The sequence below is a fragment of the Haliotis rubra genome, unplaced genomic scaffold (genome assembly GCF_003918875.1).
Source record: "Haliotis rubra isolate DU_JTF1 unplaced genomic scaffold, ASM391887v1 Scf83, whole genome shotgun sequence".
Taxonomy (NCBI): Eukaryota; Metazoa; Mollusca; class Gastropoda; order Lepetellida; family Haliotidae; genus Haliotis; species Haliotis rubra.
Genome location: NW_025767557.1, coordinates 400,223 through 520,123, shown reverse-complemented (window position 1 = coordinate 520,123; position 119,901 = coordinate 400,223). Strand labels below are relative to the sequence as shown.

At 40.0% G+C, this 119,901-nt stretch overlaps 3 protein-coding genes and 1 long non-coding RNA gene across 4 annotated transcripts in view; 2 read left to right on the top strand and 2 right to left on the bottom strand.

Moving 5' to 3' along the window:
• The first annotated feature begins 33,724 nt into the window (after positions 1-33,724).
• Positions 33,725-77,640, top strand: LOC124262299. The gene is made up of 7 exons (XM_046696786.1): positions 33,725-33,818; positions 40,779-40,853; positions 54,376-54,562; positions 57,604-57,833; positions 74,127-74,399; positions 75,401-75,490; positions 76,490-77,640. Exons 2-7 carry the CDS (start codon positions 40,808-40,810, stop codon positions 76,810-76,812), a joined length of 1,149 nt encoding a protein of 382 aa, XP_046552742.1. The 5' UTR covers positions 33,725-33,818; positions 40,779-40,807; the 3' UTR covers positions 76,813-77,640.
• On the bottom strand, positions 38,275-43,826 carry LOC124262300. Its single transcript, XR_006894543.1, has 4 exons — positions 43,815-43,826; positions 41,414-41,422; positions 40,759-40,768; positions 38,275-38,387 (listed from the first exon to the last, which is right to left on the bottom strand). It is a non-coding gene; the product is annotated as an uncharacterized LOC124262300 (long non-coding RNA).
• An 11,142-nt stretch (positions 77,641-88,782) lies between the features above and the next one.
• LOC124262283 (CD82 antigen-like) lies at positions 88,783-91,978 on the top strand. Its single transcript, XM_046696770.1, has 5 exons — positions 88,783-88,848; positions 89,721-89,930; positions 90,483-90,557; positions 91,182-91,289; positions 91,889-91,978. Exons 1-5 carry the CDS (start codon positions 88,783-88,785, stop codon positions 91,976-91,978), a joined length of 549 nt encoding a protein of 182 aa, XP_046552726.1.
• Positions 91,979-112,101: 20,123 nt separating this feature from the next.
• The window catches only part of LOC124262279 (CD82 antigen-like), a 16,733-nt gene continuing 8,933 nt past the window's right edge, over positions 112,102-119,901 (bottom strand). The window contains exons 4-9 of the mRNA XM_046696766.1: positions 118,961-119,035; positions 117,181-117,294; positions 116,410-116,472; positions 116,028-116,111; positions 115,264-115,347; positions 112,102-114,070 (exon numbers count right to left, since the gene is read on the bottom strand). Coding sequence (XP_046552722.1) covers positions 114,014-114,070; positions 115,264-115,347; positions 116,028-116,111; positions 116,410-116,472; positions 117,181-117,294; positions 118,961-119,035 — 477 coding nt within the window. The 3' untranslated portion in view covers positions 112,102-114,013. The remainder of the gene's footprint in view (positions 114,071-115,263; positions 115,348-116,027; positions 116,112-116,409; positions 116,473-117,180; positions 117,295-118,960; positions 119,036-119,901) is intronic.

Sequence of the window (119,901 nt, the reverse complement as noted above, 5' to 3'; positions counted from 1 at the left end):
GATCGCTGGCAAAGTCAATGAGGAACTGACCGACCTGGGGAGCCTCAAATTCCAAATCACGGTGAAAATGTGGCTTGATAAACAGCACGCGGACGGCAGCACAGAGTACGTTAAGCCTTACTTCAGGGGTAAACAAGAAGTCGCGACTCAACCCGAGACGGTAGACGAGTCCATCGACACCTCGCTTCTGCAAATACGAGAATACCTGGAACGCTACACGCACAGGGGTTCCAGGTGGGCCGTGGACAAAATCGATAGGGTCTACCTGGACATAGCTAACTACGCACCATTCAGAGGCGGATCGTACCTAGACTTACCCCCCTACTACAAGAAGAAACAAGCCATGGTCAACGTCAAAAACAGAGGAGATGATTGCATGAGGTTAGCGATCAGGTCAGCCTTGTTTCCGGCCGACGTTAATTCGAACAGACCTTCGAGCTATCCCCAAGACGACGGACTCAACTGGGACGGTATAGACGAACCCACCCCCATATCTCAGGTCACCAAAATCGAGAAACAGAACACTATAGCCATCAACGTCTTCGGGCACGAAGGTAACAAAACGATCGTGCACAGGATCAGCCCAATGACCGAGGGTCGCGTGATCAATATATTCATGATCCAGTGAGGTGACAGGTACCACTACACGTGGATAAAACACTTCAGCAGGCTGTTGTACGACCAATCGAAATACAGAGAGAAAAAACACTTCTGCAAACGGTGCCTGCACGGCTTCACCCGGGCCGGCCTGCTGGAATCACACCGGGAGGATTGCCTAGGCGTGGGGCAGACGGCCATACGAATCGACATGCCCAAGGAAGGCGCCAACACCCTGAAATTTGACAACCACAAGAACCAGATGCCCGTTCCTTACATCATCTACGCCGACTTTGAAGCCCTCGTCAAACACGTATACATCGAGCCGTCCACAGACAAGAGCTTCACTCATAAAACACAGGAGCACGAGGCCTGTGGGTTCGGGTACATGGTCATCCGATGCGATGGACAAACGAACGATCCTGTGGTGTACAGAGGTCCCGACGTGGCTGAACTATTTCTCACGTACTTGCAACAGGAAGAGAAAACCATCAGAAAAAGGCTGCATACCGCCGCTCCGATGCGTATGACCCAAGCCGACCGGCGAGCCCATGGCTGCAGCACTCACTGCCACATGTGTGACTCACCCCTGGACGGCGATTCGGTGAGAGATCACTGTCACATCACCGGGGAGTACAGAGGTGCCACTCACAGCGCCTGCAACCTCAAGCTCAGAATCAACCCCAAGACAATTGTGGTCTTCCACAACTTGAGAGGGTACGACTCTCACTTGATCATGCAGGCCATCGCGAGGGTCGACGGCAAACTGACATGCATCCCCAACAACATGGAGAGATACATCTCCTTCTCCCTTAACGGCCTCAGGTTCATAGACCCAGTTCAGTTCCTGCTGTCGTCTCGCTGACAGGTGGAGGTACACCAACACCCCCAAGTGGTGGCGACGTCAGAGACTGGGTGAGAGGGCACCTGAAATCTCTCGGGGAGGCCCTGGCTAAACTCTCGGGTAAGGCCGCTGAAGCCATGCCCGGCATCCTGGGTAGCATCGTCTTGTGGCTACTGAGTACGCTGGCTAAAACTGCTGGCTCGGGCAAAACCTGTGGGCAGCCTTCGTCGCCGTGGCTGGGCTGGTGTACGTAGCCGCTAAGGAGTTTTTAGCCAGATGAGGCCGACCGCGATCCCAGCGACCACAAGCATGGTTTTACTATCGAGGTGTTCCTTGTTCTCAGCCACCCGGTGTGGTGGAAGTGGCTGTGGGGGTGCGGGCCGAACCCTGGGCTTCGGGGGTGGTACGACTATGCCCGTTTCACGGGTCCTGAGGGGTGGGACGTGACTCACGTTGATACCCAGATTGATACCCAACTTCTGGTCGGCCGTGGCCATGACTATTTCGTTGCTGTAGCCCACCACTTTATTGACTCTCAGTTGCATGTCGCTCGGGGCCATGTACAGTCCCACGTCGAACACGTAGTCGACTTTCGACCGGGCGTATTCCAACACGTTTTGGTAGCGTTGGATGGCACTTGGCAGGTCGACCAGGCTAGCGATAGCATCCTCGATGCGTGTCGTAAGCAGTCCTGGCGCCGACGATGCTGGAACGTGTTTGTGCCTGCGCACCCACCAGCGCCCACATGTACGTTCGAATCGAGTCGTTCAAGCGTTTGTGCCGGCACGAGTGAAACCTCTTGACGTGTCAAGCATGAACTTTTTCCCGTCATCCACGGGGCCCCTGCTCGAACCTCCAAATGCGGTAATCCGTGCTGTCGTTGAAAGCCATGTAACGGTCATCCCACTCGTTCGTCGTGATGTGGTGATACGACTTGCACCCCCATTCTTTCATCTTTTCGCTGGCTTCCACGAGGAGCATGTTGTGAACGATGGGGATACCAAAACCGTGGCAAACGCCAATCCGTCTACGGGTCTATTTCGAATTCGTTACAAACGCGTTCGTAGGCCCGTCGGTCTTACGGGTTGTTTACCGTGCCCCATGCCTTGTCCTGTGGGAGCGGACACTGATCTCTTTCAGGATACGCCTGACCTGGTAGTACACGTGGAACGTGAACACAGACTGACCCAGCGGGTCCCCGCCAAGTGTCGCTGAACGTCAAGCCACACCCAGTCGTGGCGCACCACACTGCGAAGTTGAGTTGATTCTGCCAGAACTGCATTGGGTTGTTGAACCAAGCGTGGACTGCCTTGACGTTCATCACCGAAAGCCTATACCGGTCGAACACATCGATGAACTGGGCTCCGAAGTACAACCCAGCCACGTCGACCACGATCTTCATGTGCGTGAAGTCTATGTCCATCTTAGGGTAAAACACTCCCGGTTTGTACATGTTAAAAGTATTATATAATGGTATATATACTCTAATATGTACGTGACACTTCCAGGAATAACGAGCGGTGAGTCCATTTAACTGATGCACGTGATCGATAACATGTCGGGTCACCTCGAAGTCGCACTCTGCGATATCACCTACCTACCGCGATGGACCAACATCAACGACAGCAACAACAAGCTGTTCGTCAGTGGCGTCCGCAACCACATAACCGACGGCTACTACAGCGTGTGCTCGCTAAGCGATGAAGTCTTCAAGCCCTTGGGAGCCGAACTCAAGATGAACGACTCAAACGGCACAGTGGTGTTAACCAACAACGGAAAAAAAACCTTGAGGCTGGGCCGACCATTGGCGAGGACACTCGGGCTGCCGCCGGACGAGATAAAACCCACAACCACCGTCATGGGTACGAAGTTACCCGACCTAGTCCCGTACCGTGAGCTACGCATTCATCTCGGTCAGCTGAGCACGACGGACAACATTCAAGCCGAACGCCCTTCCACGCTGCTGAGAGCCGTACCGGTGAAAACAGAGAAGTACAACGACGGCAGAACCGAGTCGTTTTCATCGCGGCAGTACAAGAGGTTAACTCGGGGCACCATCCTGGAGTTGGTGATATCAGTTTTTAGATATAAAGCATAGTCCTGTGAATATAGGATACCTCAGCATAACGCTGCACATAAGATGACTAGCGCTCAAGGGCCCGGTATGAGGTTGAAGAAATGCGTCAATGTAGGGATCTCCGACCTCGGGGACACACGCGGGTTCGACGACTCCGGAGTAGAGGGTAGACTGTACGCCTTACAGCTTAAACACAGCATTTACAAATGCGTTGAAGTCCCCTTCAGCGGTAGTACCCTAGGTGATATAGTCGATACCTCAGGAGCGGCCCTCAACACTCGGTTCGATCTAGTCCGCATCGGTGATAATAGATAGTCAGTATACCTATCGTTCGGCGGCAAACTGTTCGACCTAGAAGACGTCGAGAGCACGACCGTCGCCCGAAACAAGCAGTATACCCTCGTCTTCACCGACGACGACAAGTGGGTGTTGTTACCCTCTCAAGTCGACTGGTTTCTCAACATCACGCTCGGCTCCCCCTACGTGTTCACGGAGAACAAAGACAACTACCTAAACAAAGTCATGAACAACAGAACCCTGCTCCTGGCTTACGTTCCGGCGCATAAGCGTAGCGTAGTCATCAGCCCACTCTCGAGTATGGCAGCCCACATGCTGTCGAGTAAGCCCGGGGTGCAAAACGTGGGGTTGCAGGTGGCGTCTGAATTCGAAGGCGTGGTCAACATCCTGGAGAGTCTACCGGCGAATTCCACGCTGGTCATCCAAGTCTACCTAGGTAAACCATCGCAGCGTGAAGTCGAAGTCGTGAAGGGGATCAAACTCCGGTGGGTCAAACAACATCAGTATCACGTTTGCACTGTTTACGTGCGGGTGGGTGTCGACTCCCACACCAGTCTGCAGGGGGTCACCGTGACCGTGGAAGACACGATATCTCTCACCAAAATCTTCCTACCCGACAACATACATCTCATGGGGTTGAGGTGCACACCTGAGAAGTTATCAGAAAGACAACTGGAAACTATTTTAAAACATATTACATAAGCGATGAACAACCATCTTCCCAATATCACGCTTGGCGATCTAGGAGACACGGAGGGATTCAACCGGCCCGGCAAGGAAAACGCCTTGTACGTCCTACATTTGAAAGACAACGTGTACGAGCGGGTGTCGCTGGCAGACTTTAAAGAGCCTGAGTGGTTGCTCAACGTGACCCTCACCGCACCTTACATCTCTTTAAACAAAAATGGTTTCATCTCCGAAATTAAGAACAACGGTATCATTCTCACGTCTCTCATTCCGAATGATAATACCCAAGTTATACGAATAGCGGGTCACTCGGGCAACATGTTAGCTCCAAACGATGAGTTGGCATATTTAACGACCGAATTACCCGATTACCAGCAGGGGGTTTTGGTTATGGGGCCAGACACCACACTCATCATAGAATTCTATCTCGGGAACACTCATAACAGTGCAAACCCTATATACGGGTTGGTAATAGCCTGGGAAACCAGGCACAATTACCAACGTTGCAGTATCGTCATACAACCAGGATCGGCCCCCTTAGCAAGCCTCGAGGGGGTCCGTGTTTTGGTCCAAGATATGCCTCTTAATGTCACAGGGATTGCCGTGGATGAAAATCTAAACCTTATAAGCCTCAAATACATTGCTAAGAAATTAACGAAAAACCAATTAAATTTTATCTTATAAAATATAATACACAAACAGAGGATGGGACTGTACCCAGTCGTAGAAGAAGTAGCGAAAACACTGAAAACCGTAGACGGATTTCGGTTGAGGCAGTTATGTGACGTAAAACACCAACTAGAACAAGATCGCGACAAACGGAAAGCATTATGTAAGAAATACCATAGGGCTTTCAATTACGTGGATGGGGTTGACACCACCCTTATGGCAACCAGCATGGGGTTAGGTGCGGTAGGTGTCGGGTTGTTGACCACCATCGTAGCCGCACCCATAGTGCTGGGCATTGAAATAACAGCTGGGGTGTCAGGGTTGATGGGGTTGGTGTTTAAGTTTGCATCCCGCAGACTGCATCGTAAAGCATTGAAACACGATGGAATTAGAATTCTAGCCGAAGCAAAGTTAAACACGATAAGCGACCATATTTCCACCGCACTCACTGACAGTAAAATCTCAGAGGAAGAGTTTCGTTTAGTACTCCCTGAACTCGCAAAATATCACAGAATGAAACAAGAGATTCGAACCAAGTCTCGTAAAAACACTGTCATCAGCGAAGACGAGACAAAAAAGTACATAGAACAAGGGATACAACAAGCCCGACAAGCCTTCATTACGAAAACCAAAGAAATCATAGGAGATTCACATTAAATTGTTTCGCTGAGATCAACATAGCCGAGTGACCAGGAAAGTGTTGGCTCGCGGTCATGATGACCAGGAAGCCAGAGGTAGTGATCATACCTCACGACACAATGTTGCCACCGCTCAAGAAGTAAACACAATAGTGTCACGTGACCAGGAAAGTGTTGGCTCGCGGTCATAGTGACCGAGGAAGTTGTCTAGGGATTCAAAAGTGGTATATAGAATAGCGGTACGAGATTCGGGCCTGATAAAATTCTTATTTTATAAATAAAGCTTGTCATACATGTATGCTTAAACCATATCAATAACCTATAATGTTATTTACACCTATATATATTCCATCCAAATTCTCCGTGATGAGGAGGAAGTGGTAAAATGTTCCCACGCGCTTATGTTAATTCAGTTTAATAAGAGACGGAAAATATTAACGAAAATACAATTACAGATAAAAGTCATATTCCATCGTGGGAGGCACGAGACGTTTCAGTACGTGTTGAAAACCTATCATTGCAAAAATACAGGGGGTGCTTAATTAAATTCTTTGTGTATATGAACTATACAATAAATGTTAATATACTCTAATAATATCGGTTCATGTTTGCAATAGTTGTGTGTGTTGAAACGAAATATATTACTGTTATTATGTTTTACAGAATGAAATAAAATGGGACAGAGAGGGGTTGTGTTGTCCTGGCCCAGTCGGGATGGTAAGGCTCGTCATCAGCTTAGGTATAGGCAGACCAAACAGCAGACTGGACTTCTCCCAGGAAGCGGCGCCTTGTCGAACCCATCAAGATAGATATGTTCCTTCTTATCAAAACTCCTTCATAAACAAAAGACCTTTCGCCGCTCAAAGGCTCTTCAGGTGTACAATGTATAAATGTGACAGACAGACAGACAGACAGACAGATTATTATTAGAGTCTCACCTCATTGACATAAAATAATACAGCTTAATATACAAAAAGAATACATGAGCCACTCCATTTGGAGTGACTATCTGTTAAAACCATGTACAATGATAAAATACACTATGATATGAGAAGCATAAATATGATTATAAGCATATACATACATACATTCATACATACATACTTACGTACGTACAAACAGACAGACAGACAGACAGACCGACCATATTAAAAACATAAAATATATAACTAGGAATTGTACAATTTTACCATTGTGTGTGTGTGTGTGTAACCCTATTTATTGACATTCCTTCCTGCCTTTCAAAAACACTATACAAAATGAAAACGAGGGGCAGCTGAGACTTCACTCCCACTTGAATCTATTGAATAGTTTCTATTTTCAGTTGAAAATAGCTTAAGTTAGCTGTAACAGGTAAAACAAACACTGTATTGGGGCACAAACGCCACTCAAACAATCCATATACATGGTTTTATTTTAAAAGAAATAGTCTAAACTGTTGAATATGAAAGTGTTTGATTCCGCATGATACATAACTGGTGATGGGTATCTTAGACATGTTATCATGAATATACAGTGAAACCTGTCTAACCGGCACCCCACGGGACCGAAATAAAATGCCGTTTTAGTCAGGGTGCCGGATAAGACAGTGACGATCATTTTCCAACATGGCTGCCATTTACACTCGTCAATCTCTCAATCTAGCGTGCCAAGAGGAGTTTGATTCATCGCGTTTGATTCATCGCGCAATCACTACTTCCTGATTATCTAGCGTGCCAAAAGGATTAATTAGTGGTATTGGATTATGGGTCTTTGATCTGACTGCTCATACTCATGCCGGTTTAGACAGTGTTAATTAACAATATTTTAATGATCATCATATCTTTGTAAAATGGCGGGACCAAAATTGTATGCCGGTTTTGAAAGTGTGCCGAATTAGACAGGTGCCGGTGTTGGCAGGTCTCACTGTATTTGCGAATCTATTTCTTAACCCAGTCTTTGCCCAACGATTGTTTTTACACAACTTTACCCAGACACAGATAACCAACATGTTGTAGTGAGTGATTGTTACATTGGCTTAATCAAACTTAAAAATTACGTAGCATGGCAGGAGTTAGGCAAAACATGCTTCCATTGTTATTCGTGAACTTCGTGAATGGCGGGTGCAACCGTTAGGACAAAACACCTGGTGTCACCAGTGATTTTCAGTGGTCTAGTTATGCAATATCCATAATAATTATTCTTTTGCACTAACGTTCTATGTTCATTTCTCTTTGGGCTTCGAAACAGATCACGTTGAGGGTTAATATAGGTCAGTATATTAACATATATGGCGGCACAGCGTACAATAAAACAGTTCAAAGATAACAGAAACTTGACAACATATTTTTGGTATGATTACCTTTGGAATCAAACAACTTCAGTAATTTATACAACTGACGACTTTCTTGTATTATTAGAATAAAAAGAAATGGTGCACGTACCTGTGCTTCTAGTGTTTTTGTCGAGCAATCTTTTATTAATGTGCAGCTTGTGACAAGACATATGTTTTGTGTGATTTATCCCGGTAGAATTCTGTTTTATCTCATATTTGAAAACACAATGCTTTTCAGAAAGTCATCAAATGCAACTTCGGCCACCCTCAGCGTCCACAGACACGAAGTCTGACAAATTGTAATATAGATCAGGTACTTTGTATACCCCTTTAACATTGTTTTAAATGAATATTATATTAGTCAACAACAATATTTTCCTGTTTTGGTAGAACATGTGTAATTGCTGAGGTCCATTTATTAGTTTAATTTAATTACATTTATCCAGAAATTGCGTTGACACAATTTCGAAGGTTTTTTGACGATTTTTCAGTGACGAATGAGGACAATTTGTATGGATATACAACTTCTTTATTCTGTATAAGCGACGTTTCGACATAGATTCTAATGTCGTTGTCAAGCACTTTTCTCATCTCCTCAACTTCTAGAATGCCAATCAAAGACGATTTTTCAGTGATTAGCTTTATTTAATTGTTTGTTGTTTAAGGTCGCCCTCAACAATAGTTCAGCAGTTTATATCATGAACTGGGCATGCAAGGTGATTGGGGGGGATAATGGATAACTTGAACATTTTACTTTACCCGTTTTCAATATTAGAAATTTAGGGATGTCGGCTCTCCCTCCCCGATGATGATGATGATGATAATGATGATGATGATGATGATAATGATGACGATGACGATGATAATGATAATGATAATGATAATGATGATGATGATGATGATGATGATGATGATGATGATGATGATGATGATGACGATGATAATGATAATGATAATGATAATGATGAATGATTTTGATGGTGGTTAACGATGCGAATATTTCGACATAATGCGTTTTTTGCACATGGGCAAGGCCATTTAGTTATTGATCGAAAGAGGGGTGATTTGACCGATAGACAAGGCAACCTGAAGGGGGCGTTAGGGTTGCATAATTATCATCCAAAGCCATGACATTGTAATTTTGGTATCGATTGATGTTTTCGTGCTAATTAACTAGAACAGTATTTGTCTCACCTTCAGTCAGTCTCACCTTACATCTGTATGCACCTGCAGTCGATTATTGGAGCTTTTAGACTGAGCAGACAGTCCAGGTATCACAATCTCTTGCCCTCATTTCTCCTACACCTTGTTTCACTCGCCCATGTGTGTAGTGTACTGTGACGCATTAGCAGCTGACACGGATTCGCGCCACATGGCACGTTGATCGATCTTTGTTGTGTTATTTGTGATTTGGATACAATACTGATAAACTAAACAATTTGTAGTCACGTGTAATAGATACGTACAAGCTTGGGATCATAATGGTTAATATGTTCGCTACTATTGTTTGCCAGTTTTAGTTTGTTTGTTTGTTTGTTTGTTTTTGAACGCCGCGCTCAACAATATTCCACCTATATTGCTCCGGTCTGTAAATACAGAACCAGACAATCCAGTGATCTCAAGTTATTAGTATTGTCCAGAAGACAACGTTACTCGACACAGTGGTGTAAAGTGCTTTCCGTTCCATTCCAGCATATGTAACATATAAAAGTGGTATACCAAAGTGAACTTTTCAAGGATGGTTAGTTATCGGTATCACTAGAACAGATCAAATCACCTTCTAGATGACCCTAGATCGATAAAGAGCACAAATATTTAATGATTATGTCCCTCATTCCCACAGAAACGGTTCACGGTTCATATAATACGACCCAGATTTCATCAGTGCATACGAATGTTGAGCTCCAAGTTTAAACAACTTGTATATAAAGTCGACACGACACCGGTAGACGCGCTGTTACGTCTGCGTCCGCTTCAGCTGATATTGACAAGCGCGTTAATTGGATGCAACGTCTTCATCTCGCTAACATGGCAACGGCATTCAATATAGATGATAGGTGCGACGACGGCAGTGATGTACGACGGGCAATCATTACTGGTAGATGATGGTGGTAGAGGTGAGGGGTCCCTGGGGTCGTGTCTTTGCATAGCGGGTGGTAGTGCATGCACATGACTGTTGTTTATTTTGATGAGATGAGACTTGGTCAATGATATTTGCGACTACTAAATGGTGTTACTATGCTGAGAGTTATGGCATGCCGGCAATATACGGTTGATTACTGAAACATGGGAGGAGAAAGAGTGAGTGAGTGAATTTAGTTTTACGCCGCACTCAGCAATATTCCAGCTATATGGCGGCGGTCTGTAAATAATCGAGTCTGGACCAGACAATCCAGTGATCAACAACATGAGCATCGATCTGCGCAATTGGGAACCGATGACATGTGGGAGGAGAAAGAGGGTGAGGGAGTGTGTGTGCGCGCGAGCGCGTGTATGTGTGTCTGTGTGGAATATCCGATTGTCCATAGTAAATTTATTCAATGTAATGAACACAAACAACTCTCTCTGACCTATCTCTTTCTCTTGTCCCTCCAGATCTTTTATCTCCTCACTCTTCCTCTCTCTTCTCTCCCTTCCTCTCTCACTCCCTTTCTTCCCATATCTTCCCTTTCCCCTACCTTTTAGCTAGGTACTGATAGACGCATGACCCCTGTCTCAGACGTGTGTTTAACCCAAGTGGTCGTTTATAATTAATGATGTTCTGTGGGTCGTTGCTTCGCGTGCTGCTAACAAAATCTATATTTGCGTGTGCATTCAACAGTTTCATTTCTGCGTCGATTAAATCTACACCATGTTGTTATTGTTCAGGCTAACAACATTCTCCTAGAGGCTGTATCCATATCTATCCCCAGTAGCAGAGATTCCAGGGAAGATGGCATCATTTCGACGTCGACTAACAGTGACTGAACAAGAATCAAGGGCCTTTATGAAGACGAGAGAACATGCATTGAATGGTTGCATGTGAACTGCCTACAACTGAGCATTTACTTGTCATCTGATCCACGAAATCTGAGTCCAATGAAGACAAAACGACCTATGTGATGCATACACAATCCCACACAAGTGAATATGTAATATTTTACCGTTAAGAATTATACAAACGACCACTGGAATCAAAACAGCATATTTAAGGTTCAAGACTCATGTACACATTCCAACAGAAACTTCTCATTAATAACATTTAGGTATGTGAAATAATGACAGGTATAAAAAGCAGAATCCATCACGACTCACTTGATACGTATTCATCCCATTGTTTAAAGGGGGTTTGAGCAATTAATGTATCCAAAACCAATATGAAATTGCATAGAGACAAACACGGTATGCCTCCAACAAGAGGATGATTCTGCCCGAAGCTAAAATCTGCGAACTTTACAGAAACGTTGCTGTGTGTTTACTGCTGTGCATGGGATGTAAATAGTAGTATATAAAAAATAACACTTTGTACTCACTAATGACAGCTGCAAATCTGGAACGTCGGATAAGGATTTACTGTGACGGAAAGGTATCGACTTTGTCGTTCCGTTTACTCCATGCACAGACAGTAGGAAGCGCATTCGCTTCATGAATCAGACGCGGTGTGAAGAGTATTGATAATGGGGTCTCATTGGAACGTTGGAAACACCGAAGTATCAATACCGGGAGATGATCATGTTAAAGGCAGAAGGCTTATTATATTTAAAATTAGCAAGTTGGGTTACATCCCGATATTGATCGATATATCTCACGTTTTGTGTTCGTATGGCGCGTCGGCACACCTGAGACATGCCTCGTGTTTGGCTCCCGTTTTCGCGCGATTTAATTCCCCCATGTTCGTATATGATGGACTCCCGACATATTCGTTAAACTTATTTACCATCAGACAATATCTTGCCGACATTCCAGGACATTCACCCCCCACAAAATTAACAAATCTCTACCATTATAGCGCAAAACTATCAGCCATGGGTAAACAATTCGGGCAGTATTAGGTGACATTAGCAAGGCCTTCGATAAACTTTGGCATAAAGGTATAACACATAAGCCCCAATCCTACGGTACATGGGGTAAACTAATTGTATCTTTGAAAAAATATACAGACTATAGAAGACAACGCATAGCCATCATTGTTATAACTCATACTTAAGACGCTCAAGAGTCCCTCAAGGTTCCGTTTTGGCACCACTATTGTTTCTGTTCTGTCTCCAATGTTATAGAATTTGATCCTTGCACGTTTTTGACATAAGGGTCATGGGTCCTAATGTAGCTGCAGCGCAATGTCTCAACAAAGGTCTGTCAAATTGTCAATAACAACAGGTTGGGCTGAACAATGGCAAGTTTATGTTTATTCATTTTACGCGCAAATGTATTTCTAACGCAAAACCAGATTTAATATTGATAAGCTGTTATTCAAAAAATATCTTTTCACAAACATCTAGGAATAGCCCTTCAAGAAGACAACGTGTGACATAGCCAAATCGGGAATATTTCATAAAGATTAGTCCTCAGAAGTTATAAGTATCGTCTCAACAGCGCAACTCGGGATTATGTTTATATCTTTCACTTTACGGGTGTAGGAGTACTCTTGTCTTATTTGCGATAATTGTACACGAGGAAATTCTATTTTGCTTGAAAAAGTGAAAATAAATTCTGTTCCTTATGCTGATGCAGCTTCAACAGAAAAGGTAAACATTGAAATTTAAAATCAGTACACATTTTCATAGTTCTGTCTCGCAGATGCCCGGAATTTTGTTAAAAAACATCATAAACCCTTTCCACGTTATATGAAAATTCTTTCATCAACTTCTCTCTTTACAAATTTTCATAATATGTATTTCATTCGTGTGACCGTAACGTTGTATACAAATTGCATGTTAAAGAGAGGTTTATAATAAGGCGTTATTCGCTTGTTGGCAGCTATCGCATCACCTTTTGAAGAGTGAGTGAGTGAGTGAATTTAGTTTTACGCCGCACTCAGCAATATTCCAGCTATACGGCGGCGGTCTGTAAATAATCGAGTCTGGACCAGACAATCCAGTGATCAACAGCATGAGCATCGATCTGCGCAATTGGGAACCAATGACATGTGTCAACCAAGCCAGCGAGCCTGACCACCCGATCCCGTTAGTCGCCTCTTACGACAAGCATGGGTTGCTGAAGGTTCATTCTAACCCGGACCTTCACGGGTCCACTTTTTGAAGAAATACACGGTGACTTTAATGTGTGGACAAAGGACTTGCCTCATTAAAACAATTTGTTTGAGGTTTTCAGGGATAATGATCAATTCGATGATTCTGTTCTGTATTCTAAGGTGGAAATACTAAGTAAGAATAACGTTAATATTTTGAGACAAACCATTGACAAAACTGGTGAACTGTTGTAGCCATAAACACTTGGGTGTGTATTAAAACAGTGGTGTGTATATTAGGGCTGCGCAATATAACCGGTTTAGACATGAAAACGATACGTATTGCGATACGCTGATCGAAAACCGGTATTTTGACTTGCATTCGGAAAACTTCGTAACACTCGGAAATCTTCGGATATTTCCTTTTCTTTATTTGTGCCAAATATTATTCACATTTTTATTTTTAATCATGAATAAAAGTTGTTATTAAAGCTTAAAGAAGCATAGTGATTTTGCTGTGTATTTGCTCTATAAATCAAGCATTAACTCGATTATAAGTAGTCTTTGTTTAAAAATACTTCATGCAATATATTGCAATACATATCGCAATACTTGCTTTCGCATCGCAATATATCGCAATATGAAAATTCTCTGCAATACCCACCCCTAGTGTATATTGTTAATGGGAGGGCCGGGTGAGACAAGGAGATTGGAAAACAAACCTGCGAGAATTCTAGGGTTGTAGATATTGGTGATGCTGGGGCTGAAATGTTTCCTAACATTGGTGACTTTGAAACACGTGGATTTGATTAAATACTGTCAGATGTTTATTGTGCACTTTCGTTCGTTCGGATGTGGGATGAACGAATGCAATTTAGTCAGAATGTCACGTATAAAATTTAATTCTTTTGATCCCTGATAAAGGAACGTCTTGCAAAATGGCAATGTTGAAAGAGAATTATTCACTCTGGCCAACAAACTATCAGAGAGTCTTCCAAGTCTTATGAGAAGCTTTGTTTTTAAACAAAAATCATTTGTGAAAAGTGAGAATCTGTGAAATGGAAAGACACCCATTATTTGTCCATTTTAAAAACGTGAAATTCTGATGTACCTAACAAACATATAGATATGAGTGATGTGAATTCAATTGACCTGTCTGTCGTAGATTGTCGTATTTGTTAAGATGAAATTATGTCAGGCATTAAAGATTTAAGAAATAACACAGCCTGTGATTTAGATAATGTACATAATGAATATATCAAAGTCTTTGCTGATGTAATATTACCAGCTTATGTTAAGATAGTTAATCTCGTTTTGGATCCTGGGGCTTTCACAAGGTATGGTCAGATGGTTACATTAAACCTGTTTTCAAAAACAAAGGTTGTCAGGCCGACCCCGATAACTGCAGAGTAATATCCATTATCAGTTGCACAGGTAAGCTGTTCACGGCAATTCTCTTCAAGCGCCTGCAAACTTTTTCAGATAATGCGAATCTGATAAAAGACTCACAAGCTGACTTTCGGAAATAGCATCCCAGAAATGTATACATTCTTATAGCTTTGATAGATATATTCTAAAATGTAAAAAAGGAACTGTTTTGTGTTTTAATCGTTTTCTTGCAATTAAACAAATGTGAATACATAGACAGCTAAGTGAGCAAGTGAGTTAATATTCAAAATTAAATATGTTTAATTTAATTTCACTAAAAGTTTACAGATATTTTAGCTATACCCACGTTAGAGCTGGTCTTTAGCAACCCATGCTTGTCCAAAGAGACGACTAACGGGATCGGGTGGGCAGGCTCGCTGACTTGGTTGACACGTCATCGCATCCCAAATGCGTGTATCGACGCACATACTGTTGATCACTTGATTGTCTCGATTCTTTACAGACCGCCGCCATATAGCTGGAATATTGCTCAGTGCGGCGTTAAACAACAAACAATGCAATACAATACCTAGAAACATTAATATCCTATTCATTGTTAAACTTTGATAATATATACTGGGTGAAATAAGTTCATTTGATTTGTGCTATAAATGAATAACGACCTTCAGGACACGTGTTTCAAGGTCATCTCAGTTGGCTCGTCCCGCCGAAGGCCCGGGTTCTATTCCCCACTGGGTACAATGTGTGAAGCCCATTTCTGGTGTCCCTCGCCGTGATGTTTGGACTGTAGAGTCCCTCAAGGGTCAGTCCTTGGCCCTGTGTTGTTTGTGTTAAACGCAAACAGTCTTCGGCACATCATAGATCAACACGGATTGAATCACCATACCTATGCTGATGACACACAATTGATGGACAGTTTCAAAACCCAACATCTATTGAATTCCTTTACCCATACAACCCTCTGCACTCAACATGTAAAAGCATGGATGTCAAACAATGATTTAAAGCTGAAAGACGAAAAGACTCAGGCCATACTCATTGGCACAAAACAGCGTCTTCACAAACTGGATTGCAATGAAATAACTGTTGTTGACTCTAACATTAAGGTTTCCGCTAGTGTGAAGAGTCTTGGTGTATTTATTGACTCCTGCCTCACTATGGATGCACATGTGGACTACCTATGCAATACTTGCTACTTCCACTTACGGGCCATTTGGAACATTCGTAATCTCCTAACAACTGATGCTACCATAACTCTGATTCATGTCTAGACTAGATAATTGTAACAGTCTCCTCTATGGCATCAACCACGAGCTCCTTACACACCTTCAAAAAATCCAAAATACTGCAGCAAGAATTGTCACCAGGACGTCCAAACGGTCACACATCACCCCAGTTCTGAAAGAACCTTCACTGGTTGCCCGTAGAGGCAAGGATCCATTTAAAAAAACATTATGTCTTGCTTATAGATGTCAGCATGACCTAGCTCAAGCACATCTCAGTGAACTACTCTTAGATCACAAGCCCCCAGAAACCTCCGGTCAGATCACCAACATCTCTTGTCGGTTCCAAGAACTAAACTGAAACTCTTTGGTGAAAAGGCTTTCAGTGCATCAGCCCCGATACTTTGGAACACTCTCCCTTCTGCCATAAAGAATTCACCAAGTATTGTCTCTTTAAAGTCCCAGTTAAAAACTTACTCTGAGTGACCTCTTCCAGTCCTGTTGAGACGGTTTTTTACTGTTTGTACAGTATATCAGCACAGGAGTGTGACACTTCCACAAGCACTTTGAGCATGCATGCTGGATGGACTATAGCGCTATACAAATACCCATATATGTTGCTGGAATATTGCTAAAAGCGGCATAAAACCATACTCACTCACTCACTCATTCGTATAGGATCCATTTCGAAACAGTGCTCTCCTTGAAACGTATGTAGCCTGTAGTGTTCCTTTTAGTGTAATAATTCAGTATTATCACAGGGTTGACCCGCCTAGATTCCCGCTTGAAAGGAAAGTGGTATACATTTCGGAGGATGTCGCGAGCAAATTTTGAAATTTGAGATCAAAAGACACACGTTCACATCTTCTGACACTGATCTGTAAAGAAGGTGTTCCCCAAGTGCACGCTGGTAGCAAGTTCGATGTACATAATGTCAGTACTGAGAATCATTGCAGTCTCCCTGGTAACCGTTCTGATGACAAACACTAAAACTGATTTTTCCTTTTAGGTAAAATTCTTCAAATACCATACATCTAAATGCAATCACATACGAACATACCCAGCAAATGAGTGCCCAAAAATAAGGAATACAATGCCAAGAGTATTGTCATACTATTGTCCCGTCAATAAAGCGTGATATATGTAATGAGTCAGGTTCAACATTACATTTTGACACGTTCGAACACAGTTAATGATTTATTATGCAGGCCTCATTATGTTACATCCGTTAATGGTATAATTCTATTTGACGTGTGAAGATCAGGGATTGACCCGTGAAGATCCTTCAGCAACCCATGCTTGCCACAAAAGGCGACTATGCTTGTCGCAAGAGACGACTAACGGGATCCGGTGGTCAGGCTCCCTGACTTGGTTGAAACATGTCATCGGTTCCCAATTGCGAAGATCGATGTTCATGCTGTTGATCATTGAATTGTCTGGTCCAGACTCGATTATTTACAGACCGCCGCCATATAGCTGGAATATTGCTGAGGGCGTAAAATTCACTCACTCACTATAATTCTATTTTTCGCTAAAAGCTGTGTGGTCTGTGTCTAAAGAACCTCTAATTAATTTTTATAATCATCGTGGTAGATACTTTGTTCGAGCGATTTGCTAGTGGTTTAATGTTTAGCCGGGTCATTATGGTAATGATAATATGCTGCTATTCACAGCCAGACAACAGGTCATGTGATAAGTGTAGACCTGTTGTCACATAGAGAACCACTCACACGTTAATTAAATGTACTCGCAGATGTTCACAATGCCATTGCCATCGCACTCTGCTGAAGTAATACGTTTTACCAAACTACCTGATGATTGAACAGGTTAAAAACAGAATCAATACCTATCGCCGGTTCCTCTATATATACCTGTAAATACGAACACAGCAGAACTATATACTTTTGACGAGATAAACTGGATCGAAACACATCTTCCGCAAACTTAATTATCTAGATTCAAATAAAGTGATTTGGTTTTCAACACAGAAAGTGGAAGAACCTGCCTTATTCCTTGAGTGTGTGAGTTTAGTTTTACGCCGGGACAATAACACTGAGAAACATTTTCTACAGATTATATACAAAGGGAAATTACTCTGTATCATAATATGCCTGTTATATAAATGAAAGTATTTCTGGTATTCCGGTATTCCAGTGGGTTGCAACGTAACATGACATTTTCAAAAAAAAAAAGAGAAAAAAAGGAAAAAGAATGAAACAGCTCCGGAAACGGTTTCGCTAAGGTCCTTTGCCCTACGTACTATCGTAACTGCTATTCATTAACACAGGCTTACGATAGGTGTGCGCTAGGATCGTTTGGAGGAATGATTTGTATTGAGGGCACCTGACCCAAGTTTACATATTGTGGAAGTTGTGCTACAAGTTGGTGTGATAGACACTGGAATCTGTGAAAAAAAGACTAAGTATGTCAGTTTGGATAACATAAATGATTTCAATGTCTAACAGATGCGATGGTGTAGAAAGCGCCCTTAAAATCCCAATCCACACATCTGTGCTCTTGTGACGTGGAGGTGAGGGGAATTTCAAGTTGTCAGCATATTTGGCGACAGATTCCTGTTACATCACATAGAGGATGTGCCCTACCTGATCGTCAGGTAACACTTTTATTGATGCTGATAAACAATTTTGACCCGTGAAGATCCGAATTAGATTTAGTCTTTACCAATTGTATCCTCAGAGGCGACTAACATGATCAGGTGGTCAGGCTCGCTGACACCGTCACAGATCAACGTATATCAATTGCTTAGATCGATGCTCATGATGTTGCTCACTGGATTGTTTTCAAACCGCCACCATATGTCTGGAATATTGCTAAATGTGGCGTTAAACAACAAAAAACAAACAAGTCGTTCCTCGAACTCGTTATTTCGCTCCTACCATTCTCTCCTCGTTCATTACGTCAGGTCCAAATGCACTAGTATGACGTTCTATACATGTACAATATGTTACTGTTATGTTTCTGGGCTAATGGTTAAAGCGTTCGCTCGTCACGCCGTGGACCCGGGTTGGATTCCCCACATGGGTATAATGTGTGAAGCCCATTTCTGGTCTCCCCCGCCATGATATTGCTGGAATATTGCTAAAAGCGGCGTAAAATCTTTGTTGTTTCATATAAACAGCTGACTTGCTGTCGCATGTGTTTTGTGAGAGGGTGCTGCAGATGAACTTGGTTTAATGCCGCATTCAGCAATATTCGGCCGTCTGTAAATATACAATATAGTGTGATTGACATCATGAGCATCGATTGTGGTACCATGATATGCATCAACCAGGTCGGTGAACCTGGAAATCCTGAAAAGAGTGTCCCGTTAGTCGGACCTTACGACATGCATGCTTCGCTGAAGACCGACTCTAACCCGGATGCAGCAAGTAGGGGCAATTGGGATGCGATGACATGTGTCAACCAAGTCAGCGAGCCTGACCACCCGATCCCGTTAGTCGCCTCTTACGACAAGCATGGGTTACTGAAGACTGGTTCTCGCCCTGATGCGGCAGTTGCGGCATGTACGAATACCATCGTCCTTTCTTCCGCTTGGCCTGTTGATATCTAACTACAAATTGCTTGGTGGAATGGAATATGCGACGTTCACTAAACTGTATGATACAATTTTTTGGTCCATTTTTGACTATGGTTAATGTATATGGGGCTGTTATAATATGTCTTGTATCAATGCTGTCCAAAATCGTGCTATGCGTTGTGCTAGTCTGTTAATGGTGAAATGACATGGATACCCCTAGTTGTACGCCAGTGGGGAAGTACTGTCAGATTTTACAAACGTTTATGTAACCTGCATTTTAGTCGTATTACCAAAGAAATATTTTTATGGAGTGATCGGTGGGCGATCCGCCGTGAGCGTAATTTAGACTTCAGCATACATACTAAGTTGTCGGAGTTGGGACTAGCCCATTTTATCCCTGTGAATAACTGTTTTAATATACATTTTATTTCGTCAGAGGTACGAGCTGCGTTGTATCAAAGGCATGTGACACAGTGGAGAGAAAGTATTTTACAGCCACAAGGTCCGTCCCGAAAGGGAGGTAATAAGCTGAGATTGTATTCTACATGTTTACTCCAGCATTTTATGTCTATCATAGCATTCGAAGAGCACAAGATGTGTCACAGCACCAGTTAATATTGAACTATCCGTCAGATATTACCAAATTCTTTTCAGAAACGATTAATTTGAGAGTAAAATTGAACGTCAAAGAGTTTATTCCCGACTTTTCCAAACAGGTAAAAATGAATCAAACGTTTAGGATGAGCGTATGTATTTTCTGTGTTTCCCCTTTCCCACCCGCCCCGAATTTCGTTTCTCAACGTCCTGGATATTTACGCCCTAATGGGATATCAAAATACTCCTACCGTTGCACAGTTATTTAAAAAAAGCATAGGTGACACGATCTACATACAAAAACGTCTATTATTATTACGAAGTGATCATAATTGTCACATTTTCTAAAGTAAGTTATACAACCGTATAGGTTGAAAACCGTTTTTAACGTATCGCCTGACCGCTCTCTGGATGGTTGAGGCTCGAGATGAGAAACAAGTTACAAAATACGGATGGTCTTCTCAAAGTTTGCTGTTGCTGCAGCCGACTTACATCAGTGGTGAAAACATTTCTCTGAGTATTTGGTTGATCCAACCATGTCCATATTTATGACCCATCGCTTAGGTACAGTAGCTAGGCAGCTGGAATGTCCAAAACCGGACACCCGTAAATATCCGGGTTACCATTTGTCTTCAGTAACCCATGCTTGTCGTAAAAGGCGGCTAACGGGATCGGGTGGTCAGGCTCGCTGACTTGGTTGACACATGTCATCGGTTCCCAACTGTGTACATCGATGCTCATGATGTTGATCACTGGATTGTCTCAACTCAATTACTTACAGACCGCCTCCATATAGCTGGGATATTGCTGAGTGCGGCGTAACGTAACAACTAAACCCAGAGGCTGAGCGTCATTATTGATGTATTTTGTGAATACTTAACTGCAGATGTGTGACTTTTTTACTCGTTAATGGTTATCTGAGGTTTAACGTCAGTCCCCAGCTCATTCATCTGCAAAATATCCTCATGTATAAAACATATTGATCATGTCCCGAGGCAGTTTAAGGAAAGGAGTATGCAGTTTACATTGCTGGTAACATTGTTGAACCAGGCTACAAATTGAGTGTTTTCTCACAATGGCATTGACGCGCTTAAAGACTCCCAAACCTGGATTGATTCTTATGAGAAAGGGCTACGGACAGCGACCGCGCCTTTCTGTTTACAGAACAGAATGTCGTTCAACGATTGACAATATTCCTATAATTTTTTTACCTTTAGAATCAAGTAGAAAGTATATTAATGGTCTCTTCAGTTTATCAAAGCATTCTAGAAAACTGAATCTTGTAATGTTAACGTAAAGCGTGGGATTCGGTTCAGCGCCTCTACACGTGATCATGAAGACAGCGCGTTTATATATCCTTTTAATAAGCCGAAACAATTGCTCGTGCTATTGATCACCTGATTGTCGGGACACAATTATATACAAACCGGTGATATAGCTCGGGCAATACAAAATTCACACTCGTTTCGTATGAGTCGTATGACACACTTGCTCGTGTAATAGTCTCTATATATTTGGTAAAAGTGCTCGACAATGTTACAAAAGAGACTAAATACATTAAACAAATTTCACAAAAATGACCAATCCAGAATATTTTAAATGTTGTAGAACATGTCTTTGACCTCTGCCAGTAAAAAATGAATAAAATAATCCCTGCCCATTGGCACTGGGCATTTGCCGGAAGTACCTAAAGTCACGTGTACCTCGTTCAGCTATAAACTGCCATTTTCACGGGATCATTCACCGGCTAAGCGAGTTGACACGCAAAATATTGTCATAAACTTGAACATTTCTTGACATTTAGTTTGACGTATTCACAGGCCAATGGAGGCGATGCCGTGGTGCTTAAATTAATTGAACGTGGATGCTGAAGCATGTTTTTTCAGTTCTTTATCCGCGAGGCATATTCATCGGAAACAAAGACCACAAAACAACTTCACGCGGACTGGTGACGAGGTTGATGACTGAGCAAATAAATAACATCCTATAGTAAACATTACTGTCACACAGCATTCAATGTATATAGAGAGTCTGTATCCGACACAAACATTCTCCTTACAAACGGTCTGTTATATATACAGTTATATCCATGTAGATATAAACGTACATTCTACCTTCTCTTTTGTTTTGTGAGGAACAGGAAGCAACGGCTATAGAACCCATACAGGCTATTATGTCGCTATTGATAAAATTCCTGCAACTAAACTGGGGAGAATTGGTGTTAAAGTCTAGTTAGCTCATTATCTGTAATGATAACGTTGTGTGTGGGCGAGTTCAGTCTAATGCATCTTACATAGTGTGTTGTACAATATTGCAGATAGATCCCGGCTTGATTACGACAGAGCCTGAAGGATAAATGTCTTACCCATTTAACCTTTAGGTGTTGGTTCTGAAGCTTGAATGCCTGTTCCTACTGGACGGTCCTGTACATATTATTATACGATATATTGGGGCAAAAGGGCTTAGTTAAAAGAATATGAAAGTATTATCTTATTGTTCTTTCCCTTCTTTAGAAAATAGACCTGTGAAGATCCAGGTTAGAATTTGTCTTCAGTAACCAATGCCCCAGCGCTTAGGTACAGTAGCTAGGCGGCAGGAATGTCCCTGCCCAAAACCGGAGACCCGTGAATATCCGGGTTACCATTTGTCTTCAGTAACCAATGCTTGTCGTAAGATGCGACCTACGAGATCAGGTGGTCAGGCTAGTCACTTGGTTGACACATGTCATCGTATCCTAATTCATTTAAGTTATTTTATGTTTGTTTGTTGTTCAGCACCGCACCCAGCATTATGCCGGCTATATGGCGGCGGTCTGTAAATAATCGAGTCTGGACCAGACAATCCAGTGATCAACAACAACGATCTACGCAACTGAGACACGATGACATGTGTCAACCAAGTCAGCGAGTCTGACGACCCAATCCCGTTAGTCGATACGATGACCACTTGCTTCCGTTAGTTGCCTCTTACGACAAGCATGGTTTGCTCCAGATCAATTCTAACCCGGATCTTCACGGATAACTAACTCTTTTCTAACAGTATAGAGGCTGTATTACGAAGTATAAGCGGCTAGTAAATATCAATTACAAATCGATATTCACGTGTACATGATTGTCGCAATTCGATATTGAACGCATTATGACTGTCGGCTTGACATGGTTTGGTTTGTTGTTTTACGCCGCACCTCACCAATATTCCAGCTATAAGTCGGCGGTCTGAAAATAATTGATTCTGGTCGGCTTGACAATGGTGGACAGTAGGAAGTAGTGGTGGGTGTTATCAAACAGTAAACCTGAAAGATCTGTTTACTCATGTGAGCTGTCATCTAATAATTTGAAGGAAATTGATCTGTATCAGAAACTGAAAATATGCATGTCCATGACGTGTTGCTCGTTTTCTAATTTGGGTGTTTAGCCTGTGTTCTAGATTGTACGTAGTGTTGTTATAGCCAATTGTTTAAATTGTAAATAATAAATATTGTTATAGCCAGTGTTCTAAATTGTAAAAAGATGATATTCTGATGTCAAAATGTGAAAATGAAAACATCCCTTGAGTGTGACTTTGTGTAAATGATGGATATGCGTATATATATGTGTAAACTTGGTCTCGTCAATATGGCTGAAATACTGCCGATACGACGCGAAATGTTACCTCGCTCACTCACTCACTCACTCACTCACTCACTCACTCACTCACTCACTCACTCACTCACTCACTCACTCACTCACTCACTCACTCACTCACTCACTCACTCACTCACTCACTTCGGCGTGACGAGCAAACGCTTTAACCACTAGGCTACCTCACCGCCCCCACTTTGATGAAACCCACCAATACGGGTATGGTGTTGAGAGGCGACATGTCATAATCGGCATTCCTATCAGGAATATTTGGATTCTGAAGCGTTGAACTCCATCGCCCCGGTCATAAATACCATATATGAGGAGGTCTTAGAATTCCAGTTTAGTATACAATTAATTCCAAAAATTATACTGATGTAGTTCAGACAGACTTATTACATTTAATCACTATTTACAGTGATCGATATTTAATGAAAAGAATCTATACTTTTTCCGATGTACAAGCAGTACGCCATCAATAAATCGACGTCCCCTAAATTTTAGCGCTTGTTCCATATCCAGGTGTTATATTGATAAGCACAGATGATCACGTGACATGTATTTCCCTTTCATTAGGTAAGCACGTCTTGTTTCATCTACGACATCGACCTGTTGTCAAGCTGTTATCGACTTTACATGCCTGCATCGACTTTACATGTGTTCGTTTGATGACTGACTTTACTGACACAGAAAAAACGAATCCATTTTAAATTTAAGTAACTGGAGCAATCTCCACTGTATGATATTGTCTAACAGACAAAACAAACAGACAAAAACTTGAAACATTGATAAGATTGATAAGATAATGGTAGAAAGAAAATTGAATTTCTTGATTTTTATATCGGTTAAAACACATTATATATCAGTTAGACCAGTCAACCCCTTTGGACGAGCAAGGGTTGTGTAAAATTAGTTTAATTCAAATAATCAGGTGTCTATAATTAAAGTTTGATTTGGTTTGGTTTGGTTGGTGTTTAACGCCGCACTCAGCAATATTCCAGCTATATGGCGGCGGTCTGTAAATAAATTAGTCTGGACCAGACAATCCAGTGACAGAGAGCATGATCATCGATCTACGCAATTGGGAACCGATGACATGTGTCAACCAAGTCATCGAGCCTGACCACCCGATCCCGTCAGTCGCCTCTTACGACAAGCATGGGTTGCTGAAGAGCAATTCTTACCCATATCTTTATGGGCCTCTATAATTAAGAGTGTCGGCTTGATGAGAGAAGAACGCTGGAATTGATGTAGTATTAGACGTCTACAACATTGATGGAAACCACGAGCTCGGGTATGGTGCTGATAGCCATGAATCGAACAAAGCGCACCTGAAATTCGAGCCAGTAAACAGGACATTCTGACACATCTAAGGGACGGAACTCTGTATGTCGAATTTCTCTGCCCTGCTCTGTTAGAACTATTTAGGCCGTAGAATCCAGTCAGTACATCAAAACTGCGTACTGTTCAAACGAAACTGTTGTAGAATGGTTGATTGAATTTACTATAGGTTTCTATATCCTATATAATATCTTTCTATATAGGTGTATCCTAAGCAGCGTCATGGACGATGGAGTGCTTAAGTGTAATAAACTAATGGACTTGCTTGATACAGTACAACGAGAAATTATTGAGAATTTAAGATTGTACTCATTACTCACGTATTAAATGTGAATATTAGCAGAACATAACTCCAGATTCAAAGACAGGTGAACAGTTAGTATTTTGTCAAGTCACCATGGGCAGCAATGCAGGCTTCAATGCGGCGGGGCATACTACTGATCAAAGAAGTTAGAAAGTCGTGGTCAATGCTGTCCAATATTGGACCAACTCTTCTTTCATTTCAGCAATATTTGTCAGATTTTTCTTATTGACACTTTCCTTCATAAGTCCCCAAACATTTTCTATTGGATTTAGGTCAGGGCTACAGCTTGGTCAATCTAATAATGTCATATTTTGGGTCCGAAACCAGGCCTGTGAATGCTTTGAACGATGTTTTGGGTCGTTGTCCTGTTGGAAAATCCAAACATTTCCACAGAACACGTGAGAAGATGGAAGTAAATGTCCCTCGAGAATATTTGTGTACCGCTCACTGTTCATATTCCCTTCAAATACACAGAGGGCCGTTGCCCCTAACACAGATATGCCACCCCACACGTTAAATTTCGGACTGTACTTTGGGCGCTGATACAAAGGTTTTTCAGTTTGTTTAGTCCAGAATTAAAGTGAATAAGGAAACAGCCACACAGAACTTTCATCTGAGAAAATAAAAATTGTCCCAGTTAAAATTTGTATGCTGTAAGCACCAGTTCAACCTTCGCTCCTTTTGTTCAGGTTTCATGATCGGTGATGGAATTCCTCGACTTTTCTGCCAACCCGTTGCATGCAGCTCAGTTCTAATTGTCTCCTTACAGACAGCCACAGTTCCTCTATCAATCATATCCAGCCTTAAGTTTTTTAAACTCCTTCGTTTGTTTTTAGAAACAAGAATACCAAGCCGCCTCCTGTCACCGACAGTCAATTTTCAGGGCCTACCTGCGCCTCCCTGGTGCTCAATGCCATATCCATTTGCAATATTTTTCAAAACACGATAAACAGTGGACAAAGGGATGCCTGTGGTACTTGAAATCACTTTAGCTGATCTGATGTCCTTGTTATAATACTCTAAAATCAACTTCCTCTTCTCTAAATGATCCATACTGAGGATCACTGAAAATGTCGTCTGCTAGCAAGTAAACAAAGGGGGATAACTCTTCACAAACTAATGAAAACGGATTAACGGAGTTGTCTCTCTTGAATGAGACCAAGCACTTGATAGCTGGTCGAGGTTATTTTTACCAGAAATCCAATTAAACTTATTCCTAAAATTCTCAATAATTTCTGGTCATACTATAATTGGCAACACTACATTCAGCGAGAGCAAGTGCAAACATTGTCATCTGATTGAAAGCGACGGACCCTTTCTCACATTTATGAGACAGTACACAACAAACTATAGCTCAATGTTCCAATTGATTCCCATGTTGAACAATAAATGAACTGGAAATCAGTAAGTTAAATAACTCAGTGTGAAGCCAATAAACAACGAAGGAATGTGATATATCTAACAACGGTTACTGTGTTCTATTACAAGTCGAAGCATTGATTACACAACAGTCTCGTTTCCTGTTGACTGGGTTCCGTCCTATTAGGCAACTTAGTACAATAACCAGTCTAGAATTTTGAGACTAATTCATTTAACTGGATTCATAAATATTAATTAGTATTATTTGATACATCTAAGCACTTGTATATTGCAACACTACGCTCCTTATAATCCTTGCAAATATGTCGTGCAGCGTGCTTTGTCGTGCAGCGAACTCTGACAACAGAAACCTGGAAATCGTGGAAATCTCAAAACGAGGCTCTGCCGCTAGAAAAGTTTGGCGGTCTGGTACGGACTTGATATTATATCTATCACATTGTACGTTACAGAACTACACTGACTAAGCGCACAAAACACATAAAAGGCGTAACCAGTGAGCCAGATGCATTGTGAATAATTTTACGACCTCATCAAACAGGGGCAGTCTGTGACGTCGTAGTTAAGGTCATGCTGCCTACACCTACACCGCCATAAAATATAGAAATACGATGTTATTAAAGTTTAAAATTAAAATTCATTTGTAAATACCATCTTCTAATGAAACAAGGAATTGGAATTCAGTGTAACCATAGTTGTTTGTGAGGTCTATTTTCACTTTCACACGAGACAATTCGGATCAGCTGAAAAGGAGGTCATTGTCTGAATAGGTTAACTGAGCTTACTCATACTTATTTCGGAATTTTGAGTAACTGAGCAGTATTACAAATCCATAAAACTTATCATTACCGAGGAATTACTATGGCAGTACATAATATAACAGCAGTATAATACAAAAGCAGTATAATATAAAAGCAATATAATATAAAAGCAGTATAATATAAAAGCAGTATAATATACAAGCAGTATAATATAAAAGTAGTATAATATACAAGCAGCGACTAAAGCAACAATGGCAATATTGATAATATTGGTAGTGCCACAGTGGTCAAGGTTAACAAATACCCAAGGTGAAAAGTAATCTTCACACATCTACTTGTGTCTTCTTGTACCGTGAGATGTGATGTGAGATAACCGAGGAAAGAGTGAGTGAGTTTAGTTTTACGCCGCTTGTAGCAATATTCCAGCAATATCACGGCGGGGGACACCAGAATTGGATTCACACGATGTACCCATGTGGGGAATCGAACCCAGGTCTTCGGCGTGACGAGCGAACGCTTTAACCACTAGGTTACCCCGCCGCCCCGACCGAGTAAAGATCCCCTTGTACATACAAATAGTTTTCTGAACGTTTCCACAATATTCTCTGTTCGACTATGCTGTAAAGGTTAATGCGAGTGTAGTAATTGTAGTACCTTCCAGAGCTATCAGTCTTAGTATAGCATCCCCACTGCCCCCTGCTGCATGTCAACAGAAACGATGTAAAACATTTGAAACACTGTTACACAATGCATACCACTGCTACATAACACATGAGCAATACGTTCATGAATCCCTATCAAATATTGAAGATAAGGTATCCTCCCCTATCGATGGCACCAGTCGTAAACAATGAAAGAGCTTGTCAGTTGTTCACAACGGGGACGTATGTTACACGTCAAAATTCGGATATGTCTTTCGTCACTGTTGTGTCAAACTTGGAAATGTCTTCAACATGTCTACCATAAAACTTTGTGAAACTTCCGAGCAAGAGTCATATGACGCCTTTTAAAATCTCAATATAAAGATCATGTTCGATTTTACATGAAAATGTAAACATCAAAGGCTTGAGGTCTTGGAACATTGCTCAACATGTAGCCAAAGGTGGCTATGACAATGACAAGTCATTCCTCTTGTCATAGACCTTGTAGAAGGTTTGTAGTCATTCGGAATCTTTATGAATAGATCTAAATGTGTTTACGTCTCAAGGGAATAAAAAGGGAAGCATGGTGTGTTATTGCAGTGCACACACATAATCTATTACAAGAATGGATAATATTTTCAGTGTGTTTTGAGCCATCAACATTTTGAAAATCTTTCTAATTTTATGGTTGAGTCTAATTTTCTGCTTTGTCCGGAAGTGTATACCACGTCTTTTATCTGCTTCAGTTCTTAGAGACAATCAACACAAATAACTCAACCCGACAATCAATCAGAGATCAAAGTTATTCATCCCTACAGCTTAACCATCATCTAATCAAGGCCAATCAAGTCTAAGCCGCCCCTACACTTTGTCCATCTGGCGTCATAGCCAATGTCTGTAATCACGGCAAGTATCAGTCATGTCATCACACTGTACATCAACCTGTTCAGTTGTATAAACTCAAATATCCTTCATGTATATATTATACTTGTCCATAACGTGCATTATTTGCTTGATGACGGTGCTGCATCTACACGGAAACGTCGCATCTACTGCAATATAGAAGTTGTCAGTTCATAAAAATGTTCCACTTCATCATACCAGCCTCTATATGCCACTTACGTTATGTTAACGGTACGTTACTGATACGACCGCCTCCGTGGTGTAGTGGTTAGAGCGTCCGCCCGGAGAGCGGAAGGTCGCGGGTTCGATCCCCGACCGCGTCATACCAAAAGACGTTCAACTATGGTACTTGTTGGTCCCTGTCTGGCGCTCGGCATTAATGTCTGGTCGGCTCGGAGTCAGTATAATGTGTCTGAGTGGGGTAATCATGCTTCACTGCGGCATGGTATCTCAGTGGGCTAGCACTATAAAATCAGCTTCAGTCTGGGCTAGTACAAGCAGCCGCACATACACATACACACGCATTCACCTCACCTCACCTCACGTTACTGATACTGGGCACTGACTTGTTAATGGACTTATTTTTTGATCGGTTTTCATTATTATTAATGTCTGTGTCGTCTTTAGATATTATTATTTGTTTTGGACTGATTGTGTAATGCACAATCCTTGGTCTGTAATCCCCCAATCCAAAGTAATACATGCTGAAGTTAAATGTTTAACGGTTAATCATTTGCATGCATTACTTTGGAATATTGTTACAAATTAAGCTGGGAAGTCATGATATAGCTAAACACAATGTGGACAAAAGTCCTCATTCACCCTCTCACCAATCCATCCACCCACATACCAACACATCCACCCACCCATCCAACAATTAACCCACTCACTCTCTGTTATAAGGTCGTAAAACAAAGATCGTCACGGTCCAGGCACTTTCCCCTCGCTCTGCTGTGCGAAAAAATTCCGAATGTTCTCGAAATCTAAAATGTCCCTCTTCAGTCCAAGGACGGATTGGCGTTGATTTAGAGGCGTTCGTCTGATCCTATTAGTCCAAGAGACATATTTCAGGAGCAGGCCCTCGGTGCACTCTGCTATCTTTGGTAATAGCGGTTATACCATTGCCAAGGATTCTGGTATTACTGCATTCGCACTTGATGACACCATGATCTCAAGAGTACAATCACTTGAGTGGTCATATAGCATAGTATAAACATTAGAGGATCTCACACAAGACGAAAGCTACCAATCAAAGCTATCGACGACAATGGTCTGAGTGTATCGACAATTTCTAAGTACTACTTGAAATAAAAGGATATTTTTCACAATGGACTGTTTCAAGGTTTAAAGGATACGAGAAACATTAACCATCAAAAAGAAAATACTACTTTCGGATTTACCGCCATCGTTGTTACGGGGCTGGTGGGGTAGCCTAGTGGTTAAAGCGTTCGCTCGTCACTCCGAAGGCCCGGGTTCGATTCCCCACATGGGTACATTGCGTGAAGCCCATTTCTGGTGTCCCCCGCCGTGACATTGCTGGAATATTTCTTTTGGGCTTCCTATCGAAAGTATTGGCAGCAAATTTCAAAAACAATTTGTAAGTGGTCCTTTTCACATAGCTTTTTTCGGAATATTCACCACTACCTTCTACACGCAAGCTGCGATTGCCGACTTTTAGAACAACAGGGTTCGCCACTCATTTGTTCCAGTTAGTAGTCGATGCTAAAAGCGGCGTAAAACTAAACTCACTCACTCACTCAGTAGTTCGGCAGTCGATGATTCAATAACAAATTAATGAATGACTTCCAAATGTACAAAATAGAATTTCTAGACAATACTAATGTTTGTGTACTAAATTGATGTATTTATGTCCTGATTATTGTTTACCAATAGTCTTATGATTATCATTAGTAATGTTATATATAGCTGATATATATAGCTTATGAATGTAAAACTGGAGAACTGTATATGATGCGAACCAAATGTCCCTTGGGATAATAAAGAAACTATCTTATCTTAAGCGGCGTAAAATCACACTCACTCATTGTTACGATGTTCTAGTTACGATCAAGTCCCAGTCCCTGGAGTGAGTGAGTGAGTTTAGTTTAACACTGCTCTCAGCAGTATTCGAGCTATATGGCGGCGGTCTGTAAATAATCGGATCTGGACCAGTCAATCCAGGGAATCAACAGCATGAACATCGATCTACGCAACTGGCAGTACCTGGAGAAATCCGCACGATTCTGAACCATTGCCATTGAGAACATGGGATAATAAGTAAACTATTGACTCGGGTACCCCGCCCCTCACACCTCAGCCTACATAAGTCTGTGCCGAACACTGGTATGTCGATTGTTTGGTTATCTCGAAGTAAAGCTTGTTTTCTTTGTGATCGTTTTTGGTTGTGTCGAACATCGGATAACTCGAAATATGTCCTTACAATCCTTCAACTTCGACACAATGGTGTATTAATTTAATGTTTTACCTCCCCCCCCCAAACACACACACACACACACACACACACACACACACACACACACACACTAAACTAACTAAAGCTTAAAGGTTTAATAGCGTTCGCTCCTCACGCCGGAGACCCGGGTTCGATTTCCCACACGGGTGCAATGTCTGAAACCCATTTCTGGTGTCCCCCAACGAGATATTTATTGCTGGAATGTTGCTAAAAGCGGCGTAGAAGCAAACTCACTCACTCAAAGGTTCAATGCTGATTGCTACTCCGCCCATACTATTGCCCACACTATTGTTCCCCAACCATACCCCGGCATTTGAAAAATCACATCACTCATGATTAGCAAAGGTGAAAGTGAAGCAAATGCAATCAATGCTTTAATATCCGATGTCAGGCGAAGAAATGATTGACTGAAAGGCTTCAGCGCATGATCACATAATCAATTCTCGTTTTGCAGCAGAGTAATATCCCAGTTTGTCCCAGTTAACAGTTGTGAAATGCCGATGTTTAGTTGAACATGTGCAAGTCTACTCACAGCAAATAATACGTTATTACGTGTACGTTGACGTACTGGGTATAATTGCAATACCACTGATAAGATATAGCTCTAGTATTCTAACCTGGCGGTGTATAGGTATACAAGGACGTTCCATATAAAGGTGGGCTATGGTCAATTGTAGATGGTGTGAATGGTATCGTGTCAGATGAGACATTAGCTATCTTGATGACATTGTAATGTTATCAGTTCAGCCAGGTTCAACAAAATAGTTCAAAGGGTCTCGTATATATGCAATGAAATATGCATTACCATTTATTCCAAGCTGAGGTTTTCTTTAATAGTTCAGTCAATAATGAACATTTAACTTCTGTTTTTATGACAATGGCTGCTTCCATGCTATAATGTATACACCATGTGCATTTCAGGTTCTGACAATGGGGGCGCTGAGGTAGCCTAGTAGTCTTCGGCATGGTTCGATTCCCCACATGGGTACAATGTGTGAAGCCCATTTCTGGTGTCCCCCGCCGTGATATTGCTGGAATATTGCTAACTGAGGTGTAAAACTAAACTCACTCACTCACTCTGACAATGGAATAGCAATGCACCAATAATTCAAAAAGTCCAGAATATATTCAATGAAATATGCATTTTTTCCGAGCTGAGGCTTCTTGTTATAATTCACTTCATAATGAAACATATATTTCTGTTATTATGACAATGTGCATTTCAGGTTCTGACTATGGAATAGCAATATACCATAAAAGCTCCATAGTTAATTGGTAGCACTGATGGGACAACCCGAATGGCCCGCTACCCTATTAATACTTTACAAGAAACGGCGTTAAACAACAATACGGTCCTAACCCTTTTCAAGGAACAATTCATTTCTTAGTTTTCTACATACGTTTTATCACGAAGAGGGAACAATGCTTGCTACGCATGATCAATGACCAGCTTCCTCGCCGCCCTGGTTATCTGCAGACCACACACTGCGACGCTGTGTTGATGTGTTCATGGCAACCTCCGGTAACACCGAGCTGGATATGCTGTTGTCGACGTTACTCGCCCCGTCATTGACGCTAAGAAAGTACCGCATTAACACTATATATTTCATGTATTATCAATAATCCATATTTTACTTATTGACCTTTGGCGAAACGTATAAAACGTATGATAAAGAAAGGGTGTGCGGGGGTGGAGTCGGGTAGTTCGGGGAAGGGTGTGTAAGAGAGGTGTAGGGAGAGGGGAGATTAGTGTCAGGGTAGATGATATCCAGGTTTTGTCTGACATGTTGTCTGAGGGTTATAAAACTAATTGCATGATTTTTCACAAGGCCGCCCAATTCTCGTTGTCTTTACAACCAATTGCAGATAACAGGACAGTTCAAAATGCTGAATCATTATGTTGACTGCGTTAAATATTCCTTGCGCTGAAAGCACTATAACGTTTATAAACACCGATGGATCGATAAAGTAAATCAGTTTCTTTATAAATTGCAGCCTCCGGATTAAAACGAAAAACACAGAAATCCTTTTCAGATACAAATTACTTCATTAAATGTGTTTCCTAGTCAAATATTTACTTTTCCATTATCCGTTATAAATCTAAACACAAAAATGAGCTTGTGAAAGTTCATCCCCATTCGTTACCTAAAGCATACAGTAGCCACACAGAGACCAGGTAACGTGCCTGACACTGACTGAGACAGTTCCAATACATCGATCAAATACCTGCTTACCGGCACATAAAGAGTTAACGCTGTTGATGCTGTTGACGACTTCGAAGGAGGTATCGGCATTCGCAATGGGGATGACGGCGAGAGTGCTTTGCCTGGAATAGGTGAGCGTCTTCTACAGTTGTTTTCAAAGGTACGGTTGTGTTTCAATTTTCCAATTGACATCTGTATTTAAATTTTGAACTAAAGGAATGTACCGAATACACAATTGAGAAATATATTACGAAATATTATATTAAGCGCATTTCCAAAAGGTTATCGGATGTACAATTAAGCAACACCACTTGTGGTCGTTGTGCTCCCAAGTATTTATAAACTTCCGGATTAATGCATTTCCGTTTCGTAGTTATGTCTTTTGAACAATATGTCAAATGCTAGACGTCCTCATTGATACCGTATATATGGGTTTCGGTCATAGGACATTTAGACATTAATAGACATGGAGTAGACACTACCTGGACACCCCGTGTCTGCTGATGCTTTTTAATATAAGTCGTAATTTCTGGTTAGCTAACACGTGTTACTGAAGCGTTATGTGTATCGACGATCTGAAATCATTCAATAACTGTACAATGCCACTTCCTTCCAAGGGGCGACCGCCTCCGTGGTGTAGTGGTCAGAGCGTCCGCCCCGGAGAGCGGAAGGTCGCGGGTTCGATCCCCGACCGCGTCATACCAAAAGACGTTAAAATATGGTACTTGTTGGTCCCTGCCTGGTGCTCGGCATTAATGGGTACAACAAGGACTGGTCGGCTCGGAGTCAGTATAATGTGTCTGAGTGGAGTGGGTATTCATGCTTCACTGCGGCATGGTATCTCAGTGGGCTAGCACTATAAAAACCAGCTTAAGTCTGGGCTAGTACAAGCAGCCGCACATACACATACACACGCATGCACGTCGTCATATGAGCGAAATATTCTCAAGCAGGACGTTAACCCCACTCACCTCACCTCACCTCCTTCCAAGGGCGCCGAAGACCCGGGTTCCAATCCCCACATGGGTACAATGTGTGAAGCCCATTTCTGGTGTCCCCCGCCGTGATGTTGGTGGAATATTGCTAAAAGCGGCGTAAAACCAAACTCAGTCAGTCCTTCCAAGGGGCGGTGGGGTAGCCTAGTGGTTAAAGCGTTCGCTCGTCACGCCGAAGATCCGGGTTCGATTATCCACATTGATACAATGTGTGAAACCCATTTTTGGTGTCCCCCGCCGTGATATTGCCGGAGCATTGCTAAAATCGGCGTAAAACGAAACTCACTCACTTCCTTCCAACTTGAGCTACACGCGAGTGACCAGTTGAATATCATCATCTGTTTCATCTTAAGGTCTATAGACAGATTAAGGCTGACAATACTCTTCCCACAATACTGTTAGATGACTTCAACTATCCAACTGTCAACTTTTACTTTCTGTTGAGCAATATTCCATCAGCCCGTGCCTTTGGTTGTGTACATTTGAACATTTGACAAGTTTTGGTACAGTCGAGCAGACAATTTCTGTCACGATTTCAAAGAGCTTCATATGACTCCTTCCCTGGAGACTGAATCGGGTGGTCAGACTCGCTCACTTGGTTGACACATGTCATCGTATCCCATTTGTGTAGAACTATGCATATGCTATTGATCACTGGATTGTATGGTTCAGACTCGAGTATTTACAGAACGCCGTCATATAGCTGGAATATTGCTGAGTGCGGCCAACAACCTTTTCAGAAGTTGTTCGACCAAGGTACTTTTCTGGTACGATCGACTTTTGTAGGTGTTTCTTTTATTCGCCTCGCAGGCTACCTTCTCACAAAGATAACTTAAACGGTTGACGTTAAACGTTAATTCTTGAAGCTGTCAGTGCTTCGTAGTTTTACCGTTAAGACAGACATTTAACCAGGTGGTAACGTAAAACTACGACCAAACGAAAATGTTAAATAACTGATTTGACACTATGGGTTTACTGTGTCATTTCTATCCACGATACCACGTGGTTTTCACTATCATAATGAATCATAACAAACACCACTAAACGTACTATTTACCGATTATTTCTGATGTTTAACAAAGACTCAAGAACAGATGAACACTGCGTGTTTACACGTGACCTCAATGATCATGACGCTTTCGTTTCAAGGGCAGTTAGTTTCGACAGAGAGTGGGAGTGGTTGCTCTTTGAAATACGCACTTAGTCCCTGAATAAACATTATATTACGAATGATACAAGAAACGTTTCAGTTTATTTTGCGGCTTCACATGAAGGTACTTAAGATAAACAAGGTCGGTTTACAATCTTGGAAGATTGATAACAATATAACTTCCCCAACTGACGGTTTGCCCTCAGGGAGCATTTCCTAAAACCTGTCGCAGTTGTAGGACAATAGGTACTGTATGCAGGTTCACCTCATTATGTTTTCGGGACATTGGGTTTAACCAAAGTGGTAAACGTCTCGAGGCCTACATTACTGCAGACTTTATTCCTACATTAAGCTACCCGTGAACATCAGGGTTAGAATTGGTCTTCAGTAACCCATGCTTGTCGTAAGAGCGGACTGACAGGATCGGGTGCTCAGACTCGCTGACTTGGTTGACGGATGGCATCGTATCCCAGATGGGCAGATCGATGCTCATGCTGTTGATCACTGGATTGTCTGGTCCAGACTAGATTATTTACAGACTGTCGCCATATAGCTGGAATATTGCTGAGTGCTGCATAAAGTAACAAACCAACCATCCTACATTAAGACGTTACACTATGATATTTCGGGCATACTATAGCATTATAATTCAGTGTTAAAATCACTCACTCACCACTCACATTGTAAGGAGGCGGCCAGTACTTTCCCATTTTCTTACATGCCCAAGATCTGGCTCGGGAACCCGTCTCGTAGAAATATACAACATTTAATACAACGTGTATCATTTGGTTCTCGTTCTCTATAAATGGGATATCGTTTCATAAATCGCCAGGCAAACGAAAAAACGGGTCCAGGTTTGATGGTGTCCAAAATGAAACAAACAAGAGATCGTTATTGGATATGGATGTATTTCATAGATGTAATGTAGTTCTGTTGTTCAAGTTTGGCGACAGCATCCTTACAACGTTTCAATAAGAATGATTACCGTCAAATTCAATTTTCAAGAGGCGGAAATTATGGGTATTTGGCATCTCCACACGAATATCGTATTCTAAGAACTGAACGGAAGGTGTCCCTTTCTCATACTCAGTTGTGTCGAAACATGAATTCAATTTTCTTAATTGAATCAATGCAAGCAAGGTTTAGCCTGTGAGCTACACAGTGGGTCTGGATGCAGAAAGGAGAATACTTGGCTTGCATTTGTTTTCCTACACCTGTGTGCTTACCCATCATAGCAGCAGTGCCTTCAGTTGAGAGAGAAACACATTTTGTTAAGTCAATGCCTAACTTTTCAAATTCTGCTGCTACACAGTTAACAATGGTGTGAGCACAACCATCATCAATAGGATGATTGCATAAGAAACTAGTCACAGGTTCTCCAGCTTTCACATATCTGACACATATGCTTAACCTTTTCTCAACAGTCACATCAGTGCTTTCATCAAGCATTATTGAAAATACTTCAGATAAATTAATCTCATTGACAAGTGTCTTTGTCAGGACATGGCAAGTAGATTTTTGAATCTCTGTTACAGTTGACCAACTCAAGTTCTTGTACTTGACATCCAAACCATTCATTTTCTGTAATGACAACAGACCATTCACATGTTCAGATGGGCATTCTGATTTGGCAGCAAAATAAACAGTATTAAACAATATGGTGTCATCATTAGAACAAACGTAACCAACATCATCGCCTAATTCCTCTTGTATTATATCTGCCCCCTTGTCTCTCTCCATTTTATCAGAAGCGCGTTTGTGATCTTCACTGTTGTTATGCCTGATCAGGCTCGACATCTGAATACTTGGTGTACCATCACTAGCCCACACACTTGTAAGGGACAAACTTATCTTTGCCGACTGACAATAAGTGCAGCATAGTCTCATTTCATCAGATTGTTTATTGAAAGATAACCATGGAAACTTCATTTTCCATGCATCTTGAGTTTTGTTTGAAAGTTTATTCCCGTCATGTTTCTTTGCCGGTGCGTGTGTGACAGTGGTGAGCAAATCTGCCAATATTCATCGACAGCAACCTCCGATTCAAAACAATTTCCAATAAGTTCAGCAATAATTTCTTTTGCGATGGCAGAAGTTTCAAATGATCGATTTCGAACTGTGACAAATGCCGAAATCTTAATTTGAGATGATGTTTTAGACGACGAATGAACACGCGACTTCCGTGAGGCCATCGTTGATAAACAATGAATGTCCAGACTTTCTAACAATACGAGCGATTTCATTGGGTGGTATTTTAGCAGAACTAATCAAGACGAGTGTTACATACATAACTAACTGCGTTTGCGCAATTGTTTCTTTCTGTAGTTAATAATACGAAGAGATACATAGTGAAATTCAATCGATAATCTACCCTATCTCATTGTAACATTTGACAGTTAGATACTTTCTGTTACGCACTTGTTTTTTGCCGGTAAGTCAGCGTACGCAGGTTAGCAAGTAACCAAAGCGTTTCTGTAATTTCCTTTGCGTATTTGGGACGCTACAGATATATTTCTGTGCGTATTTTGGAAACTTAAATGCGTATTTTACGCAGATACGCAGCTTATCTAGACTTCTGACAAGACTTGTACAAATACGCTGCAAGATAACAGGGCATTTCCCACCTACGAACACGGGTGTAACATTGCTGGATGTGTTTAACGTTGAAAACAAGTTGCAGTTGGTGGTTGGTTTTGAGATTAATATCGAACTCAGCATCGTGACAGATATATGATGACGTTCCGAAAATTCTGTACCCGTTAATCAAGTGAATTACATCAAGAACATCGATCGCTAACATGCATGAACCAAGTCAGAGAGCCTGACTACAGGTCTCGGTAGTCGTCACTTTCACATTTGTATTGCTGAAGTCGAATTCTAACTCAGATCTTCTTGGGAAAGAAAACATGTGGACATTTTTCATTGAGTGAAGTGTTTACAATGATTATACGTTCTGGTTGATACTGATGATCTTTGTCGTCATGGGTGACCTTAGATTAAACCGTTCGCCCGTCACTAGGTTCATTTCTCCATCTGTGCGCAATGTATAAGGTTCTCCCTGTGGTTCTTGTCGTAAGGGTGTTGCCGGGATACTGCTGATGTGGCTCTCGGTGTTCTCTCGACATGAACAGTCAAAGCAAGAATCTTTACATGTCTTGTTTATTGCCAAGACTCAGTGGCCGTTGAGGATCCTTGTTGTGAGAGCTGCCGTTCGTCATTAGACCTTGGTTCGAAAGCGAATGCCGTATCATTGCTCAAAGCGAATGCCGTATCATTGATCAAAGCGAATACCGTAACATTGCGCAAATACCGTAACATTGCTCAAAGCGAATGCCGTATCACTGCTCAAAGCGAATGCCGTATCATTGCTCAAAGCGAATGCCGTATCATTGATCAAAGCGAATACCGTAACATTTCTCAAAGCAAATACCGTAACATTGCTCAAAGCGAATGCCGTATCATTGCTCAGAGCAAATACCGTAACATTGCTCAAAGCGAATGCCGTATCATTGCTCAAAGAAGATGCCATCACATTGTTCAAAGCGAATGCCGTATCATTGCTCAAAGCGAATACCGTAACATTGCTCAAAGCAAATATCGTAACATTGCTCAAAGCAGTGTAAAACCTTAAACTTGCTCACATCACCGACGACGCCCTTTGGGCAACTGAGCTCTTCTGTTATTGTTATTGAGTTTCACACAACGTGTACATACTTGGCATGTGCTACATGCTCGGAATCACCATGCTGAGCAACTGTCCATGGACCAGTTGCAATGCATTGATGACGATTCACAATATGACTACCAAACATGGACATTGAGTTACATTATCGACCGTGGCAGTATTACAAACAAAGACGAAAAACATTATTGTAAGTCATTATCCAACAACCTTCCAACGAATTAAATGATTCATGAGCTTGGCGACGCCTCTTTGGTTACCATGTATAATTATACAAAGAACCTTACTGTGTGAGTATCCGTAAATTGCAACTATTTATCATTTAGCCACTGGTATAGATGACTCTCTATTGAAGTAGCGTTCCATAGGGGATGTACATAGTGGTATGTGTAGCGACGTTGTATCAATGAATGCTTTGTGCGACACACTCTGAACCAGTACACGGTTATTGGACTTACAGATCAGGGCCGTTGTTTGGATGCTGCTGCTTTTCTTACATAAATTGTTTAACACCGTTGGTGACTGCCAGACAAGTATACTTATACATTGTCTTGGCATTGTTCTGTATGGCGTTCGGTGGCTGGAATCAATTTTTCTGTTAGACTTTTTACGTGGTAGCTAATACATCTCTGAGCCAATGAATTTACTAATGGATGTATCCATGAATTATTCATGAATAAATGGAAGAATAATGGGTACATGAATGAATGAATGAATGAATGTGTGAGTGAGTGAGTGAGTGAGTTGAGTTTTAAGCCGCACTCAGCAATATTCCAGCTCTATGGCGGCGGTCTGTAAAACCGAGTCTGGACCAGTGATCAACAGCATGATCATCGATCTGCGCAACTGGGAACCGATGACAAATCAACCAAGTCAGCGAGCCTGACCTCCCGATCCCGTTAGTTGCCTCTTACAACAAGCATGGGTTACTAAAGTTCAATATTCTAACCCGGACCTCCACGGGTAGAATGAATGAAAGAATGAATGAATGAATGAATGAATGATAGGTGAATGACTGACTGAATGACTGACAGAATGATCAGTGTGTTTGTGATACGAGGTAGGCATATATACTGTGACATTAACATAAGCTACATTGAGGGGGCAATGATAGCGATGATTCCAGCCTTGTATATATTTGCTAATAATCAAGAAAGAACATTTCAGTAATCATCGTTACGGAGTAATATTTTTTTGTTTTTAAGAATGTGTTGCTAAAAGTTACGGACTGTCCAAAGAGCCGGGTTTCCTGATTAACCAGGTTTCCCTGTACATGTATATTTCTATTTACAGATTGCAGCTGAGGATGTGACAGAGCCAACATGGAGTTACTGGTGTGGCTATTCGGTATTCTAGTGTACTGCTCAGGTCAGTGGTGTGTGTATCAAACGTCACTAGGCCTGAACATCATTGAAAACGCACCACTTATAAAGGTTCAGATTATTAAAAGCACGTGTAAGGAATTGATATTTTTTGAGTGGATAATATCAGATGGACGACTGACAAAAACAACTACACAGAAAAGACGCTCATTCATTGAAATGTTCCACAGTCAGAAAGGATCAAACACACATGGGGTCAAATCGAAAAGTCAATATCCCGTGTGACCGCCATTTGCATTGACACATGCAGTTCAACATCTCCTCATTGAGTCAATAAGCGTCCGAATAGAGTTCTTGAGGATGACATTCCACTTCTGCAGTAGTGCAGCCTCAAGTTCCCGGATGTTTCGCATCTGTTGTCGCCGCGAAAGACTTTGACCAATTTCGTCCCACAAGTGATCCATGGGGGATACATCTGGCGACTGTGCTGGCCAATGAATAACCTGGATGTGTTGCTGGGCCGGATACTGCATGGAAAGTTGTTTGTGCCCGTGCGTTGTCCTGTTGAAAAGTATGGACATCTTGGTGGTGATTGAAGACAGATACGATGTGATTCTCAAGAATCTGCTCACGGTAATAAAGGGCATTAACTCTCCCTTGACAGACATGAAGGCAGTCCTGTGATTGTAACTTATTCCAACGAAGACCATGACACTCCCACCACCCAAAGGTCTGTCTGAACCACACACTCATCAGCATAACGTTCACCACGTCTACGCCAAACACGTAATCGGCCGTCAGCATTAGGTAGATGAAGACGTGACTCGTCAGTGACTACCACACCATGCCATTGTTGTAACCTTTTCTGAAAATGCCTGCTAGCCCATTGTATACGCTCATTACGGTGTCTGTCAGTCAGAATTGGTCCAACGTAAGGACGTCGAGCATGGAGCCCTGTAGCGTGTAGACGGCGTCGCATGGAGTCATCGCTGATGACCCCCACGTCAACCTTGAACTAGTGCAGCAGTCCTGGCAGTCGGCAGTTTTTAATCACTGATATGAACAAGGTCAATATGGCGATCTTGATGGAGCGTCGTAACACGTTGTTGCCAAGGTCATTGAAGGTCACGGGTGCTGCCTGTCTACTGATGTCGTCTATGAAGCCTAACGATGGTGGAGTGGCCAAGTCCAAGTTGACGAGCAATATCCCTGCTGCTGGTGCCAACCTGAATCATGCCTAGTGCACGTTCTCTTTCGCGAGGTGTTAACCTCGGCATCTCTGTCTTCGTTTCACAATCGTTAGTGAAGTAATGAGAATCGGTTCTCATACACCTGCTTTTAATGTCACAGTCAGTATGATTACAGAATGAAATTCGCGCTTTTCATGGCGTGGCTGCATGTTGATGCATTTTGGAATTAAGAGTCATACTGTGGACAGGAATTTGTTTCTAAAGCATTTTTTCAACTGGACATGCCCTTCGACTTCATGTTAGTTATTCATTAATCATTGTCATGCTGAAATCCATCTTGATGAAAATATGGACAATTTTAGACTGGTGCGTTTTCAATGATGTTCAGTATATAAACAAAATGCACATCTCAATTGAACAACCAGCCATCTCTTATAGCCAATATACATGTTTTGTGCTTTCTTTCAGATTTGTGAACTGTGTTCATCGCGATCCATTTACACTCATCATTATTTACTGATCGTTTGAGTAAATTATTACCCACGTCGTCAACGTAAGTGTAGTTGCATTGTAATCTCGTACGTAACACGAGTGTCGTATCGCGTTGAACTGTGTCGTAACGACTTGACTTGAGACTCCAACGATTTGATTGGATAACCGATGACCTTTCAATTAGGTCACGGTGTGACGGAACTGCTTTCTCATTCATAACAGAAACATTCATTCTACAACTTTTACTACGTCAATTAGGTTAGACGAAACATCTCACATGAACGTGAACCATAAAACAACACAAAACACATAAAAAGGTTACAACCACTGTCAGGTGGAGGAAAAGTGTGAGAATTCAACTTCACGTCCAATGACCGAGCCGTCTCAAATGCTAAACCGAGCCGACTCAAAGTCTAAACCGAGCCGACTCAAATGCTAACACGTCAAGTGACGGTTGACGGTATGTCGTGCGGGGTGACTTGACATGAGCTGATAGTTCGTTATTATTCTACACTGAGAAATATTTGCTTCTTTTGAAGCTTGTGTTTACTGTTATTAAACCTTTAAAGCGTTTCCGCATGTTTTGTCTTCATTATTAAGTAAAATAGATAAGAACTATATTCAATTGCGTATATTCAGGAATATCAAGAGAAGTGGAAAGGTTAGTCCGCAACTAATTCTTCCGCAACCTCTTGATGAAACCGGTTTCGGTTTGTGTTGAAATAACACAAATACGCTATTTTGTCAATTTTATGCCGGTAGGACCTGGGTAATAAAATAAAATAGCACACTCGACCTCAATACATATGACTTTTACGAAAGACCGAGACCGAGTGTAGTATTCTTCATATGCCGCATGGAAACAGAACTACATCGATTGAGTACAAGGATCTTGTTTGTCAGTGTAAGGCCATAAATATTCCTTCACATATGTTTAATTCAAAGAAACACATCAAGACATTGACATGTACTCTTAGACCCAATGTGTCCGTGATAATCTGGGCTATACATTTAAAATGCTGTTTCGAATTTTGTTTTCGAAATGGGTAACACATCCAAACAGAGATATGCACTACCAGAAAGAACAATTACTTAATGATAATTGGGCCTTCAGCACAAATAATCATAAAATAGTATAATGCTTGTATTGGAACAGGAAAGAGGAACATTTAAAAAAATAAATACTAATAATTAGGTTACAATACGTACGTCTTGTTCATGACTGATACCGCAGTACGGATTCAGGGTTACAATATGTCATTGTAAGGTGGATTTGGTGGTCTGACTAGGTGTATTGGTTGATTGAATGTCATCGTTTCTTGGACATTTAATCATTATATGATTCATTTATTTTGAGGTCAGGACTCTATTACTAACATGTCATCTTTACATACAGTACGTATTACCAAGCGATTTTGAGCACTGAAAGCAAAACATGTCATCTTTATATACAGTACGTATTACCAAGCGATTTTGAGCTCTGAAAGCAAAACATGTCATCTTTATATACAGTATGTATTACCAAGTGATTTTGAGCACTGACAGCAAAGCAGACATGGCAAGAAGCACGATGAGAACATTTAGTTAGAAGTGTCAAATGATTTTGACCTGCTCAGATGATGTGACGGCTACTACACCGACACCACAACGTTCCATATCTGCACATATTTATTGAGTGGAAAGGTAAACATGCTTATAGGTGAATATGGTAATATTACCGGTCTGATAGCAAATAGATGTAAAGAAGAGCTCTGTTCGCAACTCGAGATTTTCACATGATCTCTCTCTAAGATCGGATGTGGTGTTGTTGAAAGGCTTCTTGGATTGTAACCAATCCTCGTGACCGAAAATCCATGTTATGTGTTGCGTTCCTTATCGGTGCCAGGATCCGCTGAACCTGAACCCAGTCTCACCGGGATCATTGTTAGCACCATGCCCATCTGCATACGTTGCATATGTACACGGTTTGCTGCCATATAAGGTGAGGTGAGGTGAAATGGGGTTTAACGTCGTGCTTGAGAATAATTCGCTCATATGACGACGTGCATGCGTGTGTATGTGTATGTGCGGCTGCTTGTACTAGCCCAGACTGAAGCTGGTTATATAGTTCTAGCCCACTGAGATACCATGCCGCAGTAAAGCATGAATACCCCACTCAGACACATTATACTGACTCCGAGCCGACCAGTCCTTGTTGTACCCATTAATGCCGAGCGCCAGGCAGGGACCAACAAGTACCATATTTTAACGTCTTTTGGTATGACGCGGTCGGGGATCGAACCCGGGAACCTTCCGCTCTCCGGGCGGACGCTCTAACCACTACACCACGGAGGTGGCCTGCCATATAAAGTATCCACACATGTCCACAGTACCTCATGTGTTTTGATGACACAGAAATTTGATAAGTAATTTCTTCATATATGTTACTGTCATGTCTGTATGCCATAGACATCAAACCATCTTGTCAATTGATAGACACGATATAAGTCGGAGACTTTAATTTACTTAATTGCATGTCAAGCTTTCGGTTGATTTAAAACTGTCACAATAATTCACGGTACTGGTGCTGTGCTTGAAGAAAGATGTGGTGGTTCAAAGGAGGGTAAATATTTGCTTTATTGATAACTTATTTTGGAGATGTAGCCATAGTTACATAGCCCGTTGTCTCGTCGAAATATGGATTTCCGGACATGACTGTCTGTTCTGGCGGCACTGGGTATATATTCGCAAGGGTTCTACGTAAATTCACTTTATTAACGCACGCTTTATCAAAGGATCTTCGTTGTCGGTTGTGTTTATATTGCATCCATATCAATAAAAAGCAAAAGAAGGGAGAAACTGTCTGGTTTGTATGGAATTTATAAAAAAATCTTTAGCTATAACGCTTTCAATTTACAAAGCATTATGGAAGCACCGACTATTAATAGAGATTATACATTTATCATATCAATATACGGCTTGACCTGTGTAGCCAGAGAAAGCATGGTTCACTAGAACTGACAAGTTTAAAACATGGATCAGCGTTGGAAAAAATATACAGAAAGTTGACTCAACATTAACATGTTTGATCGTTTCTCTAGAGGTCCGGGTTCGAATCTCAACATTTCTGGTGTCGCTTGTGATACTGGTGGATTATTGTTAAAACCTCGCAGCAGCACATAGTCACACAGGCGAACCACGGTTCCAGGTGGGAACAGAAATTGGGATCTACTCTCATCATGATTTGCGCATCATGACATCATGGTCTTGTTTGGCGGTAGTGCAATGACTGAAGTGTATTTTGTTGGTGTTCTTCATAATTAATTTCGTTCCAGATCAGGCGTTTGAACATGGAAGGGTATAACATAGGGCGGGTACATCAACGTGCAGTAAACCAGGACAAAGTAACGTGACTATGTGTCCCAGTCAACCCAGCTGTGAATGTGTACCTCGTAAGGATGAGAAAGCCACATTAACTCGGTGCTCCTGGTGGCGGAAGAGTTGTATGATCCCCAGGGAGTTGAGATTGACCTCCAATGATCGAAGGAAAAACAAAGCTCCTTTGAGCTGAGTAGATATTGACGCTATACAATATTAGTATAATAACAGATGTGGGCAGATTGGCATGCCAAAATATATTGACAGGTTTCGTGACGTTAACAATTTGGCTTGATTATTGGTTTCCATTAGTCATGTAAATGTGTAGAATCTTCGAGTTCCAATGACGTTTAGTTATGCAAGAAACAGTATTATTATGTACGCATATTTTTCCGGCTACCTGATTGGTCTAGAGGTGGAGTTACTAAAAATAGATTTTGACGTCAAGCTATGACGTCATTCTATTGTTTACATGTCACCGTATTGTTGACATAACGTTATTGGTTTGTAGAGAAATAAAATTACTTTTCTTGACTAAATGGACATGGTTTGGTTTTTAGAAGCTTTTTTTTCGGTAAGTACATAATAAAACAATTATGGACTTCGTCCTCGGTCAATATTGCTTTTCGCGGGTCCATAAAAACAGGGGCGGTGGGATAGCCTTGTGGTCAAAGCGTTCGCTCGTCACGCCGAAGACCCGGGTTTGATTCCCCACATGGGTACAATGTGTGAAACCCATTTCTGGTGTCCCCCGCCGTGATATTGCTGGAATATTGCTAAAAGCGGTGTAAAACTAAACTCACTCACTCACTCCATCAAAAACAGGTATTGACCTCATCACCAGTCTATAATAGTATAGTGTTCCTTATACCACGCCAGTCTCCACTCAGCTAGACCTGGCAAACCAGTGGTTGACGTCATGATGACAGATATAAAATCAGCCTTACACCAAGCTCAGCTGATCCCAAGACACTAGGGACATACCTTGCATGACCCGTTGGCCTAAACCCAGACCGAAGATGGTCATGCATTGTCATGAAAACTATGACGTGTCATCGATTTGGTCGATAGGCAGAGGTCGTAGCGGCACTGGCTATGGAATAAGTGCTTATAAATACTGAAATTAATGAGTTTGCCAATTAACTAAGTAACTTGAAATGCCGCTTTCATCGCACAATCGATAGGTGACAGAGAACTGATTTTACGACCTTAATAACCATATTCTTATGTATGCAGGCCAGCAGAACCATTTGTATGGTAATCCTCTGAAGTATTATTAAGGTAAAGGTAGCTTTACATGAGAAATTATAATTCGTGTGACTCGGGCGTCTGTCAATATCCTTTGCTTACATACAGTTTCTTCCTATGTTTTAATCCTTTCAACTGACCTATATTTTCTTATGACTGAAGATAAAGGCGACCAAACCATATCTGCATAAATATGAGACCTCTAAATAAGAGACTATAAGAAGAGCATGTGCTTATGAATCACTATCATTTAGTGATGACACCAGGTGTTAGCTCCTTGCAAAATACTAAAAGCAAAATACATGAGTTTTAGCCAACGACGACCAACCCAAACAGAGTGATGTCATAACACAGTATGACGAGGTACCTACTTGCTTCGCCTTTTGTGCGATGTTATAAAACACTTCAGTTGTACTTTTCCATCTTATTTTCCATAATCACTTAAACAACAACGTCAATCAATAGGACAACATTAGATCTGAAATTAGATACTGGAAAACAACGTTAACATCAAGTCTGTGATGCAAAATAGTCGTTTCCAAAACTTCTGTATTGTTTTATCGAAATGATGAAATACAGTTGCAGACTTTAACAGTACTGTACACTCAAGCAAACATTCCGTCTGTCCGTTTATAAATGCCAGGTCTTTAATATCACAACAAGCCGTTGTTCTCGATACAAGCCTGGCAAACCCATGATGGAAGAGTAGGAACCATGCCTCTTACTGACGCTGTGTTTGGCAATGAAAATGAGGATATGATCTCCATATAGAAATCCAATAATGAAGTCCTTATTTTTCCGGTATTTCCGGATTACCTTCTCCAGGCTCCAATATATCCAACCCGCCGATAAAGCTAGAACATTGCTCATCCAGTAACATAACGGTAAACGTCTATGCTGTATGGCTTAATAATAATAATAAGTCATCTTCTATAGCGCACAGTCTCCGAACACCAAGTGATTGCTCGCGGCGCTTAATCAGAATCTGATTCTTATTACCTCGAATAACCCAAGCTGCCTGTTAGGCGCTAGAAGGCTATAGTCACGTGACTTTATCCAACCTGGTACCCATTTTCTGCTGGGTGAACAGAGGCAATTTGAACAAACTCACTTGCCTAATGTGAGATCACATGCATCACATGTGCTTTGTTGTGGGGCGGGACTGAAGTCCTAGAAACTCTCAGGAGTCCAGCTGCCAAACACGGTCACCCATCCAAGGATTGTCCGAGCTCGACGTTGCTTAACTTCAACTGATTCGTGATCTAAGCTCTGTGCACAGGACCACGCGTTCATGTTCTGAGGCTGGTTGTAGCAATGCCTGTTGACTAAACTTCCAATACTTTTAGTTTAGTTTAGTTTCACGTCGCACTCAGCAATATTCCACCTATATGGCGGAATACTTTTATGAGAATGTATTTGAGTATAAGTGAGTATAAGACTAGCACAAAAAACATTGAGGTGTTCTTGAACGTCCTGGTCGGTTTTTGAATCATATCAGTTACAAGTAACGTGAAAAGACAATTGACTCTTTATACAGTATATTTGTAGTTGGTTGTTTGACACCAAACATCCAACAACGTTCCAGCCATATAGGACCCCACAATCCATTGACATCAACAACATCGATCTATGCAGTTGGGATACAGAAACATGCATCAGCCATTGCTACAAAGCTGACCACCCAATCCCGATAGTCGCCTGTTACGACAAGCATGAGTTGATTTAAACATATTTTGTTCATTGAGAAAAACGATTCGGCACAAGTTATCCAACTTAATGACGCCCTCTCCCAATATTTACAACAAATATACAGAGAACATATACATGAGAGATCTTGAGTTTGAGAATATAACAGATTAGGAAGAACAGAGGAATCGTTTAGTTTGATTGATGTAGTGATGGACATGCTTGAAGATATTCAGATTTTCTTCATGAGAGGTCTGTATTGCCATTTAAAATAAGACATATATCTGGTAAATATCTGTTTTGTAAAATATCACTTATGTTAGCTAACAAAGTTTCTCTATGTGTTTTATAACGGGGACAATCCAAGAAATAATGATATACATTCTCACAGAGACATCCACAAGAACAGGATGGATCGGTTATAATGTTGATTCTATACAAATCATAGTTGAGCGTACGTACATTGTATCTTAACTTTGTGTGTAAAATATTTAGCTTACGTATACCAGATGAAAAGTATGATGGGGCACTATTACGCATTGTTGTAATGTTTCTTTCAAATGAGGAAATGGAGTCAGTTTCTTACAGTTGACGGGAGATTGTTCCAGGCTTTTATGGTTGACGGACTAAATGAAGATCTTGAATATTTTAGTATTGTATTGGGCACAGTATAATTTTCAGCATTACGTAAGTTATAATGGGTTCTTTTTCCCACAACAGGTGGTGACAGTTCGTAAAAAAAAGACGGGGCGATGTCATGTTTAATCTTATAAAACAAGTTTAATTTACGCTTCAGCAATTCCCATCCAGTCTCATAATAAAGAACTCTACTCGGCGTGTATTTGGGTAGGCCAGTTACTATACGATCTGCCTCGAGCTGTAGTCTTTCTAACTTGTTTGAATCTTCAATCAGACACCCATCCCATACCTCACTCGCATATTCAAAATGTGCCCATATAAACACTGTATAAATTCTTGATAACATTTTCCTGTTCAAAATATATTTAAATTTTCTTACGGCACCGATCATTTTTTCCCACAATTTTTCCGATGTGACATGACCAACTACCATTTGAAGAAATAGTTAACCCCAGGTGTTTGTGAAAATCAACAATATCAAGCATGAATTGCTGAAGACGAGTTCTCACCCGGATCTTTACGTGTTGTTAATTAATTTGTAGTTGTTGCAAATTTAGTTGTACATTAGAAGTACTGGTAATGGTAATATGCGTCTGCGTGTTCCAAGACCGGAATGATTATCTTATTACATCGAGAGAGTTGCACTGTACACGTCTTTCAGCAATATTTCAGCAGTAACGTAATCAAACCCGTATTCTTTACGCAAAGGCTACCCACCCGTGTACAACTGTATCCCATGCTGTGACCTTGAGGATTTCTGAAACGTCCTCAATTGCTGGCACTTCCTGTTTCAATCACATTTTGTGTGCGTGGACATGCTTAGGACATCGTTAGGCTTTGAAAACACCTGGTGTCATTACACATTTTCATGCATCTTTTCGTAGAATGCATTTCTGTGATTTGACTTTAACAGCCTCTGGAATCCGTTCCTGCAGATGACTTTTTATACTCTGGCATTCATATAAATAAAACCAAAGCATTCTGTCACGGTATTCTCGTACAATATCTCTTTTGCAGAACCGTAGCACAAGGGCTTTCGCTGTAGATATACGTTAAGTGTTGCTGTGCATTTAATATAATTCCTTTCATTATGTGCTGTCTTGCAGCATCAGCAAATCCACTTATAGTACCGTTACGGGTTCTTCACATGCCAGAATACCTGAGTCATGGAAATATGTTAGTCAATGCATGTGTATGTGGTATCCAGACAACGATATACCTCAGTAGGTAGGCGCTGGGGGTACAATGTTACTATCATTGATTGGTTAAACTGTACCGATTTACAAGTTCTTACACTGTCATAATATACTTCCTTTTAAAAGGTTAGACTCACTAGTGTAAATATAGCGACTTACTTCAGGCAACTGTTCTAAACTAAATTTTCCAAAATATTCCATACTGTTTAAAGGTACTGTTTACACATGAACTGATGTATTGCAAAACAAATTCGTAACGTTGAAAAGATTATTGTCATGAGTTCAATATATGATAAAAAATCTGTGAAAATTGGCGAATTCTTAACAAGATTTTATACCAAAACGCAACTGTTCACATGCACGATTTTTGCACATGCGTTTCAGCAATTTGATGCATGATCCTCGCGCAATTCATCTGCATAAGGTTTGCAGTTAATTCCCCAAAGTGGAGAAATCAATCTTCAATGTAACCGTATATATACTCTCCCAAAAAAGAAACGCATCATGAAAATAGCAATTTCATATAGCAATGAATTAAAACGTGATTCACTTTACAAAAGGTTTTGCTCTGTTTATGAGTCCTATGTTGTTTATGTTTTGAAACATCACAAGAAAACACACCATCCGTTAAATACCCGTATTTAACAGCATGATTTTCAATTTCGGCGTGTAGTGTCACAGAATACACAATTCACATGCAATGCACGTGAAAGTTAGGGATCAGATAGTCTCAATGATTGGTATAAAAGGTTGATCGCTGTCTGTCGATTATTCACTGTATTTGGAATATTGTTGACGAACGCAAAATGCCACGTCTAAGTGAAGCCAACCGTCATATCGCCCTTGGTTTGCTTGAAGCTGGCCAGTTTCAACGTGCAGTTGCCCGATGCATGAATGTTCACCAAAGCACCATTTCACGGCTCTGGGAGAAATATCGCCGGCAGAATGCGGTAGCAGATGCCCCTCGTAGTGGGCGACCTCGAGCGACCACTGCGGCGCAGGATCGCTACATCCGGGTATATCACCTGCGTCATCGAACAGCTACGGCGACCAGTACCGCTCGACAAATATCCAGACAGAGGAGGCTGTCTTCACAGACCGTCAGGAACAGGTTGAGAGAGGCTGGTTTACGTGCCCGAAGACCTTATTTTGGCCCTGTGCTTCGACAACAACATCGTCGACATCGAGTTCAATGGTGTACCAACTTTCAGGCCTGGAACCTTGACGAATTGGCGTAAAATCTGGTTAAGTGATGAATTACGATTTCTATTGGAACGACGCGATGGAAGAATGCGGGTGTACAGACGTCGACGTGAACGTTTCGCCGACGCTTGCGTTCTCCAGGTCGACAGATTCGGCCGGGGTAGTGTTATGATGTGGGGGCCATCACCTGCCGTAGGAGAAGTGATCTGGTGATGATCCAGGGCAACCTGACAGCTCAACGGTACTGTGACGAAATCCTACGCCCACACCTCCTTCCAATCATTGATCGCCAGAGGGAGTTGTTTCAACAGGACGATGCCAGGCCCAACACAGCACGTCACACTAGAGACTTCCTCCAAAACCACAACATCAATGTGCTCCCCTGGCCCTCAAGATCCCCCGACTTAAACCCGATCGAACATCTGTGGGATACCTTGGACAGACGGGTGCGACGCCGTAACCCTCAGCCCCAGACACTTCAGCAACTCGCACAGGCACTACAGGCAGAGTGGGCTGCGATTGGGCAACACGAGATTCTGAGACTTATTCGTTCGATGACGAGGCGATGCCGTGCAGTTCTCGATGCCCACGGTGGTCACATGAGGTATTGACTTCAGCGCCACCACACGTCTCCATGTGACACTCAAACTGACTTTCCTCGAGTTGGTGCCAAAGACGGATAAGTCTGCATTCCCAGTGTGCAATTTCGCTATATTTCATTGACTCCTAAAGCCTACAAGATGATTCAAAATAAACATAAAATACAGTTGAAATTCCTATATGCGTTTCTTTTTTTGGAGAGTATATATCCATACCATGTAGTGAGTGTTTTCAGTGAGTCTAAACTTTTGAAAGGAAGGATATATAAGTAGCCATCCAGAATGCCTTCTGATTCTGGAGTATTCTTTGCGCTATGTATATATGTATATATAATCATGAATCAAATTAAGTTTTAATTACATTTTAATCCAAATAAATGATTATGTTTATTTATGTAAATTTATTTATCTCAAAACAAACTACTATGTGAAAGATATGAATAAAGTTTAAGAAAATTAAGAAAAATATGACAACAATGTGAAAGATATGTATATGAATGTACATATGTATATGAATGACCAAATAAAATGTCTCTCAACATAGAAAGTTACTGTTTTCTATATACTGTAGGCATTAGTGCACTTTGAAATAGGACCATGCCACTTTATTGAAAGGTTGAAGGCAGGTGCAATCAGCAGCACTGGTGCGTAAAGTTGTTTATTTAACGCTGTAGGCATTATTCACAGTAGGCATTAGTAGACTCCACCGGTGTTACATGCCAGTAGCCGAATAATTAGAATGGGAATTCGATTGATTTCCAATGCAATGTCTTTATGATGAACATTGATGTACAGTAACAGATTCAAGCTAATTTGGTTCATATATATTTGCCTAAGAATCTATAAGCAAGCAATGTGCATTCAATATTATATAATAAAATATACATTCAATATTTTAACTCCCGTACCATGCAGCTCTCATATTCATCGATTGGTCGTGGCGTTATGTTTACTCTGAAGCTTCATCACACGCGGACAAATCTCTTTGATATATAGATAGTAATAGACCTGTTCTTCCTTTATTCCATAAACTGAAATGTCAAACGGTATTGTATCACAAAGAAAAATTATGGAAGATACACAGCGAACAGTACATGTACGCTCACGTGCTTGTAAGGGCAAGGTCTGAAGGGCCAGGTCATGTGACACAATGTACGGTGGATGTATTTTATCATTGTGTTGTGTAAAGGTACATTCCGCGTAAATTCTACTCATTTTTGAGATGATGGATGTAAACAAGAGGTCCAAATTCAGCTACTCGACATATGATTGTACGGAGAGCAGTGTTATCGAGAAAGCTAGGGTGTGATGTTTTATATAGGCCCGTTTGAGTGAGTGAGCTTGGTTTTTAACGCCGCTTTTAGCAATATTTCAGCAATATCACGGCGGGGGACACCAGAAATGGGTTTCACACATTGTACCCATGTGGGGAATCGAACCCGGGTCTTCGGCGTGACGAGCGAACGTTTTAACCACTAGACTGCCCCACAACCCCAAGCTCTTCTGATGCAGGGTCCAACGTGTCGCATGTAGTAGTGCCACCACACATCATCCTAATCCCTTTTCTTTTTCATTGGACCGCCTCCGTGGTGTAGTGGTTAGAGCATCCGCCCGGAGAGCGGAAGGTCGCGGGTTCGATCCCCGGCCGCGTCATACCAAAAAGACGTTAAAATACGGTACTTGTTGGTCCCTGCCTGGCGCTCGGCATTAATGGGTACAAAGGACTGGTCGGCTCGGAGTCAGTATAATGTATCTGAGTGGGATTGTCATGCTTCACTGCGGCATGGTATCTCAGTGGGCTAGCACTATAAAACCAGCTTAAGTCTGGGCTAGTACAAGCAGCCGCACATACACATACCACGTATACACGTCGTCATATGAGCGAAATATTCTCAAGCACGACGTTAAACCCAATTTCACTTCACTTCACTTCGTTTTCATTGTTTTCCTTCTTCTAGAGACAAGTGCCTATCCATCTGTTCGCTCTGTATTTTACCTACATACGACACCTCGGACGTGGAACGAAGCCAAACTGATATGTGAAGCACAAACCGCCGAGCTGTTCCGAGTGAAAAATGGGAACACTATTGAGGAACTGAAGTTTGTCGATGGAATGACGGAATGGAATGGAAACTTCAGTAAACTGTGAGTTTGTTTTATCTATTGTGCAATGATTCAGTTATATGAAGACCACCTCTGATTGACAATTCCGCGAGGAACGTTACAGCCTTTCTATCCATTGTACAGCAAAGACATAAACATTGTATTAATCAAGAACGGACTAAAGATTATTCAAAATGGCAAATGTTCATACTCGTATTCACTGTTCAAACACATTTTTACATATGAAAAGTATGTGACTGGTGAAAGTTTAAGGGAATTTAGAATATCATCATCTCAGTTTCGATGAGGTTATTATGATAAAAAAAAAATTCATGCTACTGAGAAGCAGATCTACAGAATGTGAGACAGTACTGATATTGAAGACGATTATAAAATCCTCATTTGCACAGGGGTGGTGGGGTAGTCTATGCGTTAACGCGTTCGCCCGTCACGCCGAAGGCCCGGGTTCGATTCCCCACATGGGTACAATGTGTGAAACCCATTCCTGGTGTCCCCCGCCGTGATGTTGCTGGAATATAACTTAAAGTGACTGACGTAAAGACATACTCACTTACTCACTCACTCACTCATTTGTACACATTATGAAGGGCTAGCGTCCGCCTGGAGAGTGGAAGATCGCGGGTTCGATCCCCGGCCGCGTCGTACCAAAAGACGTTAAAAAAAGGTACTTGTTGGTCCCTGTCTGGCACTCGGCATGTATGGGTACAATAAGTGCTGGTCGGCTCGGAGTCAGTATAATGTGTCTGAGTGGGGTATTCATGCTTAACTACGGCATGGTATCTCAGTGGGCTAGCACTATAAAACTAGCTTAAGTCTGGGCTAGTACAAGCAGCCACACATACATGTGCATGCACGTCGTCATATGAGTGAAATATTCTTAAGTGCGGCGTTAAACCCCATTTCACCCTAACTATGAAGGCATAAGGAGGCATATCCTATCTAAATGTACCTCCTATCCATCAGTGAACACATTCTTGAACTAATGTCAACAGATACTTCCCGGTCCTACAGATGTGGCCAGGTGTATGTACCATGTACTGACAAAACTCAATCGTCATATTTGTACAACGTGGCTTCGGCCTACTGTTATATACAGATGCCACTGAGGCACATGGTGATGGGCAAAACCGTCAGCAACGTCAGGATACGAGAACACACTGACCACCCAGTTACATACATTCCTTTCTTAGTGACGGATGTACTTTCTTCAGCTAGCGTTGTGATGCCCGGACGTCCACTTCTGGGTCTGTCTGAAGCCCAGAATAAGTCTTATAACTGTGATACGGTGGCATCCGAGGGCGTTGGCAGCAGCATTGTATGTCGACCCCATCTGCACCATCTCAATAGCTCTTTCTCTCTCTCTCTCTTCAACTCTTAATCGTGGCATATTTCTCGTACTTGTGTATCACATCATGTATTCTTGCCTGTCTTCATACCCTATAGAATCATTCTACATGTGCAATGGAGGCAAATACTGCATAAATATTGCTGCGGTTTGGCGATTGATATTGCTATGTGTAAACAGAAAATGGAAAAATGTAACTTTGCAAGCAGAAATGTGAACAAAGATAATTTTAGATGTTCCTAAACATTTTTTAACAATATCAAAGACACGTTTTACTTGTTTTCACTAATGCAAATCAGCAGAAAATGTTTTGAAAGACTGAAATCATAGGAATGATTCTTTTACAAAATTTTAAACACTCTACAACAGTTGTTTCGTTTTTTAATAGTTGAAAAATGGTGAATTTAAATGGTTTATCTTTGTCTCAAAGCAGAATGTTATTTCAGCCTTTCTTTTGGACATCTGAATCACTGTTTTTGGTGACAATTTAACTCTTCTGAAAATTATGCATTTCACCTAAATATGAATGCATTTGAGAATTGTTTTTCGTGATATACATAGAGATGTGTTGTTAAGCTTCCTTGTAAACTAATACCTTCTAACATATCTTTGACAGTTTTAAGTAATTCATAAAGGTAGGAGGTAACCCTTCTTTTGGCGTTTAGTGTATGTAAGAAATATATCGCATACCTTCTTAAGGGACCTGGTCAATATTATAATCTAAATCGCGGTCATGCGAAGGGGTTCTTCAGGAATGATCAATAACTGATTGTGTATGGACTATCTTTGGTATATAGATTTAACACGCTATATCGGTCTATTATATTGTGCGATAGGGTTTTAATTCCGCTATTTATAGCATTCCCGTTCAGCCTAATGTGTGAGGCAACAATGATGCAGGTCTCACGGGAGTACGAAACCCATGGTGGTGTCAAACCAAGGACCGTACACTGGGCAAATAGGGATTCGAACCCATACATTGTGTGAATTGGGTAAAATGTCGCTTTTAATGGCATTCCCGTTCAATGGGAGAGGGCACAGTGATGCAGGACCCAGGGGTTTTATGTTGGTGACTAACCAAGATACAGAAACTGGGCGAACATGGGGCCCACAATCATCGGTGTCTGGTGTATCCAAGGGGCGCAACTCTTCAAGCTAATTGCGATGCCTTAGACGATTGAGGCATCCATGCCACCCGTCGATTGTTAGGTAAAAGTAGAGACTCGTAGACATTAATATGACATCAACATGAACGTTTACGGTTCTGACTCCGCTGGCAGAAATAGATCTTAGCGTAAGGGTAACCGTAACCCCCATTTTCTAACATTAGCCTGAAGATCGTTAGGGCCCTGGAAACAGGTTCGTAACAGGATGAGTTCTGTACTTAGACCAACCACAAGCATACCTCGCACGAGTTTCGTACTCAGACCAACCACAAGCATACCTCGCACGAGTTTCGTACTTAGACCAACCACAAGCTTACCTCCACGAGTTTCGTACTTAGACCAACCACAAGCGTGCCTCGCACGAGTTTCGTACTTGGACCAACCACAAGCGTGCCTCGCACGAGTTTCGTACTTGGACCAACCACAAGCGTACCTCACGTAGATCCGCCACGTCAAAGACCACTGACCAGTGATACCTAAAAGCGTGCCATTAACATAATATAGTTTCTCGAAAGAAATATTTGAGCCGATATGCTCCTCTCAAATTGTAGGATGAACCAGAACATGATGTGGCTGGCCCTGTATGAGACCCAGGACACAGCCAACCAGTTCCTCAACCACGGCTGCATCAAGCCCGCCGACACATTCACCTGGCCTTGGGCAACTGGGCAACCTAATGATCTGACGAACCAAGAGCTCTGTGTCGCCATGGACTCTACCCACCAGTGGAGTTTACAAACCTGCAACCAGTCCTACTACTTCATTTGTCAGCGAAACGATGGTAAGTTAGTTCTTCGGCCGAGCTCGTAAGGGTCTGCATACCCGGAGAGCTTTCAAGAAATTTTATGGTTGACATGTTGTTACGGATAATAATTTGCCGTCCCCTTTGAACCAGCAAAATAGAACACAGACACGTCTAAAATATTCAATAATATATTGAGCAAACAATGAGCAAGCTACAATGAATGACAATACAGATTTCTAGAACAATGCAACTGAGTCGGAGATCTATAATATTGGGTCTCAAATATAAGATATCAACTCACCAGAGTCTTGGCATTTACAGTGAGAGCAGATATACTGATTGAAGGTTGTTTACAATGAGAGCAGTCAGGCACGCACGGTCAGTCTTGAATGTTGATCAGACGATGACGATGGCAGACAGATGTACAAAAATCCAGGCATGCAATAAAGTCCGTGTCGCACAACACAACAACAAGCCTTTATATAGCTCTTCAACAGTTCTAGGCATTCTAGCATAGCTAGGCTGTATCATTATCCATTCAGAACTTTATAGATATCCGTCGAAATCGATAGAAAACTCCACGGCATGACGAAAGCCGTAAACAAACAAGATTGCCAAGGGAGGCAACTCTGAAGCGCTATCTCAAAAGGCGTACCGCTAAAAATACGATTGCCATTTGAACATATATGATACGAGATGCGAGCCAAAACCCACACTCAAACATTGTGACTATCACCTAATCAATGTGATATTACAAATTACAAAAAAAACACACACTGTAGTAACAATGTGGAGGAATTCCAAATCAGTGACAAAAATGATATCCGATGTAATTCCTATTCTGACTTGTCCATACGATTCCGTGTGTCTTTTCAAATGAAACATTGACCAGACGTTGCGTGTGTTTATACCGGATGTCACCGGTGGGGCAGGGCACGCCCACTTTTTCGCGAACACCTGGTGTCATTACTATTTGATGGTGTCAGAAGTCAGAATTACTGACTGACTGACTCTGCTTAAAGAAGATATTTCCTATGGACGGACAGGATTTCATATGTCTCATTTATTAAATGGCTTGTCCGGTCCTGTCTGTCTGTGGTGCTTTATTTCTGTGTAAAATATGGCTAATGTGTTATTGCCATACCCTACGTTGTCTTTATGTTGTCAAGTCTGTGGCCAACCAATCCCCATTTCCCAAATGTTTTCAGCGCTGGTTGTACTAAATGTTCTCTATCAAGGGAAATGAACTGAATGCTATGGAACAGCATTTTATACAGGGTTTTAGCCCGTACCACAGCTGCATCCTCACACGTTTTGTGAGTTGAACGCGGAGCGAGTCTATGCGTAGTGTGAGAGACGTGAGGGGTTATACAACCATTCCTGGTTGTCTGCGGTATGGTATGTTTTAGTAAATGAAGATATTAATGCTATTGTTGTATTCCCCATATCACGGAATACATTTGGATCACAAAAAATGTCCGCAATATCTTGTCAACTTATATTGAAACTATTCCCTATTAGAAGAAAAAGTGTTCACATTGTTTATTCGAAATAATAGCGACACAAAATGTTCAAGATCATAATAATAAAAAAAACCCGGACGTGACCCTTTCCATATCCATACGTAAATCGTTTCATGATCATGATGATAACAGTCATGAAGTGATGTACCAGCTGTTCGTGAAAAAGGTGAGCGTATCCTGCTTCACCGGTAGCATCTGTCACAAACAATTGCAAGGAGGCTCAGAGCTATGGCTCTACTTTAGCTCATTGTACATTTATGGCTATAGTTGTATGATCCTCAGGGAGTTGATATTGAAAATATACGATGTGCCGTTAAGATTGACATCCAATGATCGAGGAAAAAGAACAAAGCGCATGTGAGCCGCTGAGATGGATATTGGCGCTTTTCAAATGTTAGTATGATGATGATGATATCATAAGCATGTATTTATGAATAATTATCGAAAGGCGATGAACCAGATATTCGAGACAAAGATGAGCGTATCCTGCCACACCGGTGGCATTAGTCTTAAACACATGCAAGGGTAAGGCAATCGTGCACCTAAAACATTAATTTCAATACACAGTCGAAATTGTTTTGTTTTAATGTACATGTCCCCCACGTGTCCCACTCACGTTCCTATTTCAGACCACACGTCCTTGATACAATTCAGTTGCTTTTAATGTTTGAGATCCCCGTACACACTTCAGAACATGAAAGCATGGCGACATCCCACACGTTCGATACAAATACCGATTCTGGTGATTCTGGCGACACATATACATTTATACACGGACAACAATGTTTATTATCGAACGGTCAAAGTTCTTTAGTTGATAGACTCTGACGACCCGGACGTGTAGTAAAAGCCTCTTGTCTTCTTTCCGATTCTCTGAGGAACGGATAGTGCTTTCTACCGCTGTAACGATCTAATAGATGGAAGGTTGAATGAATAAAGCGGATAGCAAATAACAGTAAAAGTAATGTACAGGCATGCCTTGTTTAAATCAATGGTACCTGGCTCGTTGGATAGAGTGCTCTGTGAGGTGAAAGTTGGAAACATCTGGGTCACATACAGTGTTTTATTTGTTCACGACCGGGAACAACAGCATCGGATCCTGGTTATTCCGATTAAACTCAAAGGGACTCTGGTATCCATTTGTTTATGGCGCCGCAATTAGCTATGCGTTGCTTGTGCACGTCAGACACATTTGATTGTGGGATTGAATTTCGGTTAGCCTCTATTGTTTGTTAAGCACATAAACAGTCGATATGGTTTCATCAAAGTGAAAATGACTGAAACCTGCTTCACTTCATTCGACATGCTTAATTCCTCCCATAGTAATCGTTTTATAACAATTTAAGATTGGAATATTTACCATAATCCAAATCCATCTACGTTCAAATACCTTTCATGTGCAAACAATTCACCCGTGAAGGTCCGGGTTAGAATTAACCTTCAGTAACCCATGCTTGTCGTAAGAGGCGACTAACGGGATCGGGTGGTCAGGCTCGCTGACTTGGTTGATACGTGTCATCGGTTCCCAATTGCGCTGAACGATGCTCATGCTGTTGATCACTGGATTGTCTTGTCCGGACTCGATTATTTACAGCATTATTCTCAGTATATTGCTGAGTGAGGCGTAAAACTAAACTCACTCACTCACTCAAACAATTCATGTAATTCATGTAAATACTTTTGGCACGCACATGTATACAAGAAGAGAACACAGTTTACAAATATGTTAAAGGATTTTTAAAAAGGTCACTTCACATTGTTTATTTTCATTCTTAATGAACCCCTGGGGTATATATAATATTCACAAAATACAGTTAAAAACGGTAATATTTCATTATTCAGCTTGTATTAGGAATCTAAAACGCACCTCCCTCGAAAGCATTTCGCGATTACGCAAGATAATGAGGTAGATGGTCATGGTCGCGCGACGTCATACCCGAGAGTCACTACATCAACACACGGAAAATGCAGTGGTACCGAGCCTGTTCGCGTACAGAGGTCTGCTTCTAGTTTAGCAAATAAATCAATCCACGAAGTCAAACCTGGATTTGGATGGCATACTAGATACAGATAATATCACATACATACAACCTTTTCAATTTAAAAGTATTTCTGGCGGCAAGACCGACAGGAATATTGACGACGATTCCACCAGTTGACAACATACAGCCGTGGGACGATCCCGATCCCGACTATGTTTTGAATAGACCTACTGCAGACTGGTATGCAAGTCACTTGCCTATCACATGTTCATGGAAAACTGATTAGATACTGAATTCATTTTTCCGCGGTCACGGTAAAATTTGGAGTCATGATAACGGCAATGTTCGATCAATGTGTTAAGCCTGTCTTCTGGTATACATCGGTATGGGAAGGTAAACACTGAAATAGTTACGTTCGAGGTTCATGATTTTATGAAGGCTATTAAGGAACTTTCAGCTTTATTTCATAAAATGCGTCTTCTACTAAATTTATCCGTAAAGGTTTTAGTATGGTGATAATCTTTTCTATGAAATACGTACCGTTACGGAAGTTGATCAGTTCAATCTCACAACTGTATTGTAGAGATGTACCTTAAATTCGTTAGTGTATGTTTTCGGTGTATCGTCTCTGATATGGTGTATCAAACATCAGTTTTATCACAGTTTCAATTTCCATACACGTGTAAAGCATCGGTTATATGTCGTGATACTTAGTCATATAAATCTGCAAAATATACATAAAATGTAAAATGATAAAGACCTGTAACCTCCTTAACAGCTGATAATCCCCAAAGAAAGATATAATATCGATCGGGTTTAAGTCCGGTGATCTTGAGGGGCCACGGGGAGCAGATTGATGTTGTGGTTCTGGAGGAAGTCTGTAGTGTGACGTGCTGTGTGGGGCCTGGCATTATCCTGTTGAAACAACTCCCTCTGGCGATCAATGAATGGAAGTAGGTGTGGGCGTAGGATTTCGTCACAGTACCGTTGAGCTGTCAGGTTGCCCTGGATCATCACCAAATCACTTCTCCTACGGCAGGTGATCGCCCACCACATCAAAACACTTCCTAGGCCGAATCTGTCCACCTGGGGAACGCAAGCGTCGGCGAAACGTTCACGTCGACGTCTGTACACCCGCATTCTTCCATCGCGTCGTTCCAATAGAAATCGTGATTTAGCACTGAACCAGATTCTACGCCAATTCGGTAGGTTCCAGGCCTGAACGTTGGTGCACCAATGAACTCGATGTCGACGATGTTGTTGTCGAAGCACAGTGCCAAAATAAGGTCTTCTGGCACGTAAACCGGGTTAAAGACATGTCCATCAGATAAAAAGGTTCCGACACAGCCTGTGTTCATATTTGTAGATAGATTTTCATCTGGAGAAGGACCCACTTGGAAGAAGTCGGGATTATTACCGTGTTCTTGTCAAACAAGAGGGTTTCTTTGACAGTGTTTCAAAGCCTAAATCCCATCTGAACACACCTCATATCGATCCAATAGGAATATTTCCGTTCTCGTGTGTAATGCTAAGGTATGCCCGACGATTTCTGAATATGTATGTGCTCCGAATCTGGTATTCGACGGCTGTGTTTATCTCGCCCAATATTATCTATAAAAGCTGATTTATTGCCAGTCGATATGGTCCTGTTTCCTTGTGTAATGCTAGTACATGCCTGATGATTCCTGAATATTCGTGAGCTCCAATACAGGTATTCGGTTGTATTGTATGGTCGTAATAGTATCTAAATTCAGCCGATTTACAGCCAGTCGGGATTTCCCCGTTTTTCTGTGTCATACCAGGCAATACGTGATAATTTGGGAATAAACATGGGTCCATGCTTTGACTATTCAACTCCCAAAATAGCATAGGATCTCCACTCGACATGTAAGGGACTTTGCATTTCCAATCAAGTGATGGGTGTGAATACACACAGGCAACTGAGGACTTGATACACACTCAAGCTCATTTGTCATACAATTCCTTCCAAGTGAGGACTTGATGTATCCACTTCCAACTAAGGACGCAACATAGCTATTCCAGAGTTCAAAGCCCATAAACGTGCATGTACTATACATACACCTCAGAACAGATGAACGCCCATCTCATAACTTCAGAAGATGCGCAAATATCTCAGTTACCAGATACCAAACAGAAATTTATTGAGAGATTGATTTTTCAAAAATGCTGTCTTAGACAAAACCATTCACTGTGCATTATCTTTGATAGGCTAGAATCCATTGAAAAAGGGGTGAAAGCCCAGAAAAACATTGATTATGAATCTTGGTTTACCAGCAATAAAACTGTGCCTATGGTTTACAAAAGAAATGTAAACATAATCCATTTTCCTCCCAACTAGCTCAAATAACATTCAAAGTGGCATTATATCAAACACACTGACAAACTGAGCGTACCTTAACATGATCGTCATGAATTCCTGTTAAGAGGATGATTGGGCCTGGTCTGTTTTCACCTGAAGAAAAATGTGAAGCATCTGAATGTATTATATCTATACATGTATAGAGAATACTTCATTATTTTGTTAGCTAATGGTTTACAAAATGAATTGATATGGAACAGGTTCAGTTTCCATCATCTATGAGCTGACTTTTCAGGGATCGATTTAGTGCTTTGTTACTTGCACTGGTGCTTCCCAATATTACAAAGTGCAAGCTAGTTATTTGTCTAACTTGCACCAGGTGCAAGTCAATTTTTTAGAAATATATTAACAATAAATCTAACATTATATGCATAATTTTGTAAGCTCATTTTTCTTCTAAACTTTGAATAATTCAATAGCATATTTCTTTCATTACATATTGCAATGAAAGCAGTGCAATTGGAATTTGGCTGGTGCAACTAGGTTTTTATCTTAGGTTGCACCTGGTGCAAGTAGGTTAACAACTCCTAAATTGAGCCCTGCTTTTCTTTAGCAGCGCCATGCATAAAATGCATGTGAATTTGATATTGTGAATCTTGTTTGGTTTAATAAGCGTTAGTAAAACTCTTTTGTTTTCATGGCAAACATCTATAAATAAAGAACTGACTGACTGACTGAGTTTGGTTTTACGCCGCTTTTAGCAATATTCCAGCAACATCACGGCGGGGGACACCAGAAATGGGCTTCACACATTGTGCCCATGTGGGGATTCGAACCCGGGTCTTCGGCGTGACGAGTCAACGCTTTAACCATTAGGCTACCCCACCGCCCCTATAAATAAAGAAAAGAAGATAGTATCAATTAAAGCTTTTTGAATGACAGTGGAAATAACTTTTCCTCAACCTAAACAAGTTGAAAAGACATAACTGACTGGCTGTCAAAATTTTTAAACAGGGAACAAGGGCTTGTGAAACAGTACAATTATGTTTCTGCATCATTTAGACAAATGAACTGTATCCTTAGCTGGCAGTGCATTTGGCCTGTGATTCACATTATCAAAGAGTAATGACATGCCCCAAGTCAAAAGATGTGACCTAGTGCATTTGCTCCCCATTAACTTGGTAGAATCATTTGAATATTTCAAGTTTCTGTCAATAACTTTAAAAAAATAAACCCAATTTGCTAACCGAACATTTTCTTGAAGAGTAATGTTATCAGAAACACCATTCGCCTTTTGTCTAATGACCAGGGCCGGGCTGTTCAATACTCGGTTATCTTAACCGCCTGTTAACTCCTAACGGCCGGTTAAATCCTTAACCGGCCGTTAGGTAACCGAACGTTAAATATGCGTTGTTCAAAACATGGTTAGTCATGCCGTTAGCTAACGTCGCCGTCAAAGTTTAACAGTGTGGTTAACGTCACTGGTTAGCTTCCATTTATCCCATAATTCCGTTTTCTGTTTACTTCCTGTTTACCAAAAATGGAAACGCAAAATGTCGCCTGCACCCCAAGGAAAAAGAGAAGTCGAAATTTCTCTGCTGACGAGGAGAATGTAATCCAGTCAATGGTTGAGGCCAACTCTATAGTTTATCATAGGCATGCGAATGTCGTAGCGCTACGAACGTTTTGTATTGGAACACAAGGTTCCAGCCGTTTGCATAATTTATATTTGAAAGATATATGATCCCAGCTCTATGTGGGACTTTCTTCGATTCCAAAAACAGAAAAGACATTTTAATAGCACAGCTATAGATAAAAATGATGAATCCATGAAAATAATATTAATATAAGAAGCATGTTGTCCGTGGCTAGAAAATGTATAAATATTATACACAGAGTTACGCTTGGACGGCTACAGTCTTAATGAATCTTTGAATTCCCGCAAGGCCTATCGCTCACTTTTCACTCCTTAAATTATCATGACTGTATGGCCAAGTCGTGAAGATGCTTTCAATATCATTTATTTATTATTTGCCAAGTCGGTCAAAAATTGTAATGTATGAACACACATTGCCAAATCTTTTAACATCAAACAATATAGATGTTGTGACAATAATACCCTTAGCTTTTATCTGAAATATGCATTCAATGCCAATAGAAACTTAATATGTTACTAGCCCCACGTGCAAGTAATCAAACTGTAAGTGTACTATAGGCCTCAGGGCCAACACTGCTGAATAAAATAAATCTATTATCCGACCTTACTGTTGACAGGAATCTCATGAATAATACTGTGCAATATCGTCATTATCACAGACGCATATTCCGAAAAGATGTCTTGAAAAACATGAAGCTGCGTCTAATTTATAGATGAACATAATTTCCTCGATACTCATTAATCAGATGAACCTTCATTTAGTTTTCAATTCACAAGTGACTGCAGAAAATGCATAATTCTTTTTTATGACTTCACGGTCGGAAAACATGTATTATATTTCATAAGTGTATTATAGAATGCTGTAGTAGATGAACATAATTTCCTCGATCATCATTAATAAGGTGAACCTCCATTTAATGCATAGATAGTTCTTTTCAATGTCTTCAAGGACGGAAACCATGTATTATATTTCATAAGTGCATTATAGAACGCTTCAACGATTCGGCAGAGAAATACTATTGTGTCATTGTATTCCTTATATGACCCCATCAGTGTATAACATTAGCATTAAGATATTGTTATAAAATAAGTTAAAAAATCCAAAATATTATCGTGTAATATGACAAGTGATAGTGTTGTGTTCGCTGTGACAAAAAGGTTTGGATATTCAAATATAACATTCAATCAAAGTGACTACGAAGTAGGCCCGCATATCACAACAGAAATAGATACATAATAATGTTTTGTTTATTTTGCTACACATCAGTTGCGAGAGCAATGTTTATGCTAACTAAGTTTTCGTCAATTTATATAGCATTTTTAAAAGATGATTTGCTTCAATTAAAACATTCGAAGAATGAAAAAAAATTAGCGCCTATTGCTGAAATGATTAGTAAAAATATAATTAAAATCCATCTATGGGAAGGGATGCCAGACGGACATATTCAAACAAAATCGGATAATTACTTGGAGTATAGACTTTCAAAAATAGCATATTAATTAACAATGATATCAGTTTTTCATAAAATCACTAAATATTCTGAAACGTTGCCGAAAAACCTGGAATCGTGTTCAGATGTTTTCATAAATTCACTCACACGAACGCCCCAGTGCACTTTGCGCCCATTTTATTGATAGTGTTTACAAAATCACGTTTCGCGAAGGCCGGTATTGAAACGCCAATTACATCACTTATACTTCATATTCAGCGGCGACAAATGAATCACTGAATTCTAAGGCTGGGACGGGTACTCGGGTACTCGAATCCGAGTCGGGTATAGCTGGAATCGAGTCCTAGGGCCTATTTCTAGGAATCGAGTATCCGGAAAGGGAGAGAGCTCTGTAATGACAAGGGCAGACAATAGCTTGTCTTTTTCATTTTTGACGTAACACACATTTACATCATTGAGTGAGTGAGTGAATTTAGTTTCACGCCGCAATATTCCAGCTATATGGCGGCGGTCTGTAAATAATCGAGTCTGGACCAGACAATCCATCGATCAACAACATGAGCATCGATGTGCGCAATTGGGAACCGATGACATATGTCAACCAAGTCAGCGAGTCTGACCACCCGATCACGTTAGTCGCCTCTTACGACAAGCATGGGTTCTTGAAGATCAATATTCTAACCCGGAAATTCACGTGTTTTTACATCATTGGTATTGTCCGATTAAAGGAGCATAGTTTTAATGACTGTAATTTATCTGTGCATGAGCAGTGAGTAGTTAAGTTACAGTAGCAGCAGGAACGAAACGTTCGTTGTTATAACGAGAAATGTGAGTAATGGTGTTACTCTCTATATTGGTTAAACAGACGTAAATTAAATAGCCTGCGGTCAGTTTTAATGTCTTATTACCAACTGTTCAAGTTTTCTATAATAATCTCTGTCAAATCGTGATTGAATATTCAGAAAGTTGACCCGAATGTATTTCTTACATTTCCGGGTACACGATTCCGATTCGGGTACGTACATGCGGGTACTCGATTCCATTTTTCCTTCTCCTCTCACTTCAGTGTCTAGATAAAGTGAAACGAAAGATATTGGGGGTGGAAACAAATGCTGTGCTCGAAAGACAACACCTGTTTGAAATGTAAACAAAGAAAATTTCAGACTTTACACTGTGTAGCATTTTCTCAAATTTTCAGACACCCATTTGCATGGAAAGAGCATAGTAGCAAGAAATAGGAGTTAAAAATAGATACAATACGGGAATGTGATATGTTTATACGAAACTGTCAATTACGTTTCTGTGCAGTGTGACGCCATGACTGACGCATAATCACGCAGAACGACAACGGTAATAATCGGCATTTCTGGCTTCTTCTCTTTCTTAAAATGGGAGTGTATTGGTAATTTCTCTGAGGTGAAGGTCGGTAGAATAAGAGTATACACAATCACCATATCCCGCCGATTACACTTTCAGTATCATAATGTAATCGTTCGGATTTTTTGTTCATGGAACTAATTTAATTATCTACATTTAGCCTTGTTCAATATCATATCATACGTGGGTATAGGGTGTACGTGTTATATTCTTTGAAAGTGTTTGTTTGAATAATATTTACAGAAGAAATTCACACATTTAGTGTAGTAAAGCATATATAAACCTTTCTACAAGTGTTAAAAAATGAAACGTAGGCATCATGTACTTGTACAACATGTATTTTAGTTCCTATGATGTGCATAGTTACAGTTTCGTATGTAACTCTAGATCTTCGTCAGAATAATTTCCAATATCGAAGTCCAGTCCACGAAACACCCTATCCTTTCTTTGCTGAACTGGCATCATGAAAGCAGTGAACGCAATTTGCGAGTTAACCACACTGTTAAAAAGTTAGCGGCGGTCCTTAGGTGTGTTAACTTAACATCACGTTAACAGCCTGTTAAAAGAGTTTTGAACAACAAGATAACCCTCTGTTATTAGGTAACAGTCGGTTAAATGTACTTAACGGCTGGTTAAAAGATAACCGAGTTTTGAACAACCGGGCCCAGATGAGCAACAATAAATAACAATGACTCCAACAAGTAAACTAGAGCGATGTCTCGTAACACTTGACAAGAACATATACTCACCACATCTTACTGACTGGAAGGCGGATAAATGTGAGATGTGCCAAACCATTAACACAATTTGACAAAATACACAGCATAAGCTTCTGCATCATGGAAAGAGGGGATAACAAATAGACACTAAACGAGAAAAGGTTCAAGTCACCATATGTTCTGAGGTATTTACTCTGATATTTATGTGACTGGAAGTGTTCTGTTTATATTAAGAGGCAGAGAAGACTAAAATGTTCGGAAACAGTAAATAAAAGTAAACGCATCACCAAACAACAGCTGACCTAAACACAAAACTACATCAGAAAAATCTGTTATGAAATTTGACAAGAAAATAAGTAGTGTTTCAAATCTAATTCCCTGATTCATGTTGGACAGTGAAGCATATATTTCTTTTGCACTGCCTGTTGCAATAATGGAGTCAAGCTGGGCCAGTTAAGTGAGGGAGCATGAATTTCGGAGTAAAATGGCCAATGCTTTGTAAGCATCACATCTGCTGTTACTACACTGGACAGCAGTGCTAGTTGTCGCTCACAATATGCAGATCAATAATCAAAGTTCATTAATTGATCACCACAAAACTTATGTGGGCACTAACAGGACACAATCAAAACATTGTTCCAATGAAACAGGCACCAATTAATATAATGATGAAGATGATGACTGATTGGGTATGTATTTTGAGGTATGTGCATAATTAAAGTTAAAAGGTCAATTAACGTACAATGTGTTTCCATTACAAGCTACATATTTCTAGAATTCGTGAGAAAACAGCATAGTTATAGTTGCAATGTGTTTTGATATGGCTGATTCTATGGTCACATTAAAAATGAAAAATCAGGTGTCAAAACTGACAGCAATAACCATGTGAACATTGCGTTTCAATGATCCAGGGGTTTGGGATATTTACAGATACTGAGGCCAGATGCAGTCATGACCTAAGCTCATCTGACATTCAGTGCTCAAAGACCAGGCTGCCAGTAGTCTGTTAGTATAAGCCTGTTAAAAACATTGAGGGAGAGAAGATATGATAACTATTTGTCCTAAATGGACATGACAAACGGTGTTTCAAAGTAAACCTGGTCAGGTGAGCACAAACTTCAAAATATTGCGCTAATATCATAGTTTATTTACTATATAATCTAATAGTTCATTCTGTATTTATGGGGTGAATGTTAAGGAAACAGATATGACAATAATCTCAAGTATTTTGAGAAACATTGTAGATATATGTGAGCAAGGCATACACTTTATGCTCATTTCTTACTTCCATTTATTTCATGATTTAAAACAATAATTATTGATCTCTATGACCTATATAGTATTGAATACCATGATTTAACACAGATTGATAATGGCAGAAATTGCAAAAGTGGATGATATTCTACAGATATTCACATTCATCACAAAAATGTAAATTTTCAAGTAAAATTGATATTTTTATACTTATCCTGACTCATGATCTTTTGCTTATCTACCCTTTCCTTGCGAATGGTAGTGGAATACTTGAATCCCTTGAAGTTCCCGAAGCGGACGTAAAAATACACTCGCCCACGAGTTACCTCCCTTTTCCCGCGTAAACAGTCATGTGACCAGACTTACTTGTCACGCTCTCCTGATTGGTCTGCCCAAGCACATGGATCTGCTGTGCAATCCGAAGTGTTTCCAGTGGGGAGGTCGGGAGGGCTTGACCTCAGGAGCCAGGATAAGTATAAAAATATCAATTTTACTTGATAAATTACATATTTTTTCTTATCCTGACTCATGATCTTTTGCTTATATAAAAATATAAATAAATGATTGAATAAATTATTGTAGCATAAAGTGAGCCTTCTGATTGGGTTTATCTTCCACTATAAAGAAGCATGTGTTGTTTTATCAGCAAAAAGAAAGCATATCTAAAACACTGAATTAGTCTAATGTGGCAGAAAATGTGTGATCACGAAATTGATGTAACAGAAACTTCATTCATGGCCACAGATAATTCACAATTACAAAAATGGAAATGACGGGACATGTCACATAATTTGTAAAATCTTGTTCAGGAATTGCAATTGGACATTTCTATTAATGCATCTGTCGCTTCTAAAGATCACCTGAATGATTGAAGCAATAATTCAAGGCGATTTAAACTCAAAATAAAACTTACATTTTTCGTCTCTCAACTGTTCCATGTCAGGACAATGTTGACTAGAACATCGTAAGTGGTCAAGTGAGATGTGGTGACATATGTGTAATGTCCCATGCTTACAATTCCATCATGAAGCGTACAAGTTTTGCGTGAATATACTTATAATAGACTTGTGCTGAATTAGTTCCCTTTGGTTTAAAATCTCCTGGCATAAATAATGCTGTAAGTGTAAGGCCAACCTATCATACCGTCCTTCTTCGTACAGTATTCTCTATCCTTAGATTTACTTCAATATCCTGGAAACATATAGTTCAGTAAAACCAAATCTAATGAATCCACTTATTGGATTAAAATAGCCATGAATCGTCACTTGAACAGGGATGTAAAACTAGTTTATTCCTCAGGCCTGTGGTGTTCATTCACATTATATTGTGTTACATGAGACAACACTTTACATTTTTAAGTCAGCTTATGATTGACAGATTGTCATCACTATCTGCAACAATGTGTAGATCACTTTCATCATCAAAATCATCATGAACATTGACTAAATTGTCTTCTTATGAAAATAATTGCTTCTGTACAGAATATGTGAGTTGAGCATTTTGAATGGGACTTTGTATTATCCGTTTGTATGTGTTCCATTTAGAGAGGTAATGATATTGTGACCTGCTATCACATGCAGGTACTCATTAACAAAAGTGTCTCAGGTGTTAATCAACTGTGTGCCCCCCAGCTGTATCCGCCCCTGAATACCACAAACTAAAGCTATAATTATCACTTTATATTATTATAAGACGTATCAATGCAAAGACTGTGACAAAATCACAAAGACTCTTTCAGAAATTACGAAGTTTCTGTCGCAAAAATCTCAAAGACTCCACTCTCACTGTAACTACACTGTAAGTTTTCTTCCAGTGGCAATTCATTATTGCAATATAAGCAATCATGGCTAGCGTCATGGAGTCACGGAACAAATATTTCACGACACAACACTTGATATATCATAGGTCAAGGGAAAAGATATACTGACTGTACTGTCCATGCACCAGCGTGAACGAAGGCTATGCCTGTCTCTAAGTGTAATAGTGTATATAGTTCGGTTTTCGATCGTCAGGATAAAGCGTCAACAATTTTTACCAGCAACAGAACGCGACCGCACTCGTTTGGAAAGGTATGTGAGCATGGCGATAGCCCCACATCTACTGCCATCTTTCATACTTCTGAATCAAACATGAAAACTTCAAACTAACCTGTCTTGTCCCGTGCTTTCGTTCACGCATCGTGTACTGTATTTCCCGCGGCCTGAATATTGCGCAAGTTGAAACTGAAGCCGTCACTTGCTGCTGTGTAACCCGGTTGGGGTCCTCATTTGACGTCCCTTACAAACACACACACCATCCCTGGTGGATAATTATCTGATATGACTCATTTTAAATTTTGTTTTAAAAATTATGTGCTCTCTCTCACCACCGCACCCATATGTTGCAAGTTCTCATTTGTCCATGCAAACCCCCATCCTAATCCCTCCACACACACTCACACCACAACACACCCGTCTCGGGAAATAGATGACTTGGCCCTACTGAGTAACAGTGACAGTGGCGGTGAAAATATATCTCTGATCGAAAATAGGATATGAGCGCAAATTATGACGTACATTTTCATCAACTATTGCTTTATATAGCTAGCTACTGGAGTGTTTATGTTGCTCCAAAACAACTACATCTTAAAACTCACCTGCAACCAACGTCGCGTCCGGAATGCAACTCTCTCGGTCTCAGTCCCAAGTTGTCATTTCGGCCTCTGTGTTTGTTTGGAATGTCGAAAGGAATGCCCGATATATAGCATCCTCATAAAGTTTAAGTTTTGCCTATTCGTATCCATATTTCGCCAGAGGTTAGGTCTCTTTCATAGCACTTCTTCGAAAAGTGTAACGAACACAGATGACCGTGCGTGAAGGGGTTCACAAAATCCGCACGACGACTGTCAACAATCTTTGCCCTTCCTTTTGTCAAATAGAATTTTTCAGGAAATGTATCGATAAATCCGTGTTGTTTACGCAATTGGATAATCATCAAAACTTGAAGTGCAGTTGTCAGTTTCCAATACATAATCACAACAACGCTTCATTCAAAATATTGCGCTTCGTGTCACTTTCAACTCCATGGCGTATACACTACTGAAATGTCAACACTCTGAGCGGACTCTCGGGTATGACGTCACACCCACAGACGTCAGACCGCTAAAAATAAAAATATGCATACGAGTGGGCGGGGCTAAAGTGGTTTTAGTTTTGGTGCATATTTATATTTTTTACGACTATTTTTCGTAAATGGATGGTGCAGATGTGGTGTATATTCATGTTTGAATGGCATCATGTAATAAAAATGCATAGTGTTTAACCTTTTTAAAAATTCTTTAACAATGTAACGGCGAATTGAAATAAAAATATGTGCAAATATGTCCACATTATATATGCCTTGTGGCCTACATACTGAATAAAGGACTTGACGCGATTAGGCTGACACGACGGGATGTAACTTGAATAATGCGGCGTTAAAAGTAAGTCTCTCGTGAAAGAAAAATATGCATACACTTCACGTTGATATGCCAACAACGTTTGTCACGTATCATGAGAAATGGTTGCATGAAATATACATGTGCACTGGAACCATTGCCATCTTTTATGGTCTTACTTCATAATACACTACCCCATGAGCATGAAACTATAATGCCTGACCATGTTCCATTTCAAGTACCCGTGAAGATCCGGTTTAGAATTGATCTTCAGTAACCCATGCTTGTCGTAAGAGGCAACTAACGGGATCGGATGTCAGTCTCGCTGACTTGGTTGACACATGTCATCGTATCCCAATTGCGTAGATCGATGCTCATGCTGTTGATCATGGGTTGTGTGGTCCAGAGTCGATTATTTACAGACCGCCGCTATATACCTGGAATATTGCTGACTGTGGCGTAAAACTAAATTCACTCACCCACTCACCCTATTCCAAGTTTAGGACTAGATGATTTTTAATTATTCATAACTTGTTTCAGCTGCGGACAATAAACAAATCTACTCTTGCATTTTAAAACCATAACAGAGGAACATTAAAAGAAACCAATTTGCTTTACGTTTGTCTTTTAGGCGAGTGTTGGTTCGATCCTAGAGACAACACCCTAGCTACAGCTCAGACAATAACCATTGAAGACGTTGTGGTTGAAAGCGAGGCTGACTGTGCTACTTCCTGTCGTAACGGATGGATCAATGACACGGAATGCTGGGGCTTTTCTTACCGATCCTCGGACAACACGTGCAGGGTTCACTACCACACTGAGTCAGCCATCTTCATCAGCAATACTACCAACATCTTTCAAGACAACACGAACTGGACGTTCTATGCGAAGATATGCGTTGGGGGTGAGTTCCAGAGTTTGCCGACCAGGGCCCCGTTTCACAAAGCTCTCCTAGCGCTACGACTACCGTAAGTCATTGTTACAGTATAGGAAGTACGAATGCTACGAGAAAAGTTACGAGATCTTAGGCTTACGAGAGCTTTGTGAAACGGGGCCCAGGGTTGTATTCGGTCAGCCATCTGTTTAAAGGCTGACACTGATGATTCTTGGTTAGTTTCTGCGATACAGCTGGAATACTACGTCTGGCGATACTAAATACACGAATTTTGGACGTGCCTGAAAAAACCCTGTTTGACGGTGGCAAAATGAAACATACAAGAAATAGATTTTCTGGGTCTAAATGGAAGAAAACATTAACATGTTTCGTTTGAACATGGTCACAGATGCCATCATTCAGCCTAAATATTTTGTCAAATCCAATTTACAAGTGCATACTTCCTTTCCGTCCAGATTGGGTTCATATTCGTCTCTTTCGTGTTGGCTGTATACGTTGAATAATGATCATACCATATCAAGAGATTCGAACACATCAGTATGGATTTCTGGCATGCCTACGTGATCCACCATCCATGCCTACCCACATCTTGAGGATAATAGACATTTTGCATAATGTCCATCAATGAAATTGATCGAAATATATTGCTGTTGTAATTGGATCTAGTTCAAACTTATGTCAATTAAGTTACCGTGTGTGATTGCCTGTGGTTAGTGTGTTGTGCTGCCCAAATGGGTTCTTAAGTGTCTCTGTGACATGAGTTAATTAAATATTGCTACAAGCGGTGTAAAATCTCGCTCACATATCGTTATGGTGTTCAATATTTAATAACTAATTCAAGCATTATGTGTTGTATTATTATTTAGGTAAGTCGCAATGCGTTTTTAGAATGGCATGCTTGTTTAGAATTTCGGCTGAAGAAAATACATCTTAATAAGCTTACAGGATATATCTTGCAATGGTTCAGTTATTAAAGTTACTAAACGAATAATGTATTTAACATGTTGCAGGGTTGTTACGAACTGTGAACGTCAACTACATCGACAATGACATTGAACCCCGGGTCCGCAACTGCACCGATCTCGTCACCACAGATGAAGGTAAGTGGAAGCCTATTCAGTAATCTCTATTGACTGATTACACAAAGGCCAAGTCTCTACCATAAATGCAAACCAATGGAATATTTCGTATAGCAAATGCAGTCGATTGAACTGTACATCAAATTTCGGCACCGCATTTTTCCTTAACCTCAGTGAAGGTCAGTGGTTGTCCGACGGTCGTTAGGGTGTTCGATTAGATATGGACATTTGTTTGGTCGTAGGGAGGGAATTTCGTCAAATATAGAACCGCGTTGGCCTATGATTGTTAGGGTGTTCGATAAGACATGACATTTGTTTAGTAGTAGTGAGGGAATTTTGTGAAATAATGAAACAAGTTGGCCTACGGTCGTTTGGGTGTTCGATAAGACATGACATTTGTTTAGTTGTAGGGAGGGAATTTCGTGAAATATAGAAACACGTTGGCCTACGATTGTTAGTGTGTTCGATAAGACATGACATTTGTTTGGTAGTAGGGGAGGAATTTCGTGAAATAATTAAACACGTTGGCCTACGGTTGTTAGGGTGTTCGATAAGACATGGACATTTGTTTAATAGTAGTGAGAGAGTTTCGTGAATTATAGAAACACGTTGGCCTACGGTTGTTAGGGTGTTCGATGAGACATGGACATTTGTTTGGTAACAGGGAGGGAATAACCCGTATGCTTAGTTTGAAGTAACACACATGTCATCTGAACATTTTAGCATCTTGATGGGACACGACGGTCATGTGTCCAATAGAAAGACATTACACGGAAAATTGGAAAAGGTGAAAGTCATGAGCTGAATATCTGTTGAACAAGCGGGTAAAAGAGTCTTCGTGTACAAGGTGTTTAATGTTACGTGGGGGATAGCCCAATAAAGTTTTTTAAAGTTACAGAGTTTTAGATATTCCAACGTGCCTCCAGACAAACTGTTGTATGATAACTGTTCGCTCAAGTTTCAAATGAGTGTCCAAGGAAAAATAAATGTTGTCTTCACATTTGAACATTTGTTCTTCAGTGTTAGACGACGCCATGTGCTACTGTGAATGTAGCGACCCTCCGCCAATGTGGGAACCCACTATCTCATCACTGTCCTTGAAACAGAAGATAGAACAGATAGTCGCCGCACTCGCTATCGACAGCAAGAACACTTCCGCCGCACAACGGAAGTTGATCAGTGTGATGGACGGGCGCCCAAGTGCGCAGAGCATTGGTTACATTGGAGTAGTGTTCCTGTCTATTGTGTTCGGGAGCATAATCATACTCGACCTAAACGTTCTTGTGTCACACACTAACAATCTCATCAAAAGCCTCAAACGCACGGGTTCTTCGGATGCTTAGCGAAGGAAACCAATAGGTGGTTTACAATTTTGTAATGCATTTGAATAGTTTGACCATCCTTTTTTTTTAGAAAAATGGTAAGAAAAGGATAAAATATACAATATTTATTTTACTTTATAAAAAAAAAATATGAAAAGAAACGGATTGTATGCAATCGGAATCGTCTTTAGATTTTCAGCTACACATTGGAACAATTGTCTGTTTCCTTCCAGTCTTTGTGTATATTTTGCATATGATATTTCACCCTCACACCCGCGTGTACAACTGTTGTGTTTGACGAAAATGCAATATATATGCATTTAACCTTTGAATGCAGGTGTGTTCAACTGAAGAATATTTTCAATTTGATTTCAGTCTGATGTTGTCATATGAAATGCGTTATATGATGCTTGAAAGTAAATGTTCTTGTCTATTTTGTCTGGGGTATGTAAGCTGTTTCTGCAAAGGTGATGCCGAATTTCTCACATCTCCAGCGAATAATTGATATAATCTCACAACAAAGTGAGGTTTCTAGGTCACCTCCATCCCACACACTCCAGCCTACCACAAAGGCTCAGTGATAATCTAATCGCGCATGAAGGAATTTACCCTTAATGTTCGCATTTCTGAAATTACTTCTGGTAATCTTCATTATTACAACGAGACGTTTCAACACCAATGTACTTGTAACGTGATTTGTTCTTAATCACTTGTTGTCCAGTTAAATAACATGTTGAGTGTTGCTTTTTGTAACAGTGACTGAACGATTTTTGAAAATGGGAAATTAATTTGTAATCATGTTCGCTTGTTGGACATATTTATTCGACCAATAAACGTTTTATAATTGTTGTATTTCTGTCATTCATATATGCTGATATACTAAGATAATGTATGCCTTAATGTGAATTCAGACAAGTAAATAAAAGCCATAGCCACAAGAAATCTCGGCTGAGAGCAGAGTTGGTTGTACGTTTACAATTGTGTCCTGTGTAATCCTGTGTTTATGACACCCGGTGTTCAAGAAACGGTGTGTATAACCTGCGTCACCACTGACAGCCATCACATGCAAAGCCAAGCTAGACGTTCACCTAAAACAGGCAGGTGAGTGAGTGAGTTTTGTTTTTACGCCGCTTTTAGCAATATTTCAGCAATATCACGGCGGGGACACTAGAAATGGGCTTCACACATTGCACCCATGTGGGGAATCGAAGCCGGGTCTTGGGCGAGATGAGCGAACGCTTTTACCATTAGACTACCACACCGCCCCTATACAGGCAGGTACACATGATGCAAGACAAAATAGGGAACAGCATAATTAATGTCAATAACATCATTTAATGCGTCACATTGAATGTACGTGTGCGTGAGTGTGTTGATCTCGTCGCTATATGCTGAAATAAAGACGACCTTAACTTGGAACTGACTCATTCTCATTTAGACCTTAACTCGAGATGGGCACTCCGGCGTGTGGAGCACCCCTTTAAGTCATTAGATATATTATGTAGGGCGAAAATCGGAACCTGCAAAAGTCTTCCGGCAGGATACTCAAAGAGAACGTGCTGAAACCCAGTCTAGTCAAAACATCAATACGTAACACTGAAAGGCATGCCAGTATATGATGTATTGATTAAGTGTTCATGCCAATATCGGGGTGTGGAGGGAGGAGGAATTCGATGCTGGTTACTGTACCTTAATGTTCTCAGTCTCATTCAAATCTCAGATACCAATAACATCCTGACATTTGTATAGAACCAATTAATAAATTTTATTGAACAAAACGGTCGATTAAAATTGCTTTGGAAATGGGAATGGTCGAACACTGTAAATAAAAACAAGAACACACAATTGAATGCCAATTCTCTATGATCAATGAAACATGCTTGCCGACAAACGATGGATGCCTTGTCAATTCTCGTGGCAAGAGTAAAATGGTATTGATTAAATTTATTTTTATTTTCTGTCAAAACGAGAAGAATAGGAAAGAATGACATTTCAAAGTTATAACCATACGGATTACAACGAAGGCACAAGCATCATCTAATTACTTGTAAATGTGAATGCGATTATGGATACCCAAATGACAGCAGATAATGAAGATTTTGGAAAACAATTGAATTCACGTGGTTTTGCCATCTTTTGCTTCATATATACTTAGAGGCAAGAGCCACATTGGTAATCTTTGGAACCAGAAATAGCGTGTGTTAAAATGGTCGAAGACACGCAACCAGGCTGTTCTTATTCGGATTGCAAGAAATTTGCAAGACGCATGACCTACTCGAGACAAATGCTTTACTACGTTCTTTTTTCAAAACAAGACAACCGGAGTATTTTCCAGTCAATACAGTCTTAAGAAAAGCAGAAAACCAAAACCGTTGATCCGACTTTATCCTCTCCGTGATGGTAATGTTGTTGTGGTCGTAGTGTTGATTGTAATTTGTTCCTGTATGTAAATCAGTCCTGCGTACCAGCAGACGATTACACAGGAAATAAGGCGGATAAGGATTTTGTATAAAGGTAGGCTTATAATGTGTTAACATATACCTGTCTTCTTATTCCTATTGCATCATGTCTAATTAAAGAATATTATAAGTTGTATGCTTCTCTCGAGGGTAATACGGTCTGATGTACGCCTCTTTGTAGCAGTGTCACCCGAGCCGGAAGGCGAGGAATGACACTGCTACAAAAAGCGTATTACTCGAGGGAGAAGCATACAACGTATTTATCTTACCGCCATGTTAAATGTACAAAATATCATTTTATTTTATTTTAAAGATCGATACCGACTATATGACATGTAAACAAAATGGCGTCTGCCTCTCGACTGGACTTTTTAAATCAGTGAAACATATTCTGACAAACTTACCACTGCTATAAAAATGGTTAATTATGTTTAAGTTGAGTGTGCAAACGACCTTATGTATAAAATAGTTTAAATAAAGCAGTGAAAGTCTGTAAAATAAATCTGTACATATTGAACTCAAAAACAGCTAATCGAACGGTTTTCGAACTCCGGACACTGCATGCGTCATATTATGACGTAAGCCTGTAAGCCATACAGCTTCTCGGCAGAGAGTTTGACGGTTACCGTGACAGGGGGTAATATTTTTTCTAGTTGTCCCCCTCCTGGGAGGGGTGACACGGAAACTTGTTAAAGCGTCATTGACCAATGAAATTAAAGTATTTCACATGAAGGTAGATATGGTGTCTTCTGGTAGAAGTCATGGTTGCTATCTGTCAAAATAACTGTTTTGACTTTGAACACCACAGCCAAACTCGACAAAATCCTTATTGATTTTTTTATCACAGGGAATTAAAATTTCAGTGTAAAAACAGTGAAGGATCTTTTAACCAGGTCAATTAACATTTAATAATTTAAAAAAAAAATTGAATTTTTTGAAAAGTTTTGATAAAAATAATTTGTAAATAATTATATAGCCCAATCGCCAACGAGTGAAGGGTTGGTGTTAATCCAGCTAGGGCCCATGCAGGAAGCAAATGTACTGTAAGCCCCCATAGTCCCTAATTACCGACCAATTTCATTAACCAGCTGCAGCTGCGTTTGAAAAAGCATGGAACGCATGATAAATAATAATAAACAATAAATAGTTTGGTATTTGGATACCAATCATCTACTTACCAACATACAATGTTGTTTCCGTAAATTAGAAGGACCGTCTATCATTTAGTACGCTTAGAATCATTTGTAAAAATGTAATAACTAACAATAATTATGCATGTCTGTTTTATTTTGAAAAAACATATGACACAGCATGGAAATACGTCATTTTACATGGTTTTGGACATTGCCTCCAGAAATGGTCCTTGGAAAACGATTTTACATTTTCCAAATCTACACAGTCTGCATCCATTTTGTTTAGCAAACATAGACATGAAGACATAGACATAATACTCTCTCCATAGACGAAACATAGACGACACTCCTTGTTATAATGTTTTAAAAGCACTTGACCTTTCTGCCCCACATTAAATATTTAAAGAATAAATGCCTGAAGGCCCCTGATTTGCTGAAGGTTAACCTCTGTAACCTCTGTAACCTCTGTAAAGTGGAGAGGGGATCAGAAACACACACACACACACACACACACACACACACACACACACACACACATCCAACTGTACACAGCACTTATACGCTCCAAACTGGATTATGTAAAAGTCATTCGAAATTATTAGATAGCATTCACCATCAAAGCCTAAGGCTTTGCCTTGGAGCCTTCAGGACATCTGTGGGGCAATGGGGGTAGTCCAGCGGTTAAAGCGTTCGCTCGTCACGCTGAAGGCCCTGGTTCGTTTACCCACATTGGTGCAAGGTGTGAAGTCCATTTCCCGGTGTCCATCGCCGTGATATTGCTGGAATATTGCTAAAAGCGGCGTAAAATTAAACTCACTCACTCAGGACATCTGTCAATAGCCTGTATGTAGAGTCGAATAAAACTATCTTTACGATATCTCACCATACTTTATTTTAATCAAGCTAACCCTGCATATTACTGCGTTTTCAATCCTCTCTATGGTGACCTACCTTCAGTTGTTGGCAATCAATAGCCTGATATTTTTGTATATTGTGTTCTATTGTTAATTTTGTTAGACGTTCATGCTAGTTTTATATCTCTGTCTGTGATGTTCTATGTTGTTGTTTAACTGTTCTTCGTTGACAATATTTTGAATTAATGAATTTAGAACTTGCTTAGTAACAATATGGCTGAAGTACTGACACTATACAATACTAACACTCACTCACCTATGAGAGGATCTTGACAATTGTACTGTGTTCGTACCCAGAGATTTGTAAACGTTTATCTGTTTTGAGATTATTCTAAGTTTCGTTTGCAAAGAACTATTATAAGGTATAGGTTGTGTGCTTATTTCTGGTTATGCTACATCCTGACATGTCTGACAAACTGGCGGTCCTCGGAAATAAACACGAGACATAATCAATATATCGATTTCGACTTTATTACTCACAATAAAGTTGCACTATACTATACAAAGTATTAGCGAATCAATATGCGGTCGTGTATCGGTTGTATTGCAATGTGATATAGTTGACAGATATTATAGATGTAAAACTGAATTTGATGCGGAGGTTACATTGGAATTACGAAGGTCGTGTCTGATACGTTTCCATAAGAATTTCTTTGTTTCTTGTGCTATCGTGTCACCAGATTTCCTTGTCCATCCATCACTTGATAGTCTGGTTTGTTTAAAGGCCACCTTTGCATGGCAACAGTATTGCTGTATGGAGTCACACAACAAACGTTTACATTATGGCAACTACCAGTGGGGTAGGGCTCGCAGACTCTTTCGCGAACAACTGAGCATCCCTATTTCCAGTTCCACTCATTTTCACGTCTACTTTTGCCTCTTAGAACCCAATAGAATCTGTTTCGGAGGATAAACGACGGTGACATATTCTCTGGCACAGGTGGCAACAAACATTTATTTTTTTAGTAAGTGTCTTCTTCGCGAACAAAACTGATGACATCACTGATTCCCCGTTCCATTCATTTTCACTTCTATTTCTGTTCTTCGCAACATAATTTGTTTCGGCTGACATTCGAGAAGTTTATATATAGTGCCATCTATTGCTCATACATATTTTATGCCACAAACTTGTTAGATTAAAACTTGTTAAAACAAAAACAGCGTTTTGCCGAAAGACACGATGATTCACAATACACCCTTGAAGATCTAGATTAGAGTTGGTCCTCAGCAGCTCATGCTTGTCTCAAGAAGGGAAAAACGGGATCGAGGGGTCAGGTTCGCTGACATAGTTGACACACGTTATCGTATCCCAATTGCGTAGATCGATGCTCATGATGTTGATAACTGATATGTCTGAATCGATTATTAACAGAAAGCCACTAAATAGCTTGCGCAACAAAGAAACAAACACATTCTTTATCTGTACATATTCACTTGGATGTTATTTATTCTCTTTTGTTCCAATTTTCACATTGCGTCGTGGTCATCATTATGATACTTTCATTCCACAATTCCATGCATTATACATGATTTGTGTGCTGTGTTGTGTCTACTACAGTCATGATTTAATGGATAACTACTTTTAGCAAAACATGTGGGCAAGTAGCACCTCTTTCATCCTGCAGACAGTAAACGAGACATTTCTGTTGCTGTTTCCAGTAACATAAATTTCATGACCTCTGGTCATACTAAAATCTAAAGGTTTGAATAGTCACCGCACTCAGAGGTATGACATAAAATGTTCATACCAGGTGTGGGCATCGTGAAATGAACAGTAGATTATGGATTATTTCACTGTGTTCCAATGCTGTTTATCTTAAACCTATTTGACATTGTGACAGCTCAATCACGCCGGACATTATATCAAAACGTTAAATGCCAAGATAAATTAATCAATGGTATAGCTGTCCGTGAGTACAGATACGTTGCATTTGCCCTGAGGACATCGTATACACTGGAAGCACAAAACAGGTGAGACAGCAAACATTTTCCTCGGAGGCCATTCCCATACTCATGCATTTTCAGGGAACTGTTCCTTCTTGGTAAAAACGACATAATAATTGTGGGCAAGAAATGATTATGCATTTGTAATTCCATGTTGTTATGATGTGTAATGTAACAGAGGTCTTTTGTTGATTAAACATGAGCATCCATATTCATATACGCAGAATAGACATATGTAACATATGAACCGATTTACTATTGCTTACTATTCACATTTTATATGATATCTATTGTTAGGTTTCAGAGAAACAAATAGTTATCTTGTACGTACGTGAAGATATTTTAGACGATTCATACATATGAACACTATTGTCATGTGAATGGCTACCTACCATTACGGTACTTGATACCATGAATACATTTCCTGTTACCATGCATTACTGTGACTGAAAAGATTTCTATAATGTTTCACAATTTCGATTATTAATTTTGAAAGAAAGTGAAAGCTGTTACCATATCCGTTCTTATCATAATGTGCCAGCCATCCCTTTAAATTCATCTCGTGATCTGATTCGAACAAATTAGGTCGACAGGCGGTCACTCGGATCAGAGTTACTTGTGAGGTTAAACGGTGTTTATGTTACGGTCAATCTGTCAAACCAAAATTTCAGTCATTGGTCAAATTACTAAAACGATCAGTAATTGGTCAAAAGACAGTGTAGACTGGATGTGTCTTTTGACCAAATGACTGATCGTTTTAGTCATTTGACCAAATAACTGATCGTTTTAGTCATTTGACCAAATGACTGATCGTTACAGTCATTTGGTTTGACAGATTGACTGTAACATATACACCGTCCAAATAATGATGCAAATGATCAGCAATTTGCCTGTATCATCCGCGAAACATACGGCCCATGCTCACGGGTTGTATTTAAGCCACATATTCGAGCAGACAGTACATTTATGCACTCATCAAATTGAGTAGGTATTTTCCGTTGTTGAGGATGGCAAAAATTCGTTAATCTGCTGTCAAGCTTTTGCAATTGAAATGGCTAAATGAATCAATCAGGCATTCCGAAATAGCATCAACTATGGTGATGTTTCTTCCCCCACCAGCGTTAAGCATCTTGCGGTCCGGTTGAAGCGGTAGTGCCACGTACAAGGAGAGGTTTAACAAACTACAAAATAAGATTATGAATTATCGACGATTAACCACACGTCATATACACACAACCGAAGGTTTATCTCATGAGAGGGTTGACAACATTCTGTAGACTGAGAACAGAACATTTCAGTATGCTGGGTTCGAAAGCTTCTAAATTCTCATGAGAAATCATTGAATTTTCTGTCCCATTTGACAGCAATGTGATTGGCAAGATTAAGGAAAAGCATGATAACTATGCGGACATCGCCTTTGAAATGTCTCGCTTGCATCCCTGTCGTCAGGCTCCCCATTGTTCTCAGTGCCCTTAGTTTTGTACCTCCTGATCTCTTGGCGCAGATCAGGAGAGTGCCCGGGTTCTCCACCGGGAGCACAGCCCTTCTGACACTCCGGGTAATGCAGAAGGCTGCAGTGTTGGGGAGTCTACATATTCTCCGGAAAGTTCTTGGTGGGTTCGACTAGGCAGCGTTTCCTGGGAGAAGTCCCATTTGCTGTCTGGGCTGCGTGTAGAGGGGACAAGGGCCCGAAGCTGATGATGAGCCTTACCAGCCTCACTGTGCCAGGATCACCCGAACCCTCTCTGCGGCATTTTCATCTTTAATCTGTAAAGAATAATAATGCCTGTGGCTTCGACCCTGAACATGTCCATGGAGTTATTGAGCATCTTGTGGAAGATCTTGGAATGCGAGTTCGGCACCAGCTCCAGAATGCCCAGATTCAAGACAACCTTCGGGTCGAGTATAAAACTCACTTTAAGAAAATCTGGAGCTCAGAGCTAAATGCTCGAAACAAGGTCAAAGCCACCAAAGCCACCAATACTTTTGCCAGTTTTGTCCTATTCCTTTGGAGTAGTTGATTGGACAAAACACGATATCCAGAGTCTTCTGGATGTCGGGGTTTGATTAGTGTGGAGGCTCTTCAAAACACCTTTGCACATATTTATTTATCGGATGATCCTTTGGTGATGCATGTCAAGACTCATGATGAAAGCATGGAATTCCACAGCTATTTTAAGCGTGCCAAGGTTGATGGACAGAATCTGAAATTTGAGGTTGTTTTTGTAGATGGTTATGTACTGCTGGATCGTACAGCCAGGTGAAGTCCTTCACCAAGTCTGCCCAGAGTCGGTCATTTGTGGAGAAGCTTTCTGAGAAGCCATTGCATCATGCAGTGTGTGAAACAGAAGAGCCATCAAAACGACTCCTTCGCCTGGATGAAGTCGGCTGGTCTTAAATGTTAAACAGAGGGCTTCCGTTTTGCTACAGAAACTGTCCAACACCTTGTCAATGGATGCCCATCCTTGGCACACATAGCATATCTTAAAAGACATGATGGCATGGGTCGTTGCTTCTACTATCGTCTTCGACATGCCTGTGGCTTTGACTCCGAGGTCCATCCATGGTACAGCCCTGAACATGTCCAGGGCGTCATGGAAAATGACAGCTTTAAACATCTTTGGAATAGGACAATATTCAGCCTCAGAAGAATTCCAGTTAACAAATCTGATCTTGTCCTTTTTCATAAAGCCAATGAATTTATTTATATCATTGGATTTTCTGTCCCTCTCGACAGCAATGTGATTGGCAAGATTCAGGAAAAGCATGCTAAGCATATGGACTTCGCCTTTGAATGTCTCGCTTGCATCGTAAGTACACTGGCGTCAGACTCCCCATTGTTCTCGGCGTCCATGGTTTGGTACCTCCTGATCTCTTGGCGCAGATCAGGAGAGTGCCTGAGTTCTCCACCGGGAGCTCGGCTCTTCTGACGCTATGGGTAATACAGAAGGCTAAAGTGTTGGGGATCATATTCTCCGGAGAGGTCCCATTCACTGTCTGGGGTGCGTGCAGAGGGGCAAATGCCCTGAGCTGCTGCTGAGCCTTACCAGCCTGACTTTGCCTGGATCACCCGAACCCTCTCTGCTGATGTTGGCATTGTCACGTAAGTACGCTTGAAGTGTGTTCCATAACACAGCTCTTGCTCTTGTTCTATCTCCGTGTGTGACAGTACATGTGACTGGGACAGTAATCAGAAAGTGGACATAGATCGTAATGTCCTTCTAGGCTGATAGGGGGTGATGAGCTCTTGGATTTATTCAGGAGCAAGGCCATTTATCGCCTTGAAGACAAACAATGGGAGTTTGAATTCAATCCTATCCCTGATTGGTAGCCAGTGTTGTTCCTTACGTACAGGTCTTACGCTCGTACTTCTTTGTATGGGTAATTACTCTGGCTGCTGAGTTTTGTGTTTGCTGAAGCTTGTCCAAAATGTTGCTTCTGCATCCAAACAAAACGTTGTTGCAGTAATCAAGCCTGGACGTTGCAAAAAGCTTGAAGAAGGTATTTCTTCATGTATTGGGATATTTGACCAATGTTCCTGATGTGGTAGGATCAGTTCTGAATCAAAACGGAGATTTCTCGCACACGCACTCGGCAAAATCAAGTTATCACCTATTCTGAGCTCTGGTACTGCGATGGAAGGGTTTCTGGTCTTCGGTCTGATGATGAGTAGCTCCGTTTTATCATCGTTGAGCTTTAAATAGTTGATCCTCATCCAATGACGAATATCAGCGATGCAGCTGCTGATGGCTTGGAGTGTACTCTCGACAGACGACGCAGAGCGTGGTCTGAATCTCAGGTATAGCTGTGTATCATGAGCGTATAGGTGGAAACTTAGCTAATGTCGCCTAGCAATTGTGCCAAGATAGGAGGTATAGATTGTGAAAAGGGTTGGACAAGGGACTGATTCTTGGGGTACTCCAAATGCCAGTTACTGCTTCTGGGACCGTGCTCACAGTCACGGTCACAGTCTGCAAAAGTCCTGTTGACCTAATCCACATGAGGGTATTACTTGTAACACCGACACAATCTTCAAGACGTGTCAACAGGATTTCGTGATCAATCGTGTCAAATGCAGCAGAGAGGTCGAGAAGTACCAACACAGCAGCGCCCATGGAATCCACGGAAGAAAGAACATCGTTCTGTACTCGCAGTAGGGCAGTTTCTGTGCTGTGGTCTACCTTGTAAGTGGATTGAAGGGGTTCGCCGAGACTGTATTTGTTCATGTGCGCCACATCACGTTGCATTAATTTTGATCAGAAGGTCAGATTAGAGACAGGCCTGTAGTTCTTGAGACAGTGAGTCCAAGTGGGGTTTCTTCAGTAAAGGTGTTATCAATGCTTCCTTGAGTGACACTGGAACTTCGTGGTCGAGTTCGAGTCGAGACATTTGAGACGTCTCATTACTTGAGGGTTCTAAAGAGTTGCGGATCTTTGCAATTTTGTCATTGAAATGGTGGCTGAATTTGTCGACAAGAGCAGCAACTGATGAGTGGGAAGGCAGAGTAGTCTGTGTTTTCTTGAGGAGCAAGGCGTTTCCAATCTGAAAGACTTCCTGCAGGATCATCATCCTTCCTGTGGATTTAAGGCGTTTTAGCTTCGGCTGAAATACATGCCTGTGGCTTTGATTTCATTGATAACTCCATATTCACCCATATTATTTTTGCAGCCAGATTCTCTTATTCCTAAATGTAAAGAGAGGTCTGTCTGGCAAGCATTTGTCACACGCCGAAGATGTCATTGATACCGGTTGAGGAGTTTTACACCAACAAAGATAATGACACTCTCTACACCTCTGTGATTGAAGCACTGAAACCGAAGTGTGTTACCGTCTGCCGAAATATGCTGAACTCGTATTAGATTGTGTTGAAATAATTAATAATAATAATTGTCAACATGATCCATTATAGCTTAGTATTTGTTCATAAAATCTGATCGAGATAGAGAGTCATCATATGAGCACAACATGTGAAGCCTATTGCATGTCTCCTGTTGAGATATTGCTGGAATATTGCTAATTTGGAAGATTGCTAAATACTTATTGATCAATAACTCAATGTTCTAACCTTCTGCAGAATTATATGATCTAGCACAAATATTTAATTTTGCTGCATAACAGTTTCTTTATCTACAGTTAGGGTTCGTTGTATGATGACATCAACTTTCACTCATCTAGTAAAGAATGTGTCCAGTTGAACCCTAAAGACAATATGGCAATCTAAGCCTAAGCAGAAACCAAGTTAACATATGTGGATATTTTACGACTTCTGCTGCTAAAACCTTGTAAACCTTAACGAATCACGGGTAAATGGCATAAACATTTTATTAGTATTATTAGCCTTATAGTAAAGATGTTGGAACAGTAGGGACGGACTAGCATGGATTCATAGCACATAACTGGTAGAATAAAACTTTAGCAGTAAGGAGCATTTTATAACCCATCGTGTCCTTATAATGGATAATATGATTGTTTTGTGCTCAGATTGAATAATCTGCTCCATTTACAACAGCACGACCACTTTTCTCACGACCACACACCGAGATGGCGCTGGGCTGCTGTGGGAAGACATTCAGTTGTCTCTTCATCTTCTTTAATGTCGTATTTTCGGTAAGTACATTAGAGCATCGACTTATTTTTACCTTCATTTTATTTACAGTGTTAATCATTTCAGAAGTGTCATTGCTATTCAACACTTAACAATAGCATATATTACTTGCATTCCTTTACTTAGATTACTTTCTTGCAATACAGGTAATCATTGTTATGGTATTGTCCTTGTGTGCCCGAAACTGACATATAAAACATTGTGTGAACTATACGAGTATGTTTGAGTTTATTTAATACAGAGCACAGCTAAAATTAAACAGTTTGCTTATTATTTCTATGAAAGTGAGTGGCGTCATGTTGGGTTAACTCAGTAACAGAAACCTTTAACACCTCAATCTATTATTACTTTATCCTGAGACTTTACCCATGCTAACTGAAGCAGAAGAAGAGTAAATCTGTGATGCTTAACGCAACTAATTGTCTTTATTGGGCAAAATTTTATTGACATATTAAATCATAAAGTCGCCAAGTTTAAGAATACGTAAGTGGTCACACGGTAGCTGAGGGCAGCGACCATTTTCATAAGGATATTTACATCTAATAATGAACATTATTTAAGACCGCTTCATAGTTTCCTGTTACCGTTTCATTGATCATATGGTAACTGAATGCACAGACCATTTTCATCAGGATAGCTACATTTAATAATAAAGATTATTAAAAATCGCTTCATAGTTTCCTATTTCAGATGTCTCCTAATCATGAAATGGATGGATGGTCCTGATCATTGTGTAAAATAAACAAACCCAAATAACCCACCTTAAAAACCGTTATAAGTTTTTTCGCTGTCATGTTTCGCGCATAATTTCTCAATATGTCACTCCATATCCTCTAATTTTTTAGAATGTAAAAAGGTACTTGACTCTTTACAGATTATCGGGGTAGTCACACTAGGAATTGGAATCTTTATCAAGGTTCACCCTTCACCAGCACAGTTCCTAAGTCAACTTGAAGTGGATCAATATGATCAATATATCGACAACAGTGCCTGGATCTTCATTGTCTTCGGTGCCCTGGTGTTGCTTGTCTCATTCTGCGGCTGTGTCGGAGCTTACAATAAGAGCAAGTGCTTGCTGGGAATGGTAGGAACAGAAATGCATTTTACTTGATGGCAGTACATACTCGCAGTAAAACACGGATAATACTTCACATTATTATACAAGCATCATTGTGTCGAAGGTGAAGGGGCCTAGGTACGTACATCCATCGAGTTACCCGGGAATGACTAAAATGACTGTTCGATACATCAAAGTGTGAAAAAGTGTGTTTAGCTGTATATAACAAATAATATTATAACTTCATAGTCCATACATTTCCGTAAATATGTCCGAACACGCTTGATGGATCATAGAACTCTATCCTGATAGTGCAGTATCCAAGCAGGATAAAGGTTCAAATTCACCCCACAGACACACATAATAATAACCTTTGCGTTTTTGCCAGAGCCGTAGCATGTTGATGTCCATTGAGTTTAAGAAACTTGATTTGCTGGTGAAAGTCGCACCTGTCCAAATTACAATTATCATTTATATTTACCTGGAGTAGTTGTTTTTGACGGTCAACTGTTGCCGTGAAATGAATAACTATTCGGGATTTGCAGTGCCAGATAACATGTCGATAATATGATGTTTCAGTACATCGCCTTCTCAGTCGTCATCCTCCTCGGAGCACTGGCGGTCTGGATTTCCACGATCGTCTTCATCGTGAAAGTAGGTCACATTTTACAGAAGTAAATTTTGATCTGTTGAACTCGCGATCGTTTGCCTCGAATTTAATGATACAGATCAAACACCATAATCCGCAAGCGGTGGAGCATTATGGAATGTGTTACACTCTACACTATCATATGCAGCAAATATGTCGTTTTCTCGCTTTAAGTGGTATATAAAATGATCATCACTGACATGTGATTCCAAAGAGCGTCATGCCACTGCTGCCCCTTTTGTTTGATCAAGGCCTCAGTAAAGCTTTCCAGAAGTTTTGTGGTAGACATGCATATGTGGAGGAAAGTTCCAAACTTGATGCATCAGCGACAAAAGTGATGCCCGATGCAATACTCTATTTTGACTTGTACCTTACGTTCTCGAACTATTTCAGGTATACAAAAGACTAGACTTAGCATATGTTTAAGACGGATGCCAGCGGTGGGGCAGGATACGCTCACCTTTACGCGAACACCTGGTATCATCATTATTTCATAGTGATTCATAAACAATCCTCGCTATGGCATGGTGACAATCATTTGATTGTCTAGTCCAGACAGCCTGCTGAAACAGATATACTCAGGGTTTTGTCGCTTCTACTAAAGATGAGCATTTCTCCAAACGTTCCAGGTGTACTCCATTCGGGAAAGCACAGGATCTGTTACAAAAATCTTGCAGACCAAGTACAAGGAGGAGGCTGCGGAGTTCACAAAACCCTGGAATTTTCTTCAGAGTCAGGTGATTTTATATTGGAACAAATGGTAAGGTACTGATATTGGATGAGGAAATCGGTAAAGAGCGTTATGTATCGGCAATATAATCACTACTGTATCAAAAACAAAATCATCTTCCGTGCAGAAAGTTTTGCAGCCTATAAACGGTTTCCATCAACTGGGTCTGAATTTCTCTCCTACATCGTATTAACTTCTTTGAGTTGCATTTTAGAAGTTAGGACGAACAGTATTGAATAAACTTTATTATTATCCATAAAGTTTGTTCAATATTCTCAATTGCATTGTAGATTACGAATTTTCTCCTTTGAATATCCAGTCCCACCTCTAATGTGCCACGACGATCTGATCATTAGTATGTTGCAATAAAGCAGGTCTTTCCTGTGACAAATCACTTGAACATGTTAACCTTGATCGAAATAGTTTCGCAGATATCTAAATTCCAGTCTATTTTTTATAAAGGCAGTCAACTCTCTTCACCCGCGAAAATCGAACTAAATATACATACAGAGCACGTCCATTCGTAAGTTTGTTTACTCATTTAACTTCTAACGGTATTCTTTCATAAATCACTCTCCCTGACAAATGTGTAGGTTGCTTTTACAGTTACAATGCTGTGGCGCTTCCAACTTCACAGATTACCACGTGGTGTTTACCGGCAAGGACCAGGTGTGTATTAAGACATTGAGCCAATGAGTCAGTGAGTGATTGAGTATTGTTTTACGCCGCCGTCAGTGATATTTCTGTAATATCACGGGACCTTAGAAAAGGGCTTCACACATTTACTCTCTGGGGAATAGACCGTGGAAAACGCTTTAACCACTAGGATACCCCACAGTCCCTATGACCTCTTTAACCTCAGACCCGTGAAGGTCCGGGTTAGAATTGATCTTCAGTAACCCATGCTTTTCGTAAGAGGCGACTAACGGGATCGGGTGGTCAGGTTCGCCGACTTGTTTGACGCATGTCATCGTATCCCCATTGCGTCGATCGATGTTCTTGCTGTTAATCACTGGGTCGTCTGGGCCAGACTCGATTATTTACAGACCGTCGTCATATAGCTGGAATATTGCTGAGTGCGGTGTAAAACTAAACTCACTCTTTAACTTCAGCGAAATATTTGTGAAAAATTCTCTTACATATTACCATTTTTTGGTTTCTGATTGTAAGTCGTATTAAATGTTTTTATGTTAACTGTCCATGCTATTTCGTTATAGAATTGATTGACGTTCTGATTGCGTTTTGAATGTATCTTGCCAAACTACGTCTAACCACGAGAATTGTGGCATTCCCCTGCATATTTGTGAAAACAACAAGCTTATAGTCAACCCATCGTTTGGCAATACCAAGTCGAAGTCAAAGAACGATTTCTCGTTTCAACGAAAATAAAAGGTCAACACGTAAAATGTCGACATGATAATAGATAATAAATATTTAATTTATCAAAGATAAACAACAGTCACAGTAAAGCAATTAGTCCAGATAAACAATGCTGCATACAGTGAATGTAATTTGTAATAACTTGTTTTAAAGGGAAAAGTGCCCAAAAGCTGTTGCATGTCCTCTGACAACCACCCTGAAGCTCCAAGCATTGCCTCCTGCCCAGAGTACACTGACGTAAGACACGAACGTATTATGCATTAAATTGGGGAGATATTTTGGACGGGTGTATGTTGATAACGGTGACTCATTCAGCGATATGCATTTTATGCAAAATACATACATACATACATACATACATACATACATACATACATACATACATACATACATACATACATACATACATACATACATACATACATACATACATACATACATACATACATGATATATAAACTGTCTTATTTGTACACTAGAATAATTTATACATACAGCAATTTCGCTTTGCTGTATATGTAGTGTTCTTAATTGTTATTATTTACACAATCGCAATACTAAGCCCCTTGAGCTCTCCTGCTTGAATAGCTTTCAGCAACATTACCATTGTGACGACATTAAACATCATATCTACACAGATGTCTGTTATTTGCAATACATGTGCCTGTTTTCCGTCACGTTTTATGGTAGACATGTTGGCGAATGGTATCTGACGAAACTTGAAAAATCAAATAGCATGATTTCATGAGAGGTATGTAATGTTAGTAACAAATCTAAAATTATTTTACTCGTCTCCGTCAAATACTTGTGTATTTCAAAACGTTTCAGATTCGATTTAGCTATTTCTAATTAAACCCATATCTAACGGTGACTAATTCAGCCATATACAGTTTATGCAAGATGTTACTTATCAATGATCTTGACCAGATCCAACATGAAGGCCTTGCAGGACCTTGTTAATCATAATGATGATGCTCACATGTATGTTGCAGGGTTGCATGCGGAGAGTAGTAACGATCCTACGTCATTACACCAATGTGCTTCTCGTTGCTAACATCATTATAATTGTGTTGGCAGTAAGTATTTCATGTTGACTAAAAATTTGTTTGTTTTGTTAACATGTCTTACATATAAGACATGGCTCACATGTTTGAGAGAATCCTATAAAATGTACGAAACTATATGTATTCCTTTTTCTAAAGATATTATGGTGGATGTATTTCCATCCTTTCACGATCCGTGACCCAGGTTGGAATTGCTCTTCAGCTTGTCGTAAAAGGCGACTAACGGGATCGGGTGATCAGGCTCGGTGACTTGGTTGACACGTCATCGTATCCCAATTGTGTTCATCGATGCTCATGGCTTACCTAGAAAAACAACAAACGAAATTACATTTCAAGCTATTTGTTGGATATAATAATAAATAATTATGAAGTTAATATTTACATAGCGCCTGTTCCCATAAATTGCTCAGAACATCTCGGTCAAAGCCAGTGTCAAGAAGCTGTGTTTTTAGCAGTTTTTAGACAATGATGACTGACTGACGAACTGAAAATATGCTCTTTGACACACTGACTCACTTAGAGAGATTAATTCACTTATCCCTTTTGTTTTCGTATTATTAGCATTCATAGCCTTTGCAAATGCCAGACTATGTTGTTTTACAGGAATTTTTCCAATGAAACTATATGTCCGTAGAAACTAAAGGATGTCTCTAAATGAAATCCAAGAACAGTTCATGTATTCGACTCTAAAATCGGTGAAATCTGTCTGTCCTTACTTTACAGGTGCTGATGTATTTTACAGCAATATATGAAATTATGCACAGTTTAATGTCTACTTTTTCAGATAATTGGGATCATTATTGCAGCATGGCTCTGCCGAAGAGGTGACGAAAAAGATGATTATTCCACTTTGTAATAATTATAATAGAAATCTTCTTCTATTTACCCAACAAGGGTTAGAAGTTGAACGAAGGTTGAGAGGATAGGTGGGGTGCTTATGGCGGGGCCGGGGGTCGAAACAAAAAACTGGGGCCCCAAAAAACTGTTTTATTTCTTTGAGTGTCATTTTCGGAGTTGGGAAGTACAACACTGACAAATGTATGTGTCTTTTATTTGTGAGTGGGACGTTTCGATAGATTCTTGTACCGCTGAAATTTTGGGTAGACATCTTAACGAGCACTTAATTCCAGCTACTCTGTTCTCATTAATTATGTGAGGTGTGTACTGTAAACATTAAATTAATAAAGTGTACTTTCAACATTTGTTACTGGTTGACCAACATGTTCTTCTTGTCACTCGTGTATGAATCAGAATTCCTCGTTCAATGCACATGGTGGTATCGAGCGTCAATTACTGCCACTAACGACACATACCAGATTGCTTTACATTTATATGCGCATTCTTCTTTTGAGTTCGCTGTTTTCGACAGCAATTATGTTACAGTTTCATTCGTTTTATGTTTAGATATTCTTCTTGTTTTTAAGTATTTTCCTATGAACATAATTAACATGACTGGTTGGCATGTTTTACTTGTTTTTGTGTGTTTATGATAGTGGTCTCATTCATTGATGACGATACATGATGTCACTTTATAATACTGATTCATGGATGCGTGCTCATGAAACACTCAGAATTACACAGTTGAAACTTTTAGTAGCGAGTTCTTGAGTGTGTGGAATGGTTTTGGCGTATTCTGTTCTGTTTTTCTGTTACATTGTTTAAAGTGAATCCCACAGTTCGCGGCCTTATACATAAAATCGTTGAAACATGAACAAATGTCCACAGTTTATTTCAATGTTATATCATTATCTTCAACAGACCCTCCAGCGTTGCGCTTTTTTAGGTTTCTTCCTCAGAAAGACATAGGCGATGGCAAACATCTTGCCATAACACGGTTAACGTTTAAAAGAGCCACGTGGTTTCATGGGAATGTAAAGGCATGGGGAAGTAATTCAAAGACACAATTTGCAGGTGAATCCATTGTCAGCTGTGACGTGTGTACAGGCACTGTCTTGTAGCAAAGGAAGGAAGCTTCCGTAAAAGCACTTCTGTGGCCCCAAATGCCAATTTAAGATAGAAAGTGATAATCATTACCCAACTGTTCTAAAACAAAACCCTGTACGACTTTGGCACTGAGATCTGTAGTAATTTGGATGAGATGAAGCCAAACGTTCCTAGGTCTGTTTTGAAGTTTAGAATCCGGGTCAAGGTGAACATCCCACCCTGGATTACAGTGAGTATGGTTTTACGCCGCTTTTAGCAATATTCCAGCAATGTCACGGCGGGGGACACCACAAATGGGCTTCACACGTTATACCCATGTGGGGAATCGAACCCGGGTCTTCGGCGTGACGAGCGAACGCTTTAACCACTAGGCTACCCCACCGCCCCCACCACCCTGGGTTATAACTGCATGAGTGGATATATCAGGGCCAAGAATCCATCGATATATTCCAAAGAATAAACATTTTATCTGTGTTGTGCGGTCAAGCAACTCTGGAAATTTCCTTTTCTTTTTCATTGAACATTCCATAATTTTGTAGCTTTTAAAGTAAACTTGAACACACCTGAGATGTCGAGAATGTGAAAATAATAAAAGTAACGAGAAACGACGAATCCTATTAGGAAAAAATGAGAATATTTATATGAAAACTAAACTGAAATTATCAATTGTAACCAGAGGTGTTCCATGAATGAAATCAACATGTGTCTAATGGCTTCAATTACTAATTCAGTTTGCAAATATGTTTGTTGTTGCCCATTATAATCAAGGGATTCGCTTATCCTGTTCTTTTGCAACATTCGCAATGGTTCCCTCCATTATACCCAGGTTGTCAATGACTTCATTAATGGCATGTCTGTTGGCTGAAATTTGAAGTCTGGGTGTGTTCGGAATAGATATTTCTTCGAATACTGTGTGAGCTAATCCCAACTGATTGTCTGCTTATGCTCGTCTAGTATGTCATTATACAGTTAGTATATATGTCTTATTATGAAACAAACAAAAATAACAAAATAACGGGAATTGTGAAATGGTCACTCAGAGCCAGAACCTCTACTGATAAGTCCAAATAAAGAATTGGTCAATTTGAGGCCACTTAATTCCACCAAAATGTCACAGATGAAACCATTCAAACCCACAAATCGTAACGCATTTGGTAGAATATTTGGCACTTTTGGAGCCACTTATAAAGATACTCCTACTTGTAAAATGTTACATGAAACCAATAGAAATAAAAGTATATTTGGCACTTTTAGAGCACATTTTTTCGCTTTGGCAATCAAGGGCAGAATAATGCAAAGGGAGCTAACTCTGGATGACCCAATATATTGCAGAATCTAAACCATATCGCGATAATCGTATCGCAAGATACTGTACCGGTATATACTGGTTTACCGGTAATATTGCACAGCCGTACCACTCAGGACTGGTAGTTGTGACTTCATTAACGTTCGGGAAAAACTCTCTAACCCAAATAGGAAAAGTAACATTGACAGATACATGTTTCCCGGAAGCAATTGCCGTTGTTTTAGCTTTACCAAATACGGCACAATTGGTGCTCATTGGGCTGCCTACATCTTGTCAAAATGACTTATCCCACCTGCACATATATATCATCAATAACGGAGTACACCACTACATATATCAATTCCTCAGTATACTTTCGATGACAATGACTTTAATTCTTGACAATATATCCAGAAAGATAAGTAACTATGTGTACGATATCCAGTCCAGAAATAAAGGAGTGAGTGAGTTACGACTGTAAGTCACGTCGGCAGTATTCCAGCCATATCGTGGCTAAAACTAGTCATACATTCGTAAAACAAGAAACTGTTAACGAGGGACTGTAAATACAACTAAATTATCACAAATTTCGGTGTAAAACAAGTAGGTAAATCTAAAGGTTTTTAACTATTTAGGACTATACAACATAAAACAGACTATAGAACACCACCAACTGAAGGTAGAACACCACCAACTGAAGGTAGAACACCACCAACTAAAGGTAGATTACCTTACTACAAAGCAAAAATGAATTAGTTTCGTTCTTGCGGAAACCCAAGGGATACTGGCTAATGTAGATTACCGCTAGGTTTCAGTATGCGGAAACAGAAAATGAGAGTTTCCGCTTAGTTTAGAAAACTAAAACTAAAAAGTCCATCCAAGTTTCTGCACCTGAAACTGTCATTGATGTGATTTAGTTTCTGTACTCTGAAACATATTGTTTCATTGTAAGACCAAAATTGAATTGAATTGCCCGAAACCTGCGGAAACAAACAAGTCTATTGGTTGAAGGCTTCTCTGTGGACTGAACCATGGTCGACAGGTGTAGAGAGTTCAAACTCTCATCATTTGGCACTCGATGGATCGTTTAATTGTTGGGTAATCAGAGATAATACCGTTGTATGTTGCAAAGCTAAACAAAAAAAATTCCAAAATTATTAATACAGTCTTTCAAATGACAATGCAAATGCATATTTGGCGTGACGAATTCTGTGCCGTATACACGACCTACTTCTTGCACAAATTTGACAAAACATCTATGGGCTATTTCTATGTTGACATGAATAATGGATGGTCCACAGATATCCTTACAAGCAAGGACAAACGTATGCCATATGTTGATGTGAGTTCAGGAAAGACAGTCTTTCAAGGCATACATTGAGTAAATTAGAGTCCAAGCTTAGAGTGGTGCTGTCTCGTTGGGGACTATATTTACATTCTGTTACATTTGCAAGATAGTGTCAACAGATAGAAACTTACGATTGTGAACGTTCGTTGCATGTATGTATGTATGTATGTATGTATGTATGTATGTATGTATGTATGTATGTATGTATGTATGTATGTATGTATGTATGTATGTATGTATGTATGTATGTATGTATGTATGTATGTATGTATGTATGTATGTTATGTATGTATGTATGTATGTATGTATGTATGTATGTATGTATGTATGTATGTATGTATGTTATGTATGTATGTATGTATGTATGTATGTATGTATGTATGTATGTATGTATGTATATGTATGTATGTATGTATGTATGTATGTATGTATGTGTATGTATGTATGTATGTATGTATGTTATGTATGTATGTATGTATGTATGTATGTATGTATGTATGTATGTATGTATGTATGTATGTATGTATGTATGTGATGTATGTATGTATATGTATGTATGTATGTATGTATGTATGTATGTATGTATGTATGTATGTATGTATGTATGTATGTATGTTATGTATGTATGTATGTATGTATGTATGTATGTATGTATGTATGTGTATGTATGTATGTATGTATGTATGTATATGTATGTATGTTATGTATGTATGTATGTATGTATGTATGTATGTATGTATGTATGTATGTATGTATGTATGTATGTATGTATGTATGTATGTATGTATGTATGTATGTATGTATGTATGTATGTATGTATGTATGTATGTATGTATGTATGTATGTATGTATGTATGTATGTATGTATGTATGTATGTATATGTATGTATGTATGTATGTATGTATGTATATGTATGTATGTATGTATGTATGTATGTATGTATGTATGTATGTATGTATGTATGTATGTATGTATGTATGTATGTATGTATGTATGTATGTATGTATGTATGTATGTATGTATGTATGTATGTATGTATGTATGTATGTATGTATGTATGTATATGTATGTATGTATGTATGTATGTATGTGTATGTATGTATGTATGTATGTATGATTGAGAAGGCACATCAAGCATAACATACTTGCCATGGTTTTATGAAACAGATTTAAAGCTGCCTTAATGTGCCTTAACATATAAACACTAACAATCACACATAGAAAGACGTTGCAACTCGCTGGCAATCATGAAGATTATGTTGCCCTAAGTCTACGCCCCCTGGCAGCAATCCTCTGAACTGGTAAATGTGAAGCAGGCCTGAGTTGAGACGGATTTCTCTCACAGAGAAAGGGGAAATATAACCAAGTTGATCACAACTAGGCTTGAACCAGTCCACAACCGCAAACAGATGGTGTACAAATTCTTCTGGGTGTATTTCAAGCGTGTGGAGTACAAAATACATGATTTTGCCGGGCCGATTACCAGTTGGGTTGACAAAGACCTTTATCATCCGCCAATGAAGCGTAAATGATGTCAGCTTTCTTTGCTGAGCTGCGTTTAACAACAGTTCCCATCAACCTTTGAGTTATAGGCTGCTTATACATTACGGAACAGGTGGAAATTAGATTTACGGTGGACAACTTAGATAGAGAATTAACCTTGTAAGGTTCATTGAATGTACAGAGTGACAAATCTCCCCACACTTCTGTGAGCACGGCAGGCATAGGTTAATGCGGAGCGAACATCAGTTGTGTTGTTGTGATTCTTGCTCCTGGTGACATCTGTCAGCATCTTGAAGGCTTCTCTGTGGACTGAAGCATGTTTGACAAGTGCAGAGAGTTCAAACTTCCTCATTATTTGGTTGAACAAACTATCGTCACAATATTGACACAGTTCACTATTTGTTACGAGAGAGGAATGCAAAGAACGGGACAGCCAGGTGTACGCGAAGCACGTGCACAAGTGCCGACAAAGTTATTGATTCGTTTACCTGTGCTGTGCTGTCTCCATCCTTTCTCGCACACCTAGCTGTTCCTCTCTTTGCATTCCTCCCTCGTAACAAATAGTGAACTGTGTAAATATTCTAATGATAGTTTGTTCAACAACCTTTTTTATTTTTAGGACATAAATTCTGAAAAAAACAGTTGGTCTGACGTTTTGATTATAATCAGCATTTCATTGAGTATTATGATTATGTTTATTAGTTTTCGAATTAGATTGCTATTTATTGGTCCGCTTTATAGCCAAATGGACTATAACGAATTACCACTTAAAAGGTTGGTGAAGTGAAATAAGTCTGTCTAGAAATATACTTGATCTACTACCACCCAGTAGTGTTTTTTGTCTTGTTTTCTGTCTATATTCCATTTCAATACATGGTATAGAATACGGAAAGGCAATATTTGTAACCGAAATTTTGTCAAAGTTCGGTACCTAATAAATTTCTCATTTTTCTTCACAAGCATAGATTAAAACTTTATTTATTAAGCATAAACATGACATGAGTAGCTATATTTGTCGTCTAAATATATTGTCAGGCTGGTTCTGCCCATAACAATAACTTAGAGACATACAGAACTCGGTGGACAACATGTCCAGATTGGCCCATGAACCACCACCATTGACTTCTAGGCAATTATGAAATCAATAATTTGTACAATTCTGATTGGCCAAGAGAAATACAGGGCTTTTAAACACCATTTACCACGCACAGGGTTTGACATGACGAGCTGATTGCTAGAACCGGGCCCATTCCACCACCGGTCGAGGTGAAGTCAGACTCAAGTTGGTGTGTTATACAAAAGGAACACGGTTCCTGACTCTCAACCACAAGAATCCCGTCCTCAACTGACACAGGGGCGCAACCTACGGCAAACAGCTTGCGCAGTTCGGTCATCCCTTACGACCAGCAATGGGAGCGTGCTGTGGACACATTCTCCCCCGGGTCCACACTGGGGAAGAGTTATTAGCAATACCCAGCATTCACGAGAAGGCTGCTCTTCACGAGTACTTTTAGAATGAAGAGTGCGAATGTCACAATCTGAGGTGAACATGAAAATGGTTCATACATGTAAAGCAATTGCTATGTTTCGTTAGTGGCAGCAATTGGCACTCGATACCACCATGTGCATTGAACGAGGAATTCTGATTCATATACGAGTGACAAGAAGAACATGTTGGTCAACCAGTAACAAATGTTGAAAGTATACTTTATTTATTTAACATTTACAGTACACATTTCACATAATTAATTAGAACAGAATAGCTGCTATTAACTGCTCTCCCTAAAATGTCCAGCCAACGGTACAAGAATATATACTAAAACAAAATAAATAAATGAAATTGTTATCCATAAATGTGTCAATGTTGTACTTCCGGATTCCTAACTCCTAAAATGACACTCAAAGAAATATACCAGTTTTGGGGGACCCCGCAATGACTACCGATCCCCGGACCTGCCATAACGTCCGCACCCTCCCGCCCTGCGTACGACCTCTAACCTTTGTTGGGTTAATGCAAAGAATATCTCTAGTACATAAATTACAACGTGGAATAATTATCCTTTTCGTCTCCTCGTCTGCAGAGACATGCTGCAATAATGATCCCGATTATCTGAAAAAGTAGACAAGGTTCATAACTTCATATATTGCTGTAAATATCACTTCAGTGTTTGTAAAGTGATGTCAGATGTCAGTGTTATTTGTACATTGGTTTGAAAGTCGTACATATGAAATATTCCCGGTTTCCATTTACGGAAATCCTTTAGTTCCTACGGGCATATAGCTTATTGACGTGTTAAATTCCCATAAACAGCATAATCTATGTCAAGTACAACCCAACGGCTATCAATGTTAAGAAAATGAAAACAAAGCAATACTAATATAAGTAAACTAAATACATTAATGTATCATGGACATAATTTCCGTTCGACAGTCCAGTCCAGTCCAGTCCAGGACCGTGTCCACGGTTACGTATTTATCTAAGGGTTGAAATGTCAAATGTATGTGTTGTAAATGGAGGAGTAAGCTCTTGCCAAAGTCAAGGAGGTAAACATATCTTCTAAACCTGTTCTGATATTCTAACTGTAGCAAGTACATCATGAAATTAGTGACAGGGAAAGTTATGGTGGCTTGCATTGTTCCACGTATCTAACTGTCGTGTCAACCAGTCACTTTCCAACATATTCCAGACAAATCTATATACATTTATATATCTTCTAATAGTCTTTATATATCTTATAAACCTGTTCGAATATTCCATCTGTAGCAAGTACATCATGAAATTAGTGACAGGGAAAGTTATGGTGGCTTGCATTGTTCCACGTATCTAACTGTCGTGTCAACCAGTCACTTTCCAACATATTCCAGACAAATCTATATACATGTATATATCAAATCTATATACATGTATATATCTTCTAATAGTCTTGATATATCTTATAAACCTGTTCTGATATTCCAACTGTAGCAAGTACATCATGAAATTAGTGACAGGGAAAGTTATGGTGGCTTGCATTGTTCCACGTATCTAACTGTCGTGTCAACCAGTCACTTTCCAACATATTCCAGAGAATCTACATATTATTTATCAAAATTCTGCAAGTTAAACATGTTACATTACACAAGTATTTGTGATGTTTGTTTGTGGCAACTTGAGCCAAACTAAATGTATTTCATACACAAAAACCATTATCCAAGGATACTTTAGTGTATTGAATAATATATATTTTGTAACTTGTGGGAATATTTCTGGGTAGTATTTAGAACTGTGAATTAGAAAATCTTTCAATCATGTTTTAGCTTGAACCGACAGTCGACAACCGACAATATGGAGGAATACAAACAATAAAACTGCGGTGTAAAATCATAACAGGAAGTAAACAAACGTCGAGTACAAGAATGAAAAAAACTATAAACCTGTTCTGATATTCCCTCTGCAGCAAGTACATAATGAAATTAGTGACAGGGAAGGTTGTTGTGGACGCCTCTCTCTTATAACAGTCACGTTGTGCTTGTGAATATTTGAGCACCGTACTTTCCTGTGAAGAGATGGAAATGCATCCACCATGTTTCTTTAGAAAAAGGGACACATAAAGTTTCGTATATTTTGATATTGTTCTATTAATATAGTTGAGTTTATGTTTTAACTGAAATCGTAACAAAGTACTTACTGCCAACGCGATGATAAAGAATTCAGCAACGAGAAGCAAATGGCTGTTATCCTCTAGGATCAAACGTATTTCCTTAATACAACCCTGCAAAATACAACATCTGTATCATAATTAAGGTCTTGCATTGTTTAAGTGCAAGTAGTGATACGGTGTGGTAAATACAACATTAATCACACAGCGGAACAAGGCAGGTTTCATTACAATTTGTTAACAGTGGATCTTGTCATGATCATTGCTGGGTGACTCTTGCAACACTACTCCTTCACTACAACATGTAAACAGAGCACATCAAGGATGCTATTATTGTGTGTCAGACAAAATGTGTCCGGATGAATGCTCAATGTACAATCGTTAAATATGTATCCATAACACTGCATATATACAGAGAAATCTATATGTATGTAACAATTCAAGTGTACTTATAGGACCGTTAAATGGCATGGGAATCGCTTTGAGATATATATGTAAAAGGTAGGTGCTCACGCGTTACCATTAGCATAAAATGATCCAATACATCTCCATCATTACTCACAATACATTCGTCTCTTACCTCAACATACGTTCCATCTGGGCAGGAGACACTACTTGATGCTGCAGGGACATTGGCAGAAGGCTTACAACAGCTTGGTGGCACATTTCCCTTTAAACAAGTTTTAGAAATGATGCCCACTGTCGACAGTGCACCTTACTATTTAATGTATATTATTTGTACATTAAATATATGATAACTTATCACCATGTTAACGTTACATGTGTTGATCTTTACAGTTTCATTGAAAAGACATTAATTTTCGAATTTAATTTGGCTGTAAGTTCTATTCCCGATGACAAATACACATGTTCCTCTTTCGAGGAATGACACCAACGTAGTGGCTTGACGTCGCCTGGTCAAAATGCAAGCCAACCGTCGCCGATTCTATGGTGAAATATGATGAAACATTTACAAATACTCCTGTTACAATCAGAAATCAAAATGTAGCTATTTGTACAGGACACAACTTTAGAAATGAGTCATAATACCCACCTTTTCCTTGCCGGTAAACACTGCGTCATAATCGTTCGGGCTGGATAAACCACAGCATTTCTGCTGTTAAAACAATGACGTAAACAGTTGTCAGATTGATTGGTGCTTGTAAGAATCTCACAAGAATAAATAAATGATGATGTGTTAAGTCTAAGATCAATAAACAAACAAACAAACAAAGGAATGTTCATCCTGTGTATGTATAATTAATTCAATCTTCAAGAGCCTGCCTGCATATAAACTAGGCTGGAATTAGTCACTTGATCTTCGTCAATCATTGGATTGGTTTGTTGTTTAATGCAGCACTCAGCAATATTACAGCTATATGGCGACGATCTGTAACCAGATAATCTGGACCAGACAATCCAGTGACCAACATCATGAGCATCGTTCTACGCAATTGGGATACGATGACAGGTTTCAGCCACGACAGCGGGTGTGATCACCCGATCCCGTTAGTTCGCGTCTTACGTGAAGCATGGGTTGCTGAAGACCAATTCTTACCAGGATCTTCACGGGTTCTTTGTCAATCAACATGCTCAAGTGATTTGATACACTGCGCCTTGCAAGATATGTCTTGATTATGGATCATATCGCACTGGCACTGGATGTGATATGAGAGAAAGAATCTGATTGGTCGGTCAGAGGGACATAAACGGGAGATAACTAGTAATAGCCACTACGATAGATCCAGGATATTCCGGCCTTGTGGGTGGAAACTGGACCTTTGCGGCCAAAACAGGTCATTGCATTGGGAGGAGGATTTTATTCTTGATACAGTAGGGATGATACTTCCATGGGGCTTTCAATTTCAACGCTCTCTATATGTTGAGCACAATCGTTTGCAGGTATAAAGTAATACAAAGAGTACTTTGAAGCGTATAACATACGACCATCATTAACACAGCATATGGCCATGTTTCCTCTTCCAATATCACTGCATTACAATTTCTGCGTAAATAGTTATTACCTCACTCTGAAAGAGTTCCCATCTTTTTATGAAATTCGTGTTATTCAGCTTGTAAGACGACTGCAAGAGGTTTGTTAAAAGTTTGTCATCGATCTCCTGAAATTGGAACGTTTGGACAAATACGTTATGTTGTCGAGATACTCATCTTTGAGAAAAATTACATGTCAGAGAATAATCGCTTTGTATAAAACTCAACGCGAGACAATTACATATTTGCAGCACATGATGGGGAAGAGTGTATTGCATTTACTTATACATCAGGAGAGAATATCACTGTCCATGTTGACCGGGGAAGTGTCCATGATAATGGTTCATGTTTTGTTTTCATTTCATTACACGAGTTCAACAGATTAACATATGGCTTGTATAAAATGTATATAAGAACGTTACACCAACCCGCCAAATGAAGACGATTGTGGAAATGAAGATCGCGAGAACTCCGAAGAGGATGATGACTGAGAAGGTGATGTACTGAAACAATAACAGCACATTATCAACATACGATCTGGCACTGCAAATTTCACGGCGAAATGATTTGAGATGAATATAAAAATCAAACGTCTTCACGATTATAGCAAGACAAAAACAACGTGTAAGAATTCAGACATCTTAGTTGCTTCTTAAAAACAAGCAACTTGTTAATGAGTTTTAGCACCCATGGAGTTTGTTGTACAACCCGATGAATTATTGCATTATTTGGCGTGTGTAACCTGCGTCACCCCTGACAGCCATCACATGCAAAGCCAAGCTGGATGTTCACCTAAAACAGGCAGGTGAGTGAGTGAGTTTTGTTTTTACGCCGCTTTTAGCAATATTCCAGCAATATCACGGCGGGGGACACCAGAAATGATCTTCACACATAGTACCCATGCGGGGAATCGAAACCCGGTCTTTGGCGTGACGAGCGAACGCTGTAACCACAAGGCTACCCCACCGTCCCGTCTTTTTGGTGAATTTCTACTACAGAACCTTTAATCTTGTTGGATACTACTTAATCAAAATAATTTGAATTCTGCTGCCCATCAAACATATGTACGGCAATGTACGATCTCGGGAACTAAGCCTCTTTGAATACTATTTGTTAATATACGAGCACCCTTTTTCAAACTTTGACGTGTCGAACAGTCCCTGCTCGAAAGCCTAGTCTATTACTTCTTTAGTCAACATTGCGCGTGTTTGTGAAACATCAGATAACTCGATGTATGCACGTATGTCCCTTGACCTTCGACACTAAGGTGCTTTTATAATAATGTGAATCAGTATCCGTGTTTCACTGTGACTATATACTGACGTCAAGTAAAATGCATTTCTGATCCTACCATGCCCAACATGCACTCGCTCTTATTGTAAGCTCCCACGCAGCCGCAGAATGAGACAAGCAATACAAGGGCACCGAAGACAATGATGATCCAGGCACTGTTGCAGAGATATTGTTCATATCCATCCACTTCCATTTGAGTTATTAACTGTGCTGGTGAAGGGTGAACGTTGATAAATATTCCAAATCCTATTGTGGCTATCCCGATAATCTGTAAAACGTCAAGTACCTTATTAGATTCTCCAAGTATTAAAGGATATGGAGTGATATATTGAGAAATGATAGCGAAACATGACTGCGAATAGACCTATAACGGCTTTTAAGGTGAGTTATTTGGTTTTGTTTATTTTACACAGTGATCAGGACCATCCATCCATTTCATGATTAGGAGACATCTGAAATTGGAAACTATGAAGCGATCTTTAATAATCTTCATTATTAAATGCAACTGTCCAAATGAAAATGGTTTATGCATTCAGTTACCATATGATCAATGAAATCTGAAACAGGAAACTATGAAGCGATCTTAAATAATGTTCATTATTAACTGTAACTGTCTTAATGAAAATGTTTTGTGCATTCAGCTACCGTATGATCACTGTATGACCACGTATTCTTCATATTGGCGACATTATGATTTAATATGTCAATAAAGTTTTGCCAAATAAAGACAATTGGTTGCGTTAACCATCAGAGTTGTACTCTTCTTCTGCTCCTGGTAGCATGGGTAAAATCTCAGGATAAAGTATTAATAAATTGAAGCGTTAAAGGTTTCTGTTACTCAGTTAACCCAAGACAATGCTACTCACTTTCAGAGAAATGATAAGCACACTGTTTAAATTTATAATTAGTTGTGCTCTATATTATATAAACTCAAACTTACTCATATAGTTCACACAATGTTTTGTATGTCAGTTTAGGGTTACAACATTATGCTTCATATATCATGTCTAATCATTTAAAATAAGGAGGGAAATGATGTACCTACCGCATAGACTATATGGTCGGTAAAACATGGCATACAAGGACAATACCATAACAATGATATTGCAGGTGCGTAAAACAAGTAAATAATAACATATTTAAGTAAAGGAATATAAGTAATATGTACTATTGCTAAGTGCTGAATAGCAATGACACTTCTGAATTACTTAACATTGTAAGCGCAGATGAGGTCAAGGTCAAATTGGGTTTATCGTCGTGCTTGAGAATAGTTCGCTCATATGACGACGTGCATGCGTGTGTATGTGTATATGCGGCTGCTTGTACTAGCCCAGACTGAAGCTGGTTTTATAGTGCTAGCCCACTGATATACCATGCCGCAGTGAAGCATGAATACCCCACTCAGACACATTATACTGACTCCGAGCCGACCAGTCCTTGTTGCCCATTAATGCCGAGCGCCAGGCAGGGACCAACAAGTACCATATTTTAAAGTCTTTTGGTATGACGCGGTCGGGGATCGAACCCGCGACCTTCCGCTCTCCGGGCGGACGCTCTAACCACTACACCACGGAGGCGGTTGTAAGCGCAGATGAAGGTAAAAATATATACATTCAATGGTGCCGCATTAGCATGACATAAGTTACTGTCCTAATGTACTTACCGAAAAGACGACATTAAAGAAGATGAAGAGGCAACTGAAGGTCTTTCCACAGCAACCCAGCGCCATCTCGGTGTGTGGTCGTGAGTTGTAGCTGTTGTAATTGGATCCGTTATTCAATCTGAGCACAAAACAGTCATCCATTGTAAGGACACTGTATTTTTTATAAAATATAAAACCCTTAATGCCGAAGTAACATTCTACGAGTTTTGTGCTATGGATCCCTGATAGTCCGTGCCCCACTATTCCAAAACCTCTACTACTAGGACGAATATTAGGACGAAATATTTGTGTCGTTTCTCCTTAAACAAGGTATCATATAAAACGTGATAATCTAAGTATAAGTAACCCATGTTCATATTAGTATGCTTTATCTCACTTACGCTTGCTCTGTGCATTACATCATACAATTTCGTTGCTCTTGTAGACCTCTGTTCATTCGAGAGTCACACAATAATATCGAAATACAAATGCAGAATGGTTACATCAGTCCCATGGTGAACATGAAGAACTGTTAATCTGAACTTAAAATACCTGTGTATGGGGATGAGCTCCAAGAAAACTGTTCGCTATCTCGCTTGTTTTGTGCTTCCAATGTTTACCACGTTCTCGAGGCAAATACAGCATAGCTGTAGTCACGAACAGCAATTCAAGGTTGCCATTGATTAAGTTATCTTGATATTTCACTGCACATGTTGTTCTAGAATATTGTTCAGCGTGATTGAGCTGTGACAATATGAAATGGGTTTGAGATATATAACATAGATGACTGTGAAATAATCCATAATCTAATTTTCATTTAACGATGCCAACACCTGATATAAACATTTCATGTCACATCGTTGAGTGAGGTGACTATTCAAACCTTTAGATTTTAGTATGACCAGACGTATTGACATCATGCAATTTATGTTACTGGATGGTGGGTGGAAGGCGCAATAGATAAGAATTGTGTATTGTCTGGGGGATAAAGAATTTTCTTCAGAAAAGTACCTCCGATCCCGTTAGTTGCCTCGTACGACAAACATGAGTTGCTGGAGACCAGTTATAACCAGGAATATTTAAGCGAAGCAACACATGTATTACTGTAAAGAGTTCCTCCTTCTGTAAACGCATTCCAATGAATCCCCATCACAAGGGATAAACATTTCAGGGTCAAAACAGTGAAGGATCGTTTTAATGTTAATTATCATTTAATTATTCCATTTTTAAAAGAAATAGAATCGTTGCATAAATGTTGATATTTTTTTGTAAATAGATAAATGTTTATAATTGGCAGTTTAGATTATCAACTGCGATTGTAGGTGTCTTTATCCTAAAAGGGGGTTAAAATACTGTAAAATTATTGTCCTGAAAAGGTACGTAAGTCCCCAAAAATTCAAAGTAAAATTAAACTTACCAGGAGTGAATGAGTTTAGTTTTACGCCGCACTCAGCAATATTCCAGTTATATGGCGGAAACTTACCAGGATTATTTATACGTAACATTTTTGTGATTTTAATTTTGGCTATATTTTCCAAAAATCGCTAGCGACTGAAGGGATGGTGTAAATCCAGCCAGTGTCCGTGCAGGTAGCAAAGGCACTGTAAGTCCCCATTGTCCCTAGTATGGTGATCTACCTTCAGTTGTTGGCGATCTATAGCCTGTTTTTATATTGACTTGTCATGTATAGTTAAGGTGTTTTAAATTTAATTACTAGCTTAAAAAATTATATCTGTGATAAGCTAGTTGTTTTACTGTCCTTCGTTGACAGGTTTTTATAATTTACCTGTAATTATTATTAATATATAACTTGATATAGTCACATGACTGAAATACTGCTGATGTGACTTAAAATTTTAACTCACTCACTCCAATCAGTCCACTCTGTAGCTGACTCCGATTAAATTCTTCATTTTTCGGTTCTTCATAGTGCGTTCTTCATCGTGACCATCATTTTGTTACAACATAATCCTTCTGTTTGTATCAGTTAACCTGCTGGTGTTAGTCCTTGACACGTATGAGTGTGTTAAAGTTTACTCCCATTTTACCAATATCCCACCAAGATAACCCCACCACCAAAGGGTTTCACACATTGTACCCATTTGGGGAATCGAACCTGAGCTAAGGTGAGGTGAAATTGGGTTTAACGTCGTGCTTGAAAATATTTCGCTCATGCGTGCATGCGTGTGTATGTGTATATGCGGCTGCTTGTACTAGCCCAGACTGAAGCTGGTTTTATAGTGCTAGCCCACTGAGATACCATGCCGCAGTGAAGCATGAATACCCCACTCAGACACATTATACTGACTCCGAGCCGACCAGTCCTTGTTGTACCAATTAATGCCGAGCGCCAGGCAGGGACCAACAAGTACCATATTTTGGTATGACGCAGTCGGGGATCGAACCCGCGACCTTCCGCTCTCCGGGAGGACACTCTAACCACTACACCACGGAGGCGGTTTCCTGAGCTAAGGCTTTGATCATTTAGATACCACCCCTCTGTGACATCTCTTTTTACATATTATTATATACAGAGTTCAATGAAGAGAAGGAACTTAATTCAGAACGACTGAATGACTGACTGAGTTTGGTTTTATGCCGCTTTTAGCAATATTCCAGCAACATCACAGCGGGGGACTCCAGAAATGGGCTTCACACATTGTACCCATGTGGAGATTCGAACCCGGGTCTTCGGCGTGACGAACCAGCGCTTTAACCACTAGGCTACCCCACCGCCCCAATTAAGAACGAAGGGGAGCAATGAGGTAGCTTGATGGTCAAAACGTCCGCTCGTCACGCCGAACACACGGGTTCGATTCCCCACATGGGTACAATGTGTGAAGCCCATTTGTGTTGTTCCCCGCCGTGATATTGCTGGAATAATGCTAAAAGCGGTGTAAAACTATTCTCACTCACTGATTCAAAACGAAAACTTGTGATACAAGCCGATCGTCTACTCTTTACAAATACATGTTTGAGGAAGTCCACGGAAATCAATAGAAGCAGAATGTGGTGTTTTCTCGACGGTGTTTTACTTTGCTTATTGTATTCAGTTTTGACCACGGTATCCGGATTAATACCGAAATGTCGGTATAACGGTATACATAATAAATACGTTTTTATTCATAAATATTGTAAAGAACATAATCTTACTATGACGTCCTTCATTCTTACGCATTTTTTAAGGAATAATTCGTTCTGAGAACCTTCAATATCAACAGTGTCCTTGCTCTGCGTAGATTCCGACAGGGTAACGACGGATCACACATACTATACCTTGTTATTCAATAACCTGATTTCAATATAAGCGACAAGAGTTTAGAATAAGCACAACGTATGAACAGATTCTTTGGAGGTTTATTCAGATGTAAAAGTTTGATGAAAGTTATCTCCCTTCTTCCACACAAATTCAGGCTTGCATCAAAACTAACATGTTAAAATGGTGCTGTCTGTTGATGTTGATGTCAGAGATGTTTAACATGGTAGATTAGTCACTCAGTCTCCATGGAAACTGTTTTATTTAAGAACGAACGAACGAATGAATAAATGGCTCATCTTTCTATCCTCAAATGGTAAAGGAGAATACTATTGCTGGAATATTGCTGATAGCGACATAAGTATTCAAAATAATTAGAAACTATGTCAAACATCGACCAGTGCTGTTTTCAAATCTTCGAAGGCTTGTTCGGCATACTGAAATACATGCTCATTATGACACAAAGACACATTTTAGAAATATTTTATTCGTAAATATTGAAATATTATACATACAATTGAAGAATAGGAAGCATAATTACCAGACATAAAGATGAGAAAGGTGATGATTGACGTGATAAAATAAATCTTTAGGATAATGAACAAAAAACCTGAAGTTTCATACAATGTTTTGAACGAATAATAAATGACTGATACATTTTTGAGATGACATAGAAATATATCAAATTAATCATCAACCAACAAACTAAACATATTAAAACCATAAACAAGAATATTAATTATAACGAGTAAAAACGTCCTGTAAGTTATCTGATAATACGGAAATTAGTTTTGTAAACACGATACAAAATTTTCATGTAAAATGTTTTCGCTGCAGATATATAATTGTAATTATACATAATAATTGATCACCAAAAATGAATTCCTGAACAAATATCATTGAAAGATAAGCTTTGTGTTTTGTCTAATTATGTAACGAACAAGCTATTGTGTACGATCATGGCCACAAGAGACCTCCACCTTAAAACAAAGATATGCTTGTGCATACTGTCCAGCTGCTACCTCGAGTAACGAACATACTTTATGCTGTTAATGCTGAATAATATTGAACAACAGATCGCAATGATGATTAATATCACAGTCAAATGTTTAAAACTAATTTTACTGTCAGCTGGACACTGACAAACTGAAATCACAAGTTCTATTCATTACAGTGAAACAGAAATCGAACGAACAGAAAAAGGAGATTTTACGTGTACCCAAAACACCGACAGACTATCAGGAATTTACAAAATGTCTTACACATTTCGAGTGTGTTTGTGTTTGTGTGCACGCGCGTGTGTGTGCGTGTGCGTGTGCGTGTGCGTGTGTTTGCAATAATCGAAACATGCATAAAATTAACGTTGAGGACATTATCGATAGCTTCATACAGCTGTTCAATAGTTTTTTGTTGCAAGGTTGTCCCAAATATCTTGATATTTCAAGTAAGTGAGTGAGCTGTTTTCGAAGCTGCTCGGAACAGTATTCCAGCATGCCAGCTTAATGTAGTTGGAAAGACAGCCGTGAAGCAGATTTCAAACTTGTATTGTTTTTGAAGATACCCACGATCCCGGTGCTGACGAACCCAGAACCACCATCGGGACAAACTGGGAATCGAACCCACAATCGTGGATTTCTTGCGTGCCCAAGGGCCACAACTCTGTATAGCCAAATGTGTTTGTTTACACAAATGGGTCATTCCTCCTCTAATACTTTCAAGGCGGCAAAAGACTTTTTCAATAAATGAGTGCATACGTAATCTCTTTTTAACGAATAAAAGTTGACTATTCACGAGACAGATAATTATAATGGCAATACTATACGTAATTGATGCTAATATGAACAGAAGAAAGCTATAAATTCTCAAAAGAAATAACTTGTTTACAATCACAAGTAATTTTTTTGTAAGTTGTTTCGACATCATGAAAGCAAACCGTTGCATTAATATTCTTTAATAAGAGCGTATTTTCATTAACTATATATATAACAAGGCTAGGTGGGAGCGACGTAACAACGCATTCGTATTTACGTGGATTTTCAACCCCAAGTGGATACACATAACACATATATTTATAAAACTGCTGCATGGTACCATTTAAGAAAACAATATAAACCTTTCTGCCTTATTTAAGCAATATTTAACTAGCGTTTGGAATGAAAACAATTACATACAATGTTCCTTAATCATTATCCGAAAGTGATTTGAAAAATGCACACCGTTTTGTGTTGGTAACTTAAGAAATAACAACAATAAAATTGAAACATTGAAAATTTGATCTCAGACCTTGCTTCTAAATTAACAGCCTGTACTTTTCAAAGAATATAAAGTGCACATAACCATCTAAATATGTGTTACAGATCCGCAAAGGAAAAGTCGAAAGGTTGGTTATACTTTTTCACCACTTCGTTTGCACAGACAGACTGCAATGATGATCCCGATTATCTGAAAAGATCAGTCAGAGGTTCAACATGAGTGTTATGTGTCAGTATTTCGTTCTTCTGAATGGAAAAGCTAACAATAACAATACACACTAAACTTATAGTTTGCTCTGGTACAGCAAAATGAAATTGTACTGAGACTTTATTTTTTTAAACATTTGTTCCCATAAATGAGTACAAGCATATAAAGTAAAGCAAAAAAGGTACAAATACATGATCAAAGTTCATTGGGTTCAACAATAATGTTAGATCAACAGATAGCATAGAGAGAATTTGATTATTAAAGATCAAGTCAGAAGTTAAATGTTGAGAATATAGAAAACCATTTTTCTGAAAATTTATCAAATTTATTGTTCCTTCTGGATATGAAATTTTCAACCGTATAACAATTTATGACAGACATATCAAACACGATAACATGCAGTGAATGGATTCGGATGAACTCCGATTTGAATTATATTCCAGTCATGTCATGGCGTGTCATTTGAATGTTGGGAAGCGTCCGAAGTGATGCTGGCGTCAGACGTTCACCACGTTGGAGAAACCCACGAGGAAGGGAATGGTGCTTTATAAACAAGATAGACGCGACTGCGGAATTGAAGCAAATATCACATGCATCTGGTCTGGACAGGAGTATCACGACGGGGACACTAGAAGCGGGCTTCACACATTGTAGTTTGTACCCGTTTTGGTAATCGAACTCTGGATGCTTTAACTACCAGGCTTCCCTACCACCTCCTGAACACCGCAATCGTACCAAAAACAGAGAGACTGAATGAAGTGCACACTGCTTTCAAAATTCAAAGATACTTAAGGTGACCTGAATGACGATGATTCCAAATATTAAGAGCTCAGTTTTGTTAGAATTCAAAGATAATCTCGATTACGAAAGAGTTTATTATAAATAGAACTGTGCTTTCAAAATTCAAAGGTACTTACTTTGGTCTGAAAGTCGATGGTTTCAAATATGAATATAGCAACGCTGTTAGAATGACTTACCGTAATCTCATTAACAATCATCACCTCGAATGTGAATAGCATTGTGCTCTCAGAATTATATACTGGGACATCAATGATGTGGCTCCAGAGGCAAATTGCGACGAGTTGGTCTTCATGAGAATACTTACGGTGACTGCAAATACGACTGCCTCAAATATGAAAGAACGCAAAACTCTAAGTACACAAACATATACTTACGGTGACCACCATTACGATTGCCTCAAATATGAAGAGCGCATCGCTGTACTCATGTACCTTGTCCCTCAGAAGTTCAAAGCATCCCTTAAAGATAACAATTTTAATTTTAAGTAATTTCACGTTGGAGCCCTATAACGAACATGGTTGTAATGAAATGACAAATACAACGAACTGTCCTTATGGTTCCGGCCAATTATTGTACTTGTTTGTTTAAGTGTGTTTTAAAATGCGTTTGGTTATAACAAACGAACTCAAAGTGGTTTCTTTGAATTCGTTGTCACCATGCCTCACTGTACACTTATATTAATACGGATTTCAACACTTTATGTATGCATATATTGGACAGGAGACGTATAATAATGCCTATACGTTTTACATACACACTGTAAAATGCAGATTTGTTAACATACGTTAAAACATGTGGAATGAGTATTTGTTCTGTTCGCCTAAGAGGCTCGATAATATACACGTGCACTGTTTGACCTTCGTTTTTATCTTTTGCGTGAGTGAGTGAGTGAGTGAGTTTTTAGGTTTACGCCGCAGTGAGCAATATTCCAGCTATATGACGGCAGTCTGTAAATAACCGAATCTGGGTCACACAATCCATTGATAAACAGCATTAGTATCGTTCTACGCAATTGAGACACGGTGACATGTGTCCACCAAGTCCGCGAGCCTGACCCCCGGATCCCGTTAGTCGCCTCTTACGACAAGCATTGGTTGCTGAAGATCAATTCTAACCCGGAGCTTCACGGGTGTTTTACCTTTTGGTGCATATCTTTGCAGTGTCCGGTGGAATTTGTCGCCATTCCACCCGAGGCAGTACAACAACTCGCCGGTACTTTGTCCTGAAATGTCAGAATACTATTCAAAGGTAGTGCTAAGAATCGGTGTCGTGTTTTGTAGAATTCACCGACCTGTTACTTCATTATTTTATTTTATCACTGTCATATGTTGAAACTCCAATTCCAAATGTGGAGTCGTATTTTCAAAATTAGATCTTCTTTAAATACGATTTCAATACATTTACAAAAAGAATTTGCTCAGCTGTTTTTACGCGTGCTAACGTTAATACATTTCGTACCCATACAATTAACTCATTTCAAAGGATGCAGCGGATTATGCATGGATACACATGGTACACACCTTATCAGCGCCGGTGTACACCACGTCGAAATCCTTGTAGCCGGCGACACCACAACATTTGAACTGTTAAAGAAAAATTATGAATATGTGTCAGAGAAGATAAATACTCCTTTACCAGACTGAAAAAAATGTGTCATGCTCAGAGAAAGGGCTGTAATCAAGTTGGCTAAATAGAAACTAGCTATGAAAGGGATTGTAAAATCATTGTCCTTGTCGTCTCTGAAATCTCAAGGGGCGGTGGGGGTAGTCTAATGGTTAAAGCGTCCGCTCGTCACACTGAAGACACGGGTTCCCAACATGGGTATAATGTGTGAAGCCCTTTTGTTGGTGTCCTCAGATATGGATATATATAATGGTTACATTGAGGATTGATTTCTCCCCTTACTTGGGGGATCCAACTGCAAACCTTATGCAGATGATTTGCACGAGGATCATGCATCAAATTGCTGAAAAGCGTGTGCAAGTATCGTGCATGTGAACAGCTGTGTTTTGGTGTAAAGTTGTGTTAAGAATTCGCCAATTTACACTGATTTTATCATTTATTGAACTCATGACAATGATCTTTTCATGGTTACAAATTTGTTTTACAATACATCAGTTCATGTGTAAATAGTACCTTTAAACAGTATGGAATATTTTGCAAATGTTAGTTGCCTGAAGTAAGTGGCTATATGTACACTAGTGAGTGTAAGCCTTTGAAAAGAAGTATATATACAGCGGGTTATATATGTCGTGTCCCATAGCGCACGTCCTCAGTAGCAAAACCTTTACCGTTTTTTGAAGGTAGTCCCACGAGTCTCTGAATTGGCTGGACTCATTCATGCTCTTGTACTCATTCTGAACCTTTGCTGTCAGGTTGCTTTGGAAAGTGTTGACGTCATCAATCTGACAAAACACGGAGACATCAGCTTTTAACGTACAATTCTCTACGGAACAAGAGCTCATATACAATCAATACAATCTAACTGACGGACACATTTGTATATACTGGACTGAACCCTTTCCATAATCATGAGAAATCTCTCGTAAAGGCAGCGTGATTATACAACAGTGAGTGCGTGAGTTGAGTTTTACGCCGCACTCAGCAATATTCCAGCTATATGGCGGCGGTCTGTAAATAATCGAGTATGGACCAGACACTCCAGTGATCAACAGCATGAGTGTCGATCTGCGCAATTGGGAAGATGACATTATACAACAGACACAAGTCAATAAATTAATGTCAAATAGTGATAATACTTGGTGTTACAGAAGATGTAGGCGTATCTTAAGACAACAGTGTCAACCGCATTCTTGAAAGTGATCCATCCATATCGTCTCTTATAGCAAGTCATACATATTTTCGAAATATTGTTTCATCATTATGTTAATATCGTAGAGGCATGCTGTCCAAATGTTGTTAATACCTAGTTGTTTATTACGAAACTCTAATGGTGTTACAATCAGAACATAAAATACATATTTGTAAAACGAACATTCCTATCATTTCAAAATGCGTTTAATATTTCTACCTACTTCGATTACATTTTCGTAATTTCGATCATTTCTTGTTACTCGTACTATCCCTCATGACCAAGTTAAGGAAACACATCATTCCGACATCCATTTGTTAATGATCATAGAGATAAAAAATACACTTTTGTATCTATCTTTAGAGGCTCAGAACAAAGTGCCAAAAATGAGAGCAAATATCATCAGAGGTCTACTGAGTAATCAACATGTGAAATGCAGGAGTTCCTCGTTGAATTAGAGGTAAAAATTTCAGAAAACAAGTAGGCATCATTGACAGAAATGGTGCTCCCACTCTTTCGAATCTGTTTTTCACGCATATAACCAAGAATGTCTTCTCGGTAGGCAAGTTCAAAACAAGGTACTATGCCAAGAAGGTAAGATAAAGCTTCAGGTATATCGATGATTTAATATTGTTCAATAACCATCAAATGGCCATTTCCCTTTCACTTATTTACCCGCCTGAACTTGAAATATAGGAAACAAGTGAGATTCATATTCAGATTTTTGCATAAAGATTCAGAGTGACAAAAAGTTCTCCACAAATCTGTATGAGAGAAGAGCAGATTTGTTTCGCTTAATGTTTGACAATATTTCAATCGCTGCATCCTTTGGTGTTTTCCCAACTTATGATGTACAACCTAACATGCTTGTTTTACGAGGAATCTTAACGTATGAAGTTGTCCGATCAAGGGTACAATTTAAAGATATTTCCTCATTATTTCAAGTTTCTTTTCAAACACTTAAGTTTGCATGTAATTTGCTTCGATAATTTTCTCGTGATTCCCAGTTTTGTAAATAAACTTGTATTAACGAGTGAATAATCGAAACAACGAACATATAATCGAAGTAACGAGATAAAAAATCTCGAAATGACTTAAAAAGTTGATGGAAATAATGGAAAGTTTAAACAAAACACATTAAAGCCACAAAACTAGCGCAATTATTCGTTCATCGTTTATGGCATTGTCCATGTTATTTTAGCTGGTTTCAAACCGTACGCAACAGTCCCGAATGGCGACAATGTGAAGATCAGACGTACCCGCACAACCATGATGATTGTGATTGCCAAGGCCGCTATTTCCCCTATGACGATTATCACGGAAAAGCAGATGTACTGAAACATAAATAGTACACAATCATGATATGATTCGGTTCTGAGATTGAATATGTTTGCATGTTTGTTTTATCTGTTTGTTGTATAACGCCGCCCTGAGCAATGTTCCAGTTATATGGCGGCGGTCTGTCTGGACCAGACATTCCAGTGATCAACATCATGAGCATCTATCTACGCAACTGGGATACGATGACGTGGCAACCAAGTCAGCGAGCCTGACAACCCAATCTCGTTAGTCGCCCCTCGAACCACAAGCATGGGTTACTGAAGACCAATCCTAACCCGGATCTTCACGGGTTAAATGCCATGGAGGTTTTACACTCAAACCAGCAGGTTCATTTTATATTACAGTTGCCTGTAAACGTATATTGAGAAATCAACGCCATAGTGTAAACAAAACGGACACCAGTGCCCCATGTCAGCGGTTTGCGTCCGTGGTATATAACCCAACTGCAGTGTGGGCAGGGGTTTATGGAATACCAAAAGACGTTAAAAGATGGCATTTTGTATTATGGTTTAGAAGCCAGACACCCAAAATGGTGAAAATGTGGTGCAGTTCTGGCGACCCAATGGGATGTGATTTTCAGGAATGGTTTAGTTTTGATTTAAAGCCGGTTGTCACCATTAGCTATAGTGCGTGACTACCGTGCAGAGGCACTTTTAAGGTTCAGCTGTTGTAATATTTTAACCGACAAGGTAAAAAAACAATGTTAATAGAAAGTGCATTTGATATGAGTTAAACTTTACGAATTAAAGGTAATTTTCACAAAGTTATGCATGTTTTTCTAATTCAGCTATACCATTTGAAGATCAAATGTACATTTGTTTGCATGCATGGCATCATTACAAGGAAACGAAAGTTTGTA

What these genes read in the sequence shown, in the direction of transcription:
- LOC124262299 (XM_046696786.1), top strand. Translation starts at nt 40,808, where the DNA reads ATGGAGTTACTGGTGTGGCTATTCGGTATTCTAGTGTACTGCTCAG. An exon ending in TATTCTAGTGTACTGCTCAG is followed by an intron (nt 40,854 to 54,375) that starts GTCAGTGGTGTG and finishes TCCTTCTTCTAG; the next exon opens with AGACAAGTGCCTATCCATCT. An exon ending in AATGGAAACTTCAGTAAACT is followed by an intron (nt 54,563 to 57,603) that starts GTGAGTTTGTTT and finishes CTCAAATTGTAG; the next exon opens with GATGAACCAGAACATGATGT.
- LOC124262283 (XM_046696770.1), top strand. Translation starts at nt 88,783, where the DNA reads ATGGCGCTGGGCTGCTGTGGGAAGACATTCAGTTGTCTCTTCATCTTC. An exon ending in TCTTTAATGTCGTATTTTCG is followed by an intron (nt 88,849 to 89,720) that starts GTAAGTACATTA and finishes GACTCTTTACAG; the next exon opens with ATTATCGGGGTAGTCACACT. An exon ending in GGAATTTTCTTCAGAGTCAG is followed by an intron (nt 91,290 to 91,888) that starts GTGATTTTATAT and finishes TTGCTTTTACAG; the next exon opens with TTACAATGCTGTGGCGCTTC.